This window comes from Anguilla rostrata, chromosome 10, assembly GCF_018555375.3.
Source record: "Anguilla rostrata isolate EN2019 chromosome 10, ASM1855537v3, whole genome shotgun sequence".
Lineage (NCBI taxonomy): Eukaryota > Metazoa > Chordata > Actinopteri > Anguilliformes > Anguillidae > Anguilla > Anguilla rostrata.
Genome location: NC_057942.1, coordinates 9,850,306 through 9,967,053, shown reverse-complemented (window position 1 = coordinate 9,967,053; position 116,748 = coordinate 9,850,306). Strand labels below are relative to the sequence as shown.

The window sequence follows — 116,748 nt, the reverse complement described above, 5'->3', positions numbered from 1 at the left end:
ACCATAACAAGATATGGAATATATACATATTTCTTCAGGAAAACATTTTTTTTTAAAGGCCTCAAATATATTTTTTAGCATTTGTACTATGGAATTCACAGTCTTGACTTAGTTTTTCCACAATTTTAAATGAGTAATCACTTGTTTTCAAAAGTTCCTATGGTTTCAAATACTTTTAGGGCTCAACTTAGGGTTAGGGTTATGAAAACGATAAGTCTGAGGGTCGAGGCAAGTTTACGGCTGTGTTCAGCAGGTTAAAGAAAGGTACATGTTTTTTTTGTTTGGAGTAAAATTTTGAATACTAGTTAGGTCTATGCCTAACAATATGAATATACATATTTCTTCAGGAAAACATTTTTTTTTAAAGGCCTCAATATATTTTTAGCATTTGTACTATGGAATTCACAGTCTTGACTTAGTTTTTCCACAATTTTAAATGAGTAATCACTTGTTTTCAAAAGTTCTATGGTTTCAAATATTTTTAGGGCTCAACTTAGGGTTAGGTTATGAAACGATAAGTCTGAGGGTCGAGGCAAGTTTACGGCTGGTTCAGCAGGTTAAAGAAAGGTTAGACATTGGTTCTTTTTGATTTTGGACGAAAAAATTTGTATATACAGTATAGGTACCTATGACCATAACAAGATATGGAATATATACATATTTTCAGGAAAACATTTTTTTTTAAGCCTCAAATATATTTTTTAGCATTGTACTATGGAATTCACAGTCTTGACTTAGTTTTTCCAAATTTTAAATGATAATCACTTGTTTTCAAAAGTCCTATGGTTTCAAATACTTTTTAGGGCTCAACTTAGGGTTAGGTTAGAAACGTAGTCTGAGGGTCGAGGCAAGTTTACGGCTGTGTTCAGCAGTTAAAGAAAGGTTAGACATGGTTCTTTTTGATTTTGGAGATAAAATTTTGTATATACTAGTATAGGTACCTATGACCATATCAAGATATGGAATATATACATATTTCTTCAGGGAAAACATTTTTTTTAAAGGCCTCAAATATATTTTTTAGCATTTGTACTATGAATTCACAGTCTTGACTTAGTTTTTCCACAATTTTAAATGAGTAATCACTTGTTTTCAAAAGTTCCTATGGTTTCAAATACTTTTAGGGCTCAACTTAGGGTTAGGGTTATGAAACGATAAGTCTGAGGGTCGAGGCAAGTTTACGGCTGTGTTCAGCAGGTTAAAGAAAGGTTAGGACATTGGTTCTTTTTGATTTTGGACGATTCAAAAATTTTGTATATACTAGTATAGGTACCTATGACCATAACAAGATATGGAATATATACATATTTCTTCAGGGAAAACATTTTTTTTTAAAGGCCTCAAATATATTTTTTAGCATTTGTACTATGGAATTCACAGTCTTGACTTAGTTTTTCCACAATTTTAAATGAGTAATCACTTGTTTTCAAAGTTCCTATGGTTTCAAATACTTTTTAGGGCTCAACTTAGGGTTAGGGTTATGAAAACGATAAGTCTGAGGGTCGAGGCAAGTTTACGGCTGTGTTCAGCAGGTTAAAGAAAGGTTAGGACATTGGTTCTTTTTTGATTTTGGACGATTAAAAAATTTTGTATATACTAGTATAGGTACCTATGACCATAACAAGATATGGAATATATACATATTTCTTCAGGGAAAACATTTTTTTTTAAAGGCCTCAAATATATTTTTTAGCATTTGTACTATGGAATTCACAGTCTTGACTTAGTTTTTCCACAATTTTAAATGAGTAATCACTTGTTTTCAAAAGTTCCTATGGTTTCAAATACTTTTTAGGGCTCAACTTAGGGTTAGGGTTATGAAAACGATAAGTCTGAGGGTCGAGGCAAGTTTACGGCTGTGTTCAGCAGGTTAAAGAAAGGTTAGGACATTGGTTCTTTTTTGATTTTGGACGAGCCAAAAATTTTGTATATACTAGTATAGGTACCTATGACCATAACAGATATGGAATTATACATATTTCTTCAGGAAAACATTTTTTTTAAGGCCCTCAAATATATTTTTTAGCATTTGTACTATGGAATTCACAGTCTACTTAGTTTTTCCACAATTTTAAATGAGTAATCACTTGTTTTCAAAAGTTCCTATGGTTTCAAATACTTTTTAGGGCTCAACTTAGGGTTAGGGTTATGAAAACGATAAGTCTGAGGGTCGAGGCAAGTTTACGGCTGTGTTCAGCAGGTTAAAGAAGGTTAGGACATTGGTTCTTTTTTGATTTTGGACGAGCCAAAAATTTTGTAAATACTAGTATAGGTACCTATGACCATAACAAGATATGGAATATATACATCTTTCTTCAGGGAAAACATTTTTTTTTAAAGGCCTCAAATATATTTTTTAGCATTTGTACTATGGAATTCACAGTCTTGACTTAGTTTTTCCACAATTTTAAATGAGTAATCACTTGTTTTCAAAGTTCCTATGGTTTCAAATACTTTTTAGGGCTCAACTTAGGGTTAGGGTTATGAAAACGATAAGTCTGAGGGTCGAGGCAAGTTTACGGCTGTGTTCAGCAGGTTAAAGAAAGGTTAGGACATTGGTTCTTTTTTGATTTTGGACGATTAAAAATTTTGTATATACTAGTATAGGTACCTATGACCATAACAAGATATGGAATATATACATATTTCTTCAGGGAAAACATTTTTTTTTAAAGGCCTCAAATATTTTTTAGCATTTGTACTATGGAATTCACAGTCTGACTTAGTTTTTCCACAATTTTAATGAGTAATCACTTGTTTTCAAAAGTTCCTATGGTTTCAAATACTTTTTAGGGCTCAACTTAGGGTTAGGGTTATGAAAACGATAAGTCTGAGGGTCGAGGCAAGTTTACGGCTGTGTTCAGCAGGTTAAAGAAAGGTTAGGACATTGGTTCTTTTTTGATTTTGGACGAGCCAAAAATTTTGTATATACTAGTATAGGTACCTATGACCATAACAAGATATGGAATATACATATTTCTTCAGGGAAAACATTTTTTTTTAAAGGCCTCAAATATATTTTTTAGCATTTGTACTATGGAATTCACAGTCTTGACTTAGTTTTTCCACAATTTTAAATGAGTAATCACTTGTTTTCAAAAGTTCCTATGGTTTCAAATACTTTTTAGGGCTCAACTTAGGGTTAGGTTATGAAAACGATAAGTCTGAGGGTCGAGGCAAGTTTACGGCTGTGTTCAGCAGGTTAAAGAAAGGTTAGGACATTGGTTCTTTTTTGATTTTGGACGTAAAAAATTTTGTTATATACTAGTATAGGTACCTATGACCATAACAAGATAGGAATTATACATATTTCTTCAGGGAAAACATTTTTTTTTAAAGGCCTCAAATATATTTTTTAGCATTTGTACTATGGAATTCACGTCTTGACTTAGTTTTTCCACAATTTAAATGAGTAATCACTTGTTTTCAAAAGTTCCTATGGTTTCAAATACTTTTTAGGGCTCAACTTAGGGTTAGGGTTATGAAAACGATAAGTCTGAGGGTCGAGGCAAGTTTACGGCTGTGTTCAGCAGGTTAAAGAAAGGTTAGGACATTGGTTCTTTTTGATTTTGGACGACCAAAAATTTTGTATATACTAGTATAGGTACCTATGACCATAACAAGATATGGAATATACATATTTCTTCAGGAAAACATTTTTTTTTAAAGGCCTCAAATATTTTTTTAGCATTTGTACTATGGAATTCACAGTCTTGACTTAGTTTTTCCACAATTTTAAATGAGTAATCACTTGTTTTCAAAAGTTCCTATGGTTTCAAATACTTTTTAGGGCTCAACTTAGGGTTAGGGTTATGAAAACGATAAGTCTGAGGGTCGAGGCAAGTTTACGGCTGTGTTCAGCAGGTTAAAGAAAGGTTAGGACATTGGTTCTTTTTGATTTTGGACGAGCCAAAAAATTTTGTAAATACTAGTATAGGTACCTATGACCTAACAAGATATGGAATATATACATATTTTTCAGGAAAACATTTTTTTTTAAAGGCCTCAAATATTTTTTTAGCATTTGTACTATGGAATTCACAGTCTTGACTTAGTTTTTCCACAATTTTAAATGAGTAATCACTTGTTTTCAAAAGTTCCTATGGTTTTCAAATACTTTTTAGGGCTCAACTTAGGGTTAGGGTTATGAAAACGATAAGTCTGAGGGTCGAGGCAAGTTTACGGCTGTGTTCAGCAGGTTAAAGAAAGGTTAGGACATTGGTTCTTTTTGATTTTGGACGATTAAAAAATTTTGTATATACTAGTATAGGTACCTATGACCATAACAAGATATGGAATATATACATATTTCTTCAGGGAAAACATTTTTTTTTAAAGGCCTCAAATATATTTTTTAGCATTTGTACTATGAATTCACAGTCTTGACTTAGTTTTTCCACAATTTTAAATGAGTAATCACTTGTTTTCAAAAGTTCCTATGGTTTCAAATACTTTTTAGGGCTCAACTTAGGGTTAGGGTTATGAAAACGATAAGTCTGAGGGTCGAGGCAAGTTTACGGCTGTGTTCAGCAGGTTAAAGAAAGGTTAGGACTTGGTTCTTTTTTTGATTTTGGATAGCCAAAAATTTTGTAATATTAGTATAGGTACCTATGACCATAACAAGATATGGAATGTATACATATTTTTCGGAAAACATTTTTTTTTAAGGCCTCAAATATTTTTTAGCATTTGTACTATGAATTCACAGTCTTGACTTAGTTTTTCCACAATTTTAAATGAGAAATCACTTGTTTTCAAAAGTTCCTATGGTTTCAAATACTTTTTAGGGCTCAACTTAGGGTTAGGGTTATGAAAACGATAAGTCTGAGGGTCGAGGCAAGTTTACGGCTGTGTTCAGCAGGTTAAAGAAAGGTTAGGACATTGGTTCTTTTTTGATTTTGGACGAGCCAAAAATTTTGTAAATACTAGTATAGGTACCTATGACCATAACAAGATATGGAATGTATACATATTTTTTCGGATAAAATTTTTTTTTAAAGGCCTCAAATATATTTTTTAGCATTTGTACTATGAATTCACAGTCTTGACTTAGTTTTTCCACAATTTAAAATGAGTAATCACTTGTTTTCAAAAGTTCCTATGGTTTCAAATACTTTTTAGGGCTCAACTTAGGGTTAGGGTTATGAAAACGATAAGTCTGAGGGTCGAGGCAAGTTTACGGCTGTGTTCAGCAGGTTAAAGAAAGGTTAGGACATTGGTTCTTTTTTGATTCTGGACGAGCCAAAAATTTTGTAAATACTAGTATAGGTACCTATGACCATAACAAGATATGGAATATATACATCTTTCTTGAGGGAAAACATTTTTTTTTAAAGGCCTCAAATATATTTTTTAGCATTTGTACTATGGAATTCACAGTCTTGACTTAGTTTTTCCACAATTTTAAATGAGTAATCACTTGTTTTCAAAAGTTCCTATGGTTTCAAATACTTTTAGGGCTCATTAGGGTTAGGGTTATGAAAACGATAAGTCTGGGGTCGAGGCAATGTTACGGCTGTTTCAGCAGGTTAAAAAAGGTTAGGACATTGGTTCTTTTTTGATTTTGGACAGCCAAAATTTGTATATACATATAGGTACCTATGACCATAAAAGATATGGAATATATACATATTTCTTAGGGTTGTTTCATATCTGTAGAAGTTAGCGCATTAAAATTATTTCTTTTTATTCAATTTTGTACTATGGAATTCACATCTTGACTTAGTTTTTCACACAATTTTTAAATGAGTAATCACATGTTTTCAAAGTTCCTATGGCTTCAATTACGTTTTAGGGCTCAACTTAGGGTTAGGGTTATGAAAACGATAAGTCTGAGGGTCGAGGCAAGTTTACGGCTGTGTTCAGCATGTTAAAGAAAGGTTAGGACATTGGTTCTTTTTTGATTTTGGACGAGCCAAAAATTTTGTATATACTAGTATAGGTACCTATGACCATAACAAGATATGGAATATATACAGATTTCTTCAGGGAAAACATTTTTTTTTAAGGCCTCTAATATATTTTTTAGCATTTGTACTATGGAATTCAGTCTTGACTTAGTTTTTCCACAATTTTAAATGAGTTATCACATGTTTTCAAAAGTTCCTATGGCTTCAATTACGTTTTAGGGCTCAACTTAGGGTTAGGGTTATGAAAACGATAAGTCTGAGGGTCGAGGCAAGTTTACGGCTGTGTTCAGCAGGTTAAAGAAAGTTTAGGACATTGGTCCTTTTTTGATTTTGGACGAGCCAAAAATTTTCTATTATGCCGCTCACAGCTGCATATAACACCAGGACTGTCCTACAGAGACATTCCGCATGTGGTCCTTCATTCATTTTTGATGTAATCGTCTCTTCGCGGGAGGCCTGCAGACAGTTTTTCCAGGTTTAATAGATGATACAAGTCTAAACGTGATACTCATGTGCGCACTGTAGTGTCTGATGCAGCGAGAGGGAGGGGCCCTCTGAATTGGCCAAATCATAATTCACATGTGATTTCCAGTCATAATGTTAAGGCCTTAAATTAGTATTTACATTTTTGCATAATATTTTGTATATTTGAATGTTCAGAAATTAGGAGCTTGGCATTGGTTGAGGACTGAAGAATATTCTTCGGTGTGTATGCTAACTGACAAATTCATTGAGGAATAAATGGTTCCCACTTTACACTGGAACTGCTTTCATATTACAGTAACACATAATACATCAATGGTTTTGTCTATTTCAGGGGTTAAAGACAACTAAAAATGAGAATGGAGTAGTCCAATTACTAACAGGACCAAAGTTAAGCTAATATGTCACTCTCATTTCTTGTGAAGTGAAAATGTGCAGGCATCATTTTGAAGTGTCCTCTCTTTTTCTTGTGGCTGCTACATTCAAGAGTCTGACACCAATTTGCAAATTGTTTGATAACCTATCTAGCATAGGCCATTGTGAATTAGCAGTGAACTACTGTATGCAGCCAGTCTCAATGTTGTCGTGTGAATGTCCCTGAACTTCAATGGAAAGCTGTATGCAGTATAGTCTAGTACAAGTCTGTACAATTTGCAGTGAATGGTGCAGTTTTCTAGGATACATGGTGAGGGTTTTTTGAATACCACATCAATATTTTTGGCTGTGCTCATTATGCTGCTGCAAAGGAAACGCAATCGTCTAATGAATTTAATGAAATACCATTCCATTTCCATAAACAATATGGCACCACACAGCCAAGATGACACGCAATATATATTGTAATGGTGTACAATATCATTGTTTTGCAGCAAGAGTAGAAACTATTGTTAATGAAATGTCCTAACGCTTCAGATTGAACATTACGCTGTTCTTAGAGAACGCTCGCCTCTGAATTTGCCTGCTGTTAATGTTAAGGCATTGTTGTCGATGATGATGGGAAGGAGATAAGCAACATCCAATTTGTTTGCCTGATGCGCTGTAGCGGTAATTTATCCAGACTGAGGCGATGAATGATTCAGCCGCTGTTTGATACGGGACCATTGCCCGGCATACTGATTGATCACAAGGTATGAATAATGGAATCATCTTCTTACAAATAAAGTGCTAGCTCAGCCGGCTCCATTCATAACCCCCTTCGCGCCCGAACCGCGCTGGCGTGCGCAGCACAGCTGAAGGTCATTAAGGGGAATAAATCAGCCACTGTTTGCTATACTCGCTAAATCTATCACAAATAATTTAGCGATTATAAAAGCATCAATTTATGAAAGATAACCCCGCCCCCCCCCCCCCCAGGCAACCTACTCCCTCTCCCTCACCCCCTCCCGTGATTCCCTATTGCCCTTAAAAAAAAAGATTCACTGTCTTTTCAACAAATTAACTATTTATTGCACTTGCAGGGTGTGACAGGAATTAAAAGAACACTGGTATCCAATTGACAATGTCTCATACACAATACTACATTTACTGGGTAGCTATCATTGAATAAACACAATATACATATATTGTTCACTGAATGCAACATTCCAGTCTTTGTAATATTGTTTGTGCTGGACCTGAGCAACCTAACACTGACTGTGCACAATACACACATATATTACTATACTGGGCCACAATATAGTAAAGAACAACATATCATGGAGGGGGGGGGGGGCTAATTTCTCTGCCCTCAACTAACCTACAGATCTTAATGATACAATACAAGAACAACAAGCTTACACAGATGTGTCTGCAGATGCTGACAACCATCTGCTCTGGAAAACCTGTCAAATTAACAGTACATACTTATGTAATATTCCATCAACACTCAGAAGTTCACATGATTTGCGCAAATTGTGAGGCCCTTTGCGTGTGCCTCGTAAAACATAAGATCAGAGGTCAATAAGGGTGACGATCAGACAGTGCATCTCTGCTGTGGCAGTAAGAATGAAGTAAAGCATGATAGTCCTGTCCAAGTAGATTAATAACCACTGAGACAACTTATACACAGAGGTTTCACTCATCTGTAACAGAGCTGGTGTTGGGGAATGAAGATTAATGCCTGTAATGAGACGAGAGCTCATATTCTAGCACTGCTGTGCCAGGAACACCTATGGCCCCAGCTATAGAGGCTTGGTTTCACAAAGCCTTGAGTTGACAGGTAGTCCCCCTGTCTTTTTTGGTAGCAAAGCCACTGCCAGTACATACCATACATACATTCTACCTGTGCTCGGCTATGAACGGCCAACAATGTCAACTCATAACCTCAAAGCAGTGGTTAGCAAAAGCATAAAACAGGAAAGCAGGGCATTTTGAAATGCAATACATTACATACATGCTCTCACTTTTGTTTTGAGTATGCTCCTCAGTTTAGCTTCCTGAGGCAGCTGGATCAAAAAATGGTGGGTCACCTCATGCAGTTATCATATCTCATATAGCTTAGAAGATCAAGCCATCATTAAATAGTTCCCTTTTTAATGTTATCGGTGACATATTTGTGCACACAGCACATTTGTTCTCAATCATTGCTTTAAAAGATTCTGAAATGCAGATGAATGTTCTTTTCCGTCATATTTATTGATGACAAGGATACAACCTGATGGGGAAGATGGGAGCACAGCCATGTCAAAATTCAGAAGCTCACAAATCAGTTCAGTCGGACGATGTGCACGAAACAGCGAGTAATTCTTGCAAACATTTCAAAAATTCATAAAGATGATACACAGTATCTTTAAAAAAAAAAATCAGTTTTTCCTTCCCTCTTACCCTGTCCCTGAACTGGTGAGGCATTGCATCAAAGCGTAATGACTCACCTAAAGCCGCCCTCATCTGTGTGTCAAATTAAGTTCACTTCAGGAACACTTGGCTCATAGCTTGCAGCTAGAGTGGACCATGTGATAGTGCTATCCCATCAATTACCCCCTCCCCACCCACAGCTCTCTGTATTATCTTACTGTGGTAAAAAAAAAAAATCTCTAATCAAAAGCCTTTAAGATTAGGTCATCCCTCTGTTTTGTGGAAAATCTTTCTTGCAGGATCTTTGTCGAAACCACAGTTGCTCTCTTTTGAATTTTAATTCTATTTCCCCTTCTGACACGAAGCAGTGTCAGACAGAGCTGGCATGATACAGATGTAATTGAATTCCATGTAGTGCGTCTGTAAGAAGAGCAGCCTAAAAACAATCACCCCGTCAAAGGAAGTATGGTGGGTGACGGGGAGAGTTGGCGAGGGGAGTTGAGAGACCAACGAAAGTTAGAGGCCAATGTTTCTGCCTGTTGCATAATTGAACAGCAAAACTCTCCAATCACTCTGGCTTCAGTGACTCTTGGAGAGAGACAGGTGTTATTCAAGCAAAAGGCTGTGACACATCTTCATCCATCACCACTGTCGTGAGAGTTGCAAAAGCCAGATGATAAAATCCTCTCCACAATACAAACACTACATCCAAAGTCTCCCAGTGCAAGCAGATTTAATTATGTCTACTATTTCCCCAAATTATTACTGAGAGAACTGAAACTGAAAAACAATTTTTTTTTTTACGTAGACTCATTTTTCAAATGCAATTCTACATGCCATTTGAAATATAACTCCATATAATTTAGATATTATAAAAATAATATCTAAATTATAGCTGTTTAAAATATTTCCTAGAGGAACATGACTCATCAAAATAATATCAAGCTTCATACTGTTCACAGTTTTTATTATGTATGAAATGCATTTTATGAAATAAATATGACTTGTAGGAGCAAGATTAATGCGAAACCTCTTCAAGTTTTTACATAACAGCAATTTTGGGAAGGCTAAGAAAATGGGATTTAACGCATACCTAGACAATATACTATTGATACAATATGTGCATCCATTGATCTGTCCATGAAGGAATCAGCTATTTTACAAATTGTTAATGAGCTAGCTCTTGTGTTGCAGCGCCTGTCTGTGAAAATGTATACGATCAGCAACTGACTGGTCTGGTTCACAGAGGTCAGTATAGGGCAGCATTACTAACACTGAGGTGAGCACAACGTATGAGATGAGACAGGACAGGACTCTTAAGAGAAATATAGATCTTCATGTCAATACATGATTTAATGAGACTGAGGGGGAAGAGATGTACAGTCTATGTAGTGTTCTGAGAATACTCCCAGAATTGCTCATTTACATAATTTCCTTTGGAATACTACTCCACAACATCACAATGTCGCACCCCAACTTGAATCACTGTTTCAGGGAATCTATTAGTTTCCTGTCATGCAGAGGAAGGGGATTAAGAGAAATGCTGCCATTTTGTACTCTTTTTGTACTCATTTTGTAAACAGTATAACATATTTGATGAAACTTGTCCCATTATAAAAAGGAATGGCCTCTCATATTCTCCTTGACACATTAACTCTTCTGATCCTGCGCAGAAACCAATTAAATCACAAATAAAAAACAAACTGTCTGTACTTTCTGTGAGAACATTTTTATTACAGAAATCAGAAGATGAATTGTGACTTTTTTGTACATGAACAATACCCTTCTTCCCTCTTCCCACTAAATTTGAAGTTTAATAGTACAATACATGTACACAGGACCAGATTCTGACAAAACTAATATTCTCTTTGACCCGCCACATGATACAGACGCAGGATGTGTTGTGTGAGCTATGAGTCGGAGCGAGTTTAATGGAAGCCGGTGCTCTTCACGGTAGTCTCTTCAGTTGATGAGGTCAACCCGATACCGTGTTGAAGGCGATAGCTGATATCTACTGGCCAGTGCCTGAACTGCTCTGGCAGGCCAGCTGAGAACGTGCTGACACAAGCCCTGACACAAATCTGCGGGCGCCCTGTATCTCAGCACCTGTAATGAGATGTGCGTGTCGTCGGGTTAATCTCTGTCTGTCACCGCGAGTCTGGTCGAGATCCTGTAAATGAAACCGAAAAATGTGTTTGTGAATGTGTCTGTGCACACACAGCCGGAAAATATTAAATGGGGAAAAAATTCATTTGATTTTTCACTTTCTATTTCTATTTGTCATAATGATAAATACATTATGTTGACACATTTTCTTCATTGAGGAACATTATCTTCACTGAGGAAAGTCTTAAAAGAATCTTAAAATGAGTGTTTGTCTTTGGTGGAGTTACTGTATTTAAGCACTGGACAACCACACACAGTCCAAATGGCACAGAATGGCTATCTTGCAGGTTTGGTCTGTCAACAGTTCAGTGGGAGACTGAACCAATTTGTGTCAGTAACTTGTTAGTGTCAGTAAGCAGCTAAGAGCTTGGGAGTAATGAGAGCTCACAGATGATGCAAGCTTGGAAGATCTTGAGCCTTGAGAGAGTCAATTTGTAATGAATCGGTTTACGTTGTCTGAGGTTTTGTGTAATGATCTACCTGTTGAATCTTGTCTTTCTTTTGTATGTGCCTGACATACAAAAACAGTGGAGACATAGGTTATTTATTTTTGAGTGTAATAAATGTATTCAGTGACAATGAACTGCAGACAGACAAATAAAGACACCAAACAAACAAACACACTGTATCTCTTTGTAAATGTAACTAAAAATGTGTGTGGGTGTGTGTTCGCACACAATAAAAAGGAAAATATTAAATGGGGGAAAAATTAATTAGATTTTCTTTCCATGTCTATTTATTCATAATGAAACATACATTATGTTGGCACATGTTCTTTAGGTTATCTAATCCTTCAATGCATAAAATTTGAGAAAAAGTGATAATTTCTACTCTTAAATCTGATTAGAAAGATAGTGTTCTAAGGTATCCTTGAAAAGATGGTTATTCTCCTGGCTCACACCAAGCACTGAAAAACAACACTGGCCACACGCTACCATAGTGATCTCTGCTCCTATTACAGCTCAATAGAAATATTACAACAGTGACAAAGAGGCCCCAGAGAGAGGCCTGAGCCTGTTAAATGCCATTGGAGGAACAGTAAATTAAAACACACACTCTGCCATTTCATTTGTTCCTGGCAATTATATGTATTGTGGAGCTCTTTCTGTAGAGATGGCTTGAGGCGGAAATGCCTCTTTGAGAATTGGCGCCTGTTTCATTGCCCTTCGAGATTGCGACCGCGAAGACGGAGCCAGCAGGTTTGTTCATTTTAAACTCAGCTTTAATGATGATGTGAGTGACCCATTTCATTTCCAGTGCCCATTTAGACCCAATGCTTTACTGTTGCAATGTGCAGCTTGACAGCTCACTGTTCTTAAGTTAACAAAAATCAACTTGGAGCTAACAAATGTGTCTAGAGATGGGGAACCATTAAAATTCCCTTAGAGCAGATTTTAGAAGATTCATTTAAACATGAAATACCTCAGACCTTTAAATGGCTTGCTTTTCTTAGATTTTCTGATCTAAAAGATTTTATATGGACTTACTTTCTACTTATTTTTCTCTTTGAGGAAAATCACAGAGAAGGAGACTAGGAGCCTGATAAATTGAAAGTAACTCTTTATAAAGTCACAAATGTGACACAGATTGATAGAAAACGATAAGTCGATAAGTAAACATCAACGTGAGCTAGCTTGTTAACGTTAAGTTATGCTTATGCCGTTTTGACAACATACACACAGATATCATATCCTATTTGTGCATGCACAGATGTAATGTTATCGTTTTGGACTTTGAAATGATGTATAGTCTTATGTATTTCAGTGTTTTCCGCTGATATTCATTTTTCATAATGAATGACTTTAAGCATCATTTATTCCTTTTACTTCATTGATTTAATGATATTTAAATTGTTTTACTATATTTTGCTGTGTGGTAGGAATATAACCTGGAGAAAACCAGGACTACTCATAAAAGAGAAACGGTCTATTATATATTTAATTGGTAAAACAAATGCATGTGAATTGGTCAGCACAATTACAAGTTATAAATGTATTGGGAAAGCATTTTTTTATTTTATAGATTGGTACTACAGTTCACTGGTTCATATCAGAACGTGCTTGCTTGCTTGAGCTTCATTGACACTGACACATTTGTTTGAATATATTTGTGTTCCCCAATCAGGTGTTGCTGGATTCATTTATCAGTCATGATAGAAATGTCTTGCACCGGGGAATTTCAACAAAAACCATTTCTGGGAGGGGCAGTCACTATTACTTTGGTGAGTTACCTGTGGAAATGCAATCTCACTCAAAAACAAGTCACACGAGCATTCATACAATCTGTGTACTTTTAAATATATGAATCTGGATTGACGAAGTTGTAAAAGACCAACAGTGCAACATGTGTATTGTGCAGATCTACTGTATATTGAATTGTGTATGGCTTATAACACAGTGCATATGTGGTGATGTTGGCCTAGTGTTCTTAGTTAACATGGTCAAGGATACAGAGATATTGACATACATGCTGGGCAGCGCATGTGAGCATGCATGTGCATTTTAGCTGGTCTGTATGTGAGTGAATGTGTGTGTGTGTGTGTGCATGTGTGTGTGTGTGTGAGTGAGCTAGAGAAAATTTGTATACACTGAAATGAAATGATTTATTTTTATACTTGGATACAATCTGTGGATGTCACAGGATCTGTGGATGTCACAGATTTTGAAAACAGCATGCACAGTAGTACACAATATATCGAGCTTAAACCATGTTGTGATACTAGTGTTGCGACTTTTTATTGTGGTAATATATCCAGGGAAAATGTGCAGAGAAGAACAAGGTTGGTTTGGAATGGCTCTTAACAGCTCTCTGTCCCCAGCGTGGGGCTTCTGCCACAGTGAGGAATCGAGTGGCTTTCATCTTAGTACCCAGCGCTGAGCTGCCTTCTCTGCCCCCGGGGCTCAGAAGGCCCTTCTCCCAGGACATGCAGAGAAGGCCCCACGCTTCTGACTCCAGTGGAGCTTCATTCCCATCTCTGACGGGAATTCAGAGGAAATGTGAGGAATCCAGTAAAACATCACAGCACTGACTGTACACGTTACATTTGTGATTAACATGAACATCAACATTATTGAATATGTTTCCATCCAATCTTTTAACTTGAAGTACAATTTATCATTTTGAAGCTTCGGTTCAGGTTCCTGGTAGCAACTGCACTGGATACGCTGCGGTTTCAGCCCTAAGAAATGTTCCCAGAGAAGGAATCACTGCCCAGCCTTGATTTTCCAATAACCACCTAGCCAAACTCCATCAGCTAACATAAGAAAGTACAGTAGTGTATATGAGCATTCCAACATCTATCTATTTCTGTTTCAAGCACCCCTTTTTTCTCTCACGCTTTATTTTGTTTGAGCCTATTGAAGTCTATGTCCTGTCATGACTCTATTACCATGCGTTTAGGTGCTTAGGAAGATCGCTGCAAGAAGAGGCTGCCATTCTTCGCTGCCTCATTATCAGTACTCTCACACTTCTGAAATGGGTCCTTGCTAATTAGTGTGCCTTTCAGCCTGTCACCGATAGCATTTCTCATTATGCGGACGAGTCCCCAGAGTATTCGCGGCCAGAGGAAGTATAATTGCGCCAAAGAGAGACTGAGTGAAGGGGGCCAGAGTGAAAGAGGCCAGAGTCAAGTAGGCGACCATGTGCAAACGTGCTCTGACATGCAAACATACGTGCACATAATAAACTCGCTCTACTGAAATCAACAAATGACTTAAATGTGGTAAGCGCCATGTATTCGAAATCTAGACCTACCACAGCCAACCGCACACCATATGCGAACCACAGGAGTTTTAGCATTTCTGGGAAATTAAAAAACAGAAATTTTGATATACAGCATACAGACCATCTTTGAGCCATACAGTCTGTAGGAAAAAAAGGTGGAAAAAATAAGTGAAAAATAAACAAATACACTCTAAATTGTTAAGAGACGGTTGTGTTTCTGAAATAAATCCACCCATGAACAATTTTTCCTATTTAGCATTATGTTGCTTCCTATTGCCAAAATCTGGACATGATTCTTCTATACTTTCTACAGTGTCTCATTATAATTGTCATGTTCTGTTATCGTCCCAGTTCTGTCATGTTCTGTCCCTTGCTGACACTGAATTATTTTCTGTTTGTGGACACAGAAACTGATCCACGTGGTTCTCCACTCCTCTCGGGGAATGCAGATTGATTTCTTTACTTGTTTATATGTTCACCCATTTTTTATCGCCATTTATGCTATTTTTGTAAAGGCAGGCCGGCCTCTATTGCTGCAACGTCCTCTGTCATTTCGATTGAGGACAGATTAGCTTGCATGTCCTCTGAACGGCATGCAACCTACTGTTTCTTCTCACTCTGCAGTCAACCAGCACACACAGTACACTTATATATACATATACAACTTATATACACAGTACACACACACACGTATATATACACAGTATATATATATAACTCATTGATACAGTACACGTATATATACATATACAACTGGAATAGGGAACCTGCAGGAGGGTTGTAGGTACCCTTTCAGCCTAAGGAGTCACTCTCGAATGATCAGGGAGAGGGAAACTGCCACTTGAAGCTCTTCCTCCATGGGTTACATGATGGCTAATTGTGACTAAATATATAGGACCATCAGGCACAGTGCTGGCATACTTTGGACTTGATAACTAATTGGAGGTGTATCACTTCACCAAGGACTAGATCTTGAGGTTGACATGCCCAGGTCAGTGTTTTTGCATAGCAAAACATACAGAACCGAAAGCACCAGTTATGTTTATATTTTAAGTATTAAATCTCATTCCCATTGAGTTTCACCTTGAAGGCATTCAGAAGCTCTGGTGTTCTTGATGTGATGCATTTGGATGAAAGAATCTCTATTTTATGTGATCTTTAATGTTTAATTGTACATGAAGGAATGCTCCTTTTTAATTTCACACAAATAGCATGAATACACATTGTACTGTATGTGAGTATGCACACGCACATATGCACATGTACACACACACACACACACACACACACACAATTGCACACAAACACAGTATTCACTCTTTAATGACACTGTGACTGTTTACCCTTAGATACTGTGTTCACCAGTAACCAACAGCATGCATTATTCACAACAATCCCTCTGTGTAGCGTAATAATGGTTTACTGTCAATATTGCAGTCTTAGCTAATTTACTGAAAGATCAACAGTGACAAATGAAAACACAAGCTTCTTACTGTAATTTATATTGAATGGATATCATTGAATTATTGGTCTTCTGGAGAAAATATTGCCCTTGGCATAAAAGTCTCCACATCGTCTCTCATTCAAATTAGAATTCAATTTTACACTGGGGCTATTGATAGGAGAATAGTGACAAATTAACCAATTACAATAATTGAAAGCATAATTTGAAGAAAGCATTTCATGAAATGCATCCAGTTTTTATGTTATGAGAGCACATTTACAGTACTACAATAGCTAAACCATTTGATAACCGCAGCAATTAAAACCCTGAAATGTAAAATTTATAATTAATTTATTAAATATGTTTTATCATTCAGAAAGCAGTTTTAAAATAGTTAAACAGCCCTAAAATGTGTTTGAGAGCAAGTACATTATGTTGTGAAGTATTGCCAAGCTTTGGAGTTATACTGAAAACAGTTTTATCTGTCACTAAATCAAAAAGTATGTTTTGATTCTTGTTGGTTGAAATAATTGGTTTATTAATTGGATGTTACAGTTTTTTTGCATGATTTAATTTGGTGTTCATTCTTATGAAGTGCTCAAATTCATGCCATTTAATTTTAAATTACACAGATTGTGTTGCTCAGAAAAGATTTGCTCATTCTGTTGCACAGAAAAAAAACCTCAATGCCAAGTGAATGCTTAAGTCAAATGTAAATAAAAGCTCAGATTTGTAACTTTGGCATTTTATAAACCATACTTACAGTACAATGCAACAGTAAACTTGTTAATGTGCTAGAAGTCTCTACTCTGTAGTACTGTTTGTGCTTAAGAGATCTGTACTCCACTGTGCTGTTGCTGAAACTTCCTGGTTACATCCGTATCCTGATTTGACTTATTTGACTATTTATGATTTGACTTATTTTAAATTGTCTCTGAAAACAGACATTGTGTATAAACATATAGAATGTCCCCCTTAGTTATTACATTTTATGTCATGCCGATTAATAGTCATTTATACATTACTAGTGGCTATTGAGTGGAAAAAGAACAAATTATTTATATTTTAATGTAAGTTCCTGTTTAAACGACTATGATAATATACCATAATTCCCCTCATGGTTAATGATCAATTATTAATACATTTATCCAGGAAACTAAAATATGCCTACTGATAATGAGCACAACACACACACCAGAATGAGCATATCATGTATGTCTTTTTTTAAGGCAGAAGGCTTTGTTTTTGTTATTCATTTCAAACAAAGGAAATTTACAATATGTGAAAAAATGTTTTTATCTGTGTTTAAACATTTAACAGTGTTTAATTCATTGAGGATATGCTAATGCTATACAAATGATTCTATGCAGAGGTGTAAACCCGGTATGTGCATAACAAGAAAGATACTGACAAACAATGATATTTTCATGCAAATGTTACATGGGAGCTTTTGTGATTAGCCCCAAGGCTAGTCACAAATGAACACTTAAACTCATTGCTTACCTTTTCAGCGCTACACAAGCTTAAACTGCAAATGCACAGAGGCATTATTTTACAGGGAACAAAATGAACAGCTCATAAATTAATAGTTTTAACAAGTCAAGTGTTAAGAAGCTAAGATATGAAGCAGCCTGTCTGGCTCTGATTCTTTCAAATGAATAAATCTCAAATAACAAAACTTGTATTTGAGTCTACATTTATTTTATGTGTCTGTTGCAAACTAAGGGGCACTTACAAAATACAGATGCAGATTATTTTGTTCGTCTATGTTGTGTTGGGATGTTGGCTCAACCAGCAGACTATTTCAGATAAGGATTCACAGTGGTTATGAAAAATACTGCTGTCACACAAGGATAGTCAATAAAGTGGTTGGTATACAAGCTTTAAATGAGGAACACAAACTTTCAGTATTGTGGCTTTGGTTTGTTTACTTTTACCTTTGATAAGATATGGCCCTGCATTCAAATCTTATCCCAGAGCAATGCAAAAATACCCTTTGTGCATTTTTTGTTCTGTTTTTTTCCTTGTGCTTCATTGTTGAGTTCCCTGAAAGTCAGGCATCCAGCAAATAGAATAGATTGAGCTGCCGAGACAAATCATGCCAGTGATGTCACAACCTAACTTATTCCAAGATGGCTGCGCCCCAAAAACAAAAAAGCTAACTATATTTTTCTAGCAAATACAGGTCAGTTTCAGATTTTAATGCAGGGACATGTCCTATAAGGTAAAAAGCAAACCAGCCGGAGTCACATTACCAAGTGCTTCCCTTCTCCTTTAACTGTCAAGATTCCATCAAAGAGATATAAAGGCAAGTGATAAACTGCCCTCAGTGCGTGTAATGTGGTCAGTCTGATTGAATTAATTTTGCATAAATGAATGGCAACATTGCTTTACAAGGGAGCTGAAACATGGATATATGCAGATTTGTTTCTGCATAAAAAATGAAAATAAACAAGCAATTGCCTCAATTCACTAATCATATGCTACTATTTCCATCATGAATATAGCCTTACCTAACCCATCAGCTTACAGCGCAAATTGAAATTCCTGCAACCCCATTTCACAAGACGGAGAGTCATGTGAGCAGAAGATAACAGGCTCTATAAATCTCCCCTGCGAATCTCGGAGCTGTAATTATGTTAGGCTGATGTGGCAGTCTCCTGGGGCCTCATATTCATGGCCGGGCGCCGTTGCCATACGATGCCATTGCATCAGTAGAAGCTATTGCATCAGTATTCATGGAAGAAACTTAATATTCAGGAATGGCATCAAAATTCTGACCAGCACTAACGTCTCACTAACTTGAAATTACTGTAGCAAAAAAAAAAAAAAAAAAAAAAAAAAACCAACAAACAAAAATAAATAGCAAATCCAAGGATGTACAAGGGCAATCACCAGACAATCCTCCCAATTAACTACTTGAAAGGGACTATAGTGGGTTAAAACTATGACAGCTGTAAAATTATAAATACAGTTTATACAGTATAGTAGCATGGCAGAGACATGAATCTCTTTTGGACAGACTGACTAACTGAGCAGGGTTTGAAACTTGAGGTATCGTACAGTTATGCCTTACTAAACTTTTTGATTTCAGTACTGTCACTAAAGAATACAATGTGGAAAACATCTAATCTCAACAGAAACATAATATGCAGTAACTGCAAACTGTTTTAAAAATGAAGGGGGAAAGAAAAAGCAACCAGCTGGTAGTAGAGGACAAAGATGGTCCGTTACTGAAGGAGGAGATGTACCTTTTGGGAGGCAAAATGAATGAAAGCTCTGATAAGACGCCACTTACTGCTGGTTTGATTATTGCTTTGAGAGTAGCATAATATAACATAATGTATGAGAATAAAATCACAAAAGGATTCATATTCTTAAAACTGGTGTTTTCACATCAGTTTTACAGTCCTGAAAAATCTCAATTCCCGATGTGCTCATGTCTTGGAGGGTCAACAGTTAGAATATATCTCATGCCACCCACATTACCTTACTCTGTTATGTCACAATGGGAGAGTAGAGTTCTGTAACAGAATTTGACTCTCCTGTTGTGGCATACAATATATCATGAATTTTTATATGATTTCCCTACCGGCCTCTCTGTGAGAATATCTAAAAATTGCAAATACCAGCAGCACAATGGCACCAGAAAAGCAGTTATATTAACCATAATATTCAAACCCAGCTCATTCAATAACATGGAGAGAGGGTGTAAAACGTTTGTTTCTTTTGTTCTCCCAAATTTTTGATCATGAAGCGGGACCATGAGTTGTGATGCATTGTTTATCAATCTACGCATCTTTTTATGATACATCAGAGTGGTTCAGCCTAGAGATGTACAGTACCAGGTGTAGAACAGACACGTGTATGCTTTTCAGTGACCTGGCAATTTTATAGCAGAATGAGCAAAGGGTTGAGTTAACTTTCTTTTGCTTGATAGTCATAATTCATATTTGACCTTCCTCCCATGGCCTGTCCCCTTTTGGAAAGATTAAAATATTAAAGGAAATTGGGTCTCAAAGCTAAAAAGCTAAAAAGATATGCTAATAAAAAATACATGGATTGGCGTATGGGAATGGCTTTGTATTTGCATACATTAGCATGTTCCCTGGAGGTGTACGTGCCACTTTAAAGCAGCGTATGACAAGCTGTGCAATTACAACGCTTGTCAAAACCCAGCCTGCACAATTATAGTAAACCAGTCACCTCCAGTCTTATTAAGAAATGTAGCTTTAACTACAAGCTGTTCTTCAGATCCCATCAATTATGGTAATTCTACCAAACATTGCCCAGTTGGCCAAACATTGATCTTACGTCACGCTTATCAGTTAGCCAATCATTAGTTAAAGCACTGCAGAAACAACAATGGTCCCAAAATTGGGCTTCTCTCAGTTTTAATGAGTTTAGTTTTTCATGCTTTTTAATGAGATCGCAATACTTTAATTAGATTTTTATATAATTTTCTGTACCATTGTAGCATATACAGTGTTTTTGGACCTCACCGGTTTCAGCTGTCCCAAACCTAAATGTTCCAACCATGATTTAAAAAAATTGTATAAAACTAGTAGCATGTACATTCACAAGGACAACCTATTTTTAGATGTTCAGATGTTGAGAGGAGAAAAACAGAACAAGTGACGCAATGGGAATTAAAACGTTAGCATGCATTTAAATTGGCTGGAACGAGTATGAGCGCACACAATAACTTACAGTCCTTCAATATTAAAGATTTTAGTACATGCACTTTACATTGTATTTTACAACTAACAGCTAGCGGAGTGGCTACTTCATTTGCATGCAATAAATGTATGGGCAGCAGTAAAACGAAAGCACGCAGGGTTACAGTCACAATGCCAACTAAGAGGAAAACTCATTTAACTGACACTTGTCTTTTGTTGCAGGACACTGACAGTTATAGCCCCAATTGCCTTGCATGCTATGCATGGTCCACTGAGGTAGAAGAATCTTCAGTGACTCTTACAGTGGATTCATAAATAGCACGTTTTTCCTGAATTTAAGGACTTGTTAAAATTGGCTGTCGGAGCCACTCGGCGTTCTGTGACAGTGAATGAATGTAGCCAATCAGATGGAAGTCCTGAGGGAGAGGAAAATAAATGGCTGAATAGAGAAATATAAACAAGCTGTCTATAATTACAGAGTGCATCAGTAGAGCAAGAGGGGCTCCATTCTGTTGCAATTAATCTTATCAGTGGCATACGGGAGATTAAACCCCAGACAGCCACACAGAGGAGCAGCCGAGCTCTGGAGTTGATGAGGAACCTTTCTTCGTGACGACTATATTTAGTCAGCAGCTCGTGGGGTCTCCGATACAAGGAGGGGTTTCTTAGCAGCCACCGCGCATCCCATAATAACATCAGGGCTTCCGTTGTCACGATCTGAGCCGTGCATTCTCTGCTTTACTGTAAGATCCTGGGGCTGCACGAGACTGAACTTAAAAATGGTCGCTGACATGATTAAGTAAACATGTGTTTTGGACCCGAGGACGGGGCGGCTGAGGAAGTATTACCCTCTCAGGGTTTAGTTGAGATTGATTCAAACGAAGGAGAGCGCAACACTCGCTGGCGACCTTTCGCTTCTTGAATAATGGATGCATGCCATTTGCTGCAGACAGGAGACTGCAGGACACCAGTTGCAAATGGGTTTCAAGGGTCCAGGCCACTAATCCCTGACCACCGAAGCAATAATAATGACTAGTGGTATCCACCTGAGCGATTATAGCTGAAGAGTGAAAGATCGGAATATCACATATTAGTGCTAGTTAAATATTTATGAAGGTTGCATTACTAAGGTGCTGTAAGAAAGAAAGTAAGCAATGAGGTAATTTTAGAAATCCTGCTTAAACATAATTTAACAAGGTTAAGGTTCTTAAAGCAATTTTTTCTGCATGTAAAAATTTCCTTGTTCACACAAAGAGCGCACATGCACGCACACACACACACACACATACACACATGCACTGGGAACAAATCTGAATGGCACAGATATACACCATGACAGCCCGAACACTCCCACAGGGCATAATGGGGAACTCAAACAAAGCAGTAGCAAACAGAGCCAGAGAGTACAAATCCTCTTTCCACTCAGCCCAGTCATCAGTGACAGATGACTCATATGCGAAATTAAAATAAACTCTTCAAGTTGAGTCATTCATTCAGCTGTTTACAAATTTCATATATATTTTTATGCACCCTCGTGCCGGAAAATTGAACTGGAAAATGGCCGCAACACCTGGAATGCCAACTCCAGCTCACATTCTGGAATATCGCTGAGTAAGACCAGGTGTGTGAAATGGGCTGGGGTTTCCTGTGGATTCATTCTTTTGCCTGGTTGCATTTAAATGGGGAAACTTTTAAAATGAAGAGTTTAATTATTCTGTGATTGTACCAGGATTATAACTATGCTCACCTTTTATAACATTTTCAAGAAAAGTATATTTATTAATTGTTTTTGTGATTGTATAATATCAGTATTATAATGATGTTATGCCAGATTTTACATTTTTCATATTCATCAATAATGAATGTACCGATTGTGGTATATATTGTATTTGAAATATAACCTTTCAGTGACAGTATTTCAAAACCCAAATAGATTTTTTGCAATACTCAGAAACAGGTATTTCAGATCCACATTTAAATTGACTTTAAATTATACATTTACCGTACCAGTGCCAAGCTGGGTGTCAAAACACATTTTACATTTACTTACCTTTTGCAAAATGCATCTTGTCTTTTACACTTGTAGAAGTGTTCAGCCTGCCTCATGCTGATTTTTGCGGATCTTGTTAAAAGTTTAAGCATCAGCAAATTTAAATGTATGGCATTGAATATATGGGCGACATAGCTCAGGAGGTAAGACCGATTGTCTGGCAGTCGGAGGGTTGCTGGTTCAAACCCCGCCCTGGGCATGTCGAAGTGTCCTTGAGCAAGACACCTAACCCCTAACTGCTCTGGCGAATGAGAGGCATCAATTGTAAAGCGCTTTGGATAAAAGCGCTATATAAATGCAGTCCATTTACCATTTACCATATGGATGCAACAGAAAGCTTAGCTGCAGTGTACGTATGAACACTACACAAAAAACTAGTTTCACACCAAATTTTGATGTGATTTATTCCCAACTCATCAACATGCCAAAAGTAATTAATTTCCTGTTTGTGTATGTGGGGGTTCATTGATATACATGTACATTAGCACATGTATCATCTTTTAATGAACAGTCACAAAAATAAGGTAAAATAACGAGACCAGAACATATAGTCTACATTGGGAAATTTAGGGAGCTGTTTTTCTGCCTCTGGAAATGGTGAAGCAAAAATAATATTTTATTAATGTGCCATTAAAAATTGATTCATGTTCATTACTTCCTCTGATGATGCTCCCCTACTTTATATGCCGGGCAAGAATTTCATCTCCGCAAAGAGGAGGCATTACAACAGCAGTAAACATGCGGTCTCTTGTTGCAGAGATAATCAGGGACTGACCTGAATTCATAATAGACTCATCAACCAATTACTTTCCAACACATCTACCATTTACCAATTAAATTTGACGGAGATATGACCACGTGGTTTGTTGAAATAACTGAGTGCAATTATTTCAATCACCGGTTAAATGCCCTGGCATTGTTATAGTGAAGTAACAACAGATTATTTTAGTGTTTTGATTCCAGTCTTGAACCTGCTTGGTCAACCAATAGCTGAATGACAAACTGGTTCTAAGAGGTGTCAAACAACGACCTTAACAATCCCCAAGGCTGCTCATTTAGGTCGTGACTAATTTTCGGGCTCTGCATTTGTAAAACCTTTGTCAGGGGACGTTTTTCATCAGAGGTCAAAAGGGGCATGTCAAAGAAAAAAGGATGAATTAATTCTTGATGATCACATCTAATTTTAACAGGACTGTCGTGAATAGATCACATCTAATTGTAACAGGACTGTTGTGAATAGATTAAAAACATGCCTAGAGTGGTATGAGGCTATGTGTGTTTTTGTGCATGTGGGTGCGGGAGTGTGTGCCCGTGTGTGTGTGTGTGTGTGTGTGTGTCGAGTGGGGGTGGCCTCGAGAGACTGAACATTTTTCTGAAGAATCTGCAGCCCTGCTATTTTTCTGTTTCTTCTGGCATTGCAACTGCTTATGGTTAATTACTCATCTTACTTACTGGTTCTGAATACAACATCTACAGGTTTGCAGTGGGTTAAGTCTTACTCCTTACTCCTTAACTCTTCTCTTACTCTTGCCAACAGAGGCATCGGACTCAACTTTGAACATCAATACTTTGGTTGTCAGATGAGATTACCATAGAGAGAAAAAAAAAATATGGGTCGAAAGTTTTGTCAGGAAACATGAACGTTTTGGACCACTGGCTTATTCACAAATGAGGACACCCTGTGCTGTTGTGGGTGACTTTGGCCTCCCAAAAAGACACCATTACAGCCATTAGCATTAATTAGAAAGATTTATCTCCACATGTTAGGTGGTATTATGCTGGGTGGTAATAGGAATTTTCATCAGTTTCATCAGGAAAAGAACGTTCATCATGAAATAGATAGCATACTGCCATTTTCATTATAAACTTGTTCTTTTTTTTTTTTAAATAACTAATTCATAATATAGCATTCACTGTACACGGTTGTATTTTGTAACCTCTGCTTTGGCACCACAGGTGCCTATATTTGTCATGCCAATAAAGCACTTAGAAATTGAAAAATTGTATTGAGAGAGATAGAGATAGTAAGCTTTCGCCAGTGTCTCTGCTGTGTCGGACGAAGCCTGGTTCCTCAGGCCTGATTCTCTCAAAGACAATCTCGTGGCGGGATACTGAACGAAGCCGGAGCGCGCGCCCGCCAAGAAGAAGCGTTAGTCACGGCACCCGTTGCTCGTGGCAGCGTTACTGTTCGAATTTATCTGTGCGGTTAGCGGGCCAAAATATTTAATGTTGTGTCAAAACCACAGCCAGCAATGCGAAATGACTCCGATTCAGGCGAGCAGCTGGAAGCATCCAGTGGCTCTGGCCGTTTGCTGCAAAGACTAATGATCCCATAACAAAAAAAAAGAAGAATGAGGTCTTATGGGAGCCACTGGAGTCAAACTCATTCCCCTGTATTCTCTCCTAAACCATAATACTTTTGCCCTCAAGCCCGCTATGCTTAATGAGGGTATGTTTGATAACCGATGCTGTTAAAGTACTCCTTAATCATAAATATGACAAACCTATTTAATTTCGGGTTTAGTATGCTGAGCAATTTACTCGCATGTTAAGTGAAACGGAAGCAGTTGCAACAGATTATGCTTTAACGCAGCATTCACTAAAAGCCTGTAGCAAATAGTAAACAAAAAACATATGCCAATCTACACTGTTATATTAGTGATAAGCAGGTACCAGGCAGGAATAAAGAGAATGCTTTCAATTAACATATCATGGCAAATTAAAGGCTATAATTAAAAACAAGCAATTAGAATATTGGAATTTTGTCACATGGACTCTAAATAAAATGAAGAAATGCTGGCATGCGTCTGCCATGTTTAATAGGCATTTTTGTACTGTTAATCATATGCACTACTTATTTGATAACAGCATGAACAGCCTCTTGAATGAAAGAAAAAAGCAGACCATTAATGTTTGCTTAATGCCTAACTGGGAAAGTGGTAGAGAAGTAATGGCCACCACCTGGGAAACTTTGCAGGCTTTTTGCATGTTGCATAGCGCTCCTAGTTACATTTATGTTCCAAAGGATTAATTCATCTCCTAACCATTAAAAAGCATCCTTACATTAACACCTTTTTACTGTACGTACAGATCGCACATGTGCATAGCCTAACCCATCCGTACTACCAGCTGTGCATTGTGTGAACACGCAGAGATTGTGTAAACATTTTGATAATTTCCTGTACAATCTGCCAACAGCTGGCACCAATCAACAGACACAGTCTGCGAATCGGCACAACCGCCAGGTGTGCAGGTACCCCAGAGGATAATCCTCCACATGCTCAATCCATCTGGAGAATATGATGACGTCATCCATTTTACGGAGAATTCACCATAAGTGATAAAACCAACAGACGGTCTAAAGGCTTTTGTTCAAAATGGCAGTCTTTCATACACCAGTCGCATCCAGCTCTTTGGATCAACATAGCATGGAAGGCTCTATTAAATCTCAAGAACCAAATATATCATTATATCTCTAATATAATCCATGTGCTTAATAAAGGGGCATGCATTTCACATCCATAATTGTAACCCCTCTAAGGCTGACCTTAAAGTTGTAAATATGTTAGCTCTAATTTACGGCGCTAAATGAGGTAACCATGGTGAGAAAACAAACCTTATTACCTAATGACAAACCCTTTCAGATCGACTTGGACTTAATCCAGTTAGTCTTAAAAACCACCCTTTCAATTTCCAAGGGCAGATCAAGACATGTCAGCATATAAAATATTTCTTCTTCGTCAAATTATGAAGGCAATGGCAAGGTTTGACATTTTTATTTTGTATTATTTATGATTACAAACACAACACATTCAATTCAATATGAATGTGTTCAGTGTGAGGCACAGCATGGTTTCCCAGTACTCACATACTTACCGGTAGAAGTCATGTCAAGAAAAGTTCCTCTAGGTTTATTGATGTAGGATTGCTGAGGTTTATTATTTCACATTTTTAAATACTTTAAGGCCAGTTAAGCTAAAACTGACCTTCAAATAAGCACTACACCGTTAAAAAAATAAGGGCTTACCTCCATCCTGCCGTGACTGCTTTTGCATTGTGTCATTAGTTACATTCTTTCAGCTAGTGATTTGAATATAACAAGTACATTTCAATATGAAAGCATTGATTTGGCATGTTCAGATACAATATTCAAGTAGAACTTGATCACCAAGAGTGGCGCTTACTCTTGCATCAGACACCAACATGCAGCTCATATTTGAAGGGAAATTGATAGAGACAAATTGCTTCAAAGTATTAACATTCAGATGCCAGTTCACATTCAAGTCCCTTAGAATTTGAAGGGCAGTCAATGTTCAATTCAAGTCCTGGGCACATGTGAACAAGATTAAAAAACAGGCAACTGTTGTTGTTGACCCCGATGAAGAGAATAACCACATCACAAAAGCACAATTTCACAAGTTGCAAGTGTCTTTTATTTTCCATAAGACGCAGTACAGTACATAGCCCAGAATACCGGAATACAAAGAGGGAGAGGTTGTGGGGGTGGCGGTTGTAATAGATGCAACCATTTAGGAAGAGGGATAAATGCACTTTCTAATGAGATGGCCCAGTGGTAGGAATGCATAAATTAGCTTTTGATTTAGCGGAGCATTTCAGTGAATGGAGTTTGAAAATCAATCCGTGCACAGAGTCCTTATTGTTTGTAATATTAATAAAAATATTTACACTGGATTTTGACCTGCAGCACCACCAAGGCCAATGCTCTTAAGAGCTCTTTAGACGCTGTCATTACCCACTCCTATTTTAATGCACAACCTTTCTGCTTACAAACTTGAGCCAAATCCTGTTTCCTTCCCAATTAAAAACAGTATCATTTCCCTCCCCAATTCTCTCTCACAAATGAAAACAAAATCTGCGATGGAGTATTGCCAAGCAGAAAAAAAAAACTGTAAAAAGTCTTCTCGTGTCAAAAAGAGAGAAAATATTTAATCGAAGATTTCCCAGGAATTGTTTTAAAACAAATCGATCATTTACAATGACGACAAACAAAATACAAATACTTTTTATAAAGGCTATTGATCAAACACTACATTTTGATTTCAACACAGCACTGCAGTGACAGCCAAATAAATATCTCTTGATAATTCATTTCTGTTATGAATTTAAATGATCTGATTCAGCAAGATAAACAATTCACTAAATATCACTATTATCATAAGTACTATATAGCATTGCCAGACCTCCCCCACCGGATAAAACACATCCCAGGTAACACATTAATGCCACATAATTGCTATAAGACTGTGGCAAGTCAATACAGTAACTTTACATGGATGCTACATAACTGTAATGAGAGCTTTAGGTCATAGCTGGGACAAGTTTCAAAATACTTTTACATATTCATTGGCAGTCTATTGCACCAATTTTGACCGAGACACTTTACCCAAACAGTTTAACCTAAATGAAATCCCCTAAATCAGTGTGCCAGTCAGTTCTAAAAGCCTTGAAATGAAATGACGAGTAATTCAACGCAAATAAACATGACAAACAGTTCCGATAGAATAACGAAATGGTCTGTAATTAAAGTGGACCTCCCTGAGACAAAGATCACATCACCACTGTTATCTCCAAACCACATGAGCAGACTGAAAAAACCACCTCCGGACAAAAAAGAGAATCCTAACGGAAATGCCCCTGGTGTAGCTACATAGTGGCCCAAAGAAAATCTATCAGACGATAACACATTCTTCTTAGCTCAACTCATAAACTGCGATAGGCTAATGAAACATGATCATTTATCACACATTTCCAGCACCGTAAACAAAATAATAACCACGACTTAGATCATTTTCCAATACACTTTGCCATTGTTAAAATCTAATAAAAATAAAGTTATCCTTAATTCGTATTTGCTCATAATGTAAATGCACATTTCACCCATATGACATAACATACATATGTTGCACAATACGGATCAAACTCTTTAATTTTGACAGAAATATTGAAAGTTTAAAATCCACTTCTTTCTCTCTTAATTTCTTAACAATGTACCAATTCTCTGAATGCTCCCATTCATTTCAAGTCAATGAGTACTAGGATTTGAAAGACAGGACTATGTACCTGTCAAACTGAAGACAGCAATATAAAAACAATTAAATAAACAGTAGTAAAGGAATGGTTTAAGTGAAATACAGGCTGTTGCAGGGAAGGCAGAGAGTATTTTGATCAGTGGAGCTGACTGACAAATCATTCCTAGGAAATGTATGTGAATGTAATGGGAGGGGCCAGGGGGCCGGGAGTGCATCGTGCACACTGAAGACTATTGCTATTGCTATTCTCTGCGTTCACATCCTGCTTTGTAAAGCTGACATCAGGAGTATCATCAACTGAGGAGACAAAAATCCTAATCTTCCAAACTGACAGAAATAGGATGAAAACATGACAGAGATAGATAGATAGAGCGAGACAGAGAGAGAGAGAGAAACAAAAAAAGTGGGACAAGCTGACCACAGCTTGTCTGACATCAATCCGATGGTTGGTTTCTTGTTCAGATTCACTGGACACACAATTGGTTCTTTAGGCTGAAAAGGAGAAAAAGATACAGATGGTCAGCTTGGTATTATTACAAAGATAACATGCGCCAATCAAAATATACACAAACAGCACTGATCCAGTCTATACAGTAGTACCTTAAAGCCCATATTGGAAAAAGTCTATAACTTATATTATATTACATTTTATTTGGCAGACGCTTTTATCCAAAGCGACATGCAAGAAGTGAATATTGTACGACATACAAGAAGTGTGACTCCCCCCAAATCTTAGCTTCAGCATAATAGCTCCTCACGTGTTAAGCAGAGCTGTTAGCCTGATAATTACACTGAAAGCGGTCTGTTTGACCCCCTGGATAAAGATGGGTTTTGCCTCCACGAGCCTGGGGTGTAGCCACATTGACTAGGAATCTTATCAGTCCCCGTTTTATTACACAGTCAGGTCAAGAGAGAGAGCACTTCCTCTTATCTCAGGGATATGGTAAATATGTGTTTTAGAATAATGGTTAGGGAAAAGGGCTTGTAATCCAGAAGTTGCAGCTTCAACTGCTGGTGTGCCCTTGAGCTAGGCATACGAATTGAATTGTTTTAGTAGAACATTCAGTTGTTTAAGTGCATGTAAAATTGTGACCTATGTACATTGCTGAGGACAACCTATGCTAAGCAATAATAAATAAATAAGCATTTCTGGGCAGGTAGGACTTTACAGACTGTGAAAACTAAGTCATATATGTTTTTAAAAATGTTATCAGTTTCTCAGACATGGTAAAAAGCCATGGTAAAAGAAGGAGGAAGCAACCAGCAAATTACATCACATTACACTGACTTCACGCTGGAAGGACTCTTTTAAATGTGGTGCGCGGGATTGGCATTATTTCAGGCCTGTTTAGTTGGCATTTTGCACAAGGGTCACTGGAAATCAAGCCTGCCTTCCGTCTGAATGTCAACCTGAAACCCAGCCTTCATGCCATTTGCACTGTGGCCATGACATGTTTATGACCCTCCAGAGTGTTAAATTATGAATTCATGGCCTGGGCGGCTGGTTCAAAAGTGGAAAGGTCGAGTTTCCATTTCTAGACAGAAATGGCACAGCCAGTCACAGGGGTAAAGCAGTTTATGTATTATTTTTATTTTTTAAAATAAGGATGCAAGAATGACATCTATTGAAAGTATTACACATTTGTACATGTTTCACAGGTGCATCAAATACTTCAACATGGGTTGTGCTGGTCATGATCCAAATAAAACAGATCCTGTAGAGTTTTGGGGTAAAAATTATGGCATTTCTCTTCTTTTTTTCAGAGGAAAGTGAGGCTAAGGAAACTAGTCTGCATTAGAAGTGTAAAATGCATCCCGGTTTGCCCATCCCTGGAGGAGGCTGAAGTGCAGGTAATGGGACTGCGGCACATTATCTCTGGGGTAACAGCTCTCTCATAGTCCCCTCTTCACCCGTCCATGAACATGATTAATCACCCTCCACCAGGTACTCCTCAAATCAGGCTAATTCCACACACAGCTGACCTATTGTTCCTGCACACAAAAACACAAATGTGTCTGCGTGTACACACACATGCACACACACACACACACACACACACACATGCACACACACACACAAAAGGTAGAGAGTGGCCTAAGCACACATGAAAAGAGAATTTCATTACAGGGGTGAGGAAACAGTGCCCCGGAAATCCTTTCAGAACTGAAATCTTCACTGCAAGCAGCCATTACTACAGGTGCCACAAGGACAGGAGGGAAGGGCCAAATTTCTCCTGCTTCAAAGCCATTGTTATTAGTGCATTTTATTTTCATCAAAAGAGACCCGCCACTCCACAATGCTGTGCACGAAAGCACTGCAACACCAGCTGTCCAAGAAAATTGAAATGCTTTTAGTTCTTGACACAGTGGTACACTTAGCATCTAACTGGCCCTCACTAATTGGACATCTGATGGAACTAATCATTTGCAGCAATTCCTTTTCATCTTTCATTTCTCTTTTTAAAAGGAATTTTTATATTCACGTTTTTCATTTTCTCCTAATTTGGAATGACATTCCCATCCATTGCTAAAACATCTTCAATTGATTCAGGTGAGCACAGAGATGCAGAGAATCCCCATTGCAGAGGATTCTCTTGTAGAGTTGAAAACGCTCAATAGGGTATGACCTCCTGACAAAACCCTCCCTTCTGTGATTTAGCCTGGTACTACATTCAACAGTCTATGCTTTATCTTCATTTTAAGCAACCGCATTTTGCAGTTTCAGTGCTAGAAAGCTGCAAAGCCAACCAGGTCAGGCATGCCATTACACACTGTTGTGACATGTCTCCTATTGGCCAAAGGGCATTTGTTTGATAGGAATTAATGAAGGAAGATGCTGAACACACAAATTAAAAATGCAAAGTTGGAGAGCATGGGGTTGTGCCTCATGTTGTGTGAGACTCTCAAACATCAAACTGCTTCATTTGTCCAATTAACTGCATAATTACAAACAAGTTATCCCTCATGCTGGGTAGACTTAAACGCAAAGATAAAACACATCCAAAAAGACTTCCTATCTCAACCTGAAGAAGACATACATAAAAACTTGCTGTGTACATGGCGTGTGTAGACAGTCTTTTCCCATTTGCTCTGCCATTAACAGAAATGTCACACTCACCGAGTATGCGTACGCGTAAACTCACTCCAATAAATGTATATTTGCTGACATAAATGGTTGCCGTCCTGTTTCTGACTATATCTTTATTGCCCCATTGCACACCTATTTGCTAGGACGAACGGTCCTCTTCCCCCAAAGAGGCACCGCCATCGCTATTAAACAAGCTCATACGGGGGTTTTCGATTTTGCCTCCGCTCTCCTAATTCAGACCGAACGCCGTTTATTGCGCTGAATACTCCTGCTCAGCATACTGACAGGCGTCCTTTGGAAGACCGCATTAATGCGGGAAATCAACCATGACACTCAATAATTGCCGCAGTCAATGCTGCGTCTGACTGCATTCCCGTGCGCAGGCCAGGGCGAGGAGCTCTGCCAAGCCGTTGCTCGGAACAGTGCGGACGCTGAACCTCCTGACGGCCGCTTCCAGGTCCACCGCACGAGAAGAATAAAAAAACGCCATTTTGTCGCCCTTCATTGGCGCGACACCTCCCATCGCTTTTACAAAGTTCAATTTGCATCGTTTCCCCAACGATACCAAACATAGCATAAAATAATGTGTTTTGGTAATGTTCATGTCAACTGTGCTGGACGGCAGAACTTATTTAAAACCCTTTTAACCCTTCACTGCCTGCTCGGAAATCCCTCTCAACACCACTACTGTACCTTCACGTCGCAGGAAAGTGAAATTTCAACCAGCACCATCAAGCCCCCCTATTCCACTCAAGGCAAAACTGCCTCATGGTTAATCCATGAGGCGGTGGGTGTACATTACGCAATTTTACTGGGTGCAACTGCCGTGGAAAGTTAACCACCTGGATCCACTACTCCCGTGCTTCGTGCATAATGCTCATTCATTAATAAATGACAAATCGCACTGTGGTATTCCTCTGGTGAGTCGGGCTCACGTGGGACCTTATTGCACATCATATTTGTAATCCGTGCCAGCGTTTTGACCGTCAAATGCCAGCTCGCTCAGTGGCAGACGCAGTTGTTCTAACCCCTTGATATCTTACTAACGCCCCTTGGCTTATTCACAGTGTGCCACAGACGCATTCCCTTTCATTTGTATTCTGATATTCATTGCTGACAGCCATTGTGATCACTTCCTATGCGTGGTTTGATAATAATGATGCAGATAGAGCTCAAACGAAAGAAGAAATGAAAGACGGTAGCCTCTTGACTCCACTCCACACGCTAATATTCTTTTTTATCCTTCCCACTTTTCCGAGGAACAAAGTCATACTTACCCAATAAATTATGAATGGAGAATAAGCAAGGTATCAGCTTTTCATTTGGTAATTTAAAAGTCCATGCACATGCAGCACATTCACATACAATACTGCGACATTCTTGGCATCGCCTAATATTTAATTATTTAATTTTTTGACCATATTTACTATTGGAGAAATCTACCTGAACACATGACACATGTATATCTGCTTCAAAAAAAAATTCTGTCAATTTTTGGCACGTTGTTTTTGAATATAGATGAAACGCCCATGATTGGGCTCTAATAATTCATCATAATGTGAAATCATATGTCGGAGTGCAGAGTGCCATGCAGCATCCTGCTGAAAGTCACGCTTCAGAACCCACCATTGGCTGCCCCAGGACCGCTCGACATAAGGAGGATTTCAATCAGAGACCGCTCAAAGCCAAGCCCTTGGGACTCGAGCGCACATTAAAATGCATTTGAGGGATGAGCAAAGAACAGCAGAGGGAAATCGTGTGGCCGGACGGGGAGGGAGGAACAGGCATTTTGCGGAGAGGCCGGTGAGTGAAGCAGAATCGTTACGATCCAGCAGGTCGCTCATCGGACCTGGAGCTGACGCTGCAGCACATAACACAGTCCAGTGTTGGCGAATATGGGGGAATTAACGAGTCGTTTAACAAGGGACGTAGGCTGAATCACACAACGGTCAGTTTGGCCGCCGTCTCCTCTTCCCATCTGCGCTCTCTTGTTTTGACTCGGTGCCTTAAAGCTCCACGTTTGAAGCCACCCTGCAGCCAGCACCGCTGATTGATTTGGAGGATCGACTCGACCGAGCTATCGAACGGGCACATACTGTACCGGCACCAGTGCCAGCCTGGCCGTTTTTTTTCCCAAGCCATTTCCGAGGTGCCGGCCGTCGTGCCATCACACAGCAAATGGAGTCCGTTAAACGAGGCCACCCCCAGTGCTGTGAGACGCTCTGCGGTCTGACAGTAATTTAGAATTCAAGCACCTTTTTGGGGAAAAAAGAAAAACGAAACAGAAAACCCCGGAGCCTGAATGGGTCAGAGAGGAATGGAGGCTTACGGTTGCCCTTTCAATGCATCTTCGGAATCAATTGTTATTGCCACCCCCCGAAGGGCTTTTCTCTCCGATCTCCTGACGCTCAATAAGGCCTCCAAATTTATCCTGCTAAAGTGTTCTCCCCAGGAGTCCCCATATGTCCATTTGCGCTGCCATTGAGGCAGGATGAGTTGCCTGTCATGGCCTCCGCAAATAAGGCTTTTATCTGTTCGGCTTCGGTTGCAGTGAACACAGAGCCACGCAATACAGCGTAAAGCATAAAATATGGCGCTCTTACTGTACGTCTTGAAACCTGCTTTAAACACCGTCTCCTGCGTTTGACCCTGTCAGTATGACTGTATCAACAAGCATTTTACTGTTAGTTAAGCAAAGGTATTATAATTAAATGAAACAGTAACACTATTTCAAGAAGAGCTTCCTTTTGCAGACTGTAAGCATGCACATACTGCACAGTACACATTACATAAATCCGGTGCATTCTACGCAGCATTAATCTAGGGGCATATTAATCTGTCTCAGTGACCCAGCCTGTGGGTAAGCATTGAAGAGCACAGTGTTAGACTTGTATGTCTTGACTGTTACCTGGGAGAGAGGAAGAAAAAGAGGTGGGTAAAATAAGTGGATAAAAGAAGCGGGTAAAAGGAGTGGCTGCTGACATCAATTGCACTATTTTGACTTGTATGCGGTCCCCACCACTCTGGGGGCATCGCTGTGCCGCAGTGACTGAGATTGTACATCCCCACTGCAGTGGTGACAGATCACCTCTATTAAGGGACACGATAAAGATGTCAGTTCTGACCATAACGAAATAATAGGGTACAGTTTTAATGGAAAACAGCTCTCTCTCTCTCTCTATCTCTCTCTGTCTGTGTGTCTCTCTCTCTCTCTCTCTCTCTCTCACACACACACACACACACACACACGTACAGAAAGCCATTTCTGAATAATTTTCCACCTTTGTTTATAATACTTACGGGAATTCAAATACCACTGAAGATCCAAACTTCACACGGTCTGTTTTGAAAACCGTGAAGAGCCAGCACTTAACTTCGGGGAGCTCAGCTCCTGAAAGCTCCTTTGAAAGAGCAGCCTTACAAGGCAGATAAGCCTCTCTACAGCTCTCAGCCTGGGTCCCGCTCTCACTGCCGAGGCTATTCTGCCTCGGCAGAAATGTTAATGACTCAAAGGTGACAACAGGAAAAAAAAGGTTTAAAAAAACAGAGTCTCTCATGGTTAGAGGCTGTTGCATTTGTCAGATCTGTAAACAGTGACATTTCCCGTGACAAAGACAAAGCCTCCCTCTGGATGTAAAGGAAAATGTAAATGTCAGCGAGCAGAAAAATGATACTGCATTGTGGAAATGGTCACCGATGGGTCAGCTCTGCAGAAAACCATGGGATGGATGTGTACAGCGTGTATTCATATTTTAATTAGGCAATGGTAAGCATCTGAATGCCATAAAATATTCCATTTCTAATGAGCCCCTCTGTGATCACATGACAGAGGTGACTGTGAAGCCACCGCTGAAGCCAGAGCTGAACTGCTTGTGTAGTAGCACATATGCGTTTCTTCTTTGCGTATTGTAGTGTGGTTTTTAATGTCTTGCACTGCTCATTATTTTTCCAACACATCACACAAAATGAATTTGATGCTTTAAATGAGACCAATGAATAAATCTTTGTCTGAATCCGGCAGGGCTACAATACCCTGTCAGTGAAGGGAACACCCCGGACGGCGACTGGCAGTTAGGCACCAATGCATTGACGGCTCAAAGGATTCTACTCTTGACGTGCTCTGCAGGCAGATGTTACAGCTATTAATTAAGAAGCAAGATTGCAGAGGGGAAAATATAAAAAGGTGCGCCAATATGTTCAGAGCACTGATAAAAACCCAGAGTGACAAAATCATGATAAATACCCAAACCTTTGCTAACCCACACATGGGAGCATTAGTTAATACAGTGTTCGCACTAGCTCATGGGATCAGCTTGATAAAGGACCCTGGTAGTACATTATGCTTCGGGGAAGCAACATGAAATGTGAAAGAAGATTCACTGAACCCAGGAGTGCAGCTACAAGGGGGAATATATCCTTGCCAATGGGAAAATATTTCTGCCAAACAGCCAGACAGAAATTAATATTTTTACTTCTCTTGAAAAGAGGAAAAAATCGGTTCCCTTCTGCATTTTGCTCAGCCAACTTTACATTTACTGAGTTAAACCACCTCATCATAACCTGCGCATAACTGCCTCTTTGATTAATGAGGTGAATTCTTGTGAAATATTCAAACGAGAATGTCACAGGCGTAAGAATATTATGAATTGCTACTTCATCAAACTGAAGGCGAAAGCATTTAATCAATAGCCGAACCGCTTTTTCTTTCTTAATACCTGAATAAACACATGATGATGGTCAGTGTATTTGCTCTGTGTATTTTTCCTGTCTAAATTCATCATGGAAGTTAACTGGAGAGGCTAGCAGGCAGGCAGGCAGCACACACACACACACACACACACACACACACACACACACACAAAATGCCCCATCATATTCATTTATTTTTCCAGAGGTACAAATCAGACATAAATATTTTAGGCAGAATGAGGGGCAGATGTCAAAATGAGTGGGCCTATTGTTATACCTATAGCTATGACAGGACGAGGGGGAATAAAAGAGATTTTGGAAGTGCTGACGCCTCAAAGCACAGGCCTCCTCCTGATGTGCCTCCCTGGGCTCCCCCTGGGGCAGGATGGGTGCGCGGTAGCAGGTGTATACAAAGTCCAGAGGGATGAAAGGAATCCCCGTTGCTGTGCAGAACCTGGGGGGGAGGGGGAGCACGGAGAGGAGGCCTGGTGCTCAGCCAGATGAAAGCACAGAGGACACAGCTGGGGAAGGTCCCAGGCAAAGGCACTCACATTACTCATTATCATTGTGTTTCATGTACCAGCTCAGGATGCCGCCAGCAACTCAAATAAGCAGAACACATCAGACCGTCTTTTAGTCTGTCAGTTCAGCTGGGCACACATCACAGGGGCAACTCCACTCCAGGTTTATTAAACAGGACTTTGGGGACAGTGTGCAAGTTTTGCTTTCAGGTGCATACACATACACAAACACACACACACATACACACACGCATGCATGCACACACACACATTTGCATGCACACAAGCACATACACAGACACAGGCATGCACACACACTTACATGCACACATGCATGCAAGCACACACACACACACACAAACTTAAACAGGTGATCATAGCATTTTGAGGTGGCAGCGGGGTAAATTCTACTCTGTTGCATGTCCTTAAGACGCCAGGTCACTACAGAAATATTGGAGCAAAGGAATAATCACTGAAATGAACCCTGATTGCCATGTCACATTTTCAAAATGAGTCATATCTCAAAATGATATTCAGAGTATCCATGACAAACATATTCATATGCTTTCAGGATAATAGACATGCAGCAGTGATACTGAAACAGAACAAATCAGGGCTACGCACTTCCTGTCAAAAGGCTTCAGACGCGTAAAGGCTATGGGGAGTGAGAGGGGAGCAAATGTATTCCTGCAGAACATTAGCATACATAGTTGGGACGTGTGGGGGGCAGGACAGTGGTGCGTTCAGGCGTTGATGGATAGCTGCTCTGGTCACCAGCATGATAATGAGGTTGTCGGCCTGACTTGACCCATCGATAATGGAGGAGCACACCGAGGAAATGGACCAGCTCCTCCAGAGCCCTTTGGGCCTCGCTGTATGCACACCCCTCCATTTTAATCACATACACGTGCACGCCGGCCAGCTCCTCCTGTCCCTCACCACCGCGCATCCTCTCGTGATGGATGACATCACTTCCTGCAGCAGAAGCCCCCGTTCCTCAAAATGACACCGGTGGGACGCGTAGAGCGATCGTCCCGTGTACGAAATAAAGCTCGCCGATTCTTAGGAGGAACACGGTTCCGTCGCCTGCGAGATTAGCGTGATCTATCGCTCGGGCACGCACCAGCACCGGGACGCTCCATCATCTTGCGACAGGGGGCCCACCATCCTGGGCCCCCGAAACCCGCCGTCCTACGCACAATCCTTTAGAAAGAGATTTCGGTGGGGTTTTAAAAAACGTGCCATCTCTCATCTGAGCTCTGGTGAGAGCCGCGGGAGTCCCCGGCCCCCTTTGGGCTGACCTTCTCGGATCCACAGGTTTTCGGGCCATTGTGCTCCGAGGGCCCGCTGCGTTCCTTGTAACTCATTTGGTGCTCGGAGTAGAGTGCTGCTGTGCCCTGCACAGAAACCCCTCATTGGACGCCGCAAGGGAAGACCAGTATTTGTGCCACGTAGCACGACGGCATAAAAGATATTTCACTCCGAAGTGCCGTCCCACCACTCCACCACACTAAAAAAAAAACGGCTATGCTTCCCCCCTCCCCCATTTTTTTCTATTGTATTTCCACTGTAAAGCGTCTTTGTAACAGTGCCTCTGTAAAAAGCGCTATACAACTGAAGATAAATTGAATTGAACTGAATTGAACAAGTACGAGCCACACAGTAACTTGGAATTCTTGGAAAAGGGGTATCATAGATGTAAAGTAAATCCATAAAGACATTCTTTTAAGTTCTGTCAAGGGTCTCTATTGGGATGTCGGTAGTACAGTCATGGATTAAAGTGTTTTTAAAGTAGCTACTGGGTTTGCTGTACTGAGCTGGCTTGTTAGTGCAGTATTGATTAGACACCATCTCAGTATCCTCCTCATTACTGGTAATTTGTTTTTCATCCCCCTTAGAGCTCAAATTGAATTTCTCCATCGAATTTCCTGGCACAAATATACTTCTGTGTGTGTGTGCATGCGTTTGTGTATGTGCATGCATGCGTGTGCGTTTGCGTGCATGTGTGTCTGTGTGTTGACTTGATGAAATACAGCATTGTTGTTAATATATATTGCACCCGGCAGACACCTTAATGACTTGACATAGTTCTTTGTGCATTGTCCTTTCAACCCAAGTGGCTATTCGTTAAAAGATCCACACATTGAACAAAAATCTGTGCCTAGAATTCATGTTAGGAAAGCAGAATCACTTCACAGAATACTGTGAAATGCTCCAGTCCATTCAGCTTCTTTATACCCGCTCCATACTTGAATGTAACGCATATTAATTTCACTGCTCAACTAACAGTTTTGCTTTTCCCATGCCTTTACTGTACCAGAAGCAAAATGAACAGATTGTTTCCTGGTATATAAAACACTGTAATAAAATCTCGCTCTCTCAATTCTCGGTTGAGGCAGAGCTGGGGGAAAATGGGCCTTTATTCTATCCAGCTCAACTGGCATGAAATGACCTAAATACACCCGTCAGAGGCAGTGTGGATTCGCACAGGAGCTCAGCCCAGAATTGCTGCGAGTGTGTGTGTGTGTGTGTGTGTGTACGCGCTGCTGTCCTGTGGGGCAGGCCTGAGGATATCTGGGCCACTGTCCGTGTGTGCAGAGCGGGGGACGGAAGCTGTGGTTGCAAGCAGGCACATCACTGGCTGCTCTCCACATATCCAGACCCCAGAGGAGTTCCCCTCGGCACCTTCCTCGGTCCGTTGGGGGTTGGTGCCGTCAAGCGCGGCCGCGTTAGAGGGCACTTAAACACCGCCTCTGCTTCCGCGCCGGTCCCTCATCGTGCAAAAGTAGCTGACATTCAGAACGCAACCCCCTGGACGGACCTGGAATTCCTATCGGCCTCCCCCTAGTGTGCTGAGCTGGTTTGCCCGTACACTCTGGCATGACCTGCTCATCCCTGAGCGTGCTCTACAGCACTGCCTGCTGCCTGCGAATGAGAGGAGAGAGAGCACAGACCAGCAGGCACCACCGCCTCCAATTAGCGGCTCAGCAAAAGAAATGAAAAATAGGCTCAATTAGACAAATCTAAGAACTAATTGCTTCCAATACGTTTAGAGTGGCAAGAAAGGCAGAAAACCCGACTGATGCTCCCGGACATGTTGCTCCCTCATTCTCTCTCTCCCTGTCTATGCAAATCGTTGCCCGTTTCTCTCATCATCATTTCATGATGTCATATGACCTTGCTGTGTCCACACCGACATTAACGGAATCAAGCCACAGCTTCATGTTATAGGTTTATATTTTATTAATCAACATATAATTTTTACCTCCTCGGACTCATTCTATGCTGTATTACTTTGTTTACACCAAGCGCCTGTGTATATCATTATGAAGCGGAAAGATAAATTATATGTATTTGTCCCTGCTTATGTAATGGTTTCCCATGCAAATTTTAATTTCAAATTTTTATAATAAGAAACAGTTGCACCACATTAATCACTCCTTGAAAGCTTGAAGACATTTCTTTTTCAAATCATATGTTTGATATTTGCTGTCCAGATAAAATATGGGCATTAATATAAGTTAAAATTTACATTTATTATCTATGTACTGCATGTTTACATTTCAAATAATGGATTTAGTGCCACTTTTTATATGATTTATGGAGAAATTAGCCACAGGCCTACTATTATTGATGTGCTGTGAGATACCTCTCTCTCTCTCTCTCTCTCACTCTCTCTCTCTCTCACACACACACACACACACACACACACACACCATCACGCACACAGTAACAAGACAGTTCATACTGTCGTGAAGTTAAATTACAACGTTCTTATCCGGGGTTATTTTAAGAGCCTCCTTAAATCAGTGTTTGTGAAAACTGCATGCCTTACACGTGAATGTCCCTCTGTATCATTTGCCAACCTGCACTGAAAGACACAGGAAACCCTAGGCATGAAGACATATACTAATTATGAAACCTATTTAATCATAGTCCTCTATAATAATCACGTCAGGTGGAAATATTGCTGTTCTGTTGCACCATGACATGCATAATTACAGATACACAGTGTAGTTAGTTTGTGATTTCATAAAAAATGTAAAACACATAAGCAATCTTTTGCTGCAGGACTGGTCCCTGAATGAGCATTATTGTGACTAGGTAGAGATAAGGAAGGAAAATAGGCTGACTTACATGGGAAACATCAAATTAATCAACATGACATTTATTGACTTTAACCACTGTTGTCATACACAGAAACCTGACCGTGAATAATCTGTGATAGGGCTTTTAAAGGACAGGTGAAAAGAAGAAGACACTTATTTTGAGATAACCTCACAATCCCATGAGAGGATGCAGAATAATGTTGCTCGTCTGTTATGAAAATGCAATCTATCGGCTTGACAATAGGGGGGATTTTGCATGGAAGCCATTTCATGAAGACTGGCTAATAACCTCTCGCTCAAATGTCATTACACAGCAATCCTTTCATCCCTGATAATTGGATTTTGACACCAGGGTCACAAACAAGAGCACCTTCCTCATTCCCTCGGCCTGTAATTCTGTTTCGCCGGCCCGACCGCAAATGCTTCACTCCACTGCTAACGAGGGTGCGAACGCTGACACTTACTTGTTTTGGTGCTTGGAGCCCTGCAGGTGTGCGTGATACTGCGCCACAGAGTTGAGCGTGACATTGCAGACATCACAGGTATAGCTGCGCTTCAGACCTGGGGATAACACACAGACAAGCACACAAATGCACATGTTGCCTCACAGTCGTATACTTATATATATTTCGCCAGAATTCGGGAAAAATAAATCAGTCAGCAGAAGATAACACAGCCAGCAAGCATTTTTTGCAGTGAACTATCTTCACCTAGTGTCTCTTCCTTCTAGTGTACTAACCTGCATGGCAGAACGATTTCAGTTAAAGAAAATAAAAACCATGAATGCATGTGAACTGAAGGTTAAGGACAAATATAACTGAATTCTGTCAGATACTTCAGGAGTGTAATAATTTGTCTCTGCACTTCAAAAGGTGGAGCACCTTTATGATGAATAAGAAGTGAAAACTTTGACAAGGAAGCTTATACGGGGGATTAACAAAGTTTAGAACAGCGTGTAGTTTATAATTAGTCATGTGAAGGAACAAAGCACATGCTATTCTGTCCTCTGTAACCAACGTTACTGGAGGTACAGCCAAAATATGATTAAGAAGTACAAATGTCCTGCCAAAAACCTGACTGCAGTCTTTGCTTGCATTTACGTACAACAGTCACAGCAGTGCTGTATACAGCTCAGTGCCTTCTGACAAAGTGGGCTGCTATTGTAAATAATTGGTCGGTAGGTCCTTATGTCACAGCAGTGAAGAAAACGCAGTAGGCGTACCGAAAATGTTAGCTTCTCTGTCCCCTCCCCCCACCCCCCCCTCCCCGAGCACCATTTTAGGACAGAGGCAAAGCTTCAGCAGTTTCAGTTTCCGGCTGACGGATCCCACTGATTGTTCCTCCCAGAGAAAGTGGGGAGAATCAATTAAATAATAGGCAGAGATAGTGGGGAGTGACATGTCACACGGTGCCACAATAATGACTGTAGATTGCATGACATAATAGGAGATGAGTACCAGCTTTGGCCACACAGAAGGAAACAAATCTGCTCTTAATCTCTAGGGTGTTGAGGCTCCGCGAATAGCTGAATATTAGATCAGGCCGCACCTGTGACTGACTGCACAGCCTGACTCATATCTAGAATATTCTGAAACAGCGCAGACTTTCAAGATTCAAGTTGAGAACAGAGCGAGTATTTATTTGGCTTGCCCATCCGTACATCTTCGGTGACTTTGGGTGTCTGGGATGGTGTGGTGACTAATGGTGTGATAAAACAAACAATTTGTCAATATCAGCATGGGTTTTGCCCGTACCTCTTCGGCTGTAGAGCAGGTGCCCCGTGTAATTGCTGTCATGTCTCGCTAATGATAGGGTGCTGTGAAAAATGGCCGCTGCAGTTCTGTCTTAAGCCCATAGACAAATCCCCTGAACCAATGGGTAAGGCAAAGGTATTACCTACTGACATTCCATCACCCAGCCCGCCTTTCAAATTCACATTCAACATCATGCTGATTTGCTGTTTAACTGATGTAATGCTTTCACATTAGATTACAGCATGAAACCAGCACGTGAGGGGTGGCCACCTCTGGCAGTTCAGGAAGATGGCGGCTCCTTTCTTGGGCTACGGTGTGTCACCTATGCATGATACTCTTGCACGGCCCAACAACAGGCCAAGATACTAAAATTAATTGCTATTATATTATTAATGGTGCAATTTGAGCTGGCTCAAAGTACTCTATTAAGGTTTCATGAAGATGAGAATGAGGAATGAGAAAAAGTGTTGGCTGCAAAGGTGTCTTAACTGGAGGAAAATGATAATGTCGACCACTTAACTTTTTAGTTAGCGTAACGTAACGTAATGTAAAGTGATGGTGAAACCCCCGTAAAAGGATGAGGTCTTGGTCTACGGCTTTAAAAAAAACATAAAGGCAAATGGTTGCCATGGGGATTTAAAATTCCCCCCCCCCCCATGACAGACTTGGTGGCATCGCTGAGACGTGCCACGGAGGCCGGCTGCGCACGGCGACGGCCTCTTTTTGACGGCTGGGAAACTGTTTTCTGAAAAGGTGAGGCAATGTCCCGTGGACTCGGAATCCATCAATGCCAGCCACCTGAACCGCTTCCTCGCCGATAACCTGCATGAGCAATGAGCTGCAGCCAACACTGCGGCACAGCGGGAAACCCCATTAAAAACTCCTTTTTCATTTCTTTCCATGGGGACTTTGGCATTCAAAAGCTCCTCCTATTATATTAAAGGGGATCTACTGTCTCGGAGCACTTCAAGTTTGCCTAACAGTTACTACTGTAAACATACCGTCTAACTCAAAAGGAATAACACGCTTTCTGGAAAAAGGTCAGGAAGTATTAAATGAACACCTAAAAGACATTAACTCGGACACACTAAATTTCCAGAGAAAATTTGTCTCTCACCGGGTACGTGGGGTATAAAATATTTCATCAAAGTTACAGCGTTATCAGCGACTGATTAATAGTGCAGTACTGCAATCCTGCTCCACATAAATTGGTTCTGTCTTTGCGGTTGCGCGCGCATATTTACTTGATTTAGCTTTGAGCACCTCACAGGCTGATGCAGCATATGTTCCGAGCTCAGGCACTTGCCATCTCCAGCCCGCATGAAACAATTAGCCCCACGGACGACGGAGCGGAAAAACCGGCTTGATCGCATCTGCCCCGTTGGCGTGCGTTTGCCTCCTCCTTTTCCAGACCGGGCCGTCGGAGAATCGGTTATGCGCGTCCATTTCAGGCTCCGCTGGCCCCTGCAATCGACGTTCGGCGAGGCCCGGGCCTCCCTCGTCCAGACGGGGCTGGCGGAGGTGGGGCTAGTCGTGACGATCGCCGATGCGAGGCCTCCGCTCGGCCGGTGGCACGCGTGCCAAGCAGTTGTCATGGAAATGAAAGAACGAGGCCACGTCTGTCCGGTTCAGATGGCCACGTCCTCGCCAAGACGGAGGCCGAAATGGAGCGCCCGGGCGAAAGTAACATATGTCGATTCTCGACAGAAAACGCGGCGGAGGCCATCCTCCCCGAGACGGATGAAGCTGTGCCCGAGGCTGGCACAAGGCTTGTTGACAAAGCAGGAACAAAAAAAAAAAAAAAGTTTTGTTGCATCTTAAAAGATAGAACTCATCACAATGAATTAAAATGAGATGTCGTCTTTTCTAATCACACAATATACGATGCATCCATTCATGGGCTTTTCACATGCATCGTTAACTCTTCCGTTTTACACTGGCAACAGGCAAACCAATATCAATAGGCCCCCAGTGCAAACACAAACCAAAGGGACGTGACAGAAGTACAGCGCGTCAGATTTGTTCATTCTGTTTGACAGGTAGCAACATGACAGGCAGCTCAAACAGCTTATTATAAATTATAGGATTCATTTTGGATGGGAGGAGCTGCAGGCATGAGTCTGTACTCTAAACCCAATTACGCAAATTTCAGAAAATGTTGACAGTATACATTTGTCAAATTTTAATGATGATTCAATGCTTTTCACATCAATACAATGTTCAGTAGATCCTGAACCAAACTAATCCTGGTACTTTCAATAGGGAGCTGACATGTAATTAAGACTGATATCGTCAGGTATTTGCAATGGCCATACATCTGACTTTGAAAGTGCATATTGTCTACCCTCTCTTCTACTCAGAGCCTCACTAATTACAGCAATTAGTTAATCATTCATGTACCGCAGAAACAACCATTTGTTAAGAAGTGGCAATCACAATCAGGAAGCTATATTACGAACCAACATCTGTATTCGAGCGAACAGATTGCATCGGCGTGTCACATCATCTGAAACTGCTTTACATACCGGCGACGGCTAAGAACACCGACAGCTACAAATAGATCCGACAGCTACCGTCTCCGCTAATGTGCTGACGCCGTACCAGTGCCGATGGTAATGAGGATAAAACACGGAACTTTAGTCACAAGCCCAAAAGACTGGCGCACGCACGACTCCGTACCGTACGATGCAGCAGATCACAGAGACTGGCTAATGAGACAACAAAGGCACGAAGAGAAGCCCCTAGAGTCATCGGCAGGAGTGGGGAAACATCAAAGACCTTTCCCATGACGGCGCAAGCTCTCTCTGAGCCGGTGAGACGGAGTGCATCGGTAGCTGGTACCATCGTGTCAGTAGAGAGGACGTGAAGGTCAAGCTACAGAGACATGGACACCTGAAATTCCCCTTACGCAACAGTTTTTAAACCACATTGTTGCTCTGAGTGTGGAAGATTTTTAAAAAAAAAATCTGAATTTGGTATGGTACTGAGGCACCATAAAGCTGGAATCTTTATTCAAAATTTAAATTTCTCCTCAAAGTTTTAAAAAATGATTAACACATTCAACAACAGAAACAAAATTCTAATGATAGTCATGCTTGGTTCTGATTTCCTTTGTGCAACTGTAATCAGACCAAGGACAGCTACGAGAGACTCATCAGTAAATCTGCTGTGAACACAAAGTGCCTAATGGACTGCAGTGTATGCATGAAAACTGAATCTCAGTCTACTGTAACCGGCAATAATGCAAGCTGGAGTACATGTTCTGTCGTTTTCATGAAACTTCAGACAGGAGGGCCGTATGGTTGAAAGTGGCAGTGCAGTCCATTTGCTGGATGCTTTACTGAAGAGTGCCACACACTGCGCCATTCCTCAGTCCGCCATTAGGATGACAATGGACCGATTTCAGGGTCGGGGGAGCGGTGGAAAAACGGCCCACAGACAGGGGGAATGGGTCCCGCAAAGTGATTCTGAGACGAAACCATGGAAACGACGTGCCAAATTGCAGTTCCTGGACACGTCCCTCCAATTAACTCCAGGGATGGGGAGGGAGGGGGGGTGTGGGGGGGAAGCACAATTTGTCTGTGGTCATGATTGACAAGGCCGCCTGTGCTCTAAACGAAATGCTTGGGAAGGAGTTGTAATCACCCGGCGCAATTATATCAGCTGTCATTATATCATCAGCCGGGGCCCGAACGGGAAGCCTAAATGGACTGATTGGCAAACATGACGGGACGGGTGGAGAGGAGTGACAGGGACTGTAAGTGCACAGGGGAAAACAGCTGGTCTCATCAGATCAGGGCAGAGTGAATCACTCGAGCCTGCGCTCCGTGCTTTTCCCGCTGGTGGCACCCCTCTCCGCACAGGGGGACATCTTACAGGTCACCGGGCCTCACTGCAATTAGCTAATGCCCCAACATTAGCGGTACCGCGTCGCCGTTGACCTCCAGATGTCTCGGGCATCTACTCCGCACGCATTTGCCCCTTTGAACGGACGCGCTGCACATGAATAAGTCCTCTAGCGTTACGCGGGTGGCAGACGGGGTTAGCTACAAGCAGAGAGGGCCGTGCAGTGCCCTCTGAGATGCAATGTGCTGGTCAATGCAGGACGTCGCATGTGATGATCAAATCAGAACAGAGCCACGGGCTGGCAGCTCAAAAACCCCAAGAGTATTGCCCTTATCTGACTCAGCCACGAGAACCAGGAAATGGGACAGGCGTCTTTTATTTCTCCTCTCCAAAGGAGGACGGTCTGCCATCACGGACACTGCAAAGGGGCCCTCGACTCTGTAGCGTTTTGTCTAGCCCCATTTCCTCAGGAATGAAGGCGTGGGGATCCTGCACCCTGTTCACACAAGTCGAGTCTGCGAGGTTTCGAGACAGTCGTCTGACGACGCGAGGTCAGCAAATCTTCCCCGAACCGAGTACCGTACAGAATGTGCAGACTGGTTTTGAAAAGGATTAATAAGAATTTCTTCAAGAAGAAAAAACAAGTCCAAAAGTGCAATGTAAGTCTTTTCAAGGAACAAAAAGATATCTCTCTGTCGAGGCAATCAAAAAAGTTACCCCTGCCCAGGGAACTGGAAAAGCCTTGTCCCCATCAGCTAAAGACAATCTCGCTGGCCCACTAACCGTACTTAATGCTTTCAGTTAAAGCCAAAAAATTAGAGATAACACAGTGCCCTAAGGCATAGTGGAGGGATGTGGGATTTAAAAATTAAAAAAAGAACTGTCCAGTCTACCATTTAACCCCTCTGTGGGGTGTCAGAGAGACACATAAAACCTGGGGCTGGAGCGGTGTCTGGGATTTCCTGGCAGTCCTGGCAGTACCCCATTGGTACTGACCCCAAGCCAGTCCCTGGACCAGAAATGAAAGCCCTCTGTCCATTTAATTCAGCCCAAAATCCTGGTATGATGATCCGGGCCAGGTACGTTTTTACAATGAGCAACAACCAAGTATTCCGATTGAACTGGGAGATACAGCATTAACCTCAGCCAACATTGGCCAATCCAGCACTGCAAACACACCCTCCTTATCTTATGGAGATGCTGAGCTTTGGGTGCCCTTCCATGCTGACAATCTATTATTTGAGTCTTTAAACAGCCCCAGCGATCGGGACATTCAGCTGGAGGTATGATTAAGTGCAGGTTAAGTATATAGGGCACTGTGGGAGCCTCTGATGTTGATAATAACACCACTTCATAAGACCACTTAACACCTGGCTAAAAATGTGCAGCAGAATGTAGAGTGTGAGAGGATTCCTATCAGCGGCAGTCCTAACAGCACATTTCAAAACCATCACATCCTATGAGCGGTTTCACCGGGTAAACCCTAAAATGGATACAAATGCATAAAGAGGAAAGATAAACAGCACTGCCTGGGCCCTACAACTGACCGCAGCCACAAAGCCACAAGCAAAGTATAAATAATGATCTGTGCTCCACGGTAGGACAGGAGTCTGGCATGCGCTTGTGTCCTATATAACAAGAGCGCCTGCATTCAGTCCACAGAGATGCCTGTAAATACTGAAACACAGGACACTAAAAAGCATGGACCCAGTGGATGCTCAGTGTGTGCAGACGAACATTTCATCATTTTCCTGTGTTCCTCTGCTGGCTTTCACCACAGATGGGTTTCAAACAGAGACTCCGTGTTGGCGTGAGGGGTGAAAAAAAAAAGTCCAACCATTTTAAGCACTTTGTAAAGTATTTTTTTAGGCAGTGGAAGTAGCTGTGCTCTCTGCAACCTCTTTGTGGGGAAGATGGCTCTGTAAACACCTCCACTATATCCCTGTGAAATAAGCAGCCTCATCCTGGTTCCTGGGCTCTCTCACACATCCATGGCTGCACAATGCTAATTCTAACAGGACGGTCTGCCTCTTCATTACTAATGGATAATCACCAGAGAGGAATGCTCACTAAACGACTGCTTAATACCGCCACTCAACACTAATATTGCCGTCTTCATAATGACTGCATGACGGTTGGGCACAGACTGTAAAACAGGCAATGGGGTGAAAAGAGCTTTCAGATATACTTCATTTATTCCTGGGAGAAGGGACAACTGTCTGTGTGATTGCCATCAATTTACAGTAAAGTCGTATCTAAAAGTGCCCGCATCATGCTGCACTAAAGCATTATCCATACCTTTGCCTCTTACTGTCAATGAAATCAAACTCTGAGCAAACAAAACGCAATCAAATCTATTCAGAACAAAAAGGTTGTCTGTCCACCGGGGGGGGGCCGAGTCAAAGCACGTTTTTGTACAGGGACACAGAACTGAATTATCATCGCAAACGCAAGACAGAGAGGCAGTACGACAGGCTGACATGCAGGGAGACGGGACCTCAATCAGTCCTTGGTAGCCAAACAGACATATATGCACCGAACGGTCCCGAAAGTCTCGGCCGTACCAACCTTGCCTGGGCACTCCTGTTACCCTGGGCCATCCGTCAGCACCTGAGCGGGAGGATGCTGGGAGACAGCTCTGTCCTCAACGGATTATGACGTCCCAGATTATGACTAAGCATGCACCACTTAACTTAATGGTCCTCTCCACTGTTCCAGGTGCAGGGAACATGTCCTACAGTGGTGGGATAATTGTGTAATTGGGTGGGTAAGAAAGTGATCTAAGAGCACATTCCCCTCAAGCCTCCTCCAGCCCCCAAAATTAACAGTGTGTGACACCGTGACCCCTTCCACTCAGAGGAGAGCAGAATTTCACCTCTTAAAAGCGGAAACAGTTGGCCAAGGGGGGAAGCCAGCACCTACTGTAAGAGAGGTGAGGGGCGATAATGTGTTGATGACCTAAATTCACCCCAATTCAAGAGACGTTAATGCCTTTCCCTAGCAGCCAAAAAAACATTTGCCCAAGCTTCATGCCAGGAATCGACATTCTTAACAAAAGTGGATTTTAGACTGACCTCTGACAACATCCGATTTGAGAGTTACGCATGGAGCAATTCGTGAACATTGCTGATAAGGAAAGATACCTTTTCCAATATTTGCAGGTCAATGTAGATAATGTCTCCATATTAAAAGTAGTAAGTCCATCTGAAAAGTGCCCAGCTTCATCACCAACTTTCTTGTGTAGTGCATCCTCCTCCTCACAATGCTTTTCCCCCACCATGATGAATCACGCACTATATATACTTTTTATATCTTTTTTTACATATTTTCTTTTAGTGCACCCAGTAGGTGTAACATTATGCTGTGGAATAGCTCTTAAAGGATTATATAACTTCATTTGCTGACGTTGATGAACCAGGCATTTTCAAGCAAGCTGAATGTTACATCTAGGCAAATGCAGAATGGCTAACGTGGACTGCTTTGACACAACCCTCTCTTTTTTCTGTGCTGTCCCTATAATGATGGGGACTGCTTGGACACAAGCCCCTCCTCTTCCTGTGCTGTCCCTGTTAAGGGTATGGCTAACGTGGACTGCTTTGACACAAGCCCCTTCCCTCCTCCCGTGATGTGACTGTACCTTTCATCTCTCCCATGTCCAGGGTTTTCCCCAGCTGCTCCAGCAGGTCGGCACGGGCGGCGTTCTTCTTGTGCTTCTTGCCATCGTAGTGCTGCTGCGCCATGCCCGGATTGTTGAACCAGGCGTTGCACAGCTGGCAGTAGCGATCCGAGTCCCGGCGCTGCCGCGGCGAGGTCACCAGAGACATCTCCGGGGGGGTCTTCACGGGATTTGGTGGAACCTCTGCAAGGAAAAGGGCACAGGTCACGGGTAAAATAACAGCAATGGATCGCGTTGTACGCATTCTAGTGGCTATGTATTTTCCTCCACAGTTGGCATGTAAAAATGGCCAAAGCAGCTGACGTGACAGAGGAGGAGTTGGTAAGCTAACGTGGAACTATAATGAGCGACGATCAAAGCTGTGGTATCGCTCCGGCTTTGGCTTCACGGCTACAGCCCGTGAGTAATGCGCTGTTATCTCCATCAGGACCCTGGAGAGGAATGCCTACATTGCTCTTGACAACGAGGGGGCCCTCGGTACAGGAGACGAGCCCTGCTCCACTTACTGCTGCCCACTTAAACCCTCATGCATGGGTGCCGCCATTAGCAAGGAGCCTACATCCCAGCGCACGACATCGCGTCGGCTTGATAAGTTTAAACGCTCGAGCGCTCGGCACCACCCTTCAGAAAGGGAATGTTTAAGCAAGACCCGGTTAAGAGGCGTCCTCCCCCGCTTGGCCCCCGTGGCCGCTAGGGATTGTGGGACGGTCGGCGACAGCTCAGTGAAAATCACAGCGGAGGGCGTCTTTACTCTCCCTCATGAGGCTCCTGGGCGCCTCAAAGCGAGAGTTCTAATCACAGCCGAGAAACCTTCAATTAAAAAGGGCAAGAACAAGGAGGAGCGGCTCTCAGGGTGCATAATGTTCTAATGCTAAATTTGCTCCTCTGTCTTGTCAGATAAGACACACACGATGAAAAGACTCCTTAATGCTAAAGGGAGACGAGCATCCCGTTCCTCCTGAACTTTAAAAATGAACAGCTGTCACAGGAGCACAGAGAGTGCCGGAAAAAGTGACTTCTGTCTAAGAAGGCTGGATACTTCTGCCATTCCCTGCTGCATTTCAGGCTTTTTCAGAGCGGCTCAACCTTTCTGTGTACCTTTAAACCTTTAAAATTCACCCTCTATCTGATAGCTATCGAGCGCCACGATTTTGTATCATCGACAGAAACTCAAGTGCTGCTGGGATTTCATCGAGATAACATTCTGTATACCCAAGTTTTTTCCCGCACTGTCGTCAGGTCTATTATGCAGTGTCCTTCAGGCAAGGCACATTAGTTCTGCATGGCTAAAAGAATCCAGGGAACTGAAAACAATAGGACAGGTAGAATAAAGCCTTTGGCTTGCACAAAGGAGTTGTGAAAGTCAAGCAGTCTTAACGTACTTTGTTCCCCACTTTTGTTTTGACTCTGAAGGTAATGGTGATATGGCAACTGAGCAGGTGCAACAGACAGTATTTAATTGGAACAATTAACTGCCGCTACTAGAGCAATGAGCTAGAAATCTAAGTGACGGCAAGAATTAAGTGGTTGTAGGAGTTGGAATCAAAAGGTGTGAAGTGCACAGATTTTGTGGAGGAAGACAATAAGTGGGGCTGGACATCATCTGAGTAGTACATGATTAATCACAAGATAAGAAGTGGTAATTACATAAAGATGCTACTTGTCTTTTTCAGGCCCAAAAAACATTCCTCTGGCACAGGGAAACTGGTCCAAACTGCATGGCTAATTGAAGCATTCCAGATTCCACACTGAGCAAATGAGAAATATGTTCCTGGAAGCAATGAAATTAATGAGATGTGCCTCAAGAAGCACTAACCTAATGCGATACCTAATCTTCATCGGCAAAAACACAAGGTGATTAGTTTCTCATTTTCTAGTACCGAGCAGTACCAAGGACTTTATGCTGTGTGTATTGTACAGAACAAAACTCGCAGAGTAATTGTAATTTGATTTGGGGCACATCTTCACATGCACCATTTTGACAGAGTAACATCAAGAGTTTACTTCCTGCTGAGGAAATCACATTAAAATTCAACAAAAGACATTCATTATCAGAAGAAATGATATTGCCAAATTGAAGCAGTTACCACGCGCATTAGCGAGTCACAAAGCCCTTTGAACACAAATATCACCAAGTGAGAGGGATTCTGTGTCGGTGGATAAGCATTCACAACAAGAGCATCTACCTATTTATAGCACGTAGACGAAAAAAACCTTTAGTGTTCTTTGTTCCATCAGTAGTCTCAAAAACTTTGATGGTAATTGATCTTTTACGGTTATTGATATAATTGATGGTGATGGTTTCTGTCTCACTCTTTTCTTACTATCTGCTTCCATGTACAGATACTATGCCACTGTACAGCTGATGTCATTAGGAAAACTCATTTTTCTTTATAATTGCTTGATCAAACAGGACATATGGAGGGTTTATTAGGCATGGCTTGAGGTTCTGTTCTGATTGCACAAAGACTACTCTCGCTCCCTCTAAACTGATTCAAGTACTACTGGAAAACACAAAGAGCGCTGAACAAAAAGAGATACTGAAGTGGTACAGAAAACGTTAACAAATATTTCAATTTTGTGGGCTTCTTTTTAAAACCTCTGTCATTGCACTGAGAAACTGGGAAATTTCATTCAACTTCCTTCAGCTCAACATTTCATAGCAATAAAAAGAATTAAATCCTTTGCTGTTAGAGTGCCACTTTGAAGGTTAGATACAAAATGGCATGATGGCAACTATTAAAATAAATGATGAAAGCTGGACTTCATCCACACATTGACTAGTCATTGAATTCATCTTTTTCAGATTCCCCATTTCTTTTTATTTCTGAATTAATTGGCCAAAGGAAATAAGAAATGCTTGTGAAAATTCAGACCAGGACCAGCTACAAGGCATAAAAAAAACTGTGAATGACTTGGACTGTCAGCTTTACTACACGGTGGATTTTAACACAAGTTCTGGTTTGGACCAAAATATCTATCATTGCATTGCCTTTTTTGAATTTGTAGATTATAGGAAAAAAAAGCAAGACTGAGGTGTGATTTGTTATAATCTAGAACAGTCATTCTTTATTTAGCTTCTGGTTACTTTTTTCTGCTGCTTTTATTTATGTTTTTTGTAAATCCTGCTTAAAAGGGGTCGACCGTGAGAAAGGGAACAAGCTGAAATATTCCGCACACAGTTGAGTTTCTGGGATAAGCTGGCATCAGCGCTGTGCCTTCTTAAAAGAGAAAAACAGGAGAAATAATCGGAATGGCTCTCCAGTGAAGGTGCAGCTCCAACGGGACCCCAGACTCCTCAAAACAAAAACAAAAAAGCAGCGGCGTGTCTGGGGAAGCGCAAACCCAAACAATTGGCCATTGTCTCACGGGGCTCCATTTTGAAGAGCTATTCAAAATCTCCGAGCCTGAAGGACCGCTGATAGCCGCGGTGCATCCGAGCCTTCGCGGAGCGTTCAAAAATAGCCCGGCAACAATGCATTCGCAAGACAGCGATTGGCTGAGGTCCAGGGCCCTGATCCAAGCCACGGCGGCCAGTCCTTCAGGAAAACTTTAACGGCTGCACGGAGGGACTGAGGACAAAATTTTCCGCGTCTCACTGCGCCGTCTGTGAAGGCTTGCGATGGCCGGCTGCGGCAGGAGCAGCAGGAGCAGCAGCAGCAGGAGCAGCACTCTCGCTCTCTCACTGGAGGGATTTGTTCCACTTGCCTGGGCGGAAAAGCCCCTTCAGTGTGCGTGTCTGCTGTACTACAGTGATGCCCATCTGGTCGTGCTCTCTAGTGTGGGGCCTCGTGAGGTCCTTTCCTCTGGAAAATAATCAACACGATGCTACATCTGCCATTTAGGATGATAAATTAAATTATCATATTAGCTACTAATAGTTAATGCGATTCTTTGAAAGCACACACACATCCTCGCCATGCCATCAATTGACCAGTCATGATTTTAATAAATGACAGCACTGCTTCTAAGCACCACCCAGTGACTTTTGTCAACAAAAGTCACTGGAGGCGATAATCCAAAAATTTGTCAAAGCTGATAATTTCAAAGGAAACCATCAATCAAGCATTAGTTCCTGTCAGCAGCTTTGCTCATGGAGAAAATAAACTGTGCAGAAACTTTTAAGTACAGTAGTGTGAAAAGATCTAAAATCATGACTGTAAAAATTAAGCCATAGAACGCTATTTCATGGCAACTCAATGCACATAATGCCAAGGACCATTAGGCATACTCAATATAATTTCACTGGTGGGTACATTATCTATTCCAGCGTAATTATAGCTCAGAAATGGGGCCATCATTGCCCCTTTTTCTACCACAAATTAAGTTTTTTGTCTTCATTTTCTCCACACTGTAATGCCAGAGGCCTTTATTGCAGGTTTTCCATTTTTAATCAACTGTTTACACTCACAAGACGTTGCCAAAGACTCAGAGCTCAGAACCTCAAATAAAACTTTCCCTAATGCGACATTTCACAGCAGGGGGGCAAACCCCTTTTCTCTTATTTGGAAAGTGTTATTGCCCAACAATTTACAACATGGCAGGGCTTTCATTTAGAAAAACAAGCTTGATCCCCCATCTTAGACTCACTTGGACCTGGTGTCCACCATCTCTCAGTCATCTGATGCCTGTGAAATGATGAAACTTTAAAAAGTACAAATAGCAGACACTGTGGCCATGAACGCTGATTTTTCATACAGCATATCTAAAAGAAAGTTATACAAATCCCTGTAAGAGTTGGATTGCAGCACGGGTTTAGGGAACATCACTATCAATCACATTTTACATTTCCATTTTAAAATTTACTTTGCAATAAAAAACGCACAGTGACATGTGCTTACAGTACATGACACCTGAGTTTTCCTTAAGTATGCCCAGAAGATGAATGTGCTGAGATGAAAATAAATATTTTAGATTTTTAGGAAATACAAAAGTTCTGATGAATTCAAGGGAGCAGAATGACTAATGCAGCAATAAGACAGCACAACACTGAATGAAATAATCCTTATTGATCACACAGGCTGTTGCACATTTAATGACTATCATCCCAGTCTGGTGCGCTTACGTTCTTTCCCTCATTTCTTGCAATGAAATAAAGCCAAATGGCTTTTGGCTATAATACATCATCGAATGTTCAAATAGGCCGATGAGTCACAAGACGGACAGCAGGAAGAGAAATGAGCATCTCGCAGGAAACCTCATGCTACATCTGACCCATTCACAGTGGTTCCCCATTAGAAAGTCATTTGATTCTAACCAAACCGCGTACACAGAATCTCACACCCAGCGTTGAGCTATCACGACGGATGCATAAAGCATCTGTTGGATGGGAACAAAGGGATGGAGGTGCTGTGCGTCAGCGCAGTCATCGGCACCAACAACTCCCCTTTTCGGGCTTTCGTTCCCCCTTTCTCGCAGCTCTGTTCGGAGGAGTCTAAATATTTTCTCAAGGCTAAATCTGCGGCTTTGAGAAAGTATTTATCTTGAGAATGCATGCCTTGCAGACCCGGCGGGGGGGAGGGGAAAGCTAATCTCTCAAAGTTCCCCGAACATGCGCTATAGGGACGTCCCCTCAGATAAGAGCTTAGCTGCAGCAGGCGGCACGGGCGTGCAATATCAGGTTTGTCCGCACCAGATATGTCTCCTGGTACTGTAGTGAGGGATGGCTTTCTGCTGTGTGACTGCACCGGCAGCTCAAGGTTGTGAGGATTCTGGGTCTAAAGCACGAGGGCGATACCTCGCGTTTGCGTCTGTCTCCCTGCTTTCATGTCTAGATTTGACCACTACACGTGTCACTACAGCAGATTTGATAGATGTCCGATGATATTTTAGACTGTTGAAATAAATATGTCTATACCACCACATTCACACCGTGTCGCCTCGTCCTCTTCAATCTCAGCTCACAAAAGACCACTAGCTGCTTTCTCTCACTAGGTGTGCCACAAATGACTCTCTGTGGGTTCATCCTGCATGGTGTTTTCTTTCTCCATACTCACTAAATTGCACTGGAAGCCTTCATACAGATAAACACAGTGGATCTGCTACATGACTCATCAGTGTTCCTTCAGCCACACTCTCAACGGACATCCCTGTACAACTCATAGTGATGGCCTTAATGATGGTTGATGGATGAAGGAGAACAGTCAGATTTATCTTGTGGTGTCACTCGTATTTTGTTACACTCACAGTCAATCCTTCAAATTCTCACTCAACATTATCAGCGATTAAGTTGTCAGTTTAGCCTTTGCTATACATGCCTAGGATGATGCATAACATTATTATTATTACTATTATTATTATCAAACTTATTTTGACACATAGTTGGATAATCATTCCTAGAATCAACATGTCTGCCTTTAATGACACGACTGCTAAGAAGTAAGATTCTGAACTGATTGTTAATCTAATGAATAATGCTAAAACGGGAAATTGGAACAGAGCCTGTTAATTCCAAGAGGACCTGGCAACGTTGCTTAAACTAAATTAAAGTAATTTATGTTATTATTTATAGCAGCCAGTATTTAGTTAAAGATGAGAATTGCAATACTCAGTGAGCACTACCACCAGCACATGGAAAAGCAGCACACTCATTAACCAGGATATTAGCTATGCACACTTTTGATTGCATACAGGATGCAATTACATCCAAAATGTTTATAGTTTACTGTGCCTTTAATGGAAAAGATTTGGATTAATATCTGTGTATTTTGAATTAATGCCAGTGAGAAGAGGAATGGGTCACAGAAGAATTTTTTGTCATACTGACCAGTGCTAATCTTTATGATTTACATGAAAATGCACCTCCACAATGAGCATGTGTGACAGATTCTCTTTGCACAGCTCTCACTGTACTCCCAGTGGCTTTGCTTTGGAGCGAGCGGAAACAAAATCCTTTCTTCTCGCTTATTGACCAAACTCATCTGAAACAACAGGGTCTCCGTGGAGACGGCCGCCTCGACGACCGCACTTCGCCACTCCACTAACCCTCCTTATGCAGAAATCAATAGCTCCGCTCTTCAGACAGCGCTGAAATCTGCCAGATTTATCTTCCCGACATTTCCCATTCACTGCAGATAGATCACCTGCTCACGCACCGGTACAGCAAAACCGTAATCGAGTTGGAAATTAAAAAAAAAAAGTTTACAGCGCTTATCTATCAGGGTGAAGTGACAGGGGAGGAGAGGGGGTAAACTCTCTTTGTTCCGTGCCGAAAAATTCACCTTTGATGAATTGCATTTGGATCAAAATCTTGGACTGCCTTTCAGTTTTGTAACGACATACACAGATTCTAAAATATGCTTGACCAGAAAGGAAATGTTAAATAAAGGCTCTCTGATATTATATATATTATGTAGGAGACATACGTTGAAATTTTTAGATTGGGGGTGCTTTTGACCTCCTATCGAGTTGGGGGGAGAGCCGTCCTGTCTGATGCATGCAAGGGTGTCAGGGAGATTGATGGCTGTGTCTCCTCTTCCCCAGTCGGGAGTTTTGCCATTTCCTGTTTCAAACCGCCAGTCACAGATGGTGCAGCTAATGACTGAATCTGTCAGCACTGGGAAGAGAGGAGAGGCAGTCGCTGGAGTGTCTAAGTTAAACACTTTTTAAGAATCCTGGGGAAAGTGGAGTTCTGATTTCGAAGCTGCAAAGTCGTGACAAAAACATCAAACTATTTTCCGGGGCAACTCAACCCTAGTCGAAGAGAAATGCTTTCTGCATTATTTAATTCAGGCCAGACGCCTAATCTCTAATCTCTAAAATTAAAAATGTTTGTGGGCATGGACTGGAACAGTATCATCTTCCCTCCACAATTTTCAGTAAAGTCACAGTGAGTGGAAACTCCCAGAACTATCTCCCTTAGCAACCCACTATATGCGGTACCTACCTGTATGATTTTAATCATGACAGCTTCTATAAAAAATTCAGTGCGCTGTGATTGCAAACAGTGCAGCGCCATTATCTAGGACGAGACAGCGAATCCCCATAAAAATCTAAATTTGCACATCCAATTAAACAGCCGCCCAAGATTAAATACTCCGACGTGAATACGGTATTTTAAATACCCAGCGAGCTCTCAGGGCGCCACGCAATAATGTGCTCAGCCGTTTGATTCATTTCAGTTGCCGTCCTCTCTGGTGTGTTCCTGGAAGGCGTTCATTGGACAAATGAACATTCCGGCAGCTGATGCAGCGATGTTCAGAAACAAACACCCCGCAGAGACGAACTGCAAAAGGGCCAACGACCGTAATGGCCGAGGACGGCAGCGGAGAGGCATCCCTCGTCACTTTGGGGAGGCACTAATCGCCACCCTCCTGGCCCCGCCATTGGTTTAGGTAGTTTGAGAGGGGTTTCTGCTGGCCTCGAGCATCAATCACACACTGCAAGATGAGTTGGTTAATCACCCCAGCTGAAACTGGATGCTGTTTACCTCTCTCCCTCCTTAAAGTTAAATGATATCCAGCTCAAACACATGAGACACCTAATCTTCGCATAGGTTGAGGTCCAATGTACACCTAGACCAAGGGGGACATTTTGGCAGGGGGGACCTATATGTATAAAGGGTAGCAAAGATCTTAAAAAATACTCTCTACATTTAGTCACAGACAAACTGTGAACTGGACATACTGTACACACATGCACACACTCACACACACACACACACACACACACACACACACACACACACACACACAGCCTCGCCATCACCTAGAGCCACCACTCCCCCACCACCACCCCCTCTCAGAAGGCTTCCGGCCAGTCACCTTTTTTTTTCTTTTTTTCTCTCCATTCTTTTCTCTCGCTCTGTTTTTATCCAGCCGCGGCGGCACATCAACTTTCTATGGGGCTTTCAAGCTCTTCTTTTTTGGGTCAATTATCACCTGGGGCGGGCTGACAGAGGACACTAATGTGCAATGAAAGGGTGACACAACACGGGCCTTCCATGGGCTCGCCCCTGATACCGCAACCCTGTCATGTGAAATGACATTAAAAAGGAGAACGGGGGCCGTGTCCCTCAAACACAGTCTCTGGAAGACAAATAAGCCTAGTGCCCAGGGTGAGAAAGGGTTAGAAAGGTCTCTCATGCACATTCTCCACACTAATGAAGTAAATAAAGATATTTTGCATTTACACAATTCATTAGCCCTGTGTCACAGCGATGTGGGAACGCATCAACACAAGCATGCACACACGCACGCTAATAATGAGGACTGATAGTTCACTTGCAATTATTTCATTATAACCATAAAAGGTCGACTGAACTGCGGGGGCAATTTTACAAAGGGGATTTGAGAGAAAATACTCCTGAGATTTAAAAATGAAAAAGGGATTATGTAAATCTCACATCTCCTCAGAGGTAGATCAACGTCTTTGCATTTCTCACAAATTAGTGAAACTGCAGATGCTGATGTACCATCTAAACAGCACAGCTCAACACCAATCATTTTAAATTACTCTTACAGTGCTGCATTGCAGCAAAAAGTGCTAACTGGTTAATTATTACGTACATATATCTGCATTAATGCACATTAAATTTAACCGCTTAGTAACAACGTGGACATTTGTACAAAGGGAAAGAAATGAATATGCTCAGATGCCATGTACTGTATATTTTCAAACCCATTTTTAAAGAAATGGCATGCTTTATCTGAACCCCATGTCTATTATTATTAGTTGTGATAATGTCAGTTTGTATTACACGAGACTCCCTCTATAAATGCTTTACTGTCACAATTATTTATGCTTTTGACCAAGATTTACATATTTACATAGACAGAATTCCACATGCACTTCTTGATATGGAAGTATGTATATCTTTTGTATGCGCATGCAAGACCCATTGAAGGGAGAGATGGGACTACATTTCTCGAACACAGCCACATCCATTCCCACAAGATGCAGTAAATGCCATTATTGCAACGGAAAGTAATGCAACACTTCCGGATCCTTGCATAGCGGCAGGTGTGCAGGTTTGGGGGACCGTAGCTGATTACAGAACGGATTATATTGCCTCACTCTTATAGCAGCCTCTCGGGCCCTAAGGCAGCGATGCCACTGATTGTTTAAGAAGACCCCTGCAACACGGATCCCGCTGGGCTTCCGCTTGCAATTTCAAAAGGTCGTTGTTTAAGATAGCATTCCATTTTCACCCGCTGAGGCTGTCTGGAATACTGTCTGCAACAGTTAACGAACAAAAAAAAAAAAGAATAAATAAAAAATTAACCACACACTATTATTTATGCAGCTTGCTAAAGACCAAATGCTACGATAATATAATTTGTTCCACAGGACAAGGGTTTGCCAATATCTCACACACATACCGACCAAAGGTTAATTCTTTCAGAGGAGGCATCTATAAATAAATGTTGTTAATAATGCGGTCTCAGGTGTGCAGCCGGGGTGTGAATTGCTAATAAAGTAAAAGTGCTTTTCACTTCAAGAGTTCCCTTGTTGCTGGCTTTCATTATGCTCTGCACTGCCAATTTGTTTACTGATTTTGGGGGGGTGGGGGTGGGGGATGGGGGGTGAGCAGCTGCTGTGGTCCACAATGGCGGCCAAGTTTTCTCTGCCCCGAGGTCTCCAGAGCTGTAATTAAATCTAAATAAGCCACCCGCAGATATGACGGACCTTGATTCGCCAGCCGACACAAGCTGCACCCCCCCCCCCAAAAAAAAAAGACGCATATTTGGCATCCCCGAACACTGCCTGCACCTGCTGCCGTGTTCACGGAGTGGGGGGGGGGGCGGAAATACTGGTAGCTGGCTGTATATCTAACAAATGTTAGATGCATTGCAGTGCTTCACAGTAAATAATACAATTATTTACATTTCAGCTGTTTACAGGTTTGCACCTTCAAATTTTACAGCCTTTTACCGTAAAATTCATGGTCTTTTTTGTATCAGAACATTGCACTGTGCTGAAGTCCTTGTTAGAAGATAGTCTGCTGAAACGGTTGCAAGTGCCCATTTGTCTGCTCAGAGCAGGACTCTGCCAGCCATTCCATCTCACGCAAACAGATGTCGGTAGCATGCCAAAATGTTTGGCAACGGCCAGGCAGAACGGCATGGCACCTGGGGCCTTTGAGCTGAGAGTGCACGCCCGCATGACAGTTTGGCCCGTCCGCTGACACGGTTGCTAATTTAGCAAGTTTGCAGGTTCCTCTCTAAGCACTGGAAGGTAGTAGCTCAGGGGCGGGTACAATACAAGAGACACAGCTGAGGTGTGGGAATTACCAGGCAGGGCTGACCTTCCAAATGCAAAATGAGGTACTGCACTGAAAGTAACACAGGCAGACCAGCATATTACACAAATCTCAGTCCAGCCACTTTAATTAGAAACAAGTTCCTGATGTGTTTTTAGGTGCAGTGATCACTGAGGCCAGCTGCAGAACCCGGCCAAATGGCACCAAAAATGTTTTTTAGGCAGTAAAAAAAAAAAGACTCAGTTTCACCTCCCCACTGTATACACACACACACACACACACACATATACAGGCACAAGGTGTACCTTTTCCATTGATGGCGGGAGGCTCCCCCAGCAGTAGCTTTAGCCTCTTGGCATGGATCTTGCCCTGGTAGTGGGACTGTGCCACCACTGCTGAGGTGAAGGACATGTTGCACAGCGTGCAGCACTTGTTCTTATCCACGTCCCCCTCGTCAGTGCCCTGACGAAAGAAACACACACACAGGGTCAATGTGAATGTCAGCACAAGAGGTGCAAAGACAGCAACGCACACAAACAAAAAAGGACATTGCATTTAGCCGTCTTCACTCATCTTGCGTAAAGGCGTTTGAGGCACCAAAAATACTAGAACATGATGAACTTCTGAGAGAACTTTATCACATTTTGGTGCCTCAAAAACACTCTTAAGCGAGACAAGTGAAGCCAGTTGAATGGACCGGAAAATGATGCTTAACGAGGCTCCCTTTGACAGCTCGAAGAGTCACGGGAGACAAGGCCAAGCATCGCACCGCCCAGGGTACTAACAGATTCCCCCTCAAACGGCCGAAGGAACCCGGGCGCTTGAGGGCAAGCTCAACTGCCACGGCTCCAGAAGACTGCGCTCCACTGCGGCTCCCCACCGAATTTCTCATTTAGTTCCCCGCGGGAAGCAAATGGGTGCAATCCTGCGTTTAAAAAAAAAAAAAAAGCGGCAAGCAGGGTGGAATGACTGCTGATTGTTTGGGGCGATCCCAGCGATTCCATCTGTGCTGGCTGCTACCGGGCCCGTTAGCCCACAGCACAGCACAGAGTGAGCGGGGGAACCTGCCATGGTAGATTGATGCGGGGGCTTTTTGCAGAGGGGGAATGAGAGTAACCAATTAAACCCACCAAGTCTTTCCTATGCGGGATCATATTCTTGGATGAGCTAGCTTTGCGCACAAATTCATAGGCAGAAACATGAACATTCCTGTGCTCCCTGGAGCCAAATGTCCATGATGGATGTGCCTTCTTTGAGGATTTAAGACCAAAATGCCTGAAAGCCTATTGTCAGGATTCATCTTTCTTTCTATATTTCTTTCTTTCTTTCTTTGTGATATGCTTCCAAGTTGAAGGCTATTGCAGGAAGACTATAAAGTTCCTCAGTTGATTGGTTTGGAAACCATAGCCTATAATCTTTGCAAACTCATCGAAAAGCAGTATTTCCTTTATTTATTTCTTCCTGTTTTCTGTTGGCAGCACTGCAAAACATTGGGTAGGATTCAATCATCATCTGTCCCCAACTTTGACAAAAACACTTTTTTCCCCCACAAAACCAGTTTGGCGAGTTTGGGATTAAAACTAACTCACCAAACTCAGTTTGTGAAGAAAAAAGTGTAATGCCTGCATTTACTTGTAGGTCAAATTTAAGGACAAATGCGAAATCAAATACAGGCCATAGGCTATAAATATGTGTGAAAGAGTGTATATTTACTATCGCTCCCGATATGAATGTTAACCAGCTTTCAGACCAGTATATGCTACTCAAGGATCATGGAATTTGTTGTGCATACTGTGTCATTTCATTTCCCTCCTAAAAATGAACGTATTTGATATGGATTTCATCATTCTCTATATTGTCTATCAATCTACTTTTTGACATACATACAAAATTAGATAATTTCCAAAAATTGCTCAAATCAGGTACACTTTTTGGTCATAGTCATTGTCCACAACAACAGTGCAAATAATACAGTTTGTCCTCCCTTGTAGATAGACGGTAGGTTTGTGGCCACCATGCGTACGGTATGGAAAAAACACCGCGACTGCCAGTTCTCTTCTGTTACTCATTCAATGTTTACATCTTGCAAAAGCAATTCACTGCAATAAATCTCAATTAGCAGTTGGCAGGGCTTTATGTCATACCAGCCATATTGTGTGTGCACAAAATACAACATTTTCTTGGTTGAAAGCGATTTCTCTTTGACTCACCGATTCAGCTTTAATTCACAAAGCTTCAAGTCACGCGTAGTGAATTAAACAGGTTTTCTCATGTGGCATGGCCACACTATTGCATTACTGTAATATATGCAGACATGCTTGAAAGAAAAAAACCGCAGAATGTAGTGTGCGCGTTATAAGAACATTAGCTCCCCGCAGCGTACGCAGAAGCCGAGAAGCAATGCACCTTGCTGCTTAGAAACTGCGGAAGCATCTGCGCTCCCTTTGAAAGCTGCTGTGCTAAGCTGAGATTTTTGAATCCCCACTGCCCGGCGCTGAGGGCAGGGTCTGACACTCGCCTGAACGCGGCAGAAATGACTCATTCGGTGACACAGTCCGTCCTTTTCTCATGACCTTATTCCGTCCTTCGCAGTCCCAAAAGCACCCGCTGTCCCCGTGCCAGCTTCTTCACCGGGGCTGAACCACACACTGTCTCATCTCCCTACATCTGTATGCAGAGGTCCGTGGGGGTGTCTGGCCGATAATGAAATAAATAACAAAAATCCAATCAGAGGTACTGTATCAGGGAGCTATGTGACCTCCCCCACCACACCTCCTCCCTTGGCCTTGAGTGCCAAAATGGGAGAAAATATCAATTCCAGGGAACCAGGAGACCGGGAATGAATAATCAGCTGATATTAAATTTGGGCTGAAGTGACTGCACAGAATGACTCAGCCAGGCTGTCTCGGGCAGAATGGACATTGCTTACAGTCATCTGCCAGGAGAGAGTGTGTAAGATTTCACCTAAAACAATAGTGCTATCACATGATGACAGATGGTAAAGGGAAGTGAGGAATGAGTCTGTCACAGACTGAAACTTTAATACATCTATTTTGGGTGGTTCTTGGCGGAGCATAGCATCTACCTACTTTTCCTTTTGAGAAAGTGAAACCGAAGTTTAACTTTATTTATTAACTTTCTCAGGTCAGTTTGATGTTTCTTGGCACATTTTCAACTTTTAAACTTAAAAAAAAATGTGAATAATAGGGAAAGCACAAATCTACACATTTTCTGTCACCAATTGGTATTATATTTGCCTTCCCAGAAAACTCATAACTCTTCTGGAGCACAACTGATCTAATCTCCAGAACACATATAGTTAGGCATTCCAAATCCTGAAACTGCGCTGAGAATAATTACAGTGCGGTGCATTTTACAAATCTGTAACCCAGAGAGATTTGCTGTATTTCCGCAAAGGCCTTCCTATTTCTCATTCATCTTAACCATAACATAAAAAAACATTTTGATTTGCAAGCAGAAAATTTACTTTACTGTCAGTGTCAGCCCCGCACATGCTCATCGTTGCCCAAGAAAATCTGAGTGAAAGCACAACTCTCGCCTGCTTGTACACCCGCGCTATAAAAGAAGATGTACGATGTGTTGCTGGATTGCACTCGTCCGCTGATGTAAACATCGCGGTCCGTTTTACGATCTCCATTAGCGCGGGAGCCCCGATTAGCCTTGGCAACGGCTTGTGCACCGGGGGATTTGGAGAGAGCCCCGATTCCGCTATAGCATTGAGAGAGCGCCGGTTTCTTCTGGGCCAGGAAACGCACTCAACTCCTGCTCATCTCCCCCAAGGGCGGATGAAGGAAGTAGGACAGCGGAGCGGAAGAGTGGCTGAGAGGGAAAATTTGCGCTTAATATAGAACGGGACGCCGGAGTCTAATACCGTAGCGGGCCGTGTCTGGGACGGTGCAACAGCCCGAGCACAAAATTCAGGAGTGCTTTCACCTCTCGCCCATTACCCGATTTGACCCTACACAACCGTGATGCAGAAGTACTTGCCTAAGGCAGAAGGAAAACATAAACCCCAGTGCGTGGCATGCGGGTTTGCCACCTGAATCTCTGATAAGAAAAACAATATGAATACAGTGTCTAGAGACAAAATAGCTTGTTGTAGGAGCTCATTGAGCCCAGCTATAATTACCTAATTGCTTCTGTAAAGGCATCATGATTTGTAACCGCCATCTCAATCTCTTTAACAAGAGAAGACAATCTGAGGTCTTTGTCTTCAGTGATGAAACGGCAGATTCTGAATACCAGCTTAGCTGGTTAGTTAATTAGATGAGCAAGCAATTGGCCATATGAATTGTCATTACTCGCAATGCATTGGCATTTCATGTTAAATTAACGTAAGGAGAAGCACAAAAGAAATCAATTGGAAATTGCTGTACTCTGCAAAGAAAAAAATGCTTACCAATCTTAAAATGCCAATGCAAAAAAACTGATGGCAGAAATTCTTCAAGCGGGGCAAAAACTATACTGCTCTAGCACATTGGGTTTCGCACCATAAATAAACCAGCTTTTAAAGAGGCCTGGGACAGAGGGAAAGAGAGGGAGAGAGAGGAAAGTACTATATTTGACTTCAGGAAGGAAATTGACCTGACAAATATACAGACGAGCATTCAGAGCGTCTCTCAACTCCCAGCTCAATGAATGGGATGACAGGCAGCTCTACCTCCGAGTGTGTGCTTCCAGGATGAGAACCTCCACTCAGAGGTAAAGATTTACCCTGCGGTTTTGTGCCGCTACTGTTTGTTTGAGCTAGTGAAGAGTGCCAAACACCTTTTTCTTTTTAACAAAAAGCCTTGCCTTGGATTTTTTCTGGGTTTTCAAATTTATGCTCTCTTGACAGCTGCAACTACCAACAATTCCATGCGAGAAAAGCACAATTCCAGCAGCCGAGACAGCACTATACTTTTTTTCCTCAAAAGTTTTTGTGTCCGTGTTTCGGCAAATTACACACAATAGTGACCCCAAAATGTTTCTAGGTGATTGCATTTATTTGTTTCTCAGTCACAATGCTAAAGATGCTGCTCCTTCAATGCCAATTTTTCATTAATGTGCTAAGAGTAAAAGAGGTGCCAGTGAGCCTGGGGAGGGGTTCCCTCTTGAATCAAACAGGGCCACATGATACAGTTCTGTGACTGTAGTTGTGCCAGTGCCCCAGAAAGCGACTGTCCTGAATACTGCTCTGGCTCTATTCATTTTTAACTGAAAAGTTAAATGGGGGCAACTCAAGGATACCTTTGGGAATGTACGTGTGTGAATGATGCTGCAAGGTCAAAAACACTATTAAACAGCAGCTTAAATAATTTAAAAACCACATTGTATACTTAGTATAAATATTCCTTATGTTATAGGGGCACAGTTAGCTATTTAGATTAACTGCATTTCAAATTATTATTTCCCATTACATTGCAACCCCTCACCCCCGCTCAACCATAACCATCTTTCGCTGCGAAACACCCCAGGACCCATGATTTATTCAGAAGAGAAAGAGAGAGAACAAAATATCGCATGAAATCTAATTATAAATGTAGGAAGCGGCGAGAACAGAGACCGATACAGATTAGCTCTCGGCGTCATCTGAAAGCATTAGCACGCGCGGTTCTGGCTCAGCCACCGCAATGCAGGTGAGTCGTGCCAGGGAGCCGTTCGCACGGGTGTCGTAGCGGGGAGGAGAGGCTGCGCGACGCCTTTTCTCCTTCGCACCCTGAGACGCCGCGAAGCGGGCGCGCTACACCACCTCATCCCTCCGCACCTCCTCGCGCGGCAGGCTGCTCGAAACAGCTCATTATCCTGAGGAGATACACGAAGAACCACCTATTGTTCTCGGGGGCTGCATTAATACGGGGAGCGAGGGTGAGAGGATATTTTTAAAAACGGGGAGCGGCGGAACACCTCAGCTCAGCCATCCCCAAATGTAACCTTTTACTTTTAAAGCGGCGGTTCATTAAGGCCTGCTTAGAATAGCCGTGAGGGTATGGCTGAAAGGGCAATCCGAAAGAGGGCTGGAAACCATGCAGATACGGATGACCATCACACACAAAGAAAAAGAAAAAAAAAGCTCTCTCTTTTGTGTCAGAGTGCGTGACGAGCGCTTTATTGAAAATTCATAAGTTCAGGGACGAATCCATTTTTCTCTCCACGTTTCAAAAACCTCGAGCTCACCCACGCTTAGCTCACTCCTATCCCTCGTCCGCTGCATGCCTCCCTCCAAACTCCCAGACACGTGAAGCTTCGCAGAGCCAGTCAAGCCTTACATAATCCTCCCTGCATATTTAAAACAATGACAGGCACTGGGTCCAGGTCCTGAGTTGGCATGTGTAGGGCCCACCTGTGCCACTGTAATGCCTGTTAGAGCATGATGGACCAGACCTCCTCAGCCAAAGGCACTAATCCGCTGCTGAACCACACCCTGGCAGCCACCGGTCAAGGTCATGTGATGCACCAGCTGGATCCCTTACACTGTCAAGCCCTGCTCTGCATATGCAATATTGATGCAGACCAATGCCTAATTTATCATTTTCCTCACTGATTATTTAGCATTTTTAGCATTTATATTTCGGTATTTTTCGACCACCCTTCCAATAAAGTCTCTCTTTTTGTTTCTCGCAGTTCACGCGAACAAGCTGTGTGTGGGTTTCTCAATCTGGAACACACAGAATGACTTATGCACTATGTGAGAAAATAGCTTTTTTTACAACTGGGATTTTTTAAGAGATGGCTTCGCCATTACGGATCTATAAACTGAAATCTTTTTTAATTAATCACGGCCAGCTTCATTGCTTCATTGCTTCAGTTGGACGGCCCATCTGGCAATGGGCAGAGGAATGAGGAATGAGGAATTTGTGATGGACGACAGTCTGTGTCATCGGCACCTGTTCCATCTAACATGTCATTTTATTGCCATTGCCATAAAGATTGCCATAAAATCATTAATTTTCTCCAAGGACTCCTTTGAGATGCTGACCTTGAAAATGAAACAAGCGATGGTCGCACCCCAAGGAAAAATGGAAGTGCCGGGGGGTTAGAGTGCCTCTTTTGATTTGTCCCCCTCCCTGCCCCACCACCCCCCCTCACTCACATCTCTCCACTGCCAATGGAGCCTCCTCGCTCATTCAGAGCGGCCCTCAGACTAACAGATGTGTGTGCAGTCTGTTTCACACTGCTGCAGGAGCAGTCAAGGCCTCCGAGCATAAGACTGCAGTCACTTTCATGTTCAATCATGCTAGTACCCTCCACCTGTGCCATTTCAAATCAATGTACTGTACTTACAATCCATTAGTGCAGTGGGATCCCACAATCCAAAACAACAAAAAAAAACACAAGTACACAAAGGCACTCTGGTAGACATGACATGCACATACAAATACTTGACAGTGAATAAATACCGCTTGACAGTGCACACAGCAACGAGCACTTCAACATCAAAGTGAGCTGCCTGCAAGGAAACAAAAATATTCCTCTGAAAAATAAATCAAACTTGACAGTCTACATTTAAAACAACCTGCACGGACTTTGTACTATCAGTATCCGCATGCGTATTACTGATAGCGGGGAACTGTGGGTCCTTAATTGGGTGAAGTCACCCCTGCCCCAAACAGGAACGGAAGGGTGAGGCGGGGTCAGCCTGCCCTGTGGCTCACAGAATGATTCAGGAGTCCTGTCTGTGTAATCACCCCTTTGATAAGTGCTCAGTTAGCGGTGCTGCCCTGTCCTCAGGGGACACAGAGTTGGGACGTGCCTGTTATTTAGGTGAAGAGTGTGTGTGTTTGTGTGTTGGGGCTGGGGCACCCTGCAACCCAATGCTCTGCTGCACTCTACCAGAGTGTGACACCACTCTGCTTCTGGCCCATGCAACTGACAGGGATGCTCCTATCTGTGACTGTGATATACAACAACAATTCACAATTAATATATGGTCAATATTTAACTTGACAATATCCATTCACATATATTCAGACAGGTAGATAAATTGACAGACAGACAGACAGACCGACTGATTGATAGATAGACAGACAGACAGACAGATAGGTAGATAGACAGATAGATAGATAGATAGATTTTTCTATGCTTTTCATTTTTTTCTATGATAGAGGTAGATTTAGAATGTGTGTGGTATCTCAAACTGGGCTCATCTTGCAAAAGCAATCTCAGTTTAATAGAAAAATACAAATAAGTGACAGGAAGATATCAAAGCTACAGAGTTGCCTGGCCTACTGCTACTAGTCTGGAAATGCAATGAATAATAAATATGATTGCAATTCAGACAGCAATGAAGCATATTGAGTTTACAAATGAGCATTTTTGTCCACAAATAATGAATGCTTTTAGAATATCTGTGCCGCAAAATTAATTCCACAGAACTAATCCTCAAAAGAACAGAATGAAAGACTAATCTCTTCATCAATTCAACCATGCTGTTCTGTGAGAGTCACAGAATATACTATTTATAATATTCTAAAACAAAAAAAAGCGAATATGTTATCACGATATTAATTAACTGCACCAACTTGTACAAGCGCAACTCCTATTGGTCAAAATCTCCAGTAAAGACTCACCCCTTGTCTACTTGAGGAAGGAGTCACAAAGTTATCTGGGTTACACTAACCCATTTACCCTCTACACGTGAGGAACACATGAAACTTTAAAGAACGTACAAAATACTGTTCGTGTATCAAACAGCAAAGCCCCTCCTAGTAATTCTGCACTGTTTCCATTTCAGTTTTGGTCAGTAATCTACAGGCTGCAGTTGAACTGTTGAGAGATGGGCATATTGTTGCACAAATAAAAGCACTATTCTGGACTGTTGTTACCTTGCAGGCAAGGTAATGAAAATATCTGCAATGGTGCCACAGAACTGATACTGCGGTAATGATGCTACAAAATGATATTCGATCTTCCTGTAAGCCAAGTTATGTCTTTGAAGCTACGAAATGAGAGCACTTCAGCAACAGTACAATACAATAAAGCTGATGCTATAGCACATTATAGAATAGAAAATGGCCCGATGATTGCACATTTCTTGATGGAACACTTTTTAAATTATGGTATACACGTCTAGCCACTGATTTATGAAATAAAGATAGGTACGTCTAAAAGCCAGTAAGCCGGTGGGACTGCGAGAGATGTGGAGGGGTTTTTTTTTGGACGGAAGATTAAATTATGCATAAACAACCAAAAAACATCTTTACTAATGGATAAAACTCTTCTCAGCTGAAAACTTCTTGATTTATCTTCCCTGCTTCATTTTAATTAGAGTAATCTTATATTCACGAATTGTTATAAGATCTGTTTTTAAAGAGATTGCAGGGGAGAAAAGGGAGGGGGGGTGAGTTAAGTAGCTCAAAAGCCGTGTAAGACAAAACGTTATATAAACAGGAAGGTTTTGTTCCTGCAAATTGGTACTACTGCAAATTGGCCTACAGAGTGATAATAATTACAGAGGGAAGATCTGGTAGGTAGGCAGTGTGGGTATGGGGGGGTGTGAACCAGCCATTCAGGAGGTATCACCTTTTCAGGCTGCTGGCTGTCAGCTCCCCTGCTGTTTAAACTTATGATGAGGGGGCAGTGCAGGGGAGGGGGGGGGGGAGGGGGGCGCAGAGGCACAGGCACCAGATTAATTGCCACAATTCAGGGTCAGAGAATCTCAGCACTGTCTGCACCCCATGTAGGGCCCATCTCAGTCCTCACCATGGCAACTCAACCCAAAACTGATGACGAGATGCAAAATGCCTTTCTAAACTCTCCAAACAATTGCCCCAAGACGGTTAATTGTCTGCAGTCCTTTTGAGTGTTTCAAGCACATCCATCGTGGTTCAGCTTTAACCATCAGGTCCATGTCTGCTTAGAGACGTACAGTCAGATGAACACTCACTAAAGAAGATTTAAAGCAAGTTGCCTATCAGAGAAAAGCTAAGAAGATTTGTTTATTATTTTTATTATTATTATTCTCCAGAATATGTGTCGATACAAACAGAACAGCCTGACCATGGATGTGTCTTCTATGTTCTCGAGGAGACGGATATTAAAGTGCAGGCTGTGACAGGTCCACCATATAGCCAACCGGAGAGGAGGAGGCTCTGTAAAAAGTGACATAATTGGAGGTCCGCATCCCCAGTGTTCTGCTCTGCTTCACTCACCACCATGCACCAGCACATGGCCCCCGGCTCCGCCTCGTCAGGCAGATTGTTAATTACATTAATCGCGTTATGGAGAGCATTCAGGGCGTCGCTGTTACTTCCTGCCTCCCGTAGAAGATTTACAGCGCTATGGGCGTCTGGAACAACATGTAGGGGGAGGGGGGGGGTGAGAGGGGGGTCTGTGCGGAAATGATAAAGGGCTGTGGAATTCATTGTGATGCGCCATCGTCTGCGCTGTCACGGGAACAGGTTACCGCGACAACCGCGGCTGGATTAGCCTCACACTTGTCATTGCGCATCAGCGCGGCCAGAGTCAGGCGCATGAGGGGCTTGGCGCTACGCTTCGTGTCACCCCCAGGGGCGCTCTCCCGTATTTTTAGACCGCCTTGCAGGCATGCACTTGCTCTGGCCTGGTCTTGCTGTATCAGTGAGTCACAGCATATACATTGACAGGCAACCGCAGCAGGGTAGGAGAAACACTGCTTTAAAGAAGACCGCCCCAATTGTGCATTCAGCAAAAAAGAACATGATATACCAGCAGCAATTAATGTAATACTTATTAATTAATGTTGCATAAATCAATGCAACACAAACAAGCTCCCTCTGACACTCATGCTGTTGCCTAGTTGCGCATTACAGCTAACAACCAAAAAGAGACCACTGAGTTTCTAATATAGATAGGGCCCACAATTGTGTACGCAGAACTAACTAACTACACTGGGTCCTATAAATGATAACTGTCAACAAATAAACTTTGTACTGTCGTTCTTCTCATCCTCCTGATCAAGTGGTAACTGAATGATTAACAATACAATGGCTGTGGTTTTTCAGTACCAGTATTGGCCAAGCGACACGTTTTAGTGTTTGCATGTTAAATGGCGCAATTAATCAATTCAACCCCTACTACTGCAAAAATATAACCACCTGGTGCCTCCTGGCTCAAATAGGTGAGAATGTTTGTTATTTTATTTCTTTTTCTTTCCACCAGATTTTTAACAAAAGCATATTTTCTAAATCATATTTTGGAAAACACTTTGTATTTTACATTGTAGTACAGCAGGGCAACACATTTTAAATTGACTGTTTTCATTATTCAATATTTTATATCCCCAAAGGAAAGAAAAAATACATGCTGTGTTTTAGTGTTAACTGAGAGGACCGGCACAATTAACCGAATGATCGCTTGACATGTGGATTGAAATAATAGGCATTAGTGACCCCGTGGTGGCAGAAGACTGAAATACAACCCAAGATTTTCTCCAGGCCCCTAGATTTAGAAAGCGATAATTGAAAAAAGGTTTCGACCCACAAGTGTTTAATGGAAAACAGGGCATGTCTGCCAGCAGCGAGACTTCCAGGACCTGTTCGGAAGTGCTGTTATGTGCAGTAACTCAAAGATCCAGGCGGATAATGTGAGCATGCCCTGCACTTTCGGTGGCACTGAAACGAGAGCTCTCCCGTCCCTGGAAAGTTGAGGCACGGGGTTGATTTAAACGCTGCTAATTAAACAGAAGTGGGGCGCAGAGGGGGTATTTAATCAGTGCAAAAGTCTTCCCCAGTCGCTAATTGTATCCACTCTAATGGCTTATGCATCGAGTTACAGCCTCAGAAGCTGGGGGAGATTTTAAGTGTCCTTGGGGGGCCATGTACCTATTAGTAACCAATGGCATTGGCTGATTTGTACAGAACAGATGGAAGGGGTAATGTTCCTCCATGCTGCTGCTCCACGCTACACTGCCTACTGAGGTACAGCAGCTCATCACACTGGCACCCAGCCTGTTGTGGGCATTGAGACTCATGCCCGGGAAACCGAGTTACCTTGAGACTACCTGTGAGACTAGCGAAGCCTCTGCATGGGCAACTTGGTTACAACAGGCTAATTGGACTGCAGCTGTGATCTAAACCTTACATTTTACTATAGGAATTTGCCATAAAATCTCATGCACTGCAACAGTGCTTTCCAAGGGTGTAACTTCAGTTTGAATATTAGGGGGGTTGAAATGCAGGGACCCGAGAGCCCCCTATCTCTCCATAAATTATGCCCTTGGTGCTATCTAATAATGGTCAATTAGTGTTTTGCAATGTCGTTTTGCATGGCTAACATTATTTAATAGCCACAAGGTGGCTACAGCAGTGCTTGACAGTACACATCTTTCAGCATTTGGTTCCTTATTATTGAATGTGACAGACAGAAATAAATCAATCTCCCTGTGCCATTCTCCCAAAATAGAGAACCTGGCCCTGGGACATTGCAAGAAATAAAAAAAACAAAAACAAATGTTGTTTCCTCCAAGAAAATTCAATATTCAAGCATTTCTAAATTCGTCAGAACAGCACACGGTGTCACAGACTCCACTGCAGACAGAGCTGCAAGGCAATAAGCTGGTCAGTGCTGTGTGGACATGTCAGGTACTCAATGGCAGCATTGTGTGGGAGTGCAACGACAGCATTTGTCACCATGTTCCCGGTGAGGGAAAAGCAATGCATCCTGCAAACAGCAGCCCCATAAAAACTGAGCTAGCATCTCGAATAAAAATAACATACGTCCTATACGAGCATAAATTTCCAAAAGATAAAACAAAAAAAAAAAAAGAATAAATCAAACTACATCGATGGAATTGGTATCCATAAAGCTTTGGTGGACACATCGGAACTTTTCTCAGCTCCGCCCCTTCGTGAAAAGTAATGCGCAAGAGCTTGCGTGCCCTGTCCCAGTGAAAAAGCGCATTCGGGCTCCCGCCGTAAGAGACAGCGGGTGGAGGTGCGCTGGTGCGGCTGCTTTCGCAGGATCGATGGCCGTTCAGACGCACCGCCGGCTTCCCGATCCCGGGTTGGGCGCCGAGCGTGGAAACACAACAGCTGCCACAGCGAGCCGCCGCGCCGCCGTCCGTGCCAGGGCTGAGGAAGCGTGACCGGGAAACGCGCGGAACACGCCGAGTTCCCCCCCCCCCGACCGTCGCGCGATCGATCTTTAAACCGTCCTAAAAAGTAGCGTACTGGAAAAATAATTGCTTCCGCCTTCCTCTTAATTCCCCCCCCCCCCCCCCCCCAAGCCTCCCCGTTTGGAAAAGTGCTGATTTGGAGCGAACCTGAAGAGCGCATGAACAGAAATAAAAAGTATTTATGCTAATCCTCCAAGCGCAGGTCATGCAGTCATAACAAGGAAAGCCATTTAAAAATAAAAACTTCCATGAAGCCACGGACCGACTTCATTGAATGACTTTATGCGCACAAATAAAAAACTAATTTAAAAATGATGTGTCGTTCAGGGAAAAGGACACACCCATATGCAGAGTAGTGATAGTTAAATGGGAAATGCATTGAAACTAGGACACCTGGTTGGTTCAGCCTTGACAAGCCAACCAGAAAGAAAGAACTTCAAAATATGTGGAGTATCTGTTTGTTTGTGATTTACATAGACAGCCAGACGTGTGAAAAAGTAACTAAAACCAAATTAAGCAGTGGTCAAAACATACTTTTCAACTTTTCAAATTATTATTAGTTGCAATTTGCTAACAAGTCATGAGTGTTGCACTCCTCAAATGACAAAAAAAAAGTTGCAGGAAAGAGTATGCGGTGTTTAGAAGTAGACAAATAAGGAAAAAAAAGTAGAAAAGGTAATTGCTTTTTCTTATTTGGCCTGTGACCCCAACTATCGACAGGAAAGGATTTCTCTGTGTCTCCCTGTGATGAACTCTAATCACTCTCTCTGATACTCCAGATGAAGTGGATAGAAGGAGGCCGGTGGAAATCTCCCCTCTGATCACTGTGTTTGTGAGGCCTTATCAAGCCGGTGTGACACCTCCCAAATTGATAGATGGCAAGCAGAGATTAATTAAAGCTGAGCCCCTCGCTCAAGCAGTCGGCCCACGCAACCCGACATGACTAACAGAGTCATCCGCGCCCCCCCCAACACACACACACACACACACACACACACACACAATTATAGCCCCCTACAGACCATGAGCCTTGACCTCTCTATAGCCTTGAAATAAAAATAAAAATAAAAAAAACAAACCAAGTGTGTCAAGAGAGGAAGATCCAAGGAGAGAAAGCAGGTGTAATATCTGAAGCAGACATCATTGTGCACCTTGAGATGCATGAGTGCAGTAACTATCAAGGGATGCATTTCATCTTAAAAGCAAAGATATTTCATTGATAAAGCGCTGCCAGAGGGATCTCACGAGGCAAGCTTCAAAGCACACCTACATGCACCTGAGGTACAGCTTCAGTCAAGGAAAATCCTCAGTGGTGAACTTCGCAGGCCTGTGTATACAACGGGTCTCGTACAAAGCAGGTGGAGCAGTGCATGGAAAAAACTTCATAATATGAGAAATTGTTGTCTCATAGCATATAGAAACCCTTAAAAAAACTCTTATTTTGAAATCTGGGAGTGGCATCACTTTTTGCAGCAAACTCACTGCACAAAAACCTTTGCAGCACAAAATAATGAAATGCTTCAACCCCCACACTTCGAATCCTGGGAAATGCAGATTGGGACCATTCAGGCTCCAAGGGCGCAGCTGATTCCTACGCAAGCCAAATCCATATTGCCTTAATGAATTATCCTGTCAGTCACGAAACTCGGATGCTTCCGGAATGGGCAGATTCCCGACTTCACTATTTCGTTCAGCAAATAGGCTCAAACTGTCATAATGCACACTACCTAAGACTTTCGCTTTACACACGCTTTGCATTCTGGCTGCTTATCGGCTGGGATCCACATACGGAACATAACTACGTTCCTCTCTATGAGAGGAGAGAAAGTCTACAGTGGCTTACAATAAAGAACTCAAATTCGCAATGCATAATTCTGACTTGATAGAAATCCATTCCGACATTCCGCATCTTTGAGCTCCATTGGAAAAGACATAGCAGCCATAGCAATCAATTGCAGAGAAATCCATTTAAAAAAACAACTGGAGCTGAGGAAAACTTGATTTGAGCGAATGCATTATTTATGTGTTATCTACTACTCGCAGAAGATAAGTGTTTGTGCGATGTAAAATGTAGAGAGAAGAAAACTGCAAAAATGTTCTTACATTATCTGTTCTGAGCTTCTTGGCAGGACAGCCTCCATCCACTGGATGCAACATGTAATACAGCCGCACTTTGTTTGCATGTTTCCGACTCTAGGAAGCAAAGGAGAGAGAGGAATATATATGATGAACAAAGTCTGACATATTCTGTAACTGTTACAATTGTTCAGGCAAATACAGAAGAATAGCAGCGAGACTTCACTGGATCTGAAGCAAGTTAAATAATATACAAAACAGCACTTGCTTTAAATATTTTATATAAAGGAACATTTCCATACAATATAGGGTCATCTTGAAATCAGAAAAGATAATATACTCCAGATTGAATAAGAAATAATCCTGCTTTAATCCTCCACAAATGCATTAACTAATCATACACTAATTCACATGACAGTAAAGAATGTGCATGCTGTGTCTTATACTTTCATGCATTCTAAAGCATCCCTTTGTTTTAACCATGTTTGGTATAAAATATTGAACCATTTATGTTCTTCACATGTCAAATATTCAAATTCCACAATGGGCTGCAGTGTACTTGAGAACCAGAGTGGATGATAGAATGCCTCTGCCACCTACAGCATAACTCCCATAACACTACGGTCCCCACAGACAAACAGCCAGCCAGCCAGCCGGACAGGCAGACAGACAGGCTTCACCAACCGGTGGCAAATGCAATGTCAGAACACACAAGTGCACATCAGTGTGGAGCAGGAGCGGCGTTAACTTTCCGTGTTCAGAGCAGACACGCTGCAAACTGCTCCCGAGGCGAGGCAAGCCCGCCCCAAAGCCGATGAATAATGACAAGCGCTGTCATTCACCGAGCGGGAGCCACGCATCGGAAAATCGACTTCTCTCCAGCTCTGACAGCGCAGCGTCGGCCGAGGAAGACGGCGGAATGTTTTTCCCCACTGCAAAATCACGCCATTTCAAATGGAGGGGAAGGGAGTCTGCAAACCAGGCACAGAGAGGCAGGAAAGGCAGGACTGGAGAGGGGGTCGGGGGTATGGTGGTGGAGTGGGGGTTTTCAAGTGCAAGTGAGGTGACCTCACTTGGGATGCTGGGATTCTTCACCTCCTCTCTCCTCCTCTTTTTGTCCTCCTCCCAGCAAGCACCTTGCACTGTTTGAATGTGCGGACACGTGTCCAGCAGGGAGGAGCACAAGCAGTCCTCAGAGTGATGAGTCCTGTCAGCTCACTCACGAGAGTTGGGTACAGATTGCTCACCCTTTACCTTTGCCTTTATTGTTAGTATTTTGGAACATACACAAAGCCTTCAGAAAACAAAAAAAATGAATAAGCTCAATTCTGTGAGAGCAACAGACGGGGTACTGAAGCTGAAACAAACAGCAGAGGGAAAATGAAACAATCATTCAGGAGCCTTTTCAATTTTTTAGTTTTGAGAGGAGAAACTATTTCCTTTTATTCCTCTTCTTGAATCAATAAACTACAGCTAATAGGATAGGAGTTTTTTCTTCAGTTTGAGTGCAGTACAGTGGAGCTGAAATATAGCTCTAGTGGAATCGTGATTCAACAGAGGGAACAGACATTTCTTACTAAGGATGCATGATGACATCTGGGTCCTATTCATATTGTCCAATAATAGCGTAAAACAGATGTAGCAGCATTGGCTGATAAACTAAGATTATGGTAGACATGTTGGGGTGACATGATGATGGAACACACATGTGCCAGATAAGCAAATCAATGTGCTGCTGATGTGATAAATTAAATGGAAATGTCATACGCAAAAATCATAGGCATCTACACCTTTATTATTATTTATTTTTAGTTTATTTTTATCGAGTAACTCATAGACAAAGCTATATTGAGACTCAGTGGCTCTCAAGAATCATGCTCTTTGGTAAATAATAAAGTAAGTATATATTTTCTATAAGACAAGTAAAGTTTTTACATTTCTTTCCAAATTGATGTATTTGCTCATATACTACTTCTTATACAAGTGAGGAAACCTGGTTGCAGTTTGCATTTATGCTGTAACATAAAACAGGGAGATATCACATTGCTATTGGGCAATGTGGGCAGCCAAACATCATTTATTGATATCAGATCCATAATTTCCATATTGTGTTCGCCAATTTCTTAGTATTCCTCTGCAGATTATATGACTTATTCAGGCACACCACATCCCATAATTGTGGCAGCTACATGCTTGAATTGATAGAAATTTTCTGGAATGACTATAAGTAGATTCAATTAGGAGGCAGCCTTTTCCTTTGCTAATGAGAACACTGGACACTGCAGTAATATGCTGGCACTAATGGGTACATTTTATTTTAGCAAGTAGTGATATTCTGCTGTAAACAGAGCAAGGGGGACATCCAAATTGGCCAAAAATGTCATGCACAATATACAGAGAAGCAGACAGGGAGGCAATAGGGAATCTATTTTCAGATGGCAGCAGGGGAGAACAGGTTAATTAACCGTTTTTTGGATATTCTGGGATTTAGATGGTGTGAAGGAGGGCAGGAGGATTGAGTCTAGTGGGTCCACAGGGAGAAGTCACCCTGATGGAGAGGGACACTGCACTTGGAACACCCCCACCACTGGGCAGATTGATTGGTAACACTGTTGTCAATGGGGTGGAACTGTGAAGCTGGAAATGACAAAAATACATCATCTCACTGCATGCCAACGCATACTGGCGTGTCCAGAGCTGGGTACAGGCCATACCAGGTGCAAGGCTTGCATGAGCTGACACAGCTCTGCAGCAGCCCCGTGTAGTTTCGACATTTTGTTTTGGCTATCGCCACACCACGCACGCAACTCTCGAGCTCCAGCGTTTTTTGCGTATCTGCCATATTAACAGCGAGAATTGAAAAGATGCTCTCTCTTTGGCCCACACGCCTGGGAAGGAGCCAGCATTCAATCCACACATCTCATGGCAACTTTCAGATGTCTGCCCTAATTAGGCCTCTACAGGAGCCAGCCCGTCCCGTTTTTTTAAGCAGCCGATGATTTAGTGCCGGCCCGTAACCTTTTTGACTTCAGCCCATGAGGAATACAGCAGGATGGTATTTATGTGAAGTCAGAGGCTACCTGCCAGACTTGGGAGTGGGTCAGGAAAACTCTGCGGACACAAAATGTCGTTTAGCCGCAGATTCTTTAGACTCAACGGACATTCAGCTCCATATTCGTAGCACTCGACATTCCATCTCCTGACTGTTGAAGCCAAAATATTCCAATTTTTTGCATTTTGAGAACATTTATTAATATTAAGGGATCATGATCAAGTAAAATGGCAAGTGCCAATGGATGTTCCGTAATAGGCACAGTAACTGCAATATAGTACTAAAAATAAAAAAATAAAAACACAGTAGCTGAGTATCTTGAGATCCAAGATTTAGCACTCAGTGTTTTCTGCAGAATTTCTCTGAACAGACCACTCCATATTTCACAATGTACCGACAAAAAAGCTCACCATAAGAAGGCAAGTTGCCCAGCCTTTCGTGTTGTTTTGTATAAATTTCATGTCCGACAGCCATGCATCAGGTTATCAGTGGGCACAGAGTTAACCTTTATATCAGACTATTACAGAAACAGAAATCCCTCTGTGAATGTTCAGTGAAAAAGTCTATCTTTCCCAGACAGTTTTCAAAGTCCTTTTTTTTCAGTTTAATTATGCGCCAAATTGCTCCGGCTGTTGCTTGGATGGATTACTGCAGAGCATGCCATCAGGATGCTGAAATTAAGAACAGCGGTGGACTAATTGATGTGACTTGGGCTGCGTCCTTGCATGCTGGGACGCTAGGCAGAGGAGCTTAATCCACCAGCACTACCTGCAGTCTCCCCCCATTATTGTTTCCAGCGTTCATTTTGCTTGACTTATGTCTTGACAGTTATTGCTCATATAGAATTCCAGTCCCATAATATTCCATCTCACGCTGAACAGTCCCTGCTCTCTTTTATTAAACTGGAAATGCAGATGCAGATCTCACAGTTAGAATGCACCCCTCCTCACAGTCTGGAGGTAATAATGGCTAATGCCCCACCAAACTAACTGCCAAGAACAAGCCACCCCTTACTGGAGCAGCATTTTGGAGAGAACATTTTGTGCACCCATAGAGCACATATAAAGATAAGGAAGGAGGAAGAAGGAACTCCTTTTCATCTCAGACCGGTTCTTTTTTTTTTTTCTTATATCAATCCATTTTTTACTTCCCTCAATCACACATCTCAAGGGAAATATGTTGGTTTGTAGTCTCCTGAATCTCTCCTCTCCTCTCCCTTTAATCACTGATCATATGAAATGAACATGTGGGAAAAAGTTCAAACTTTTGACAGCCTTCCTGTCAATGTGATTTTCACTGCATTCTCAGGGGGAAAGTGGATACCCTTCATTTACTGAATGTCACAATAAAGCAAGGTCTGTGTGTGTGTGTGTGTGTGTGTGCGTTTGTGTATGCGTCTGTGTCTGTGTGCGCGTGCGTGTGTGTATGTGTGTGTACTGCATTTCTTGGAATCATTTATTCTCCTTCCTTTCTAGGGAAAGATCAATACTCATTTAATGCATGGCCACACTGCATCATTGTAGGCCAGATTTTGCATGCCACTGTCTCGTGCCCTTTGTTTAAAAACTGAACCAAATATTAACTTTGCCTAATGACAAAGTTAGGGCTACTCAGGTGTCTTAACTTTGGAGTTGATCATCAGACATGTTCAGTGTAAAGATTTTTTTTTAAATTTATCTGCATCAAATATTTATGAAATAAATATGGAATAAATACCACACCAGAATTCAACTATGGACCACTATGATGACTGTTGATTTATATTAGTGATTTAACCTAGAGATGTCTGAAAAAAACATAGTAAAAACTGTATTAGTGCAAGAGGTTTTATTATCAAAACTGATATATTGAATACAGGAGTGTTTTGTCTTGGAAAAAAAGGTTTTTAGAAAGTAGAACTAATATGGCACAGTAAAATCAAGCTTTCTGGCAATACCAGCACATCAGCTCAATGAATAACAGATTAGAAAGCACCGTTTCTAGCGATTTCCATGCAACTTCTTTATAATCCTGTTTTACTTTAATCACCAATAGCATGCTACATTTCATAGTATTTATATTTTTAGAACGCCCTACTCAACTAAGCTCTTACTCATTAAACATTCTGGAAATATGCCTATGTATTATTTCTTACCCTAGTTTCTGACTATTTTTGTTTCAGTTACACTGTATGACCGAAAGTATATGGACACACCTTGGTCTGGGGCTGTTTTTCATGGTTTGGGCCAGGCCCCTTAGTTCCAGTGAAGGCAAATCCTAATGCTACAGCATACAATCACGTTCTAGACAATTATGTACTTCCCCATCAAGTTGGGGGGAGAATTTGACTGGCCTGTAGAGAGCCCTGACCTCAACCCCATCTAACACCTTTGGGATCTAATGTAAAGCCAACTGTGAGCCAGGCCTTGTCACCCAATCAGTACCCATCATCACTAATGCTCTTTTAGCTGAATGGAAGCAAACCCCTGCAGCAATGCTCCAACATCTAGTATAAAGCCGTCCCAGAAGAGTGGATGTTGCTATATCATCAACGGGTGGACCAACTCCATATTAATAATTTTGGAAGAGATGTTGGATGTCAGGTGTCCACATATGTTTGGCCATGTAGTCTATGTGTTCAGAAACATGTGGCACTGTGCATTATCAAAAATGTCCAATCTGAACATTGGACAATGTAAGACATTTAAACACATGGCGGTATCGTAGTTAAGCGGATTTGGCTAACAACCATTTCATTTCCATTGGAAAAAAATCATGAAACTGTCAATTCAGCTCAATTCAGCCAAACATATAATCACACAAATACACAATACATTCAACAGGGAGGCAGCAGCATGTGCAAAATAAGAGTGAGTGGTCCAAAAGCAGGAAGGGAAACGTGAGAGGTACAATTTGGACTTAGGTCAATGAATCAGACCTGTCATTCCGAGATTCCAATCTACACCTCACTGTGCTTCTTGGGGAATTTGGCTGCACAATATATGAGAGAGAGTTTATCGACGGGGCACAACCAGCCCATACTAAGGCTCATTTATCCAATTTACAAACATTTCCATTTCCAAACATTCATTCAATTTCCCATGCAATCTAAAATAAAAGGACATTCTCCAATCGGTTATCTCAGCGAATAAGGATGATTTCCGCAAATGTATTTTCCTGAATTTATTCAAGCGTACGGAGAATGCCATGCCCCTGAGAATTTTTAATGAATTCATAATGAAAAATAAGTAACTTCAGCGATAGCTTCAAGTAGCTGCTATTCAGCTGAAACTTCACACTCCAAAACACTTCAGTACAGAACCACTACTGGTGAAGAGAGAGAGAAAAAAAACTCTTCAAGCATTCACATTTGCCACGAGCAAAATAGATATTTCAAGCCATGCTACAGTAATTAGTCAATCACAACAACTTGGCAGATGTGCTTGTTAAGAGATGTGCTGAATGCAAAATTGTTGGGTTTCTAAAAACAGGTCTTCCAAGAGCACTTCTTGATTGAAACCCCTGGCAGTTTTGTTTTTGTCCCTCAAGTTTTTTACTTTCTGACTTTTTAGCTTCCTTATAAGAAATACAGCCTTACTCTGTGCACGCAAATGTTGCTGAGTGGGCTTTAAGAGCTTTAAGGGCCAAGAGCACTTGGCAGGAAAAAAATTTGAACACTGCTTAAATACGTATATCAGCAAGGAGCAGTGGAAGGAATGCTCCTCAGGACACCTGGCTATCCTACTGAAAACCAGACAGTTCTGTCATCTGCCATGAAACCATGCCAACGCTAGGTTATGAAACAGTCATATAATAACGGTACCTGCTCCCCCCCCCCCCCCCCCACCCCCCGCTCCCCTCACATGCATGCACACTTGTTCCGTTTTCCTTATTCCCATGTCCTTTCAAACCATCCATTTTCTGCAGATGTAAATAATACTCTACAGGCCATTCAGTGCACAAGGTGGGGGGCGGGGATGGGGGGCTACATCTGTGAAATGTTGGTCACTGAGCTGTGGGGTGTTTGCTGTTTATCTCATCTAAAGAAGATACAAGCACATCTGAGGGGTGATGTGCAAAATGAATATCCATTGGTAAAATCCTATTTAGAACTTTAAAGCCTATTTAAAAGACTGGCAAAGTTTCAACGACTGGTTAAGGCAATGCAACGTCAACCCTCCTGATCTCTGAGACAAACCACCATACAGTTTTAATAGACTAAGCCGTAGCCGGCATTATAAAGCTCAGCAATGCTCTTCGGTTTCACAAGCATTCTGACAGTCCACCACGGGATAACGATCCATAATTTATATTACAATACATTTCGAGAGTAGTGTGCGAATCTTTCCTTGTCACAGCATCCTTTTCACACAGAGCTCATTTGTGTAATACCTGACAGTGTGAAACTGTGGATAAGTGGATTGCTTTGAGCAAGTGTTGGGGCTTAACGTCACAATCGCGGAAATTCTCCATACAGACCAACATGCGAAAGAAGTACTGAGGGACTACTGCAGAATCCACTGGCAGTCCAATACTGGGGGAAAAAAACACACAAAATGACTGCATCTAAGCATGGTGCAGTTTAAAAGAGTTTTAGCAGATGGGGTGAATTTGTTAAGGCAGTTAATTTGACTGCGCTCTCTAGTACATGAGTCACTAAGTACATCCCCACCGTAAACACAGCTTATTAACACATATCATAACACCCTGGCAATCGAGTGGTTCTCACTGTGCCGGAAGGCACTTCCGTCAGAGTCCTGTCCTTTCTATTCGTTGTCAGGCCCAGCAAAGCTGAAAGTCATTAATGCAACACCATTTGAGACTCATTTCAAGGAGAAGACAATCAGCTTCTTCTTCTTATGTACGGCACATTTCGGAAAAGCAGAAACAGGATAGTGGCAGGCCCAAGCACACACACAGTAAACATTATACAATTAAATGCATGTAGTATATCATACAGCACAATACTCAGCTTCTCAACGCTTTTCAGAGGGAATCCTGAGGAGTAAAAAGGGGAACATTTAGTCACATGGTATCTGGATTCACCAGAAGCTGAAAATATTGACAGGTACCATGGCTTTAAGTACAAAGAACAAAGATATAAAGGAACTACAAAGGAAATGTATTATACCCAACTGCAGTAAACAGTTTAAAAAGCAAACCTAAAGCATTATACAAACCGTGTAGCCATGGACATAGAGATAGAGGGAGCAGGGTTTAACTTGGTATACAAAACAAATAAAAGCCCATTTAGATATATAGTTAGCAACCAAAATATTAGGGTTATATTTTTGCCTTTTGAGAGCTCTTCAAAACTCGAATAATCTTTATTTTAAGCAGAATCTGAATGCACTTTGTTTAGATGTGACTGCCCTTTGACTCACCCAATGTATTGGCTATGTCTCTGATTAATTTAATCCAATTTTTCCATTCCATTATTGCCTGCTATACTGGCATTGACACTTCTTTGGTCCTCATGTTGAAAGACAACAGTAACAGGCAATACGGCATATCTAGAATCAACTCCAGACTTTTTTTTTAAGCTTTCTTGTGGATGAACTTTCTTGTGTAATGATGCAACAACACACAGCTGGCGAGGAACTGCAGAGCAGCCAATTGTACAATTACTGTTGGTCCCCTAAATTGGAGGGACTATGTATAAAATGGCTGCAATTCCTACATGGTACACCTGACATGGATACAATGTGCAGGAGTACAAAGGCAACACAACAAACATGAACTAACTATGTACAGAAATATATATATATATACTCAGGAGGTAATATGCAATACTTCAATATGCACAGTAAACACATCTATTTCTACTTTGTGGAATTTCAAATTCTATCTAACAATTTCCCTACCATTAACGAATAACGAAAGATTTTTTGAAGCATATGATACAGTACAATAGCAACAAATGCAAATATAGAAAAATGATAATCCAGCGACTGGCCCTCTAAGATTCCTGTTATCGAAGTTGGGATTGAGAATTTCTATAAAAAAAACAAAAAAACAATTTCTTTGGCAGATGAGACTGGAATGCCTCGAGTGCTTGGTGCCTTTCATTCATTTGATATTGAATTGAAAACCTGCTGAAGTCTAAAGATTATGAGTAGAGTCATGCTGGAATCTTGAAAGAATTTCATCTGGGTGGGAGCCAAATCTAAGCCTCGTGCTATTTTGGTCCGTCTTGATTTACCAGTCAGTCTCTCTCTTGTCATAATAATTTAAAGCCGGTACTAACTTTCATCGCTGCTCAAGGAATTTAAAAAAGCAAATGTACTTCCTTTATTCAATGCCATTTTAAAGAGTTGAATCATAATTGATCACACACACAGTCTTATTGTGTAAATTCACAATTTGATTCACAATCAAAATTGTGATTAATATACTAATATACATGTATATATTGTTTATATTCACGGCTGTTGATTATTTTGTTTAGGTTTGAAAAAGTGTATAACATGATGGCGAAAGTTATGTGGTACTTATGAAAAACCTTTACAAATTATTTAGATTTACTATTCATTACATAAATCCATTTCATTAGCATTCATCCAAAATTTGACTTACTGGTCGATTAATTCACTGGTAATTTTCAAGTGTCATTATTCCTTTTTGCATAACAATTAAATTTAATAGACCTCTCCCTCCCTTACCCCCCTCCCCCAAAAAGTCACCAATAAAGCACGAAAAACTTTCCCAAAAAGCTGTTCTCAATCAACTGTTTGTGCATACATCAGCTCCTCGGACCTGAAAATGACAGCCAGATTTAGTGGAACAATTAAAAAGCATCGCTGGTCATCACCGGGGTAATGATACATGAGAAACGAGCGAGTGAAGCCTCCAAATCACAGACATTTTCTTTCGTTATGAGGCTAATTAATTATGAGCTACTGCCTGCAGAAGGCAGGGCTGCAGCACACAGGAGAGACGTTTTCAAACAGCCTATGAGCAAATGCCACAACGGTCTTTGGTGCACCGACTTCTTAAATTCAATTTTTTGCAGTGTTACGCCAAAAAGATTGCGATATTCTGAACTTTTCTCCCATTTTTTCTCTGACAAAGGATAAACACACAGGCTGACGTGACGGCACAAATTACCCTTCAATTTCAGGGCGAAGACAAAAAAGAAAGAAAGAAAAAAGCATGTGACAAGCGACAAACCCATTCCGAGCGCAGAGGATGCCACTTCGGAAAAAGTGGCGCCTTTCTTTTCTTCCCTTTTGGACAATGGGAGCTGACAAACCGCATGTCATAATTGCCACAAAAGACCATTTGGAGAGAGAAAAGTGTTGATAAAGCCCGACAATACATACATCTATGGTGCCACTGTACTGTTTTCGTAATTCTTCCGTCGATTGTTCCCGACTTTCCAAGAATGACACAACCAAAGACGATCACAAACATCTATTACCGTGTCATCCCTTTTCAAAATTAAGCACCTGAAATGGGGAGCCTAAGAGCACTGAGGGCTGGCAGCGGACTGAGAGTGCTGCTGTTTGGGAAGGCGGGAGTCGGCAGAACACTCTCATTCTGCAGCAAAGAGAAAAATAAAAGCGTGACCATTAACGGCAAGCATCTCGCATCCCTTTATTTTCTCGTTTAACATTCACTAAGGGTAGGGATCCTGGAAGCAGTGCTTGTATACTCCCCTGTAGAGACAGGCACATCAACAGACAGGACTCTGTGCGTTTGGTGTGCTGTCATCGCACAGGATTTGACGGGAAGAAACAGGGTGATGGTGCTGCCCAGGGGGAAGTGAAGACATTTACTGATGGCTAAAGGATATTAAAGATATTCTACAGAAAATGACGAGTAAACATCTCCCTCGCAGTATTTTTTCCGTAATTAGTTGTTTGCTTAGCCGATTACCCTTGAAGTGCTCGCAGCGCTAACATTCATCAAACCGTTTATACCACTGGATATTTTTTTAATGAAGTCGTTACTGTTCCTTCCCACGGGATGAAACAGATGTGTCCGACCAGGAACCGCAGCCTGAATGAGATGTGCGTACCACGTGAGTGGATAATAAAAATTTGCATACAGATGCCTTCGGTGACACAAGGAGGTCAGGGGACTTATTAATTAGAGAGAAGGTCAGTGTTGTAGATGATGTCCTCCAGGAGAAGGCTGGGTCAAACAAATGGGGCATGACCAGCATACACATGTTAGTCTAAAGGGGACGTTCAGCCCCCCAAGGTTGATGACATTACCGTAGCTGAAGGGAAGCATTGATCCCTTCGGCCCTGCCATTTTCCATCTCCATTCCTCATTCATATGTAAAAGGATAAAGAAACACTGGAGACCGCCACAGGGCAGGGGCCAGGGGCAGCATGGGAACTACAGAGAGTTCGCGGGTTACACGCTACTCTCAATAGCAGAGGTCGAAGGGTTCACACACGCGGGAGGAATGGAAATACCACAGTGCGGCTCGATCTATAACGAATCCTCTTGATATAGGAAGAGCCTGTTAAGTGGGTTCATTTCGGTGTCTAAGCACCTGTAAACTCAACTGGCTCCCACTGTGGTCCAGGGGAAGTGAAGCCCCTGTGGCCCATGAACTTTGCCCCTGGTATTGGCCAAACGGTCACTGTACAACCTGACAGAGGTCACACAGTGTGACATATGGATGTTGGATTAGAAGGGATATGGATCATTAAGAACAGTTGTCCTTAACTGTGGCCCACACTGGGGGACCAGGAGGGGGCTTGAGGTCAGAAGCTAAACATGAAAAACCAAAGTGAATTTTTGCGTGTTATTAAATTCAAAACTACAGGAGTTAAATGCATCACACATACAGGCATATTGACATGTTAAAAGCATTGTCGTTCCATATTTGAACATATGCCAGTCTGAATTTTAAATGTGAACATGCAAGATGCACGGCGGAATTGCTCACGAGGTAGAATCTACAGTAGGCTCAGAAAATCTGGGATGTTACAGAGGATGTAGACTGACATGCCAAAATTCAATCCCTGAGACAAACACAGGTGTTTGATCTGGAAAATCTACAGCCTCAACTCAATTCTTCCCTTTCAAATTCCACCCATGGGGGAAGTGCATGCAGGCATAATGGTAGTAACCTAGAAAGCAAACAAAGCACGGATGAACACACCGGTGAAAGAGATAAACAATAACTCAGCACTGCTCTCAAGTGTAACGCAAACTCATTTTCGAGACCATCACCATAATGGGAGCCAATTACCAGAGAAACAAGGGGGACACAACGCTGGAAATAAAGAAATCAAGTCAAGTACGCAGTTGACATGAGACGCTATTCAAATAGGCCTTGGAAATGTTGACGAAAAGGGAAAGCCACGCACTGTATTCTGTCCCAGTATGGACTCCCGTCCGGTCGTGTTTTAGAAACAGTCAGTGTGTTTGGGCTTTGGATTCGATACCAAACCCAGGCACAAAAGCTCGGCATTAGCCAAGGCTACGAAAAGGAACGGAGACTCTGCATCTGAGAAAGCAGCCTGGCAACTGACAACGTCTTCCTTCTTCCCCAGTAACAGTCTAAAACAAAGTTAAATTAAGCACATCCACAATGGAGAAATAATGGCAAGCCATGATATGCTATAAACACATTTCAATTACAGGTTTATTTCAGTTTAAAGTGGGCTTAACAACAAAGGTCTCAAAACACTATACAAATCAAGGGGTAAAAATAAGAATAAACGAGGCAAACAGAAAAAAGTTAGCGAGTGTAGGCAATAAAAAACAGTATTAAATAGACAAAGTGATAGCAAGGATGGAAAGAAAACAGTAAATGAGAATGAGCACACAAATACTGATAAAAATGAAATCAGGGAGAAACAGGCTAAATTAAATTTCCCGGGTCTATTACAGTAAAAGACTGAGGCTGGTGGGGGAAGTTAGGTGTAGGAAAGGCTATATAAAGTGTGTTTTCAGGCGCGATATAAAAATAGTGACTGTCTCTGATTCCCTGACTATGGCAGGAAGACGGTTCCATAAAGCACTGTACAAGCTCTATGTGAGAAGGACCTATCACCCGCTGCCTTTTTAAAAATGCTGAGAATGGGCAACTGGCCAGTATCTCTAGAGCGTAGTGGATGGGCTGGAATATAGAGCTGGAGTAAGTCAGCCAAATAAAATGGGACTAACCCATATAGTCCAGTAAGAGGACTTTCAACTTAATCCAATATTTTATCAGGAGCCAACTCAGCGATGCAAGGATGAGAGTAATATGCTCTGACCTTCTGGTTCCATTCTGGTTCCATTATCTGCAGAGTTTTAAATACTTGCAAATTGCGGGTGACATGGCTGCAAAGATTATTTCATCACGGAGGTTACTATTCACGTGTCCAGCCTCCTGAGAAAGACATAGACAGTGACATAGACAGACTCCAAGTGGCATAAACAGGATAGGAACTATGCAATGGAAGGAAACTTGAGCAAGGAAGCTGAATACCTCAGCCTCTCTGTTACAAAACATACCTTGCACAGTTTCAGTGATCGTAGAGTTGTCACATTAAATGAAAGTGTCAGGCTTTGCTGAACATTCCACAAAATTGTTGTACCACTTAATGAACAACCTTCCTTGACCTTAAAGAGTAAGCTAGTGAAAAAGATGAGGAAAAGTGGGTATTATAGAGTTAGGTGCTCATAATACCTTCTTGGGTAGGAAAATAATTCAACATTTACTTTCCTTTGAAAAAAACAATACATGGAACTACAGAGTAGGTAATACTGCAGGTTTTGAATTCCATTGCAGCAGTTTCTGACTCCTTGCCACATCTGAATAGGGCCTTTGACGTCTGTGAAGCAGGGATTAAAAGCTGATTGCTTTGAAATAACTCAACTAACAACCTCAACAGAAGGCGAGAGTATAACTGCTTCATTTTGACTTTTAAACTCCGATAAACTGCCACATAAATGATTCAGGCACAACAAACTAACTTGCTTTAGCCATTTTAAGTTCAAATCCTAAATCAGAAATTTGCGGCTATACAGCATCTAACGTGTTTGCTGAGTATGCAGATCTAATTAAAGAGCTCTCATTAAAAAGACAGAATTACAAACTAGTCCTTATTTTTAAGGATCACTGCTACTGCATCATGTTTTTTATTAACATTATATTTCTGTCATTTGTTGTCATCAAATTACGTAAATCATCAAAAATTCCACGATTACCCATACTGTACATACGTTGATATTTATAAGATGATGATTCTTCCCCATTCATTAATGTTTTTCAAAAGTAATACATTATGAAGGCATTTTCAGTCAACATCCAGTGATAGACAACCACTTAATGAAAGAACATGCAAAGACTGTGTGGTTGATTCTGTTCGCTGATGTCACTGAAGCCCAGGCAGTCAGTCACAGTTAGTAACAGGCGGAGAGAAGCTACAGAACTCTACTCCAAATGAAGGAGGCTTAAAGCCAAACGGGGCAGTTGCCACAAACCAACAGAAACAAAATGAATATTTTACAACGTGGGGGTACGGGGACTTCCTGTTTACAGCAATGGCTGTCTGAACAAATTCATTCTGCTACTATTCACGGCTGGGTCAGAATATTTTTCCAACTTCACCACATTTCAGAGTGTATAGCAAACATGATTTACTCTCAACTGATTGGAAAGGACCCTCCAAAATCAGTTCTGCCCGACTGCGTATGAATAAATAGCCTAACATCTGAAGTCAAGGTACATTGAAGCAAAGGTTTTGAAATTCTCTATATTTCAACAGCTGGTGATCGTACACCAGACAAGAAGTAAAATTTAAGCAACTCCAGGTCATAAAACTGTCAAGTTTTATGGACTATTACAATCATTTTTATGCATTCATTTTCATGTTTAATGAAATGTTCAGTATTGGGTCAAAGGGCAGACCGGATACACTTTTCATGATTATGACCAGACCGGTGAGCACGCAAATAAAAAGAGCCTCAAGCCCTGAAAATATTATATTTAAAATACCAGCGATAAGCTTGAGGATATGAAGGCCAAGCAGCCCAATACTGTCTTTATGGCAGCACTGTACTGTAAATAAGAGCTGGCTCTGTACCGGAGTGGGACTAACCTCTCATTGTAATTCCCTCAGCAGAAATTCTGTATATTTCTGTGAGAGAGCTTCTGGGTGATTCCACAGCAGGGGGGATAAGGGAGCGTTACTCCCAAGAGGCAGTGTGCAAAGGAGGTTATGTGAAAGATGGTGCATGCTGGGAACCGACAATGGAGTACGTGCGCGTGAGAGTGAGACGGCGCGCGGAGGTCACTCTCGGATGGACGACGTCCAAAAGGCGAGCAGGGTGTGGCAGAAAAGATTTGGCGGGTGCCGTTCCTCACCTCGTAGTGGGCCACTCTCTGGGACTCGGAGATGAGCTGCGCACTGCACACTCTGCAGTAGCTGTCGGTGAAAAGTCCCTGGTCCACTTCTGTAGACTTCATCTGCGGAAAGGGGGGGGGGGGGGATAGAGCAGAGTGTGTTTAGACTAGATGCACTTCAAAGGGAAAAACCCAGAGTGCTGTGGTAAGGAACACGGGGATTAATTACACAGAGAGCGCAATCCTGTTGTGGCCAGAGTGAGCCGCGGTACTTTACCGAGCATTGAAATGGAATCTGCACAAAAACTCAAATTCGGTGTTAAAAAAAACTGCCTAATGATGATATTATTAATTGTTCAAGACAGGATGTTATTGCTGCCTTGCACAGAACCAGGAGGTAATTTTCTGCACAGATCCACATTAGTAAAAAATTTCCACTGAATCCTAATTAAGGAATATCTCCTGCTCAAAGGCAGGAGGAAGGATGCATACTTTGGTCTCACTGCCTGTTGCATATTTTGCACTCGCTTAAATTAGCTAAATTGCTCATAAACATTCAAGCACCCCTAGCTTCTATTACCTCCTCAAGCATTCCAAGCAGAATGCAATGCAAATTAGAATCCATACCATTAAACTAAGGCAAGACTAACAAGCCTCCGAGAATCAGTTTCTCTCATCTAAATCTCACCTGAATGGAAATCATATTTGAATTATTATACATTACTATGTGCCACAAGAATGCATATTCAAACATCTATACATTCCCAACCAATAAAGTCAGCTCAGGCAACTAATATGTTCATTTTCTGTAATGAGCTCTTTGCTTTGGAAGGACTGATCAATTTATTTATTATTATTGTTGTCGTTGTTGTTGTTATTATTTTTATTATTATTATTATTATTATTGATATATGGATATATACAACAGACAGACATTAGCCAAACACAATGTATTTTTCGCTGAAGTATAGTTTTGGTAACTGAAGTATAGTTCACTAAAAGTGTACAGAACATTGTAAAAATGCAATATAGTCAAGATGTGCTTGGCTACAGCGATAAAAGGACTGGGCAAGAAGAAAGTTTCTCAATGAGTTTTCTTCTAGTCTGTGGGTTTTAGCTATTTATATTCTTAAAAACTAATTTAGCACAATGTCCATTGGAGGTTACATTACTTATTTGGGAACAATCAATCTCTCTTCATCATTTTTACAAAACTCATCAAGCATGCAGTATGTAAAAGCTACGGTGTAGCCTATCCAAGCACAGATACCTGGAGAAATATACTAGCATTATCATTCTCATCACATTTTCATATTTTTAAGTGTGTATTTTATTTAATCATGTAAAACAGAGCGAAATAACCTTTTATTCCATACGTATCATAATTTATCATCAACAGCATTATCATTAATATGATCATGCTCAATGTCACACCGCAGTGCCTTCGGTCAAAGTCCCACGGAGGCAATTATTCACAATCAAATGAGCTGATCCAGTCTACAGCTGGAACCAATTCCCCTCCATCCGAATTAAATTTCTGCTGCTACCTCTGCACGCCCTGCATTGAAAACAGCATCTGCCCTCGCAGGTGAAAACAAGCTAAGAAACTCAACTAAAATTCATTTCACTGTCTGTCCTTTCAGAGTCCTGTTTCTGAAATCCCATACAGCACACACCCCTCGGGTGGCTCGAGGACACAAAACAAGGAAATACGTCACAGCTCAAGCGCGAAAATGGTGACAAGAATCTCTAATAATCCCACATGAATAAATAAAATGAGAGCCATATATTAATGGCCATTTTGAATAAAGAGGAATGTAATGCATGAATATTTTTGGTTTGCAGGTAAAAAAACACAGCAGTAATTGAGCTTAAACTGATTTTAGCAAACTAAACTTGGAAATACTATAAAATAGGACAAAATGAGAAAATAATGCAATTTCTTTTCCGTATCAAATTCCTGTAGGAATTTGTCTTGGATAATTACAAATTATGGGTAGAAAGTATTCGGTTTTTTTGGCACTGTTTTTTGTTCAAATGTGTCTTCCTGAAACCTGAGGCTAATTGTTCAGGCAGAAGAAAATGTTATAAAAATGTGGAGGAAATCAATGAGCAGGTGGTGGTGTGGTGGGCTAGAGGGGAAAAGGCTTTAACCAAACATCAAATATGATGGAACAGTTGGTGCCTTTGGCGGCTCCCTGTCGAGATGAGAAATTGACAGCCCAATACAAATCACTTCGCTGGGAAAAAGACCATTTAAATGGCAGGATATATCTCAGCTGTGCAAATAAACCATGAGTGAAGGGGACTTTCCCAGATATCATGGATTATTTGATTCTGTGGCCCACAGCCTTGACACCACATATACAATCTTCTTTCTTATCTATTTATTTTCAATTCCCACCACCCACCGCTTATGAATATTGCATAAAGGTTTAGCATGTGTCAGTGTGAGAAAGATGAGGGAGAAATCACAGATCAATCAGGAAAGGATGGCAAAACAGATCAATCAGGGAATGATGGCAAACTAACCTGAGTGGATGATGCTAATTGCAAGGCAGTGTAGCAGTTCTTGCCTTTTTACAGTGCTTTTCATACATTGCTTGGCTTGTTTTCATAATCACATTATTACTCTGATCGCAAATGTTTTGAATCCTATTAAGGGGTTTGATTACTGACCAAAACCTGGGAACATTTTGTGCCCAATGTTTGTTTGCTTGTTTGGCAATAAGTCCTTACAGTCAAATTATTTCATTTTCTATTTAATATCTATTCATCACTTAAAGGTGCTTCACTTTTGTCTTTAAATTCAAATTTCTGGTGGGACAATCCAAGAAAGCATTCAGGATAATCTCATCCAGGCTCATCATATATTTGTTTTGGCACCTTCTTTCTGATTACTTACTACAAATTTGGTTATTTCTGGAATGACAGGTGTGTGCACATTTTCAAGGGGCAAAATGGCTCCAAGCTGTTTCATTGAATTGAGACATGAAAAACCAAAAAGATGAGGGGGGGCTGACAGTAAACCCGTCAAACGAAAGGGTGCCAGCCACGAAACGAGGGAAGAGAGGAAATGCGTAAAATGGGAAGAGCTCAGCGAGTCTTTAGGCTCTTAATCGGCTAAGAATGAGCGCTGCTTCCCCGGAGAAGACAAAGCGCAAATTCCACGGGACGGGCGCCTTAAAATGAGGGGCTTTAAAAGCTATATCTTTCCCCCTCAGAGGTGAGCCCCAACTGCAGTCCCAGCCACAAACGTGGGAAAACACTGAATTATTAATCAACCCAGTAAAGCAGGGGCCATCACACGCTCTTCTGAAGTGGCGCTGGGGAACGGTGCATCTCATTTCTAGGCCATTTTATTTTTCCAAACACCTCTGAGAACCTATTACTATTCCAAATGGAGCAGCTTTCCAAGAACCGGTTACAACAAAAGATGAGAGACAATATCTCACTCCGTTACAGTGCTGCCATTTTCTTTGCCGGCAATCAATTCAAACATTACACTAAACTGTAAATGAGGATCGAAAAGTTTGACACCGTCAAACTTCTGTTTAATTTCTCTCTGGTCAGGCATTATTAATTTATGCGCAGCATTACGTGAGCTAGGGGAAACAAATCATAGCGTTGTGTCACACGATAATGTGTTCACTTTCAGCAGATTAGGAGAAGCTAAATTAGAGGCTGGGATCAAGATATTGGGACATTACATTACATTACAGGCATTTGGCAGGCACTCTTATCCAGAGTGACTTACACAACTTTTTTTTTTTTTAAATAGCATTTACATTGCATCCATTTATACAGCTGGATATACAGTATACTGAAGCAATGCAGGTTCAGTACCTTGCTCAAGGATACAATGGCAGCGCCCTACCTGGGAATCAAACTTGTGACCTTTAGGTTACAAGACCAGCTCCTTACCCATTATAGCCTACTACACAGCCGCCCCAGCAAACGTGTCTTCCTCTTTCACTGGGGCTTCTGTTTGTTCAATAAGACGTCTACTCTTCAATATTAATTGGTCACGTGGAGCACTAAAAAATGCGTACTCACACACTTGATGTTTTAGCGGGATTTCATTAATGCCTCATGTAGTTCATTTCAAGACTTCAGCATAGTGGAAATCTATTTTAGCCAGAGCTGGCAGCCATCATTTCTAATCTAGTACCGGTGGGAGTCTTAACATGACTAGTGGCTCTACTGTGCAGCACGGGTGGTTGAAACAAAATAACTACCCTCATTTGTCCTGCTTCAGCACTGAAAAATGACAAAAAAAACTGTGAACCCCTTCGGCTCAATACTCAATAAATTTGAAAAATAACGCCCGCTTTTGAGAGGAATAACATCCGCTTGTTCCTCCTGAAGGTTGATCTTTTGGCTTTACACGCGTCACGGCCAGAAGCAATGATCCATGGGATACGGCTGTTACACAATGGACTGAAGTGTCTGAGGCTGACCCCCCAGAACGCCCGCACTGCGGAGGGGAGTGGCTTCACCCAGCTCGCCCTGTCTGCTGGCTCGGCTCCCATGGCACGCCGAGGCAGGAGAGCGCCGTGGTAGAGCGGGCAAGTTTGCGGGCACAAGATCAATCGGCCATGCCACTGGCAATCTCCTGCCAGTGTGGAGCAGAACGAGGGCACTTTGCTGAGGTAATAGGCAGAGCACCTCAGCACGAGGCCCAGCAAATGCTTAAGCTATGAAGGTCTCTGGCAATTCATCGGGGAGGGCAACAGGGTGGTAAACTGGACAGACCCCCCACATGGACTCCACATGCACTAGGCTCCAGTGGGGTTACTCCGACTGTGCAACTGTGCAACTCTTCTGTGAACCCCATGGAGGAAATCTATGGGCAGGTAGGAGAACAGATACACCTGTCTCAGGTTATACCAACATGGACGGATGAGATGACAGATCCTTCAGATGGCACCCTACACAGCTAAACACTCCATGCAAAATCAACTCTGATACCCTGCTTTTGACTATAATTTGTACTGCATTATAGTAGAGACCAGACAAAATGGCTGCAGAGCATTTTTTTCTCCACTGGAATTACACGAACAACTGTTAGTACTAATTACCAATAGCATTTCTGCTGAGTGATCATGTGATCTGTGATCCTGAAACCAGCAAGCAGAAACATTTATGGCGTTCGCACTAGCGGGCATCAGCCAGCGTTTCATTTGCAGCAATTATGGCGGTCACTCCAGAGATCACTTCATTAAATGTGAAAAAAGAACAGAAGGCGCCAAGATAACTTCCAAAAACTTTCTAAATATTCTAAGAATGTGAACTATGCCTCCTGGGTTTTGGCTTCCAGCTTAATTAGTCACAGCCCATCAAGTGTACACTAAAGGGCATCAAAATCAATACATTCATTATGTCTGCAATTTCGGTGCTCTTCAAGTCTGAACCTGTTAAAAGGTACTGGCACCCAATAGTTACAGGGATGACACCAAATTAATATTGGATTTTACAGAGACGACGGCTTGCAATAACTGCTGACATGCGCGTTATTTGGAGTTTCTCCAAACTTCAGCGCCACAGAGCTTTGACTGCTACAAGCTGTTTGCCATTTCTCCCTCTTGTTCAAAGAGAGAGAGGCACTTCCAGGAGCAGTCTGGCTCTACTCAATCTTGAGGGCACTCTTTAATAAACAGAACGCAGTGCTGTCTTTTCAGTAGAGACTTCCAGTATCTAGCTGCATTTGTACAAGGCACTGTGTCTGCGTGTGTGAGTGTGTGTGAGTGTTCAAGCTACAAATGATGGACAGTTTACATGCATTTATTGTTTTACTAAATGGCAGGGGAATTTTTAGCAACCACATTAAGATGTATGTATGGCATGTCAAATCTCTTAATAAATGTTAGCAGGCTTGCATCCCTGAGCAACCTTCTAAATCATGGCAGATCCAAGCAAAGGCAGCGGAAGAGAGGGCAAGAGATATCCTAACGCTCAGATACAAGGAAGAAAATATTGAGGGAATGCATTCATAATTTATCAACATCAGTGAAAATTCAAAATTCAACATCAGTGAAACCAATAGAGGAGAGATCAAGAGGAGGGGAGGACAGAATTTTAATATACATGGCAGTCCTGTTTCACGTAAATCCACAAATCAGCCGCAAAGTTCTAATGTGCATAATACAGAGGGGTGCATGCGATATTGGCAGGCCAGTCAGGGGCGCGCTGAGCGCTCTCGTGATGTGATCACTGGCAGTGCCATTTTGGATAAGAGCTCTGGAACGTCCCATTTGGCGCCTGGGCAACTCCCAGAGACGCGCGTCCCCGCTGAGATAATTACCACAGCTGCAACAAGGCAGCGATTCAGTGGCAATACATCAGAGCACACCGAGAGAGAGAGAAACTGGGCCGAGGAGGAAGGGAACGAGAAAGAGAGGGCCTCTTATACCAATCAGGAGAATTAGCATAGGCCTTGACAAATCCTGCGCTAAAGCTAACTTTCGGCAAGGAAAAATGCGTCACGAAATCAAGATGAACCAGCAGGATTTCTGCGATGATGCACAAGGGAACAATAAAAATAAAACACACAAAATAAATAAAGACAAGAAAGAAAAAAAACCTGTCAGAGGAACAAAAGTAGACAAACAACCACAGTCACGACCCATGAAATAAGAGAGAGATTCTGGGTCATTACATTTATGAATGTTGACAGTTTAAGTGTGCAAAAACTGGGATAGACAAAGCACCACTGAAATTGTCATTCAAATATCCAAGTGCACTTTATTGAATTCTAATGAACACTTTGATAAAAGACTTGGGAATGAAATCTGCAGTGTCTTAATGCAATGTAGCTCTGTTTTTATTTCCCTCTTAGGGGTGCATCCAAACCCAAATACCCAATTTGGAAAGGTACACATTAAGCATTATACACTTGTTCTTCCACAGGTTGACAAACTGATATCTGGGAAGTATTCAGAAGATGATATTAGCGGGAAATGGAATGGAATGGAAAATAAAACAATGTGTTGCACACAATAAAACACGCCGTTTAATGCATTTTGCAGCACATTGCAGAAGCATCAATTAAATAAACAACAGTACAAGACAAACCGATACCAGACCGACTGTGAAGTGTTCCAAGTGGCTTTGTTGCTAAGCAGTGCTTCAACTCATTGTCTGAGGGATGAGGGTGGGCACAGGTGGTGAGTATATTGGAGGTGATAGAATACATTGCTAAATCATCATGCTCCATTATTTTGACTGATTTGCCATAGTCAACTCAATTGATTCAGTAACAAAATATTGGGAGAGCGGTAGACAGCTCTCACTTTTAGGCCACAAAAATACATACAGTGTGTCCCACACACAATAGAGCATACAATAAGGTGGCACGAGCAACAACTCAAGTGGACCACCAAGTAATGGAGCACAGTCGCCTTCAGCAATGATGAAAAGTACTAGACCACCTCAAAGTATACCTGCATAGATTTGCCAGACAGTATAACAACGTACAGTCCAACTGTATTGTTCTGTAACCTGGTTAGATCAATAGTACAGAAGGAACTATCATTCAAAATCAGTATATTTTAAAATTAAAATACAATACTAGATATATATTGAGTATTCTAGGCAAAGCACATGCTTCTAACCTCTGGCTGCTAGGCTGCAGTTATTATGCACCCTACAGGCCACACAGCACCAAAGGAGGGAGATAATGGCAGTTAAGAGGACAGGCATATCTGTCACAGGTGAGAACTAGTGGCCTGTGGGCCACTGGAACGTTTCTGGGAGGAACTAATGTAGCAGATACCCTTGGAATCCTGCACAGCTTAAAGCCACCCTTCCCATGAACGTCTCCCAGTCATCGCTGGCTAATGACATAGCTGAGGCTTGAACTTGTGAACCTACAGAGGCTCACCTTCAGTGGCCTGTGAAGAATGTAGGCCTACAAGCTAATGTCATACTGTGGCAAACACGCCTGCCACAGGCCACCGAAGTGGCTTTCTTTGGGGCCCTCCAGCACAGAGACACAGGGAGAAGATGTTAAAACAGTCCACGTTTATTTGCAAGGGTCGGCAAGATGTTATAGCCGAGGAGCAGATGTTAACACACTGTCATGACAGAGAGGCTCCCCTGTATGGGTGGGGATGGCAGATTTAACCTGTGCGCAGTGATTACCTCACTACGCACAGGTGCAGCCACTCCTGTTCCTGGGTCCAATTAGCCTGGCCAATTATCTAATTATTAACCAATTATCCAATTGGCCAGGTCTAATTAGCTTGACCCAGGCAGGTGTGGCTGCTTAAACCAGCCATCCCCACACCACATACCCCCAACGCCAAACTGAGGCCAGGGAGAATCCCTGGCCGAAGCCTACTCCCCCCCCAGCACTCCAACCAAGCGAGAAAAAAAAAAACGAAACAAAAAAACCAAGCGCCCTTAACACTTTAAGGGCCCCGGAACAGTCCAGTGCACAGCCGTGACCCTCCCCCGGATGATGAGGCAGCCCTCCCCCCTCCTCCCTCTCGGAGCGCGGGGATTCCTGGGCTGCTCAGCTGGTTGGTGGGGATGTCACCGGCTTGGGCTGTTCCAGGGGCTGTGGTGGGGTGGTTGGGCTGGTGGGCTGGCTGGGCTGGCTTCCTTGTGGCGCTGGGGACCAGGAACCCTTGCAGGTGTGGTGGCCGCCAGTCGGCTCTGCTGGAAGGCTGGTGCAGGCTCTCCTTCACGGGCTCCGGGCAACCCAACCAGGCCAAAACGATGAACTAAAACAACCAACAGACAAGAAAAGGAAGCAATACGGCGCGGCCACTGCTCGTGCGCCGCCCGTAGCTGACCCGCCTTCCCGGCCAAGTCCAGCTCACGGCGCGACCACCTCTCGTGCACCGCCCGTAGCTGACCTGCCTTCACGGCCAGGTCCAGCTCCCCAGCGTCCCAGCTGAGGATCGCTTCCTTCCCCTCCGTGGTCATCTCCCGCTCCCCGTTTTTGGCCTGGAGGATCCGCCCAAAGCCCTGTCAGGAACACCGCAGCTGTTCCTCCTCCAGTGTGCTTCCTGGCTGGCCCTCCTGTGCCTCTTTCTTGTGCCGGAGAAGCCCCACGTTGGGCGCCACTGTGGCAAACACGCCTGCCACAGGCCACCGAAGTGGCTTTCTTTGGGGCCCTCCAGCACAGAGACACAGGGAGAAGATGTTAAAACAGTCCACGTTTATTTGCAAGGGTCGGCAAGATGTTATAGCCGAGGAGCAGATGTTAACACACTGTCATGACAGAGAGGCTCCCCTGTATGGGTGGGGATGGCAGATTTAACCTGTGCGCAGTGATTACCTCACTACGCACAGGTGCAGCCACTCCTGTTCCTGGGTCCAATTAGCCTGGCCAATTATCTAATTATTAACCAATTATCCAATTGGCCAGGTCTAATTAGCTTGACCCAGGCAGGTGTGGCTGCTTAAACCAGCCATCCCCACACCACACATACCTACCCATGAGGTAAGTTGTATGATGTGAAAACCCAGACTTCTGCATCATAAGATGTGTACTAAGTGTTAAGTTGCAACTGATAGAACACATCGTAGACTACTTCATACTTCAGTACTCAGATGGGAATATGTAACTGCCCCTTCAAATACACTTACAATATTAATGTAAGGAAGGTGTTAAAAAGATAATTTATAATTTCAAATATTTTCCATCAAATACCAATTTGCAAAATGGAGAGAGGAGGGAGTCATCTTTAGAGAGAACCATGCTGAAAGAAAAATAATCTTTGATAATGTTTAAAACTCAAATATCTCTTCATGATAAATGGTCCTTCAGTAATAATATAGGATTAACCTGCAGCTGTAACCTCAGTTGTTCTTCTGGGTTTATTTATAAATTGATAACATCTTAGATTCCATATTCTATTTTAAACAGAGGCCAGAAATTATTAAATAGGCAGCCAAAGGCCATACATTGAAGTGATAAATAAATATAAACAGTGTCTTTATTTCCTCAGAAGAATATCTATCCATTATCTACACCTGCTTATCCTGGTCAGGGTTGCAGGGGGTGCTGGAGACTATCCCAGCTTGCATTAGGCAAGAGGCAGGACAGAGCACCAATCTATCGCAGGGCATACACACCATTCACTCACACACTCAAACCTATGAGGAATTTCGAGTCTCCAATTAGCCTACCTGCATGTCTTTGGAGTACCCGGAGGAAACCCACACAGACATGGGGAGAACATGCAAACTCCACACAGAAAGGCCCAGGCCGGGATTCGAGCTCAGGACCTTCTTGCTGTGCAGCAACAGTGCTACCCTCTGCAATCAAGTCAAGATTCAGTGCTGAATTTCATGTGGTAGCACAGTATGTAAAAGCAAACAAATACAATGATTATGTGTTTATAATCAACCTTCATCATTACTGATTAAAATATGCTGAACGTCACATAATGGACTTTCATTTTCTCCAAGTGAGTTACCTTCACAGGTAAAACTAAGGCAATTTTAGATATATTGAGGAAATGCATGCAAAACTAATTCATCCCCATACCAAAGAGTGAAATTAGTCCAATTTGAATATGAGAAGCTGTTTTCATCGCATCAAGTTTGATTGGTTGTCAGAGGCTTATTAAAACATCTTTGATGAAAAGCAATTATTTAAATGAAGGTTGCTACATCAATTAGAATTTTATTTAATGTGCTGGAGCACATACTGTTGTTATTTGAGTACACAGCGCACTGGAATTGGAATAACAATTTTAAAAAGGATTTATGGTCTCAAAAGGAAGCAAGGAAGGGAGCATGTTTTAATAATGTTTATATATTTTTTCATTAAGTCCAAGTTATATTTCCAAGGAATAAAATGTATACCCATTATTGCTCTGATAAACATTTTATGATCACAATCAAGCAAGACAAATTAATTATTATAAAAAGGGAGGTTGTGGACTTTAATGACAATGAAGCCTTACATTCAACAACAATTGATTATCCCTAATCCCAACAGCTGTCATGTAGAAAAAAGCTAAATGGGAAACCTTGGTTCAGTGAATGGCAGGCAGAAGATAACAGAGGAGCACCTGCTTTGTAATACTGCAGTTGAACTGCTGTCCGTTAAATCCAACGTGCTGTCTGAAAGTCGGACTCAGGAAGGAGTATGTAACTGTATGTAACATGACAGGTTACATACATTCCTTATCAACCTTACGGGGATAGAGGGCACTTGGAATTAGGTATCAGGGTACGTTACGTGTGGCAATTTATTAAACCCCTCTCAAACTGTCCTCTCCAATAATGCACAAACCATTCAAAAGACAGAGCCGCCTCTGCACAAAGACCAAGCATCATTTCAGCAGCGTATTTTCTAATCAGCGAGACTCACTTATCTAAATTCAGATCACACACAGCAGGTCGCAGTTAGACTGTCATCCCAGAACAAATCAAGGTTCTTGTTTTTGAAAGGGTATGACTGCATAAACACAACAAAGACACAGCGAAAACAAACAGAAAATAACAGCCACCCTCACATCTCAATTCCAGCAGGCCCTCATTGAATAATCTCTCTAATGTTCTGTTGCTTTTTCTTCAAACAGTGACAGAACTGAGTTTTTCAACTTGAAGCACCTCTTCAGATGCAAGAGAAAATTCTTAAGGGCTGTTTATCGACAAGCAGGGGAAAAAACAAATCCTTCCGCTTAAAAAGACTAGTTATAAACTTCCCAACAGTAATAATTCATCACTACTAGGGTTGGCCGGGCACAGACACAACAGAGAACCCAACCACTTACTTTGCAAATTGAAAATGGCTGTCTTTCCTTACCCATCGCGGGGAACAATGCACGTTTCTGTCCAGGGTTCATGAATTTTGGATGGCCCCCGGACATATGCACAAGATATTTTCCATTAAATTTTGCTCCACCGTCATACAGCAGACAATGGTGTCACCTAACATTGGATTAAAAATGCACCTTTGCGTCATTAGCGCCCCTGGATCAATTCACCTTCAGACCACTGGGACAGAACAGATGGTTCCTGGAGAAAGGCCACAGCAATAACAAGGCCTCTGACACGAAGGGCGGAGGAGGTGCGCTGGACTGGGACAAGCGTGACAGACACAGTGAGGAGGGGCCGACCGGCACAGTGAGGACACATCCACGCTCTCCCGCTTTCCCATCACAGACATCGTGTACGACACTGCAGAATTCATAGTATTTCTTTACAGTTACAATTTTAAAATGAAGAAATTCCAGTAAAACAATTGGATATCTTTGCAAAAGAGGTGCAAAAATCTTCAGTCCTCGCTTTGTCTTTGAGGGCCAATCTCATAACATGTTTAATTTAAAGAATGTAGAATTTTTGGGTGAGTAAGGGTTCACATAAAAGACTAGACTAGAAATCCAGAAATCTCAAATTTAGACTCATCGATCCATAAAACCTTAATTAACATCTGCTGAAAAAGACAGATTTCCCAGGTACAATGTCAGAAGGTCTCATAAATTTTATTTCAATTTCAACCAAAGTGGTTTTCAATGAAACGCAGGGCTAGAAAGGTTACCAATATTCCTTTTAAACAATCTAGCGCCAGGGCAATTCTGATGGATAGCACTTATAAATCTGGAAATGTTTGAAAAACCCACTCAAAGCTGAATGAGTCCCCAGAGCATTGGCATCCCAACCCCGAGCAGGTGCCACCCATTATTTTGTTTCCATGGGGGATAGTCGGCGCTAATGAAAACAGCTGCTGCTAACGCTCAACAGCTCAGCTGCTGTCAATCAGTCCCTGTCCCAAACTGACCCATGCTGGTGTTCTCAGAAGTGCACCAGAAACGCGCCCCCTCCCCCATATTCTGCGAATAACCAAATCCAACTGTACAAAATGGCTCTCCGGGGTCTCAGTCTCGTTTTATGCCTCCACAAATCTTCACCCTGCCTCCTACAAAGGGCGATAAACCAGTCCAGTGAAACAGATACATTTAAACGGACAATGAATCTCTCTGAAGTTACACAGAATCAAAAGACCACCCTGACATCAATATCAGCCCCTCGGCAATTCAAGGGTTTTAAAAACACAGCTGCGGTGCACTGCTAACGCAAACATGCTTTTGGATGCCATTAAAAATTATGAATGAACATATTGCCTAAGTACCAAATAGTAAAAGATCTCCACACAATACAAGTACATACAAACTGGTGTCATATCCTATTTATGTCCATTCCATTACATTACAGGCATTTGGCAGACGCTCTTATCCAGAGCGACGTACAACAAAGTGTATAACCATAGCCATGTCTATATTTCACTTTAGCCCTAGCCCCCTGAATGCCAACCAGCGTGCTGTCAGTAGCAGGCAACGGTAGGCGATTGTGATCAATAAGAGGTAATTAAAGAACTGAGCTGATGGCCCCTAGGATTTCAGCACCCCATCTCTCTTTTTTTCAATGATCCCCTTCGTGTATTAGGTCCATTACTCTAAGAACTAGTTGCCAGGAACACTGAAAGTCAAGGCTGTGTCTCTGGATCTGAGCCTGTGGCTACAGAGAAAGGTAAATATATGAGATACCATGTTGGGGTTTTCTGTGCTGCCTGAAAAAAAGCTGTTCTCAGCATTGAATGACGGCGAGGATAAACTACATATCCCACGTTTCTCTACCCCCACCCCACTTCATTTGGCTATGGCTATGAAGTACCCTGTCCATAATGACCCTATGAGATACACGCTAGTGCTGAATAATTAGAATGACTTATACTGCTTATACGCAGTTTCGCATGAACCCTGACATGGTCAGCCACTTTGGTCATTAGTGTTTGCGCATTTTATTTGGAGGAAGTTGAACTAAATGTGGAGCAGACTTGCTCCACATTAAATATGCTACAGTAATAATAAATGACACAATGACTCTAACAATAATACAGTAACAATGTTCCATAAAAGTATCTCATTTTATATGCACTTCCCAGATTACTGAAATTAAATGGGCTCATCAACTTAGCTTAGCTTTAAAAAGAATAGTAGCTATATATCACTGTCCGATAAATGATCGGCAAGCTCAAAGAAGTATTTCCTTATAGGCAATGAAACTAATTACTTGCGAATAAAATGTACTTTTTTGGTGGAGGTAATAAATAAATGTCTTTATGTTAATTATGAGCACTCAGTAAAACTAAGCTACATTTACAATAAAACACCTGGAGACATTACTATGCAAAGGGCCCGACTCACCGCTCCTAAAGGGTAAGCTGCTGGAGTTGGCGAGCCCCATACACTGCGATCTGCAGTACCCACGATCCAAGGAACAGTTTAGGAAAGGGAATAATCACTCTTCCATGCCGGGCAAAATAACCTCTGAAAATTCATCTGTTGGCCATTCTTCTACCTGCCGATCAAAACTGGGGCCAGGTGCAATGAGGGCGACCCTGTCTATTACAGAATGAGAAATCTGGAGGGTGTCTGCAGCATTGCTACCTTCTCCACATAAGACGTTACCCTCCCCCTGGAAGATACCAGCTGACCGTAAAATCCTAGGAGCACCTTGAGACTATGACCGTATATAAGGTGTAATGCAGGTCTATTTTGTGTACTTTTTTGTAACAATATTTCCCACGTGTATGCAAATGAGCAGGATGATCACTAAATGCGGCATAACAAATCATACCATAATGCTTGGTAACATTCAACCTTTAGAGGGCTTAACAGGTCACAAATAACAGGAGAAAATAACCTCAATTTCTATCTGATGTGGTCATTGAAATAGACATGGGGAAAGACACCCTAAGCCAAAGTCTAGAAGATTTCAAATTCAGCAACTATTGTAAATAAGGACATGCTTGTCTTAATTTCTGTTGTTGCATATACCTAAGTGGTTATGTAATTAGCTATATTTTAATTCATTATAAACCTAACATTTTTGAGGATAAAGGGAAACGCAGATGTCTGCAAACTATTTTGTAAGTGTCCCTTCACACAGTGGAAACAAAAATGACAAAATAAGATACCTTAAAAAAAGCTTCTCAATATGCTGCAGGAAGATGCATTAGTCATAAATGACTATCCTATTATAGTGATTAATACTGGCTCTATACATTTTAACAGATATTTTAATAGCAGCACTGCAGTTTAACACTTTATTAATGAGACATTCACTCCTTCAGCACACCGTTAGTCACCGTAACTTCCGAATAATCTTTTTGAAACTTCTCTCTTTTTCTCTTAGCAAGTGATAAGGCAGCTTATTTTATATGTCATTTACTGCTTTTAAGTGGTTTTCTTAAACTATGTTAAACTGTGTACACCTAAGGGCGAATCTCATCTATGACAACCCAAATTGAAAGAGTGCGTATACGCTGCAAATAAATCGTGGTTGGAGTGAAAATGAGGTAGGCAAGACTCCCTTCAAATGTTCTTTCCCTACCAACATGTGCAAAGTAAATAATGAAAACCTTTCAGTTCCACTGCTGAAGATGTACTTTTGAGCTCTCACACGAGGATAGATAGATGTGGAGGAAGTAAAAACAGAAAAGGCCTTTTTTCATTCTTGCTTAAATGTAGTCGGTACATTGCATTGCAATGACAGTGTGAGGATAAGAACCTGATGCCCGTGAAATTAAATGAGTTCAAATGCAATATAACCCAGAACACATACCCAATCAATTGACCTTCAGTATTGCATGTGATGCAGTTTTGAGCAAGGTTAGTACTTAATCTTCATCAGCACGTGATTGCACTGTGCATGAGTGCACGGTATGTATATTTTCTTCACATGGCATAACAGATGACACTTGATGTTAGACAATTTGACCTGAGTCAGTAGGATGCAATGGCAGAAACTCCTACTAGCAAGAAAATCCACGTGAATACAAAACCGTAAATTTCAGTACTGTAGTCCAGTCAAAAAGCAACAATCTATCACTACATAACAAGACTAAGCTATCCCAGAAAGATACTTGTCAGCTGCCATATATCTGAGCTGTCACTCAAGGCCAAGGAAGAGGTCACTGAGGGTGAGAAGGAAAAGAATGGTGTGTCCTATCAGACAAAGAGAAATCACAGGAAATGGATGCTTCTGCATACACTTATTCTGTATATTGTACACTTAATTAAAACAAAATAAAAATTCTGGCAATTGTACAAAATTCAACTGACAGAAATGTGCATCTCGAAGATTAATTTTAATTGAACTACAGTGAATCCATTCAGCTTTTTCTTGGGAGCAGTCATGTTGTAATCAGTGGATAACACAAATCCATTTATGAAGAGTATTGATCAGTATGCGCAAGACATATTGCTGCATATGGCTACTGCGAGCTATATAATGTAATTTCATTTTGAACCCCAGGTAAGGTTAATGTAAGGAATTAATATATCTGCCTCAAGGAATCTCCCACGTGCTGGGTCAATACAGTGTCTCTGCGATACCATGTATCTGCACAGAATTGCAACCGTACTTTGTGTGGTTAGAAAGCCCCATTCTTTGCAGATGTGCTGACTGAAAATTATAGGTTATTACAAGGCCATCTAGCCCATTTGTTCATGCTTATTGTGCAAACCACAACCCATTCAAATAACCTAAATTAATGAGTTACAGCAGAGCAGGGAAATTGTGCTAATCTACCAATTTCCCTCCCGTATCAACACAGCCCCTGAACGGCGGCTAAGAGCACACCGGATCCATAAATGAAGGTCAGGTTAGCCGTCGTGAATAATTCTGTCAACATTACAGCCTTCCAGGGCTACCAACACATTTCCAATAAGAGACAAGAAGGGAATGGATTTGGAAAAGGATACTGGACCCCAAGGGAATTACTGAAGTCTGAAGCCATCTCCCTAAGGTTGAAGGTTGGCAAGCCATGCTAATCAATAAATCGACTAAGCTTAAAAGACTCTCAAACAGTAACCCGTACAGTAGATCATTAAAATTTAGAAGACCGATCTCAGAAAGAGGCCAACTGTACATGAAGATGAGTTGGCTCTGAACGTGATTGGCTACAGCGCATTCCCAACAGAAGCCTGCAGCGTGAGTTGACTGTAAATGTATTTCATTCAATAGGCTGATAAATGAATATCCCTGTAAATTGTGCCATGTGATAACCCCAAGAAAATAATATGCTGTGTTGACAACATGACAACATATCTCCCAAATGAGAAAGAAATGCAGCTGCTAAACACTGCTGTCTTATAACCAGCATCAATTTCTACCCTTCCCTGACAAAGGCTAAAATGTTCTTGTACAACTCCATAGACACTGTCTGTCCTCTCTTACATGGGGGTAAGTGACCTCCTCGTAGGTTATTTTTTGAGGCCTATATGCAAAAACTGAAAAATGCCTTCTTTGGTGTTACTAATGAATAACAACGCATGGTGCTTCAAGCGCAGGTTGGGGGGTTTTGCTAATATAAATAATTTTACACCAAATACAATACAAACAAAGCGAGTACACCATGCATGAGGACTGTGTGTGAAGACCTGACTGCTGTGCTCAACCTCAATGGCTGCACTTTTAAAAGTCTAAAGGAGAAACTTGTTCAGAAATTACTCCAAGATGGGCTGTTGGGTGGCTCATCCTACTAATGTACTTGCACCCAAGTCAACCCACCCAGAATCCTGAACACGGAAGCTCAGCACATGATTGGTTGCAGCATCACTCAGGAAAGTAGGGTTTCCGTGACAGGGAGCAGCTTTTCTCCTCTCAACATGAAAAACAGCAAATCTCTCCTGTTCACAGAAAGGCTGCAATCTGCCTGCAACGTGTTGCATTAAGTATACTTCTCTCATGTCATGAATGTACTGCACACCTTATGGACTGCAGTGGGGGAAAAAGGCCATCAAAAAAGATAAGGCAACCCAACTGGGAGAAAAACAGAAAACATGGTGAGAAAAGTTGGATTGAAAAAGGCTCAAATATTCACATTATGTAAAAAAAAAAGTCTCAATTAGAAACTCTGTGTTACGAATAGTCATACAACAACTGTGCCGTTGGAGTGTCTATGGGCACCCCTTGAGGATAACCATTGAAAGTTCAAATCCCTGCAGGTTACATGGTGGAGACAAACTGGAGGTCCTGCTAAATACAAAAAGAACTCAAACTTAACTTTAACCCAAATGAAATGAAATTCATGAATTGAGAAATTCTCCCACATTTCTCAGAGGATTCATCAATCAATGAACAGAATTCCTAAAAATTTCTAAACTGAAAAAAAAAGACTGCACTGAAATGGAATTGGCACAGCCTACTATTCAGGCATATTTTTGGGATAAGAGGACAAAAGTATTAATTGTTCTGACAGTTGATTTCCTCTGAGATTTGCCTATTGTGTCTGATGGTAGACAATGATACGCACTAGATACATTGGGTTTATTTCCTCCATAGACTAATGATGATAATGTAGATACTTCTTATTTCAGTTAATTACAAAATCCAATTAAAAATAAACAGTAACTATGACAAGTGTTCAGTTATATGTAAATACTCCAAATAACCCAGGTTTTACAAGAGGACAGTCTATTTATTGTGTTTCTATGGCATTCCCCATAGGGAAAAAAGTGATTAGGAAATCCAAAGAGTTGAAAATGTGTGGAATCTAGGCCCAGTCTGTTTCACACCAATTATGATGTGTTGGTTAGTGTGGCATGTTGTGCAAATTGCCCACTGCTCCTGTGTTGGATGCAAAGAGTCCAAGGAGGATATGTCTCAGTCTTGTTGAGTTACACCAAACACGTTAAAAAAGCTGCACTTTTCACTGAGAAATGGAATTGGAAGGTGTCGATTCCTTCACGACACCATTTCTAGCTTTTCTCCTCTTCAATTTTTCAAGCAATTCAAGCTGTAAGATTAGCATAAAGACATTAAACTCACATCAGATCAAGTGTAATTCCCTTAACAAAACACTAGGTGATGTTAATATACCGCAGGCGAGTTGGTTAATATTTCAAGGCAGGCGTACCAATTCTCACAGCAGTAATCAACACCTGTCCTTTCCGTAGAATGTACACGATCAATAACAAAGCAGGTCTGAATAATTTTAGATTTAGTGCTGGAAACACCCTATTCCTATCAGTAAGGATACACTAGGTCTGATTCCTCCAGAGACCAAATAACTTTCCGAAATGCCAGGGAAGGCAAATAACAGACTCAAGAGGCGGAGACAGAATGGCAGAGACAGCAGTATTAAAAATGGAATCTGACCAAGATACAAAACTTGATCGTGCACAAACAGGTCAATGAACCACCTTGTGGCTTGTAGCCTACTGCAAGTCTTTCCATTGCGAACAAGTGCAATTCAACCTCTTATCCCAGCTTTGGCTGATCTATGTAATGAGGGCTTTGATATTGTGGAAGGTAAGAAGAGAGCAAACTGACTGAATGAAAAACTGAAAAGGGAACGCCAGGTGTAGTTTAATCTGGGTCTTCGAAAGACCAATTTGCATTTCCTCCCTCACAGTATATACAGTAACAAAGAAGGCTATGACTATGATGCAGATGCACCCATTATGAATGAGATGAGCTGAACTTTTCTTTTCTTTAGAGAAAGTCCTTTCTCCCTGCATTGCTTTACCATAAACACCAGGGTGACTGTAAGGGCCTTGCATGCTCATTCCTGAAAAAAAAAATCTTGAAAACAGCCTTGAATGTACAAGTACGCAATGCTTCAATAACTCATATCATGTTCTTTTCAACTGTCAGCAGCTGTCATGCCATTGATGAGGCTAAGTTATGAATAGACAAAACAAATATTGACTGCCTTGAAGGCCAAAGTACAAATCATCCAAACAATACAACAAATAGAACATGTTTCAGTTTATTATTCTGGAAACTTTAAATGAGTGTCCCTGGAACCGCATAGGGCACATTATGATCTATCAGACATTTTTAATAAAGCAGGTAGAATGACCGGCAGTGGACTATTCTTAAACAAGACCAGGTTAAAACCTAGTAAATGGCTGGACCTAACACACGTGATCCAGCCGACCAATGGTGTAACTTCATCACTCAGTCAGTCAGTCAGTCACTCACAGACATTCGCGTTTGTAGGGTTGGCCCCGCTGTTGCTGGCCAGCCAAAAATAAAACAAAAAAAACTTATGATCTTATCTTAAATTTCACTTTTGTTGAGCACTTCACAAATAATTTTTAATATAATCAGAAAAAAACACTGTCAAAGGGTAAGATGGATTGGGTAAAGCAATATTTCCATCAGACTGTATATCACTATTTCAACCAATTTTGTCACAGAAAGGTACAGCAAAATGGATTATATAATATTAACAAAGATTTGATTAAAAAGAATGGCCCCATGAGTATTTACAGTTACTTATTCTTGGAAGTATAATTAAAAGATAAAATAGTCTCAGTAATTGCATGTACAAAATGTAGTTTCAGATTTGAATGCCCTAAATTTTGATTTTTAGTGATGGCTGAGTAAATACAGCAATTTGGTTTTTAATAGGACAGCAGAATGTTCTGTACCTCCTCAAACCTCAAAATGGCAAGTAAATTGTGAATAATTTTTCAAGAAGTCCAGTCAAGGAGCTCATTTGCTCTATTCCAAAACAAATATGCTGCCATGCAGTAGCATGGCAGTGGTCCTTTCAGTCCAGACTAGTCCAAATAATTTCATTCAGACTGTTACATACAGTGTGTTTAACCTTGATTATGAAAATTCAAGCCTTGTAAATGTTATAATGACAAAATGGTCCTAACATTTTATTTTAACTATCCAAAACCAATGGCAAAAAATGTCATCTGTGGGTATGGCAAGTAGAGTCATCTCTTTGAACCATACTAAATTGTGTATAGTAAACTGTATAAATATGTGATATTTTCTGTTTGTATGTAACTCCCCTTACACATTGTACACAGATACGTGTAAGGAGCCAGTTCATATTTATATCTGGAATAACAAGCAACAGTAAAGTGCCACACTCAAAGAGAGCAGGGGGAAAGATACTTTTAATGCTATTAATGTCAGGGTCAAAGACGATTTCAAACTCAGTAGCACCTGGAAAACAATCCTTCAAATGTCTACAAGAAAGATCAAAACTCATTTTCCGTTGCAAGTACACTGCAATGCATGCAACAGCACATTACAAGGTAAGCCAATGAATTCACGTACAGTAGGCTACACAAATGTATTTATGAAATCTAATACAGGTCACACCATAAAATAAAAATAAAAATTACTTCATAATCATTGGGCTTACTTTCCTGAACTGAAACACTTCAATTTTCTCAACAAGTTTTAATTTTTTTAACAAAATTTTAATCAGGGAATGTAATATAGGCACAAAGGAAATAGTCTTATTTGCATCGAAGAGGCATCTGTTATTACAGTGCAGAGTAGACGAGTGCGGGCATACAAAAGAGAGTTATTGTATAGGCGACTGTTTCAGCAAACACGCCGTTGTTTGATGTATAACTTCAACAGAAGCAATAATAAACAGGGTAGCAGTCATGGCTAACAGTGGACAGTATAGCGAAGGGCAACGCTACATTAATAGCTGCAAACTGCAATAATAAATTATATATATGAAAGTCCAATCTAGCCTATTTCTTGCAGCTCCAAACAATTCTGTCATTATGATACAAGTACTTAAGTAAACGTAAATGAACGGCATGTAACGCAACTGGCTGTATTTTAAAATGTTTTTCTCAACCGATAAAGCAAATGAGGTCATATACTGTAGCTACTGTATTTTAAGATGACATAATTCGCACATGTATCAGGTGTTGCTTCTGAACAGGAAATAACAACGAATTTCAATGCAGATATAATCTCAATAGCTTTGTCTCTGTGTTAATTTCGAAATAACCTAATGATTTCGCCAGTTTCACCGACCCATATACCCAAACTTCCCGCAGCGCAATCTCTCCTGAAAGTGGCTAATACATTTGCGGTCAAAGTGGTTTGATGCACAACGACATTGAGCTATTCGTCCCATGCTGGCACTGATTGGGCACGAAGATAACCGCTGCAAACTGAAACAACCCATTATTTCAACACCGATATAAACAATGCTTTCAGCAGTCACCTCGGACACGCACTTTCCCGTTATTAAACCTGCTATGAGAACTCACTGTCTCTCAACACTGTATCAAAACAGTCATAAGATGGATATGCAATAAGAGAGCTTATTTGTGGACAGGGTACACATCTTCGCATTGTCCTAAAAGGCGCTTACACGAGAAAGACGAAACGCAGATCCGAATAAGAATCCAGAGCACGAGTGCAGAGAAAGCATCTCCCGTAACACTGCTTTACAGTAGACCTGTTTACAGCAGAGTTTGAGAGAAGGGGTTACTTTGGTCCAGAACAACAGAAAATAATAGGGAAATCTTTACGTTACGCCACACATACATAATGCATAAATAAAATGTACCTGTAACTCCAAACTGTAACCCTGGTATAAGTGGGTTGGAAACACCGTCAGCTGATGTTGCACTTGAACAGAAACGGTATAATCCATTGACTAACTGAGCGAAATGCTTGTAGCTAATATAAGATGATTCCACTGCTGCCTGCAGTACTGTAGTAACATACCAGCCTGCTCTCCGCCCCACTACCACCTCATTGGCCGGTTGGTTGTAGTAGTAGTATAGAGCTCCCCCACTACCTCTCTAACGAGCATCAGTAAACGGAGACCAGGCGGTTGGCTGGCAGGTGGTTCAATATAGCTCAGCACCTGATTCAGTTAATGCAGCGCGACAGTGCAGAGCAATACCATAATCATTAGTTGGCAAGCCGAAAGTAAAGATTCAATTAACATTTTTCTTCAGCTTTGATTTACAATGGAATGCAACTGCATGTGTTTTTTATTCAGCAATCGCTGAGACTAACTAAGCAAGTTGAGTTTGTAAAGAAAACGTGTAACATATTTATTTTTAAGTCAAAATTTGGGGTCGAATATTGAATAAATACATGCCAAAGTATATTTGTAGACTGGACAATAATCATGGGCATTAGGATTAGGTGCCAAACGATCTATCTGAAGGAGGAAACAGCCAAATCAAGACTAAATGTGTCTGTTCCAAACGTTATGGTGCTCACTGTATAAGTACGCTATATGGGTATGGGGCATGCCGCCCCACCAAGGCGTAACTTGGTGGGATGGCATACCTACCATCCCAATACAACTGAGCTGGTCTATACAGTGCCCTGTAAACATATTCAATAACCAGAACAGTGACATTGGTCAGCCAGTTCTTCTTGTCTGGAGATATTTCATATTTCATTATAATATTTTTTTGTCCTTCTCAGTGATACCACTTTTGTTGACTTGACTCAGAATCTTATGGAGTTGTCTGTCCATCTGTTCAGTAACAGGGAGAAAAAGCACTGAGTGAATGCACAGACTTCTGGTTTCTCTAAATGCACTCACTGAATAGGCCTACTGTTCAGGGTTTAAGAAAAACCTGTTCATGACCCAGAGGGATAAGCATATATCTTTTAATTAGTGAGGGGGGATTTGTAATGTACAGTAATTAATACTACTAATTAATAGAATGTTATATCTGAAATCAAAAGCTGTAGACATGCCTATTTTTGGTTAATAATTCAGTCCTTAGTTCAAGTGAATGGTTGTTTCCAGTGTTTGCATAAGGTTTGTTTGATAAAAATGAAGTATTACATATTAACTACATTTTTACCTGTCCACTGCAAGAATAATTTGATTTGAAATCTTTTTTAAGGAAGACTCGTGTAAAATAATGTGCAGTTTGGCAAGTTTTCTAAGTCAAGTCAAATGACACATATTGTGTTACAAAGACATATTTCACAGACTTCAAACAGTCTCTCAATGGAATAAATGCAGAAAAGGTGGAGGATTCTAATTACAGCTGAAGAACCATAAAAGGAAATGTTACTTCAACAGATGGTTTTTCCACTTAAAGAAGAAACTACATTGGATCAAAATGAAAGCAAAATTATCTGCTCAAACACAAGAGTGTTCGGACAGACACCGGATAAATTACAGAAATTCAGGTCTGTTAGCAGGTAACTGTTCATACCACCGTAACTGCTATTCTTTTTTCACTAAACCAAATTTAAGAAACTGACAAAATACGTGAAAAGGTTAAAAATGTATTTTCGTAGAACAAATGCTATATGTCACAATATGTGAAAAACGGACAAGTCTGGAGACTACAGAAAA

General features: G+C 41.6%; 1 protein-coding gene across 1 annotated transcript; it reads right to left on the bottom strand.

Annotated features, from left to right (window-relative positions):
* Positions 1 to 27,636: 27,636 nt before the first annotated feature.
* Positions 27,637 to 115,163, bottom strand: LOC135264924 (zinc finger matrin-type protein 4-like). The gene is made up of 7 exons (XM_064353952.1): positions 114,979 to 115,163; positions 92,679 to 92,780; positions 77,356 to 77,445; positions 62,465 to 62,621; positions 50,921 to 51,142; positions 42,148 to 42,244; positions 27,637 to 29,768 (listed from the first exon to the last, which is right to left on the bottom strand). Exons 1-7 carry the CDS (start codon positions 115,063 to 115,065, stop codon positions 29,741 to 29,743), a joined length of 783 nt encoding a protein of 260 aa, XP_064210022.1. The 5' UTR covers positions 115,066 to 115,163; the 3' UTR covers positions 27,637 to 29,740.
* Between the last annotated feature and the right edge of the window lie 1,585 nt (positions 115,164 to 116,748).

What these genes read in the sequence shown, in the direction of transcription:
- LOC135264924 (XM_064353952.1), bottom strand. Translation starts at nt 115,065, where the DNA reads ATGGATTATACCGTTTCTGTTCAAGTGCAACATCAGCTGACGGTGTTT. An exon ending in AGAAGCTCAGAACAGATAAT is followed by an intron (nt 62,622 to 77,355) that starts GTAAGAACATTT and finishes TTCTTTCGTCAG; the next exon opens with GGCACTGACGAGGGGGACGT. An exon ending in GGCTCCAAGCACCAAAACAA is followed by an intron (nt 29,769 to 42,147) that starts GTAAGTGTCAGC and finishes TCTCCTTTTCAG; the next exon opens with CCTAAAGAACCAATTGTGTG.